This window comes from Macaca mulatta, chromosome X (genome assembly GCF_049350105.2).
Source record: "Macaca mulatta isolate MMU2019108-1 chromosome X, T2T-MMU8v2.0, whole genome shotgun sequence".
Lineage (NCBI taxonomy): Eukaryota > Metazoa > Chordata > Mammalia > Primates > Cercopithecidae > Macaca > Macaca mulatta.
This window is the reverse complement of record NC_133426.1, coordinates 85,663,177-85,807,355: the sequence shown is the minus strand read 5'-3', so window position 1 is coordinate 85,807,355 and position 144,179 is coordinate 85,663,177. Positions and strand designations below refer to the sequence as shown.

The following is a 144,179-nucleotide window of genomic DNA, read 5'->3' as shown; positions in this document are numbered from 1 at the left end:
CCTTCACAGGCTCAGAATCCGTTCCACTAATGCTATCACTTCAAAGGTTTTCCTTAGTAAGTCCTCATTGCCACCCCTAGAATAAGATAAGTTTGGCATCTCATTTTGGAAAATGTAACGACTTTCTCTGGCATCCTACATACACTGCATTGGGAGCTCATTGTATATGTTGTAATTATCCCAATTTTATTTTAAATTATAAAAGACACAAGAATGAGGATGTCAAAGTATCTTACTGAGTTTATCTCTCTTGATTTTTATACCATAATTTGTTGCAGTTCTATTACTGTTAAAAGTGTATTTTTTTTTAAATTTAAAATGGTGAGAAAATGTAAGAATTTATTTCCATATGAACAAGCCAGAATATCTTAGTTATGGTACCAATTTCTGTGATATGATTATCTATTTACAAAAGTACCTGAGGAAATCATAAAATAATAGTTTTGACTTAAATATATAGACAGTCCCCAACTTAGGATAGTTAATGGATCAACTTACAATTTTAAAATTTTAGGCCGGGCGCGGTGGCTCAAGCCTGTAATCCCAGCACTTTGGGAGGCCGAGACGGGCGGATCACGAGGTCAGGAGATCGAGACCATCCTGGCTAACACGGTGAAACCCCGTCTCTACTAAAAAATACAAAAAACTAGCCGGGCGAGGTGGCGGGCGCCTGTAGTCCCAGCTACTCGGGAGGCTGAGGCAGGAGAATGGTCTAAACCCGGGAGGCGGAGCTTGCAGTGAGCTGAGATCCGGCCACTGCACCCCAGCCTGGGCGACAGAGCAAGACTCTGTCTCAAAAAAAAAAAAAAAAAAAAAACAATTTTTCAATTTTATGATGGTGAGAAAGCAATACACATTCATTTGAAACCGTACTTCAAGTAGTCATACGAGCTTTTCATATGTCGTTTTCAGTACGGTATCCATAAATTACATGAAATATAGAGTACCGTATTATAAAATAAGCTTCATGTTAGATGATTTTGCCCAGCTGTGGGCTCGCGTAAGTGTTCTGAGCCTGTTTAAGGTAGGATAGGCTAAGCTGCAATGTTCAGTAGATTTGGTGTATTAAATACATATTCGACTTATCGTATTTTCAGTTAACGAAGGATTTGTTGGGGAAGTAACTGAATTACAAGTCAAGGAGCATCTGCACTAAAAAATAAACCATTTCCATTTTCAAGAGCCTTGAGTTTATTTGGTGTTACCACAAGGGGGCATGTAGAGACCAAATACAAGAATACATTTATAAAAGGTCTTTGATTAAAAAAAATTTACATTTGTTTTTAAACTGTTTGAAAGGTGATTTATTTCGCCACGGGTGTGTTTATTTTGTAAAACACAGTTTCACTGAACATTAGAGTTGGATAAATATTAAGTCATTCCATATTTTTCCCTGAATTTGGAGCTGAGAAAATGTTTTCGTTGTTTTTTTGAAACAGCTTAGTGCTTTTGATTTGTTGGATGAAGAAAAAAGCTAACAAGGACACTCTACAACTGTCACTTTAACAGGCAGGTATTTCAGAGTGGACAGGATCACCTTTTGTAAAACTGGGTGTCTTAAGGAAACGATGATATAGGAGAGATAATTTTCCTTTTCACTTTTTCATGTAGTGTAGACATTTTTAGTTGGTGACTTTTTTTTTACTATTTAAAAATAATTAACCTTCAATTAATAATAAACAATAAATTTGTACACCATTGATTATCATTCTTTCCCTCTCTCTCTCCCTCAGAATGAGCCAAAATGTGTATGTGTCAATGAAAATATGAACAATTCTGTGCAAAAGAGATATAAACAAATAATCTTTTTCATAAATTCATGGAGTGTTACCTTTTAGTCTCTAAACTATTTGCCACAATTCTTCAAGGAAATAATATTAATTAAAAAAAGGGGAGGGAAGAAGTCACGACCAAGCAAAACAGAAATTCAAAATAGGAAAACGTTCCAACAACTTTAAAAGCAGATATTTCCCAAGTGAAATATGTTCCATTTGAAATATTATACAAGCCAATATTCAAGCAAATGGTTTCCAACATTAGGTAATATAAGTTGGAAACAAATTTGGACGTTTATTCTACATTTCAGCCAGCCCACTATAGAAGTCTGCAGCAGTTCTTTTTGTAAGTGTTGTGGGCAGCAGGAGCCAAAGTTGTTGGAGACTACATACAAGGATATGATAAAATAAATAATTATTTCAAACCTATATTTCATTCACATGAAGGATGTGGTAGGCTAAAACAGTTATGAGCTGATACATTGATGTTCTCTTTCTTATGTCACTTTTAAAACTTCAATTAAAATTGGAATCATTACAATACATACAGTGAGAACTGTGTATAGGAAGCCAGAACAAATAGTTACCAAAACACCAACTTTATAACGTGCACAACTGTGTACTGTATGCTCCTTTTGAGTGTGTTGGTCTATTTCATTATAATCTCCAGGTTAGCAAGTTTGGAAATATTGCCTTCCACGTTAAAAAGCTATCTCTGGGCCGGGCGCGGTGGCTCACGCCTGTAATCCCAGCACTTTGGGAGGCCAAGGCGGGCGGATCACGAGGTCAGGAGATCAAGACCATCCTGGCTAACACGGTGTAACCCTGTCTCTACTAAAAACAAAATAAAAAAATTAGCCGGGCCTGGTGGTGGGCGCCTGTAGTCCCAGCTACTCCGGAGGCTGAGGCAGGAGAATGGCGTGAACCCGGGAGGCGGAGCTTGCAGTGAGCCGAGATCGCGCCACTGCAGTCCAGCCTGGGCGACAGAGCGAGACTTCGTCTCAAAAAAAAAAAAAAAAGCTATCTCTTTATTGCTTTATGGAGTCCATTCACGCATGTATTTAACAAATATTTATAGGGTGTCTACTATGTGCAACAGAACTGTGCTGCTTTGGGGAACAAATATAGAGAAGTATGCCATGATTTCTGTGTGGAAGAAGCTTTTGCAAATCTCAGGGAGAACAAACACACAGCCAAGAAAGGCTAAGTCACTGGACAAACAAGAAATATTTTGGAACATTTCAAAAAGATAGGAAATGCTATTGGATTTCAGAGATAGGGTGGAGAAGGGAGATTAAATAGTACATAATGTGGATTGGCAAGAGAAAGGGTATGAAGAAATCAGTAAACAAAATGAGCATTTGCATGGTGCCTTAGTGACAGAGAATACATCAGTCTCACTGAACTGAAGACTTCATAATGAAAAATAGGGTGCAATTAAATTAGAATGATGAAAAATAGCAAAATAGTTTTTAAAAATGGTTGACACTCTGTATCAAATAGAAGATGGAGTAACATTAAAGGATTTGGGGCATCACAATGACATATTCACCTAGGAATTTATTTTACCAGGGGTGCATTTTCAGAACTGTCTTTATAGTAAAGACACAATCCTGTTTACATCTTTGGGTGTTTAGTTTAATATCATTATATGGACTAAAATTAGTCCTTACGTTGTTATGATTTGAACAAATTTTCATTTAATCCAGGGGCGTAGATGATCCTGGATTTTTCAATAACGAAAAATATAATTATGTTTCTTAAGTGGTTAAGTAGAGTTTGTTGAGTTCAATCCAGATCATCCTTAAAGGCCCATTCACCCTTCCTAAAAGTGTCATTATTCATTAATTGCTGCTGCTATTCTATGACCTTGATAACAGTATAATTAACTTATATGTAAAGAAATGCAGCAATATATGTTATTTGGGGACCTTGCATGACTTCCAGATGTTCAATACTTTAACACTTTTAGCAGAAAAGACCCTCAGAGGAATATAGGCTATACTCTCAAAGGGGTGCTTGACGTTAACAAATGAAAGTTAGCCAAATATTTCAAAATACATAAGAAAAAATAACAGTAAATTTATGTGACTATTCTCAGTAACCTGACCTTTACTGAGAAGTTCTATATTGAGATACTGTGCAGTCTGAAGCAGCTTTGGAAATGTAAGAAATGTTGAGGAAATGAATAATTTAAAATATGAGTATGTTCCAGGGTCATCAAGCTTCCTCCATTACCAGCACTCTCATCTGGCAGATAGTAGAGAACATTTTAACATTTGGCAAATAGGGAAGCTGCTGGGAGGAGGTGGGATATGGATGAAGCTAATGACCTTGAAGATGTTTGCAACCTGGGATTGGAAATGTGAAAGACTCTAGGATTCTAAAACATATTGTGCAGTGGCCTTTTAAGAATGAATGTCCCTTTCCAGGTGAAAGTAGCTTTTCTGCCTCTGGACATCCATGGCATTTATTGTTTTTACCACTAGCCTTGCTACTGGTGTGTTTTACTGGTGACATTTTCATTTGTTGCTTCTGTCTTGTACTAGATTGAGGGGTCTTTGGAGATATGTTATGCCTTAAGCTTCTCAAAAAAGAAGTTCAATTCAATTAGTTAAACATCTTTATCTCTTTCACATTCAAAATATTTTAATAAGTGTTGCAGGGGATACAAAGATAAATAGGAATCCCTCAAGGAGCTCTCTCTGATCACTATCATTTAACCAGGGATGTAACTAGTGACTAACCCAGCACAAGCAGGCGTTAATTTTACAAGCCAAACCTAAGGAAATTACTGTCCTAAACCACAACAATAAAAGCCAAAATGTGAATAAATTTGTGACATGCTATGATGAGGTAGACAGACATTCAAAGTTGCCTGGAGTAGTCTGATTTTCATCTCCATGTCCTTATATATTTCTTTCCTTCTCTTTTTTATTATTTTGGATTCAGGTGGTACATGTGCAGGTTTGTTACATAGGTATCTTGCAAAGAGCTGGGGGTTTGGCTTCTTTTTTATGTTTGATGTTTTTGGCTTTAATTTCATTTTTATAGTAAAATATGACTTCTACTTTAATTTAGTTTGATATTGTTGCCATCCCTCCATTTTTAACTTTTGTGCTATTTTGATCTGAGTATCCTTTTTAGCTAGAGTACAACTTTAAGGAAATTTGATTCTTTAAACCTGATATCTATCTGTCTTGTAAAGAAAATTATCCCTAATATTTATATAAAAACGGAAGTACTTCAACTCAACTTCTGTCGTCTTATTTTCTGATTTTACTTCTCTTTGTTATCTTCAACTTTTTAAAGTTCTGGGGTACATGTGCAGGATGTGAAATTTTGTTACATAGGAATAGTATGCCATGGTGGTTTGCTGCACAGACCAACCCATCACCCAGCTATTAAGCCCAGCATCCAATAGCTATTCTTCTTGATGTTCTCTCTCCCCGCCCACCCCCGACAGTCCCCAGTGTGTGTTGTCCTTCGTGTGTCAGTGTCCTCTCATCATTCAGCTCCCACTTGAAAGTGAGAACATGTGGTATTTGTTTTTCTCTTCCTGTGTTACTTTGCTGAGAATAATGGCTTCCAGCTCCATCCATGTCCCTGTAAAGGACATTATCTTGTTCCATTTATGGCTGCATAGTATCCTATCGTGTATATGTACGAATTTACATTCCCACCGACAGTGTAAAAGTGTTCGTTCTTCTCCACAACCATGCCAGCATCTGTTTTTTATTGACTTTTAATAATAGCCATTCTGACTGGTGTGAGATGGTATCTCACTGTGGTTTTCATTTGCATTTCTGTAATGATCAGTGATGTTGAGCTTTTTTTCATGTTTGTTGGCCATACGTACTTTTTTTTAGAAGTGTCTGTTCATGTGCTTTGCCCACTTTTTAATGTTTTTTTCTTTGTAAATTTATTTAAGTTTCTTGTAGACTCTGAATATTAGATCTTTGTCAGAAGGATAGATCACAAAAATGTTCTCCCATTCTGAAAGTTGTCTGTTCACTCTAATGATAGTTTCTTTTGCCAAAGCTCTTTAGTTTAATTAGAACCTATTGGTCAATATTTCCTTTTGTTGCTAGTGCTTTGGGTGTTTTATGATTAAATCTTTGCCTGTACCTATGTCCTAAATGGGGTTGCCTACATTTTCTCCTAGGGTTTTTGAATTTTAAAATAGTTTATTCTGCTTCTGTGAATAATGTCAGTGATAGTTTAATGGGAATAGCATAGAATCTATACATTTCTTTGGGCAGTATATCCATTTTCACGATATTGATTCTTCCTATCTATGAGCCCAGAATATTTTCCCATTTGTTTGTGCTCTCTCTGATTTCTTTGAGCAGTTGTTTGTAGTTCTCCTTGAAAAAGTCCTTCGCTTCCCTTGTCAGCTGTATTCCTAGGTATTTTATTCTCTTTGTAGCAATTGTGAATGGGAGTTGATTCATAATTTGGCTCTTTGCTTGCCTGTTAGTGTATAGGAATGCTAGTGATTCTTGCACATTGATTTTGTATCCTGAGACATTGGTGAAGTTGCTTATCAGCTTAAGAAGCTTTTGGGCTGAGATGATGGAGTTTTCTAGATACAGCATCATGTCATTTGCACACAAAGATAATTTGACTTCCTCTTTTTCTATTTGAATACCCTTTATTTCCTTCCCTTGCCTGGTTGCCCTAGGCAGATCTTTCACTGCTATGTTGAATAGGAGTGGTGAGAGAGGGCATCATTGTCTTGTGCCAGTTTTCAAGGGGAATGCTTCCAGCTTTTGCCCATTCAGTATGATTTTGGCTGTGGGTTTGTCATATATGGCTTGTGTTATTTTGAGGTATGTTCCTTCAATACCTAGTTTATTGAGAGTTTTTAACATAAAGTGGTGTTGAATTTCATTGAAGATCTTTTCTGCATCTATGGAGATAATCATGTAGTTTTTGTCTTTAGTTCTGTTCATGTGATTAGTCACATTTATTGATTTGTGTACGTTGAATCAACCTGACATCCCGAGGCTGAAGTCAACTTATTGTGGTGGATAAGCTTTTAGATGTGCTGCTGCATTCGGTTTGCCAGTATTTTATTGAGAATTTTGCATTGATGTTCATCAGTGATGTTGGCCTAACGTTTTCTTTTTCGTTGTATCTCTGCCAGGTTTTGGTATCAAGATGAAGCTGGCCTCATAAAATGAGTTAGGGAGGAGTCCCTCCTTTTCAATTGTTTGAAATACTTTCAGTAAAGATGATACCAGTTCTTTTTTGTAACTGTCATATAATCCAGCTGTAAATCTGTCTTGTCCTGGGCTTTTTTTTTTTTTTCTTTGATTGGTAGGGTATTCATTACTGCCTCAATTTCAGAACCTGTTATTGGTCTATATAGGGATTTAATTTCTTTTTGGTTCAATTTTGAGAGGGTGTGTGTCCAGCAATCCATTTTTTTTTTAAATTTTCTAGTGTATGTGCATAGAGGTGTTTACAGTATTCTATAATGGTTGTTTTTATTTCTGTGGGGTCAGTGGTGATAACCCCCTTATCATTTGTGATTGTTTGGGCTTCTGTTGAACCCATCTCCCAAATAGTAAACATAGTACCCAATAGGTAGTTTTTCAACCCTAGCCCTGCTCCTTCCCTCCTTCCCCACTTTTGGAGTCCCCAGTGTCTATTTTTTCCATATTTATGTACATGTGTACTCATTGATTTCCTCCTACTCAAGTCCTTATTTTCATGTTTAGGATCAAGTTCTTAGCAAAAAAGGAATTTCAGGTCAGAAAGTCCTGCCCCCTTCTGGAAGAGTGAGAGAAGGAAAAACGGTGAAAGCCTGTTTTAAGACAAATAGGAAAAGAAGAGAGCGGTCCAAGGAAGAAAGAGGAAAATAATAAAGGATGACAGGGAAAACCACTTTTCTATTTAGTTTCGTGAAACATTTGCTGAAATGGTTCAGGGATCCTTAAATATGTTTACTGAAGGGGTCATAATGAAGAATTGTAAGTCTGTGGTGCTTTAAATACCTCCAGGAGTTTTCTGTAAATGTATTGTATTCATTTGCATGTCTTTTGATTGGAACGTTCAATAATAGAATCATATCTGCTTTACTATGAACAAAACTTTAAGGAGCTACTATTTCTGACTTGGCGAACACCGGTTAAGTAACCCAGGAGAACATTGAGGCACTGGACTATGGATTGTTTCCATGGTACTCAAGTGTCTTGAAAGCAGTCATCTAGTCAGGATATATTAAAGTAGGAGAAAGCAGAGATTGAAGATATTAATTTGTCAAGACTCACTAAACCATGGTTCTCCACTACTATCATTTGGGGTTGGGTAATTCTTTGTTGTAGGGGTTGTCCTGTGCATTGCAGAATGTTCAGCAGCATCTCTGGCCTCTACCCATTAGATGCCAATAGTAATTGTCTCCGAGTTGTAACAACCAAAAATGTCTCTAGACATTGCCAAATGTCCTCTGAATAACCCGTGATTTAGAACCACTGCTCCAAACCTAAGATTAGGGTGCTTTAATATTCTGCGTTTTTCTGTGCACTTACTATTACCAGTGAGTTTTGCATCTTCAGGTGATTATTTATTACTCATTAGTGTCACTTTATTTCTGATTGAAATACTCTCTTTAGCATTTCTTGTAGGACAAGGCTGGCATTGATAAAATCTCTCAGCTGTTTCTTTTTCTTTGGGAACGTCTTTATTTCTCCTTCATGTTTGAAGAATATTTTTGCTGGATATACTGTTCTAGGGTAAAAGTTACTTTTCTTCAGCACAATAAATATGCCATGCCACTCTCTCTCGTCCTGTAAGGTTTCCACTGAAAAGTCGGCTGTTAGATGTATTGGAACGCCATTGTATGTTATTTGTTTCCTTTCTCTTGCCCCTTTTAAGATCCGGTTTTTATCCCTGATCTTTGTGATTTTGATTAATAAATGCATTGAGGTAGTCTTTGGGGGTTAAATTGACTTGTTCTATAACCTTGTACTTGGATATCGATATTTTTTCCCTAGGCTTGGGAAGTTCTTGGTTATTCTCCCTTTTAATAAACTTTCTACTTCTATCTCCTTCTCTACCTCTTCTTTGAAGCCAATACCTCTTAGATTTGTTGTTTTGAGTCTATTTTCTAGATTCTCTAGTTGTGCTTGATTGTTTTTTATTCTTTTTTCTTTTGTCTCCTCTGACTGTATATTTTCTTTCTTTCTTTCTTTCTTTCTTTCTTTCTTTCTTTCTTTTTTATTATTATTATACTTTAAGTTCTAGAGTACATGTGCATAACGTGCAGGTTTGTTACATATGTATACTTGTGCCATGTTGGTGTGCTACACCCATCAACTCATCAGTACCCATCAACTTGTCATTTACATCAGATATAACTCCCAGTGCAATCCCTCCCCCCTCCTCTCTCCCCATGATAGGCCCCGGTGTGTGATGTTCCCCTTCCCGAGTCCAAGTGATCTCATTGTTCAGTTCCCACCTATGAGTGAGAACATGCGGTGTTTGGTTTTCTGTTCTTGTGATAGTCTGCTGAGAATGATGGTTTCCAGCTGCATCCATGTCCCTACGAAGGACACAAACTCATCCTTTTTATGGCTGCATAGTATTCCATGGTGTATATGTGCCACATTTTCTTAATCCAATCTGTCACTGATGGACATTTGGGTTGATTCCAAGTCTTTGCTATTGTGAATAGTGCCGCAATAAACATACGTGTGCATGTGTCTTTCTAGCAGCATGATTTATATTCTTTTGGGTATATACCAAGTAATGGGATGGCTGGGTCATATGGTACTTCTAGTTCTAGATCCTTGAGGAATCGCCATACAGGTGCTGGAGAGGACGTGGAGAAATAGGAACACTTTACACTGTTGGTGGGATTGATTGTATATTTTCAAATAGCCTGTCTTCAAGCTCACTAATTCTTTCTTCTGCTTGATCAATTCTGCTATTAAAGGACCGATGTGTTCTTCAGTATGCCTGTTGCATTTTTCAGCACCAGAATTTCTGTTTGATTCTTTTTAATTATTTCTATCTCTTTGTTAAATTTATCTGATAAAAGTCTGAATTTCTTTCCTGTGTCATCTTGAATTTCTTTGAGTTTTCTCAACACAATTATTTTGAATTCTCTGTCTGAAAGGTCACATATCTCTGTTTCTCCAGGATCGACCCTTGGTGCCTTATTTAATTCATTTGGTGAGGTCATGTTTTCCTGAATGCCACTGATGCTAGTACATGGCCTTCAGTGTCTGGGCATTGGGGTATTAGGTATTTATTATAGCCCACTCTCTGGGCTTGTTTGTACCCGTCCTTCTTTGAAATTCTTTCCAGATAGTTTAGAGGACTTGGGTTTTGTGATCTCAGCTGTATCTGCTTTAGGGGGCACCCCAAGTCCAGTAATGCTGTGGTTCTTGCAGCTCATAGAGGTACTGACTTGATGGTCTTTGACCAGATTCAAGAGAATTCCCTGGTTTACCAGGCAGAGACTTGTCCTCTTCCCTTACTTTCTCCCAAACATACAGTCTCTCTCTCTGCTCAGAGCCACGTAAAGCTGGGGGTAAAAAGACACAACTATTTATGTGACCACCACTACTATGACTGCACTGGGTCAGACCTAAAGCCAGCATAGCACTGAATCTCACCCATGGCCTGTTGTAACGACTCCCTGGCTACTGCCTATATTCACTCAAGGCCCTGGGGCTCTACAGTCAGCAAGTGGCAATGTGAGCCAGGCTTGTGTCCTTCCCCTAGGGCAGTGTGGTCTCCCAGGCCCCGACTGTGTCCAGAATGGCCATCCAGGAGTGTAGGACTGAAGTAAAAATCCTTAGAAGTCTACTTGGTGTTCTATTGTATTGTGGCTAAGCTGGCACTCAAATCACAAGACACAGTCCTTCTCACTCTTCCCTTTCTTTTTCTCCCCTTTCCAAAGGCAGAGGAGCCTCACCCCTTAAGCCACCAGAACTCCAGGCCATAAGGAGTACTGTAATACTACTACTGATGTTCTCTTAAGGCCCAAGGTCTCTTAAGTCAGCTTGTGGTGGATGCTGCCTTGCCTGGGACTCAACCTTTAGGGAAATGGACTTCCCTCTGGCTTAGGGCGGTTCCGGAAATACTGTCCAAGGGTTAAGTCCTGGAATCGGGGACCCTAAGAGCCCACTTGGTGCTCTACTCCTCTGTGGTGGTGCTGGTGTCCTGAAGTGCAGGACAAAGTACCCTTTATATTTCCCTCTCCTTTTCTCCAGAAGAAGTTTTGCTCCATAGCCGCCACAGTTGGTAATGTCCTAAGTCTCACCTGAAGCCAGCAAGTCTCAGAGACTTACCCAAGGTCATTGATGTAGTACCTGTGTATCACTGCTGGTTATTCAGGGTCCAAGGGCTCTTCATTTAGCAGGTGACAAATGCTGTCAGGATGGAGTCTTTTCCTTCAAGGCAATGGGTTTCCTTCTGGCCCAATGTGTGTCTAGAAATGTTGTCTAGGAGCTAAGGCCTGGAATGGGGGCCTCACGACTCTTATCAGTGCCCGATTCTGCTGTGGCTCAACTGATATCCCAGATGCAAGACACAGTCCTCTCATTCTTCCCTCTTCTCTCCTCAAACGGAAGGAAGTAGTCTCTTTTGGAGCCTGTAGCTGTGCAGCCTGGGGTTAGGGGAGGGGTGATGCCAGCACTACCTTGGCTGCCCCAGCTTGTGTTTTAGTATGCCCCGCGCCCCTCCAGTACATCATCTCTGGGCCTAGTCAGCTCTAGGTCTCGCCTAATATTTGCAGTCCTTATGGCCTAGAATGTCTTTCGAGTTTACTTGGAGACTCAGAGTGTTGTAGCCCACAAACAGGGGTGAGGTTTTCAGGAACTCAAGTTCTAATTGCTGGGATAGGTGATTCCCTTCTGGCTAGGGCTGGTTTTAATGTTTCCTGTGTGGGCAGGCATCAGCTGAATTTGATCTGGATTTCCTTTCTGCTCTAACAGGGCAGCACTGTGTTCAGTGCCTTACAGTTGTGGTGTTCTGCCTCCCTGAACACCCAGAGATGCTCTCTGTACCATGACTCTGCTGCTGGGGATAGGGGAGCAGTGGCATCAGTGATTCAGGACTGTTTTTTTCTATCTCTTCAGTGTCTCTTTCAGTGATATGAAGTTAAAACCAGATTCTATGAGTGCTCACTTGATTTTTGGTTCTCATGAAAGTTTGTTTTTTTGTTTGTTTGGTTGTTACTTTTTTTGGTTTTGAGACAGAATCTCACCCTGTCACCCAGGCTGGAGTGCAGTGGCCCGATTTTGGCTTACTCCAACCTCCACTTTCTAGTTCAAGCGATTTTCCTGCCTCAGCCTCCTGAGTATCTGGGATTACAGGCATGCGCCACCACGCCAGCTAATTTTTGTATTTTTAGTAGAGATGGAGTTTCACCATGTTGGCCAGGCTAGTCTCAAACTCCTAACCTAAAGTGATCCATCCGCCTCAGCCTCCCAACGTGCTGGCATTACAGGTGTGAGCCACCAAGCTTGGCCAAAAGTTTTTTTTGTTTTGTTTGTTTCTGTGTAGATAGTAGTTCACTTGGTGTCTTTGTGGAATGGGGCGATTGGGGTAGCTTTCTACTCTGCCATCTTGCTCTTCTTCTCTCAAGATTCTCAAAAATAATATTTTGGGTAAGGTTAAACTTACCACTAATGCTGGCACTATTTTTTATTGTTAGCCTTGGACATGACTATTGAAAGATTTTATATATATCCATCTTATTAGATGCTATCTTATTTTAGGGCAGTATTTATGGTGCTGAAGTAATTACACTTTAAGCATACACCCTTTCACATGGTTTCTATGAATCTGTAATGATGCCACTGTTTGGAGGTCCATTGCAACCTAGTAATTAAAAGGCTCTCTAGAATGCTTTTGTTGTTAACTTTTATACAGGTCACCTGAAACCAAATTGTCTCATGTTCTCCATTACCACCAATTCCATCTACACACATACATATTTCACTCTAGTGACCTCTCCCATGTGCCTTTCCTTCGTTGATCTCATAATATTTTTTGAAAGATTCAGAAGGGGCACACAGAGAAGAGAATTGTAAAACCAAGTGTTTTGGCAGTTATTTTGTGATTTCAGTATGATAAGAGCTCTAATTCTGAATGACCCAGTAATTTACTTTTAGTATATGCTAAATATTGAGTATGCAGTCCTTAAATTTTAGTATGAATTCAAGAGAGTTCACTGTGATTCAAATGACCCTTTCTACTTTACTATCACTTCCATATACATTTGAAAAGAAGTATAAATTATTAGGAATACGGATTCTAAATATTCACAGTTTAGAGTAAATGCTAAAATTAAAGAGATTGGATAAGAGTTAGAGTATAATTATTTGCTTAAGATGACATAATGTGTCCACGTCTTAGAGAAAATGACTGGCAAGAATATCTTATTTATTACGGAAGACAGAACAAGCATAGTTTATGAGAAATCATGTGATAGAGTACATGGGTTCTAAATGTTTGTTCTCTGACTGATTCTTTTCTTCTTTTCATTCTTTAAGCATTATCTCATCAAAGAACCAAACATGATATTATCATATTTTCACATTCAAGAAACATTTAATCTAAAAGTCATTATCTCTATAAAAACTACTGGTAAATCTAGATGTAGAGATAAAACACTTGGCAAGGAATCAAACAGAAAATTCTTTAATAATTGTTTGGTTTTATTTTCTTTAAAGCCCACTGTATAAGTATGCACTAGAGCTGTGAGTATATGTTATCTTACATAATGTGAAATTTAACATAAAAATATGGGGAAAATATGGGAATGCACTTTCTACCAAAGAGCATTAAAATAATTTGTTTCTTTGAGGTAGAAAAAGGGATGAGAGTGTAAAATTCAGTCAGATTTACTTATTTTAATTTTTATATAATTTACCTATTTGTAGTGATCTGTAGAAAAGATTGGTCAAATACTCCGTTTCCTCCTCCCCATTCCATTTGCATCCTGACACAGAAGTATGACAACTCCCCAAAAGAGGATGTACATATGAAGCTCCGTTCCCTTAATAAAATCTCCATTTCCCTCTTTAGAACTTATCAACAAACAGTATGAAATAAATGTTGCTCTGTGGCATTTAACCTACTCAAACTTTTGATTTTCAAAATTGTCTATAAGATAGAGAGCATATGTATTTTAGTAACACTGAACGTACTGAAATATGCATGCTGAGAAATTAGAAAAACAGACATTACCAGTCCTCGCAATCAAATGTAGCATCTTTTGACAAGTAAATAAAGTTTTTAGTTATAATTTCACAGTTCTTTCTCGGATACCTGATTCCTTTGATTATACATACTGTACTTGCCTTCATTCTGTTATCAACGACTATCTCTATGTAGTAGAATACAAAGTCAGACGACAGATTTGAAGATACACTTAAAGTAAACTTTACTGAACTCCAAATTAGCATCACATTTTCTGAAGTTTTCAGGTGCCTTAGCCATATGTCACTTCCTTTTATTGTCTTCGCTGAATGTTCTTACCTACTTCCTGTACTAAACACCACAACAGAAAAGAATACATATATGCATGTGTATACACATATCAGAAGAGTTTCTCTGTTTTGTAATTTAGGTAACCTAAATTATAAAACTCCCATTTTTAATTTAACAACTTTTATTTTGAAAAACGATAGGAGTTCATATGTATTTTCAGATTTTTTGGCTTTAGTCGTTTCAAAGTTTATTCCCAACCTATGCTCAAAATGTGTGTATATAAACTTTTAAATACATTTGCAAACCAGCCTACAACCACACAATGAAACCTCTGAAAACACCTGGGTTAGTAAAGTCATTGAAATCTGCATTTATTTTACCTATTTATTTATTTCTGAGGCAGGATCTTGCTATGTTGCCCAGGCTGGGGAGCAGTGGTGCAATCATGGCTCACTGCAGCCTCAACCGCCTGAGCTCAAACAGTTCTCCCACCTCAGCCTCCCTAGTAGCTGGGACTACAGTATGCAGCACCATACTTGGCTTTTTAATTTTTTTAAATTTTCCTTTTTCATAGAGACAGAGGTCTCGCTACGTTGCCCAGGCTGGTCTCAAACTCCTGGGCTCCAGCAATCATCCTGCCTCAGCCTCTCAAAATGATGGGATTACAAGCATGAGCCACCAGAACTCTACACATTTTACTAATAATCCAGCAAATATGAAATCATTAAACAGTCCAGAAATTAGACTATGTGACAGTTAACATGACTTTCAACTCAACAAGCCTCCTATCATTGTATTTTTTACTCTTGCTGTATAAGTGGTCATTTGACATTTCACTGTTACTGTTTCTCTAACTTTTAAGTATATCAGTAAGGCATTAGCTTCTGAAGTGTTTAATTTAGTTTGGTTATTCCAAGTGATCCTTAAAACCTTCAAAACAGATGTGTCAATGTTAATATCTCTCTTTTTCATGGTGAACGGTCTCTTTCTGCTATTGTCAATATTTCCTGGGAAATCACTAGCACTTTGTGGAATTCCTAAACAATAAACCACCACAAGGAATAGGAGTAGATGTTAAAAAATTTACATTAATTCAAATACTAACAACAGTCAAATAGAAGAAAGTTCTTTGTTTAGGAAAAACAGGTTGGGAGAAGGGGAAAATGCATTGAGCAGAGGAAAGAAAAAACTTTATCTGAGTGCAGCCAAACCAGATGACACAAAAATGTGGAGTTTGTCTGATTTGATAGCTCATCAACATAGTCATGCAACACAGCAGGGATAAGAAAATCCAGGCCCCAACACACATGGTCTACAGAAGATATCAAGTGATTTAGCTGGGCCAGCTCTATGTGCAACAGGTGGTAGAGACTTTAGATGGAGAAATTATGGAAAGACTGCCCTCACTTTCTTGAGGCCACTATCACAGAGTGCCTAGATGTACCAGGGATCAGCATGACAAAATTAGGTTTCAGAGAAATTAATGGAAGTGGCCAATGATAAAAAAGAGGAGAAGTACTTAAGACGGTGTTAAAAAGCAAAGTCACCATTTTGCCAGAGGCTGTGCCATTCATTTATTCATCCATTCATTTTGCAAGATTCATTCAGTAAGCATTTCTTGAGCACTTCCTTTTTTTGCAGGGCACTGAGAGAGATGTGAAGAGACACAAAACATAAGCATTCAAGGAGTGTGTAAGTTTAGTGGGGAAAATGCGTGTGTTCACAAATAACTCTAAAAACAAAGGGAAGTGCTAATTAACTATGTGACTCAGTTATAATGTAAGAGGTCTAGATTGAACAGAATTATTTCTCAGGTCCTTTTTAACTCTGATTCTAGCTCTGTGATTTTAAATATTCAAGTAGAGAAACAGCATATTACCAGAACACAGAGGAGGGAAAGGATAATGTTAATCATGACTAGAAAGTATCGAGAATGTCATGGTTAAAGTGCCATTTAATTTAGACCTTTAGAGACAAATGCATGATAGTAGATAGAACAGGTGGGAGTGGGTGACTTTCCAGAACAAAGAAACAGCACAAGCAAAAGCTTTAAGGAATGAAGGTACTTTACTTTCTTTGTTGTTAAGTGTTTTGTTTTTACTTTTCTTTTTCTCAATTTCAACTTTTATTTCAGAGTTGGGGGGTACATGTGCCGATTTGTTACATAGCTTTATTGTGTGATGCTGAGGATGGGGTGCAATTGATCCTGCCACCCAGATAGCAAGCATAGTACCTTATAGGTAGTTTTTCAACCCTTTTCCCTGTTTTGGTGTCCCTAGTATCTACTGTTCCCATCTTTGTGTCCACGCGTACACAATGCTTAGCTCCCATTAATAAATGAGAACACATGGTATTTGGACTTTTGTTCCTGCATTAAATTGCTTAGGTTAACAGCCTCCAGCTGCATCCATGTTGCTGCAAATTACATAATTTTATTCTTTTTATGTATTTCATAGTGTATTTGTACCACATTTTCTTTATCCAATCCACTGTGGATGGGCACTTCGGCTGATTTCATGTATTTGCTATTGTGAATAGTACTGCAATGAACATGTAAGACCATGTGTCTTTTTAGTAGAGTTATATATTTCCCTTTGAGTATATACCTAGTAATGGGATTGCTGGGTTGAATGGTAGTTCTGTTTTAAGTTTCTTGAGAAATCTCCAAACTACTTTCCACAGTGGTTGAATTAATTTACATCTCCACCAACAGCATATAAGCATTCCCTTTTCTCCACAACTTTGCCAGTATCTCTTTCATTTTTTTTTAGAGAGAGATAGGATCTCACTCTGTTGCCCAGAGTGCAGGACCGCAATCAAACTTCACTGTAGCTTTGAACTCTTGGGTTCACGTTATACTCTGGCCTTAGTCTCTTGAATAGCTAGGACTGCAGTTGTGCACCACCACACTCAGCTAAGTTTTTTGTTATTGTTGTTTGTTTAATTGTTTTTTAATAGTTGTAGAGATGTTGCCCAGGATGGTCTTGAACTCTGGCAGTCATTCTACTGCTTCAGTCTTTCAAAGACCTGGTATTACAGGTGTGAACCACGATGCATGTCCTTTCTTAGGAAAGAAAAAAGTTTTATCTAATCAGTAGTCATAAATTAATAATAAAATTTGATATTTAAAATGCATTTCATTTTGGTTTAACAGACAGTTCTCCTTAAAAGTGCTGAAAATAATTTCCATCTTCTTACTCCACTCTCTAGAGTTCGTTTTGAATATTCTTTTTTTTCCACTTTTTTTAATTTTTTTATTATTATTATACTTTAAGTTCAAGGGTACATGTGCATAACGTGCAGGTTTGTTACATATGTATACTTGTGCCATGTTGCTGTGCTGCATCCATCAACTCGTCAGCACCCATCAACTCGTCATTTACATCAGATATAATTCCCAATGCAATCCCTCCCCCTCCCCCCTCCCCCCTCCCCATGATGTTCCCCTTCCCAAGTCCAAGTGATCTCATTGTTCAGTTCCCACCTATGAGTGAGAACATGTGGTGTTTGCTTTTCTGTTCTTGTGATAGTTTGCTAAGAATGATGGTTTCCAGCTGCATCCATGTCCCTACAAAGGACACAAACTCATCCTTTTTTATGGCTGCATAGTATTCCATAGTGTATATGTGCCACATTTTCTTAATCCAGTCTGTCACTGATGGACATTTGGGTTGATTCCAAGTCTTTGCTATTGTGAATAGTGCCACAATAAACATACGTGTGCATGTGTCTTTATAGCAGCATGATTTATAATCCTTTGGGTATATACCCAGTAATGGGATGGCTGGGTCATATGGTACATCTAGTTCTAGATCCTTGAGGAATCGCTGTACTGTTTTCCATAATGGTTGAACTAGTTTACAATCCCACCAACAGTGTAAAAGTGTTCCTATTTCTCCATATCCTCTCCAGCACCTGTTGTTTCCTGACTTTTTAATGATCGCCATTCTAACTGGTGTGAGATGGTATCTCATTGTGGTTTTGATTTGCATTTCTCTGATGGCCAGTGATGATGAGCATTTTTTCATGTGTCTGTTGGCTGTATGAATGTCTTCTTTTGAGAAATGTCTGTTCATATCCTTTGCCCACTTTTTGATGGGGTTGTTTGTTTTTTTCTTGTAAATTTGTTTGAGTTCTTTGTAGGTTCTGGATATTAGCCCTTTGTCAGATGAGTAGATTGCAAAAATTTTCTCCCATTCTGTAGGTTGCCTGTTCACTCTGATGGTAGTTTCTTTTGCTGTGCAGAAGCTCTTTAGTTTAATGAGATCCCATTTGTCAATTTTGGCTTTTGCTGCCGTTGCTTTTGGTGTTTTAGACATGAAGTCTTGGCCCATGCCTATGTCCTGAATGGTACTACCTAGGTTTTCCTCTGGGGTTTTTATGGTATTAGGTCTAACATTTAAGTCTCTAATCCATCTTGAATTAATTTTTGTACAAGGAGTAAGGAAAGGATCCAGTTTCAGCTTTCTACTTATGGCTAGCCAATTTTCCCAGCACCATTTATTAAATAGGGAATCCTTTCCCCATTTCTTGTTTCTCTCAGGTTTGTCAAAGATCAGATGGCTGTAGATGTGTGGTATTATTTCTGAGGACTCTGTTCTGTTCCATTGGTCTATATCTCTGTTTTGGTACCAGTACCATGCTGTTTTGGTTACTGTAGCCTTGTAGTATAGTTTGAAGTCAGGTAGCGTGATGCCTCCAGCTTTGTTCTTTTGACTTAGGATTGTCTTGGAGATGCAGGCTCTTTTTTGGTTTCATATGAACTTTAAAGCAGTTTTTTTCCAATTCTGTGAAGAAACTCATTGGTAGCTTGATGGGGATGGCATTGAATCTATAAATAACCTTGGGCAGTATGGCCATTTTCACGATAATGATTCTTCCTATCCATGAGCATGGTATGTTCTTCCATTTGTTTGTGTCTTCTTTTATTTCACTAAGCAGTGGTTTGTAGTTCTCCTTGAAGAGGTCCTTCACATCCCTTGTAAGTTGGATTCCTAGGTATTTGATTCTCTTTGAAGCAATTGTGAATGGAAGTTCATTCATGATTTGGCTCTCTGTCTGTTACTGGTGTATACGAATGCTTGTGATTTTTGCACATTAATTTTGTATCCTCAGACTTTGCTGAAGTTGCTTATTAGCTTAAGGAGATTTTGGGCAGAGACAATGGGATTTTCTAAATATATAATCATGTCATCTGCAAAGAGGGACAATTTGACTTCTTCTTTTCCTAACTGAATACCCTTGATTTCTTTCTCTTGCCTGATTGCCCTAGCCAGAACTTCCAACACTATGTTGAATAGGAGTGGTGAGAGAGGGCATCCCTGTCTTGTGCCAGTTTTCAAAGGGAATTTTTCCAGTTTTTGCCCATTCAGTATGATATTGGCTGTGGGTTTGTCATAAATAGCTCTTATTATTTTGAGGTACATTCCATCAATACCGAATTTATTGAGCGTTTTTAGCATGAAGGGCTGTTGAATTTTGTCAAAACCCTTTTCTGCATCTATTGAGATAATCATGTGGTTCTTGTCTTTAGTTGTGTTTATATGCTGGATTATTTTTATTGATTTGCGAATGTTGAACCAGCCTTGCATCCCAGGGATAAAGCCCACTTGATCATGGTGGATAACCTTTTTGATGTGCTGCTGAATCCGGTTTGCCAGTATTTTATTGAGGATTTTTCATCGATGTTCATCAGGGATATTGGTCTAAAATTCTCTTTTTTTGTTGTGTCTCTGCCAGGCTTTGGTATCAGGATGATGTTGGCCTCATAAAATGAGTTAGGGAAGATTCCCTCTTTTTCTATTGATTGGAATTGTTTCTATAACACTATTTGTTTCATAGTTGGTATATTTACATATTTCATTCTATTAACATTCCAAGACAAACCTGGTCTTAAGTAAAAATGCTGGATTGAAGGGGTGTTGTTTAAATGTCTCTGCAAATTGAAAAAAGAATGTAAAAATTCTAAAGTGCATGAAAAATATATCTTGTGAATGCAGAAGCACTAGCAAAATACTTTAGTTTTTAAAGATAATTGATAATTTAATCTGACTGAGATCCCTATGTATAACTCTTACTGACTGCCTACATTAATGTACAAGTTCTTGTAATAGGCCCTAAAAAGGTGGGCTCTAATTTTAGGGAGTCTATTAGAGAGTCTATAAGATAAATTAGCTGACATCAAAAGTGACATAGCAATTACAATGTGGGTTCAGGTACAGGTTTTCTAACTCACAAGCCAGTCCTTTTTGTGATCTGTCTTTATAACATAAAAGCAAGATACCTCAATTTAGGGAGCTCATAATCTAGACAGAAAACAGTTAAATAATGATACACTAAAATAATACTGTAACATCCTGTAATCCCAGCACTTTGGGAGGCTGAGGCAGGCAGATCATGAGGTCAGGAGATTGAGACCATCCTGGTAAACATGGAGAAACCCCGTCTCTACTAAAAATTCAAAAATTAGCTGGATGTGGTGGCATGTGCCTATAATCCCAACTATTCGGGAGGCTGAGGTAGGAGAATCACTTGAACCTGGGAGGTCGAGATTGCAGTGAGCAGAGTTCATGCCACTGCACTCCAGCCTGGCAACAGAGAGAGATTCCGTCTTAATAATAATAATAATAAATAATAATAAGAATAATGTAACACAACAATAAACGAACTGTCAATGACAGTAGATTGGAGAATAACTTTGAAGTCTGAGAATTAATAAACACAATTCCAGAGAAAAGTACCAACATGGAAAACTCCACATAAACATAAAACTTCTGTAAAACACTAAAAACAACTTTAAAATGTTAAAAAATAAATAATGAACCAACAAAATCTAGCAAAAGAAATGACAAAAGATTACTGTTTGTAGTCTTTTTGATGAGCCCATAGAAATTGAAATAAAGACATTAAGAACCTAGGAGATAAATGGGCAAAGAAAATAGACCATCCATAAGAAAGGATATAGTAATAAATCAGCATGTGAAAAAATGTTCAAACTTACTATGACAGTGTTTGAAGAAACAGAAAAAAACACAAAGAAATACTATTTAGAATAATATATAAGCTTTCAAATTAGAGGATGATACACAGAACTAATGTGTGTATAAAATTATTGTAACCTTAAATCGCTAGTGGCGTAAGAGCCATAAAAATATGCATATTATTTTCCTCAAAAATATAATTTCTGGAAATTCATTCTAAGAAAATCATCCAAACCAACAAGAACTTTATGCCTAAAAATATTAATCAAAATATTGTCTACAATAACAAGAGAATAAGGGAAGCAACCCAAGGACTTAATAATAGGAAAAGGCTTAGGTAAAGTATAATCCATACACACTACAGACTGTTGCAAAACTATTACGAATAATCTGTCTGAAGACGGTGGCAAAAAATATGCTTAGAAAACATCGTCGATTGAAAATGTACATAGAAAATGGCTGACATGGAATGTAAAAATTGCAATAAGTATTTAAAAATTTGCTGGTCCTCTTTTTTCAGGCTAAGTTATTTCTACTCTGATTCACACATGTATTGTCCCGTGTAATATTCATAGACTCTCTGGGAAATAAGGTTGTTATGTTTTTATATACTAGATGAGAAAATTGAGACTTAGACATGCTAAACACTAGTCCAAAGTCACAAAGATCATAAATGATGATACACTGGATGCAAAACCTATGCTCACACAAACAGCAAGTTTTCCATTTAGGAACCTTGGATTCTGGTTTGCCTTCCTCACACAAACACCCTCCCCTTTCTTAAACAATTCTTCCATGTTGTACTATTTCTATAATAAAAATTTACAAGTATGTAATTTAACAAGAAGGCAATTGAAGATTCATGACCAAGTGAACAATTGTTAAAGGAATTAAAAGAAAAAGAGATCACTTCAGGTTTAGTGTCTTGAGAATGCTTTAAGAAAAAAGTAAAATTGCGAGGGTACTAGGAAGCATGGGTGGAGGTTGCAGAGGGAAAGGCAGTAAGATTGGGTGTTTCCAAGGAAGTAAAAAGACTGGCAAAAGCTTGGTGGTAGCAGTGGAAACTGGAAGCTGTGTTTAGGACATAGTCAATACAACTGTTTGACTGGAGAGAAAGATGCCTGTGAGGTGTGAGGGGGCAGCAAAAGTTAAGGCCAAAGAATTAAAATTGGGGCCAGAGCATAAGCAGCTTTAATTTTAAGACAAATGGGGTTTTACCTTATTCCCAGGAGAAAGAGAGAGCCACTGAAGAAGAAGTCTCTTCTTCATTTTTCTTTAAAGCACGTTGCATTTCTATAAGGTTAATATAATAGGCAAAGATGGACAGAAGCAGGCAGAGAGAACACTCAAGGGGCTTTCAAAATATGCCCACAGCAAATTGATAGAAGGCTTCAGTGGAAATGGCAGCACAGCAAATGGAAAATAACAGACGTGAGATATATTGTCTGAGAATACTTGGCAGAATATGGTGACCGATTGGATATGGGGTGAAGGAAAGGAAAGTCATTGTTTGATTTCCTAACAGTCTTTCTCACAATTTGATAAAAAGTGCTGTTGGCTCCTACTTTCAGTTCAAATATTTTTGAATTAATTTTTGTACTTCATTTACTTCCAAGTGTTTCACAATGCCTCCCAAGAAACTTAGACACCCTACAATCCTGAGAAAATTAGACACTAGCATGTAGAAAAAAACTGATTTCCATTCTAATCATTTTAAAAAGTATTTATAGCTCCATAGTTAATATCTATAGACTTTAAGCTACAGTCCAGCATATGGAGCAACTACAGAGTTTGTAATCAAGGAAGACAGAAGCAAATTATATCTTAGGAGAAGAGATTCACAGGCCCATCTTCTCATTTTGTAGAGGATAAAACTGAGGCCCTCAGAGGGTTCCTGAATGGAGGGTTTGCAGCCTGAGTTTGCCCAGTACTCTTTCTTTGGCAAAACTCATTTTTCACATCAGCATTTTCTTCCAAAGTTTCTAGGTTGCCCTACTCTGATTAGGAGTGACAATCTGCAATGTGACTGGAGGGTGACAGTTTCCTTAACATATAGCATTGAACTTAGCCAAGGGGTATGATTACTGAGGTCCTGGTTTCTACTAGAAACATGAAATAATGCATCATTTCTATGCCAAATATTCTGTAGTTTTTATAGTCTTTCTATTCAATGTGTTGGGGCCTCTCATCACAAGGTCTTTTAAAAATATGACCAGAAGGCATTCAAATGGGGTGACATAATGATTTATAAAATCTCTTTTGTGGGTCAGGCATGAAAAGGAAAACTTGTTAACCAAAATATCTACTTCTGTGAAAATTGCTGTTTCAACTCAGTAATAAATAGGTACATAGTGAACAAGTAAACAAGTAAAAGAAAAACTTAGAATTCATATCCCTAACTTATATGATCCATCAGTTAGTGTCATGTTAACAAAGCTTTGGGACACATCTTCAGGCCACGGTAGACATGACTGAGGCTGCTTCCACATGGTCAGCATTCAGCCAGGATGTCTTAATCTAGCAGATTCTGTGGGGATGGAGGGAGTAAAGGAGTATGGATGGGTGAATGAAGAGCACCTGGTAGAATAAGAGGGGGAAAACTCAGATAATTTCTAGTGAGCACTGAAGCCAGAATAATGTTAGATGGCCAAGGGATGATGATAGCAGCATCTCTGCTCATTGTGATCCTGAGTAAATCATCACAATGTGACACTGGGTTAGGCTGAAGGCCAGACTGCATATTTCATTGACCGTAGCTCACACCGGTTTATTTGTTGTTACCAGCCAGTCTCTGAGCAACGCTAGTTGTTACTGTTTGCCCATCTACAATATCCGTCATGCTGAACGAAAAACTATGAAAAATAAAACAAAAATCCTTTCATACAGGTTATAGACTTCACTGGTCCTAAACTCTGAGAGAATAAACAAACAAACAAACCAACAAAAACCAAACCAAAACAAAACAAAACAAAAAAACCCTCCATCAAGAGAAAGTTCCTGAAATGAAAAACTGATTATAAAAAAGAGAAAATGATATAGCATAGACAAAGACATTTATTATTTTCTTGTTTGATTATCTGTAAAAAGTTTTTTTTGTGTGTGGAGGAGGGAGTAACAACTGGGTCAGAGAGAGACGATAAACCCAGGAGGTTACAGAGTGCAGTAGAAAGAGCTCTATGTGAAGCTGAGGGAACAGGAACTTCCAGTCTTGCTTTCCTGCTAACAGACTAGGAACATTGTGCAAGGTACTCCTTTGCTAGACAGCCAGAGGGAAAGATGAACCAAGCTTCTAAGGTCACTGCCAGCTCTGACATTTCATGATTCTATGAGGTCCCATTCTTTTGCTGTCTGTTTTCAAAAGAGCAAATCCTTCAAACATAGCTATTTTGGTAGTACCTTCCTTGAGAAGGCACAAGTACATTTGTAACAATAATCTTGTCTTTATATAGATGTTTGGTCATGTCAGGACCTTTAATTGGAGGTTTGGGGTCTTTTTCTGTGCTATTAGGAACGATTAGAATTCACAATTTAGACTTTTTTACCCAAATTTATTTTCTCTATCTCTAAAATATATCCACCAATTTTAATAAAATTATATTGATAAATAGCATGCCACCAGCAAGGAAACGGAAAATCGCAGAGAAGCAGAAGCATCAGCTCCCAGATTTTCGAGCAGAAAATACATAATGGAAAAGTACAAATTCCTCTTGCCTAAGCAAACATCCCTTTTACAGGTAGTAGGGCCGTGAAATGGTAAACAGGTTTAGCTATACTAACTCTTGCCATAAAGGAAGGAGAAGCATATAAAGACCAGGGGGTCCAGGCCTGTCATTCAGCATCCAAATCTATGTGCAGAGAGTACCAATATCAAGCATAAGTCACACAAGTGGCAGGAAGGACATACAAAGGCTTGTAGTTCTGATGGAACCCTCCTCATCATAACTGCTAACACTGCTTAAAATATTAATGGACACAGAGATCAAGGCCTGGAGTCTTAGTTGGGCCCTCAGTGATTGACATGAGGCTTTTGTACACATGAAGAAAGCCTACTGTATGTACTCTTCTGGCAGGCAGTGTATGGGGAGGGGGAGGCCAAGGAGAAACAAACTGGAAAGAAAAGATGTGCACACAATAGTTCCTCCTTGGGATATGTCTAGAAAAAAGGAGAAAAAGGAGTGAACTGAAATTTCATTAAGCTTTGTGGCCAACTGTTCCCTCCACACACTCTCAAGAATTTGCTGGGTTGGGTATGAAGGAGGATGGGAGAGTCGTCTAATGATAAATATATAGAAAAGGAAAAAAGCTATTAATTTTCTAATAAAATAGTATTATTTCCTAAAGGGATCACAAAGTAAAGGAGGTAGATTTATTTCTGCATTTGGAATGGAGGATTCAAGCTCTAAAAGAAAAAAAAAAAGTATTTTTTTTCAGTTGATAAGTTATTTCACTTTTATGTTCCATTTTTTCAACTTTCATTTAAGTTCAGGTGTACATGTGCCAGATATGCAGGTTTGTTACATGTGTAAACATGTGCCATGGTGGTTTGCTGCACAAGTCATCCCATCACCTAGGTATTAAGCCCAGCATCTGTTGGCTATTCTTCCTGATGCTCTCCATTCCCCAATCCCTCACAGGCCCCAGTCTGTGTTGTTCCTCCCAGTGTGTCCATGTGTTCTCATCATTCACCTCCCAGTTATAAGTGCGAACATGCGGTGTTTGATTTTCTCTTCCTGCATTAGTTTGCTAAGGATAATGACTTCATGTTCCATCCATGTCCCTGCAAAGGACATGATCTTGTTTCCTTTTATGGCTGTATAGTATTCCATGGCGTATATGCACCATATTTTCTTTATCCACTATATCATTGATGGACATTTAGTTTGATTCCATGTTTTTGCCATTATGAACAGTGCTGCAATGAATATGCATATGCATGTATCTTTATAATAGAATGATTTATGTTTCTTTGGGTATATACCTAGTAATGGGATTGCTGGGTCAAATGGTATTTCTGCCTCTTGGTCATTGAGGAGTCACCACACTCTCTTCCACAATGGTTGAACTAATTTACGCTTTCACCAACAGTGTAAAAGCATTCCTCTTTTTCTACAATCTCACCAGCATCTGTTGTATTTTTACTTTTTAATAATCGCTATTCTGACTGGTGCGAGATGGAATCTCATTGTCCTTTTGATTGCATTTCTCTAATAATCAGTGATGTTAAGATTTTTTCATGCTTCTTGGCCACATATATGTCTTCTCTTGGGAAGGTCTGTTCAATTCCTTTGCCTGCTTTTTAATGTTTTTTTTTCTTGTAAATTTGTTTAAGTTCCTTATAGACTCTGGATATTAGACCTTTGTCAAATGGATGAAAGGCAAAAATTTTCTCCCATTCTGTAGGTTGTCTGTTCCTCCTCTGATGATATTTTCTTTTGCTTTACAGAAGCTCTTTACTTTAATTAGACACCATTGGTCAATTTTTGCTTTTGTCGCAATTACTTTTGGCATTTTCCTCACAAAATATTTGCCCCTGCTTATGTCCTGAATGGCACTGCCTACATTTTCTTCTAGAGTTTATAAAGTTTTGGGTTTTACATTTAAGTGATTAATATATCTTGAGTTAGTTTTTATTTTAGGTGTAAGGAAGGGGTCTAGTTTCAATTTTCTGCATATAGCTACCCATTTCTCCCAGCACCATTTGTTAAATAGGGAATCTTTTTCCCTTTTTTCTGTCAGATTTGTCAAAGATCATATGGTTGTAAGTGTGAGGTCTTACTTTTGAGTTCTCTATTCTGTTTCATTGGTCTATGTGTCTGTTCTTGTACCAGTACCATGCTGTTTTGGTTTCTGTAGCCTTGTAGAATAGTGTGAAGTCAATTAGCTTGATATCTACAGCTTTGTTCTTTATGCTTAGGATTTTCTCGGCTATTCCGGTTCTTCTTTGGTCCCACACGAATTTTAAAGTAGTTTCTTCTACTTCTGTGAAGAATGCCCATAGTAGTTTAATAGGAATATCATAGAATCTATAAATATCTTTGGGCAGTATATCCATTTTCACAATATTGATTCTTCCTATCTATGAGCCTGGAATGTTTTTCCATTTGTTCGTGTTCTCTCTGATTTCTTTGAGCAGTGATTTGTAGTTCTCCTTGAAGAGGTTTTTCACATCTCTTGTTTGCTGTATTCCTAGGTATTTTATTCTCTTTGCAGCAATCGTGAATGTGAGTTCATTCATAATTTGGTTCTTTGCTTGCCTGTTAGTGTATAGGAATGCTAGTGATTTTTGCACATTGATTTTGTATACTGACACTTCGCTGAAGTTGCTTATCAGCTTACACAGCTTTTGGCTGATATGATGGAGTTTTCTAGTTATAGCATCATGTCATCTGCAAAGAAAGATACTTTGACTTTCTGTCTTCCTATTTCAATACAGTGTATTTCTTTCTCTTGCCTGATTGCCCTGGCCAGAACTTTCAATACTATGTTGTATAGGAGTGGTGAGAGCATCTTTGTCTTTTGCCAGTTTTCAAGGGGAATGCTTCTAGCTTTTGCACATTCAGTATGATTTTGGCTGTGGGTTTGTCATATGGGACTTGTATTATTTTGAGGTATGATCCTTCAATACCTGGTTTATTGAGAGTTTTTATCATAAAGCGATGTTGAATTTTATTGAAGGCCTTTTCTGCATCTATTGAGAGAGTCATGTGGTTTTTGTCTTTAGTTCTGTCCATGTGATGAGTCACATTTATTGATTTGCGTATGTTGACTCAACCTTGCATCTTGGGATGAAGCCAACTTGGTTGTGGTGGATAAGCTTTTTGATATGCTGCTGGATTCGGTCTACCAGTATTTTATTGAGCATTTTTTCATTGATGTTCATCAAGGATATTGGCCTGAACTTCTCTGTTTTTGTTGTTGTTGTATTGTATATCTGCCAAATTTTGGTACCAGGATTATGCTGGCCTCACAGAATGAGTTAGGAAGGATTCCCTCCTTTCCATTTTTTTTTTTAATAGTTTAGATAGAAATGGTACCAGCTCTTCTTGGTACCTCTGTTAGAATTCAGCTGTGTATCCTCTCTGGTTCTGGACCTTTTTTTGGTTGGTATGCTATTTATTACTGCCTCAATTTCAGAACTCATTTTTAGTACATTTGGGGATACAATTTCCTCCTGTTTCATACTTGAAAGAGTGTATGTGTTCAGAAATGTATCTGTTTCTTCTAGATTTTCTAGTTTATGTTCATAGAGGTGTTTATAGTATTCTCTGTTTGTTGTTTTTATTTCTGTGGGGTCAGTTGTGATATCCCCCTTATCATTTTGATTGTGTTTATTTGATTCTTCTCTCTTTTCTTCTTTATTATTCTAGCTAGCAGTTTATCTATATTTTTTTTAATCTCCTAGATTTGTTGAATTTTTGAATGGTTTATTATGTCTCTATATCCTTTAGTTAATCTCTGATCCTGGTTATTTCTTGTCTTCTGGTAGCCTTTGGGTGTGTTTGCTCTCAGTTCTATAGTTCTTTTAGTTGAGATGTTTGGTTGTTAACTTGAGATCTTTCTAGTTTTTTTAATGTGGGTATTTAGTGCTATGAATTTCCCTCTTAACAACACTGCTTTAGCTGCATCCCGGAGATTTTGGTACATTGTCTCTTTGTTCTCCTTAGTTTCAGATAACTTCTTGATTTCTGCCTCAATTTTATTATTTACCCAGGAGTCATTCAGGAGCAGGTTGTTCAATTTCCATGCAGTTGTGAGGTTTTAAGTGAATTTCTTAATCTTGAGTTCTAGTTTGATTGTGCTGTGATCTGAGAGACTGTTTGTTATGGTTTCAGTTCTTTTGCATTGCTGAGGAATCTTTTACTTCCAATTTTGTGATCAATTTTATAGTAGGTGCTGTATAGCAATGATAGTATATACTCTGTTGTTTGGGGGAGGAAGGTTCTGTTTATGTCTATCAGGTTTGCTTGATCCAGAACTGAGTTCAGGTCCTCAATATCTTTTTAAATTTTCTCTCTTGATGATTTGTCTAATTTTGTCAGTAGGGTGTCAAAGTCTCACACTATTTTTGCGTGGAAGTCTAAGTCTCTTTGTAGGTCTCTAAGACCTTGCTTTACGAATCTGGGTGCTCCTCTATTGGGTGCATATATATTTAGAACAGTTAGCTCCTCTTGTTGAACTGACTGTTTTAACATTATGTAATGCCTTTGCCTTTTTTTTTTTATTTTAATCTTTCTTGGTTTAAATTCTGTTTTGTCAGAAACTAGAATTTCAATCCCTGCTTTTTGGGTGTTTTCCATTTTCTTGGTAAAGTTTCTTCCATTCCTTTATTTTGAGCTTATGTGTGTCTTTGCAAGTGAGACCAGTCCCTTGAAAATACAATACCTATGAGTCTTGTCTCTTTATCTAGCTTGCCATTCTGTGTCTTTTAATTGGAACATTTAGCCCATTTACATTTAAGGTTAGTATTGTTAGGTATGAATTTGATCCTATCATCATGATGCTAGCTGGTTATTTTGCAAACTTCTTTATGTGGTTGCTTCATAGTATCACCAGTCTGTGTACTTCAGCGTGTTTTTGTAGTGGCTGGTAATGTTTTTCCTTTCCATATTTAGTGCTTCCTTCAGGAGCTCTTGCAAGGCAGGCCTTGTGGTGACAAATTCCATTGGTATTTGCTTATCTGAAAAGGATTTTATTTCTCCTTTGCTTATGAAGCTTAGTTTGGCTGGACATGAAATTCTGGGTTAGAAATTTTTTTATTTAAGAATACTAAATACTGACTGCCATTCTTCTGCCTTGCAGGGTTTCCATTGAGAGGTCTGCTGTTAGTCTGATGGGCTTTCCTTTGTAGGTGACCTGGCCTTTCTCTTTGGCTGCGCTTACCATTTTTTATTTAATTTGGACCCTGGAGAATGTGATACTTATGTGTCTTGGGATTGATCTTCTGGTGGAGTATCTTACTGGGGTTCTCTGAATTTCCTGAATTTGAGTGTTGGCCTGTCTTGCTAGGTTGGGGGACTTCTCCTCTATGATATCCTGAAGTATGTTTTCCAACTTGGTTCCATTCTCACTGTCTCTTTCAGGTACCCCAATCAAGAATAGGTTCAGTCTCTTTACATAATCCCATGGTTCTCAGAGGTTCTGTTCATTCCTTTTCATTCTTTCTTCTTCATTCTTGTCTATCTGTCATACTTCAGAAAGATAGTTTTCCAGTTCTTTGATTCTTTCCTCCTCTTGGTCTATTCTGCTATTGATACTTGTGATTGCATTGTGACATTCTTGTTATGTGTTTTTTAGCTCCATCAGGTCCTTCATGTTCCCCTATAAATTGACTATCTGGCTACTAGCGCCTATATTTTTTTCTATTATGAGCCTTAGCTCCTTTGCATTGGGTTACAATATGCACCTTTAGCTTAGCGAAGTTTGTTATTACCCACATTCTGAAGTGTAATTATGTCAACTCAACCATCGCTTCCTCAGCCAAATTCTGCACCCTTGCTGAAGAGGTGTTGTGGTCATTTGGAAAAGAAGAGGCACTCTGGCTTCTTGAGTTTTCAGCATTCTTGTGTTGATTTTTTTTCTCATCTTTTTGGGCTTATCTACTTGCGATCTTTGAGGTTGCTGACCTTTGAATTTTTTTTGAGGGTTTTTTGTTGTTGTTGTTGATCTTGATGTTGTTGCTCCTTTCTGGCTTTTTGCTTTTGTTGTTGTTCATTTTTAATCAGCCAGGCCACTCTTCTGTAGGGCGGCTGCAGTTTGCTGGGGATCTGCTTCAGACCCTAGTTGCCTTCCTTTTTCCCATATCTGGAGTTATCACCAGTGAAGGCTATGAAACAGCAAAGGCAGCAGACTTGTCCTTCCTCTGGCAATTCCGTCCCGGGGGCGCACTGACTTGTGGACAGCCCAAACGCACCTGTAGGATGTGGCTGAAGACCCCTTCTGCGAAGTCTCACCTAGTCATGAGAAATGGAATCAAGGACCTGCACAAAGAAGCAGTCTGACTGTCCTTTGGAAGAGCAAGTTCACTTCACTGGGCAGGACCTTGCCATGTCTGGACTGTGTGTATTCTCCAAAGCCACTAGGGTGGAATGGCTGAGTCTACCAAACCACTGAGATGTGGCTGCCCCTCCTCCAAGTAGCTTCATCCCTGGGAGAGATCAGAGCTCTGTCTGTAGAACCTTTGCTGGAGTGGCTGAAGCACTCACAGGGAGGCCTTGCCCAGTGAGGAGAAATGTATTGGGGTATGACCTCTTAAAGAAGTAGTTTGGCCATGATCTGGCAAAGCAGCTGTGCTGTGCTGTGGGGGCCCCTCCTTGTCAGTATCACCTGTATTCTTCAAAATCTGCAGGCTGAAAGAACTAAGTCTACTGAACTACAGAGATGATGGCTGCCTCTCCCCCAAGAAACTCTGTCCTGACTCAGGCAGACTCTAGCCTGCTGCCACTGTCCAGCTGAAACTCCAAGATAGTGGTTCTCAATCTGCAAGGCACTGTGGAATTGGGACTCACAGAACAGTATCACTTGGCTCCCCAGACTCAGCCCCCTTCTTAGGGACACGCATGGAAGAATCTCTCACTTTGCCGAGCATCCTGAGGCTAGAATATGGAAAACTCTGTGTGTGCCTGGGGGACCACTCTGCTGAGACTCCACACAGCTCTGTGTATTGGACCCAAGGCCCGGGTGGCTTGGGCTCACAAGAGGATGATCCTCGAGTTGCAAAGACCTGTGGGAGAAGTGTGGTTTCCTGGGTGGGGTCACACAATCACTTACCACTTCCCTTGGCTGGGGGTGGGAGTTCCCTTGGCTCCATGCCATTCCTGGTTGGGCCATCGCCCCACCCTGCTTCTCTTCACTCTTCATGAGTCCAGTTGTTTGCCTAGTTAATCCCAATGTGACAACCCAGGTATCTCAGTTGAAGGTGCTGAATTCACTCGCTCCTTTCATTCCTCACTGTGAGTGCCAGGGACTGCAATTGCTTCCAATAGGCCATTTTGGCTCCTCCTTTTGGGGCTAAGATGTTTTAAGGGAAAAAACTTAATGAAAGGAAAAGCTCCTTAATTCCTTGGTCGGTCTATTAAATAATATTCTATTTTATTAGCTTAGCCTGAAAAAAAAGAGGAAGTTCTATTCATTTATTCTGAAGTTTTTTAGATCAATATAGTAGCCCAAATCTGGTAAAACAGCATCATCAGGCTCATTGTCAGGTCTATTCTGATCAAAAAGGTCAGTTCTTATAATTCCTTACATCCTAGAATTGGATCCCTGTCTCATTTGCCTTTCCTTATAGATACTCTAGTTCTTCAGATTTTGGAATATTGACATTTGACATAATAGAAAATGCAGCATACAAAGACTAAGGGGCGAAGGCCCATTATTCAATAACCCAGCTGAAATACAGATTGAACAATGTAAGTTATACAAGAAGCTAGTCTTCAGGAACTGCTCCTGGGCCTCTCCAATGCTGACGTCTGACTCCTACTGCTTTACCCCTCAGATATTTTGCTTACATGTCCTAACTTTCCCGGTCTACTGTGGAGTCTTCCTAAATCCATTGTCCTGCCCCAGCAAGTTGGCCCATCTAAGAGAAAATTCTGAAAATACTACAAGAAAAAATATAAGGTACTCTTTATTTGATTAATAGATATCACAATAGTAATCTATCACTCATCAGGTAACAACAGTTCTTACTCTGGTTACTAGTTGAGTATCAGCCTGTGAAAAGCCATAAAATTCATAGTGAAAGGATCCTATTTGCTTACAGAAAGAGCCTTTTAAACTGCACTCTGTATATGGTCTTGGCTTCTACTAGCAGGCCCTAACCATGTGCTTCTAAATTTATGAACTTGTACAAAGATTCTAACTCAATATTAATATATTAAATCTCTACTTAAAGAGATTGTTTCAGCTTTGACAACTCCCATTTTGAGGAAAAATGCTTTTATGCCAGGCTGGATAATCTGCTTTAGAGAAAGCATTCTGAATTCCTAGGAGCTTGGTCCCCACCTTATTACTTGTTACTCAACCTGTGTTTCCTCCACTTTACTCCTCTTAGAGGTAAGGGAGAAGATTCCACGTTAAGGTGATGAATTTGAGCCATGAGCAAGAGCAAACTTTTCTTTCCCGGGTTATGAAATTAAACAGAAGCAGAAGCTGTTACCAGTGTTATCTGCAGATAGTTAAAATGTTGCTACTTTAAGAAACACTCTTGGCTGGGAGCAAGACTCCATCTCAAATAAATAAATAAATAAAAGTCCCAAAGTCACAATGATTTACTCACATGACTTCATATAATTTCATTAGAGATAATGTTTCTATAATTTTTTCTTTTCCTTCTCTTTCTTTTTTTTTTTCTTTTATAGACAAGGTCTTGCTCTGTCACCCAGGCTGGAGTGCAGTGGCACAATCTCTGCTCACCACAGCCTCCGCCTCCTGGGTTCAAGTGATTCTCCTGTGTCAGCCTCCCAAGTAACTGGGATTACAGGTGCCTGCCACCACACTTGGCTAATTTTTGTATTTTTAGTAGAGACAGGGTTTCACCATGTTGGCCAGGCTGGTCTTGAACTCCTTACCTCAGGTGATCCACCCGCCTCGCGCTCCCAAAGTGTGATTACAGGTGTGAGCTACTGCTCCCGGCCACTTTCTGCTTCTTTGTTCTTCTCTCCTTTTCCTTTCTCCTTTTCCTCTTGAAGCCAAGAACCATAGGTGGATTCTTAGTTGCCTCCCATATAGTTATTCCCTTTCTTCTTCCTAGTTACAAGAAACCCGATTTTGTTTACCCCACAAAACCTAGTATTTCCTCAGACCTAAGAATGACCTTTGAATAGGCTAAGCCAATCATGGGAGTTCCATTTCTTTTGCCAATAATTGATTTAAGAATGAACATATGGGCCAACAAGATACCAAGGAAAGTCTGCTGAGAAACTTCTGAGAAAGACCCCAAAGTTTGTGCTTATAACAGTTACTCTAGACTATCTCAAAGGTTAAGACAGAGATAAGGAACACTAACTGGGTCCTCATTCTAAGATATAATTGGTTATATTCTTCATTACTCCAGCAAGGCTGAAGTTGTTTCCATTTACTCAAAACAAGGAACATTGTCTTGACCACTGGGGCTATGTGTAGCTACATTGTAATTAAAAATAGAGTGTCTTCATGACTATATATGGGATCTCTCTTACAAATTCATGCTCTGCTTTGGAATATTTCGTGGCATTGGCATTGGTTTACATGAAATACCTTAGTGAGATGGAGTCCTCAAATGGCAAGCACTATAAGGTCACGTTTTCAGACTGTTACTGATAATATATGATACTGGTAGTGAAAGGCGAGGGACACCTCAGTTATATACTGAGGCAGCATGGTGTGGTGGATAGAAAACTAAACCTAGAATTAAGATACCTACGTTCTGGCCCAAGCTACCTCCCAGTTGTGTGACTGGGCAAGTCTTAAACCCTTAGAATCTCAGTTTCTTCATCTGTCAATAGGAGCTGAGAACTCTACCCAGATGAAGACAGAGGTTTTATGGCATCAAATTAAATAAGGAGTGTAAAACTAATGCCATTCTATGTAGACTGAACAAATAATTATTCTATTGTAGAAGATTTTAAACATCTTTAGGGTAGAGAGTATCCTTCATATTTCTGAATGTTCTGCATAGCAGAGAGTCGGGCATATAAAAAAAGCTCAGTGGAGATTTGTTGATTGGTGAATTAAAATAATGAAATAGCATAAGCAGAATAGTCTCCCCTTATTTTTCCACTTATTTTTCTCCTTGTTTCTTCCCAGAGATAAACAATTGCTAATGACTAATGGGTTCAATTCAATTAAAAAATTATATTGAGTCTCCTCTGTGTAACAGGCAACTGTCTAAGCACTGCCAAGGATGCAAAGGTGAGTCAGACAGGGGCTAAAAAGAAAAAAAAAATAGTTTACCAGAATTGACTTATTTCATTGTATGTATTTTCCTTCTTAATCTCCTAGTGTAGTGAATTATAATGAGAATTTTTAAAATGTGAAACATCTTTGCATTCCTGGGATAAACCCTATTTGTTAATCCTATAGTTACACATTTACTGTTGGTTTTATTTAGTTAATATTCTACTTAGGGTGTTGTATTTGCTTTTAAAAAGCATGGATGTAAAACTTGCTTTTCCTGTATTTCTCTGTTTGTTTTTGTAATAAAAATTTCTCTAACCAGTAAAAATAAGATAGGGGCTGATAGAGGTAAGAGATTAATAGAACAATGCATTATTTAAAATAGCATCAACATGCAAACCTACTTCATTATTTATTGGCAAAAGTGAGTTCCAGAATCTCTGCAGTCACTGCAAAAGCACGGGACCTCAATTTGTCTCTTAGAAATGGTTCTGCAGACACATTGACCAATGGAACAGAATAGAGAACCTAGAAATAAGACTACATTCCTACAGTCATTTGATATTTGACAAATGTGACAAGAACAAGTAATGGTGAAAAGCATTCCCTATTTAATAAATGGTGCTGGGAGAACTGGCTAGTCATATGCAGAAAACTTAAACTGGGCTCCTTCCTTACACCATATACAAAATCATCTCCAGATGGATTAAAGACTTAAATGCAAAACCTAAAACTATAAAAACCCTAGAAGAAAACTTAGGCAATGCCATTCAGGACATAGGCATAGGCAAATATTTCATGATGAAAATGCTAAAATCAAGTGCAACAAAGCAAAAATTGACAAATGGGATCTAATTTAACTAAAACTCTGCAAAGTAAAAGAAACTATCATCAGAGTGAACAGACAACCTACGGAATCAGAGAAACTTTTTTCAATATTTTTATCTGAAAAACATCTAACATCCAGAGTCTACAAGGAACTTATACAAATTTACAAGAAAAAAACAAACAATCCCATTAAAAATTGGGCAAATGACATGAACAGACACTTCTCAAAAGAAGACATACATGTAGCCAACAAATATTTGAAAAAAAGCTCAACATCACTGATCATTAGAGAAATACAAATCAAAACCACAATGAGATCCCATCTTATGCCAATCAGAATGGCTATCATTAAAAAGTTAAGAAACAACAGATACTGGTGAGGTTGTGGAGGAAAAGGAACCCTTTCACACTGTTGATGGGAGTATAAATTAGTTCAACCATTGTGGAAGACACTGTGATGATTCCTCAAAGACCTAGAGGCAGAAATACTATTTGACCCAGCAATCCCATTACTGGGTATATTCCCAAAGGAATATAAATCATTCTGCTATAATGATACATGCATGCATATGTTTATTGCAGCACTGTTGGCAATAGCAAAGACATGGAATCTACCCAAATGCCCATCAACGATAGACTGGATAAAGAAAATAGTGGTACATATACCATGAGATACTATTCAGCCATAAAAAGGAACAAGATCATGACCTTTGCAGGGACATGAATGGAGATGGAAGCCATTATCCTTAACAAACTAATGCAGGAACAGAAAAACAAACACGGCATATTCTCATTTATAAGTGGGAACTAAATAATGAGAACATATGGACACATTGTGGGAGGAAAACACACACTGGGGCCTGTTGGAAGATGTGGTGTTGGAGGAGGGAGAGGATCAGAAAGAAGAGCTAATGGATTCTCAGCTTAATACCTGGGTAGTGGGAAGTGCAGCAAACCACTATGGCTCACGTTTACCTATGTAACACACCTGCACATGTACCCCTACACTTAAAAGTTGGAAATAAAAAAAATAGTTTTGTCCATTTTTCATCAGGAAAGCAAATCAGAACTGCAAACTCCACAGACACCCTCACACATACAAAACACAAAAATGAAGATGATACTAGTAAGGACTAAGAACAGTATCAATATTTTTTTAGTTTAAAGTGCAGTGTGTAATGGGAAGAACTTTACTATCCTACACTATATACCTTCAATACAAAATACAATAGATGTGCCTTGGAGGGTTCCAGTTAAAATGTCTTTGGATGTGTAATATGGTGGTGTGATTTAGAGAAACTGGACTCAAGAAAATATGCTCATTAAAACACGCACACACACACACAAACACACACACACACAGAAAGAGAGAAAGATATTGAAAGAGAGAGACGGAGAGAAAAAATCTTGTGCATAGTTGATTTGGTGGAAGAATTTTTTGGTTTCTTTGAATTTCCAACATGGACATATAAACAATTATAGATAACTTTATTTTGAGTTGTTGGGGAGATACTTTTAGTGCATTTGTGATGCAGATTTAGAATTCTAATGGTTTTCTTGCCGAAGTGTCTTTGGAAAATATTGCTGTATAGGTGGCAGAATCATGCTTTGCCCAGTCTCAGCACATTCATCATATTTGTCAAATATCCTTGTTAATCAGTCATTATATCCTCTTCCTAGTTTCTTCACAATTTCATAGAATAAATTTGTCTTTGAAGTGAATTGATTTCCTTGGTCATTCCTATGTATACATCCATTTTTCTTATGTGTGTAAGCCTTCTTTTTCTTCAATAGAAACTCTAGGCATTAATTGAGAATAGATTTATTCTCAAGCTTTTTATAAATAAAGTACCAAGTAAGATCCCAACGTCACAGAACTAAAAGTTTCAACACAAAAAGAATGCCAAAAGGGAAGCTGAATTAGGGTACACCAGGATGAGATACCTAATAGCTGCCTTGCAAGGTTTACAGGAATGCAGAAGTAAGTCTTTAGCAGTCCAACTAAAGAGGTCTTATTAAAGCTTAAAATTCAAGGAGTAACATGTCAGTGGGGGAGGAAATACTTATCCTTATTTGGAAGAATTGTTGACATTTGTATCACTACCTATTTCCATTGATAGATGCTATGATTATTATTCTAATCTGCTCTATTTAGTAGCATCTTTTAAATTATAAATCTTCATGCCAAATGTGAGGAAAGGAGGCATTTGCTCTGTATTAGTTGCAACATAAACAGAACATGGGAGAAGACACCCCTTTCTTCCCAAGGTGTGTGGACAATATTTTTGTTTGTAGGATTTTTCTCAATAAGGTGGAGACATTAAAATTTAAGCTGCTAAAACAGAAGTTAAAATTCTGAGAGTATAATTTCCCTAACTTGAAAATCAGGAAGCGTAACTGATGTATTGATGAAGAACAGAACAAAAGCTGTCACATACTACAGTGTTCCTCTATGCAGGACCTCTCTTTTTGCACTAGCACAGAAACTAGCGACCACACTGAGGTATAAACAGTACCTTTTGTGGACCTTGAGTTTGAAATGGGGGGATTCTCAAAGCTGGGTTTTCCAATCATGGTCTGATGTAATTGTTTTGGGAATAACAAGAAGTCAAGTATGTGCCATTGACCTGACTATAAACTTAGAGCATTCCTCTGTTGTGTATGCCTTTCTGGCTTCTATATTACCAAGATGCCATCATACTTTAGAATAGTTGGAGGCTTTGGGGTATGAATGCATTGTAGTTAGTGTCAAATAAAAATAGTAAATTTAAAATAAAAAACAAAACTGCAAAACAGGAACAATCAAGGTAAATTACGTAACATAAAACAACTTTGGATTTTATGTTCTTTAAGACTAAACTAGGAATTACAATTGCGTTTCAATTATGTTGAAACACAAACAAAACCAAATATGAAGGTAAAAAGAATATTTGGTTTAACAATCATATATAAAAAATGTAAGTGCCTGTGCTTTCATTGAATGGGAACCTAACTTTGAATCTGTCACAAAGACAGTTTACTATCACTTGGTGTTATAGTATGGAGCAATTGAACCAAGTGGGTATTCACAAAAGCATTACTGGCACTAGATGTGAGTTTCTCACTTGCATTTCTCAGAACTAGAACACAGAAGTTCTTCATAGAACTTCTATGAAGTTCTAGTTCTCATAAGACCTTTCAGATACCAATCCACAATGCTATTTTAAAAGTCCCCAAAGATAGTCTGAGATGAGATTAGAAATTTTACACAATTTAGAAAGGTGCATTGAAAGTGAAAACATTTTTATCAGATGTCCTTAGTTGTTCTATGTGGCAAAAAAGCAAAGTGATTTTTATAAATTGGGGTGGCACACAACTTCTCAACCTCGATTATATAACCACAACATTATGATGGGATGATGGAATCTTTTCTCATATTTAAGAAAATGTTGCATCCTCCTATTATCATAGCTCACTCAGCCTACAGACAAAACGTTAAATGGACTAGAGAAACAATAATCTATTCCAGAAAGCAAATGCCTTCTATTACTTTCACTAGGGAGCACTAGCTCTGCTGCCAGGATCGAGCTATGTGTACAGGGAAAGAGTGCACCTAGAAAATAGCCTGGCTCTTTAAAGATCTAAACCAAACTTTCGGAATTATACCCAGAAACAGATGGCTGGCCAGCTCTCTGTGTAGCTGCTTCATTGTTGACAGAAGTAACTGGAGAACTCAGAAGAAATATGCTTTAGGATCAGTAGCCTATAGTCATGGGTAGACTAGGAAAGTCTTAAGAAGATTTCAAACGTGGTTAGTCCTGAATAAAATTCTAAGCAGGAATTACTGTTTGCAATATGGGGAGGAGATTCATGCTTCATTGCCCTAGAGAATATTCTGATTATTTTCTTCTGCTTTAAAACCAGCTCTCTTCTTGATTTTCCCATTTTCTTTAGTGGCAGTAAGACAATATAGTGGCTAAGAATATAAACACTGACTACCTGGGTTAGAATTTGACTTCGAGCATGTTATCTAACCTCTTGGAAATTCAGTTTCTTTATCAATTAAATGGAGTATATAATGATACTTCACAGAGTTGTGGTAAAGATTAAATGACATAATCAATTTAAAGGGCTTAGCACAGAAATCTGGCATTTAGTGTGTTCAACAAATGTTTCGTATTAAGGGCACCATTTTCCCAGTCTGGAATTCTCATTCATTCAAAACAAAATCATTTTTTTTTCCTAATGCTTCTCCTTCATATGATTTATTCTAGCAGCAGGCCTTGTAAAGAATGGCTCCTAGAATTCTTTGGAAGTTGTTCTTTTGTTTTCAGTGTTTCAATTATCAATAGTTCACCACCTGTCACCAGGAATGTAGAAGAGCACCCCCAACTGGTTTCCCAATACATTTGCTGTCAGATTAATCTTCCTAAATAGAGTGCTGGGTGTGAGGCCATTGTAAATGTGCTAGTCATTTAAACATTGCTAGTAGCATTGGCTGTGGGTGGACCTATTCTGCTGGTTTGTAGAATTGTTATATCCTACTCCACAGCATAAGCCCAGTGTTCCCACTACAAAAACTGGAGAAACCACAACAAGTACGTCATTGCCATTGGTATAGTAATGATGTGCTCTGTAAGGACAAGAGTGTATCTGCTTTGCTCACCACTGTATTCTTATGCCAATCACAGCACAAGGCACATAGTAGATCCTCAGTAAATATTTGATTAATGAATACATGAGTTAATGGGCGAAATGGTATTATAGATACCCTTATTGGTTTAGCTTTGTGTGATTGCATTTGTGGTAATTTCAGAAGATCATTCAAAGAAAGTTGACATCATTGCTTGGCATTCAATTACATGCCATGTTCCATTCAGACCAACTTATGATAATTTAGTCATCATTTGGCATGTGAGAACAGGGAAGTCATTTATAAACTTGAATGGTATGCATTCAGATATAGTTAACAATGTGAGCTAGAATCAGCATAGAAGCCAGATCCCCATTTCCAAAGACAAGAAAGTGAGAGAAATTGATTCTAGAAAAAAGAAGTTGTTGCTGGGAAGGAGAAAATACAAGAAAGAGCCTAGCCGAGAACCATTTTTTTTTAGTAGATGGAAATGTGTTCACTACTGATTTCAACCCTAGGAGCAAGTGGCAGCTTATATTCTACAATTCAAAAAGTATTCAGGAACTATTTAACCTTCCTGGAATGGATACAAACAATGGGTGTTGTTGCTACTCTATGATCCTAACACAAGTATTCTTTTATATATTGAGAAGGAAACTGTGGTATCTGCCAACTTGAGACTGTGCCTGCATCACATATGTCCAACAGTAGCAAAGACCCATACCTAAAAGAGGATGCAGTATTAACAAATAGGAGATGGCCAAATTCTTCAAAATGCAAAAGAGAAGTTAGATGTCAATTTACGTGACTATTCTTAGAAGTTTAACCTTTTCCAATAAGACCTATATTCAGGTATTGTGGGATTTTAAGCAGTTCTAGAATGTTAAGAATGGTTGAAGGGTAAATAATAATAATAATAATAATAATTCTTATAAGCTTGACAAATGCATATGTTAACAGAATAAAATAACAATCCCGGGATAACAAGACATTTCACTCTCTATCCTTTTCATAATAATTTAAAAGGTATTTCCTCTTGCATCACACCAAATAATCCTCACAGCAACAGGACACAAATGAAGAAACTGACACCTGAGAAGATGAAGTGACTTGCTCAATATTATGTACCCAGAAATTGATCACATACTCCCTCATTATCATAATTTAGGTTTATTCATCTGAAAATAAATGAAAATAATCTTTGCTCCTTCTGCCTGACCACATTTCAGGAAATATATACTAAGATAATATGTTACAATCCCTCCCAGAACCTTGCACTTACTAAGTAAATGTGTAAGAGCAACCATTTGTTCAGCCATTTGTGTGGTGTGGATCACAGGGCCAGACTAGCACAGACCATAGTGGAGATGTCACAAAGGTGATTGCAAGCAGAAGGCAACTGTAAAGAGAAACATTCTAGGAAGGTGAGAGTTCCTCAGCTTACACTAAAGGTTGCCTGATAAATATTAAATTATAATGGCCAATCGTGAGCAATAATAAGTGAAAGAACATAGGATGCCAATATTTCTAAGCAAACTCAAACATTCTGCTTTTTAAGATTCTGGCCCTAAGTAAGGCACAGGCTCCCCACTGTTCCCCTCCATCCACTTTCCCATCTGTGGCCTATCCAAGAAAATGAATGCTGTCTTCACAAAGGTCCCACAGTGGAAACAGGCGACAGGCTTCTGAGTCAAGGAAACATCAGTGGGAAAAATGCCAAGTTGGAATTTTTCGGATGGAGGGGTGGCGACTTAACATATTTAAGTCTGTTTCTTAGGTAGATGAGTAGATGGTAAATTATGTAGCAAAAGCTGTTTCTTTGTTTTGTTTTGTTTGATGCTGTTGTTTTGGTAAGTGCTACTGTCTTCACACAACAGACCTTTCTCCTGTCTTCTGCAGCGGGACTATTTATAAACTGTGTACCAGTGCTACCCAAGTCACCAACCTCCAAAGTCTGAATTGTACTTGGTAAGGTTCTCTATCAGTATCACTAACCTGGAAAAATTGACTGTGAAGAAACAGCTTGATTATACCGGCTGCACATGTAAATGTTCCAAGAATAATTTCTAACTCAGCCCCTTTGAAGTTACTGTTTTTTCCTCCATTAGATCGGTATTAGCATCTGGCTAAATTTTGTATCCTCCAGCTCCACCTCCACCTTCCTGAACACATAAGTACTTGTACACACAAACGCTAACACACACACATACACACACACACACACGTTTGTTTTTTTCCCTGTAGGTTTCACAGCTGGTGGTTGAACAGAAACAGTCTCTGGGTTGAGACTTTGCACTAGTTTCCCTAACCTGGAAGAGTGAAAAATCTAGATTATTTCAGGAATTTATTATAAGCTTTCCACCCTTCTCTGTCTCATCATGTCTTATCTACAAAATGGGGTGCTGGGGAGGCAGGAGCCCTATCTTTCTGATCTAGCATCCCCTTAGGTTGAGATATTAAAATTGCAAAACACAAGCAAGCAAATATTAAAAAATAGCAGTTTGTTGAAAGAATGAACTGGGTAACTATAAACAGGCTTCTAGGTGTTCTTTAAAAGAAAGATATTATTATCAAGGAACAAAACCTTTGTAGAACGGCGCTTTTGGGGCCTGGGTGGGTCCAGAGCTAAGGAAGTTTGAGTCACTGCCAAGCTACAGTCCCAGGCCCTGCGGGGAGTCAGGTCCAAGTTTGAGAAAACAGTCAGAGTCAGGGGCTATTGTGGCCTGGACAGAGGCAGACAGACAAGACACAGCAGGCTTCCTTCCTGTCTTGCTCTTATCTGAAGTTGCAGAGAGTGGGTGGGAGCATGCCTGAGGTGCAGGTGAGGCACGTTTAGCCTGAGCTGGCCAAGGGCTCCACTTCCCCTCCTCCTCCCCCCGTGGCAAATCCGCCTCACCTCGCAAACCCCCAACTCAGGCACTTGGGCCCCTTTTGGGCCCCCTCTCGCTCCTCCCTTTAGGCACTTCCCTGGGCCCGCCCACGGTCTCCCCCCAGTTTGGGACTGCGTCATAAGTATCCCAGACCTCGGCTTGCAGTAGTGTTAGACTGAAGATTAAGTAAGTGCTGTTCGGGCTAGCAGGATCTCCTCTTGTAATCTGCAGCCCAGGACACTGATTCCAGCAGCGCCGTACCGCGCAGCCCGAGGATTCACTATGGTGAAAATCGCCTTCAATACCCCCACCGCGGTGCAAAAGGAGGAGGCGCGGCAAGACGTGGAGGCCCTCCTGAGCCGCACGGTCAGAACTCAGATACTGACCGGCAAGGTAGCTGTCCCAGGGCGGGGTTGGGAACCGGTGGGCGAAGGAAAGAGGGCTGGTAGCAAAGGAGAAAATGAAGTTTCCCTGGGAGGGCCCCTCTTGCGCCTCTTACGCTGTCTCTGGGGTTTACCCGGTCGTCTCGGTTCTGTCTCCTCGCGGCACCTTCTGCTTACCGCACCCTATGTCACTCTGCATTCCCGTGTGTCGTGCCATGTTCAGTCTGTTCCAGCCCACACCACCTATCCTGGAGGGATGTCAGAGAGAGTTTGAGGAGATGCCCTGGGACTGGTTGTCATTGTCTCTTGGGTAACGTGTAGGGACCTGGGGATCAAGGAGGGGCATGTCACCCAGTCCCCACCTCCAGGGACGCGCATAGTCTCCCCAGGAACAGAGGGGACACAAGGGGGTGAGCAAGACCGGGAGATTTAACATTTCTTTCTTTCCTTTTGGTGTGGATGAAGTTCTAAGACTCTAAATCTTTCTACGATCTCTGAGTGTTCGTGGAGGTGGGGTGAGGAGCAAAGGGCACTTTTAACTCCAAGCAGTATGGGTTGGGGCAAGTGGTCTGCTTGAGCGCGCGAGTATTTTCAGTTTCTCTCTGGTCACAGGTGGCTTTAAACATTAGATAAAGGAGCTGTCAAAATTGAGGTAGGTCTTAATGCCAATTTAGGGTGTTCACTGTGCCCTTTTACTGCAAGAGCCTAGTATATTTTTAGAGTGGTATTTCCTAAAGAAAACACTCTTCTCTTGTAAAAACAAATCTGGGGATACTTTTCAATTTTTTTTATTTTTATTTTTCTTGTTGAACAACATCCCCTTCCCTCTATATAGAGATCTGAAGCAGGTCCAGTGTTGTAATTTAAACTACTAGCTTTGACAGGAACTGGGGAAGCTCTTCCCCAAAATGTTGTCCATTATTTATTTAGTCCTATTTCTATTTCTTTTAAACACCTACTATGTTTTCAGGGTTCGTATACTACTCCTCAGTATAATCTCAATTTTAAAGGGCAATAGTATTTTCTTCGTGTTCTATGAAATCTGGAAAGTGTTGGAGCTTGCAGATCTGTCCTAACTTGTGTTGTTCTCTATACAGTTTTAACTTTTGTGTTCAAAGTGGAGATATAAAAAGTCCTTTGAGTTAAACGAGAATCCATGTAGTAAAAGTTGATTGTACACACAATTTGAAATGTTAATGTGCTTATCCAGCGTTTTATTAAGGAAACTTTCAATATTAAATCCTGCAATAAAACTAGCTTTTGTGTATTATACATTTTAGAGCTCAAAAGTAACACCCTCTTGCATTGTTGAGGTTTTGATTAAATGACAGAGGTCAAATATGTAATTGTTCTCCTTCTTAGTTTGTAGGTTAAACATGGTCAGATTTTTTGGGAGGTCTAATTAGAGGCCAGTAGTTAAATATAGCCACACAGTAATCCTTTTTTTTTTTTCTCACCGCCAAGCATTTCATGACTTGTAGATAGATTCAGTTAATATGCAAGCAATACTTCTGCCAGGACTGTGGTGCGATGAGGAATAAACAAAACTGAGCCTTTGCACTTTGATTATACTTTGCTGTTAGGTTTTGGAGAAAATGTAACAGGATCCTTACCTGGCCACTACAGGACACTGATAAAAATACTTGATATATTGTATTGTAATACATTGATCAGCTAGCTCACTAGAGGTTGAGCATGACAAATATGATGTCAGACATAGTGTACAATCACTTCAAAAGAGTTCCAAGAGAAATTAGCTATGGTAATTGATGGCTCACACCAACCTGAAATCCAATAGATATAAATGAAAACAAAAAAATCCTTATTTCTAGCATGTAATATCTTATGAAATTGAAATTCTAGTATTTAGGACTTGCTTAATAATAAACTTCCTGAATTATTGAAAGAATAAATGAAATTACAGGGCAAACTGTTCTTCTCATGTCTCAGTTGCCAGAAAAAATAAATGTATTTATCTCAGAATTTCAAATTAAGCTATTATGTGACTTATGAGCAAGTTACTTTATCTTTATGAAACTCATTTTAATCATCTAAAATATAATTTTTAAGTCTCCAGTTCTAGATTATTGTACAGTAATTCCAAATCAAAATTTATAGTTCTATCTTTGTAGTACTAATCCTAGTTTAGGGTTTTGTTTTTTAATAAAAATAATTAAAAGATCCTGAAAATTACTGGGACACAGAAAAGCCTTCAAAGTTTATAGAGTACTAATTAATGGAGGGTTTGAACTTAAATAAATTTAGCTAACAAAATGGGAATCTCAAATTTCTTTGACCTTCAAAAAAAAAAAAACATTTTTGGAAAAATAAACCTTTATCAAATGATTGTCTGTCCTTTCATCTGCATTAACTTGAAATCTATGCATTTATTTTCATCAAATGAATTTAAGCTCTGATAAACATTAGAGTAGTTGTCCTGAAAAAGAGCTAATGACCTAAAAGACTAAAACAATTCGATTTATATACCCATTTGAATGATTTACCCATTAATGATCAGGGCCTAGGTTTGCTTACTTCATTTATTCAATCCTTGAGTAACAATGTTGCTTAGGATATATTGTGACATACAAATACGGGATTGGAAAGATTGGAGTCTACTGCCCTGGGAAGGGCACAATCAGTTACTTGTTTGCTTTGGATCTTTCTTGTTTCAATCCCAAAACAAATTATTGTTTTAGCAAAATATTACAGTCACTGTTACACAGACAACTTTCCTGTCTAGCTATCGCAAATGCTACACTTCAAAATCAAGTGTTCCACCCAGGACTTGGAAAATACTTCATTCATGCAATACACAGTTATAGAATATTGATCGATATTAAGAAACTTTTATTTCTCAGTTAAATTAGGGACATTAAATTTATATCTCTCCCTTCAATATTTTAATTTCCAAAATATAGGGAAAATGACATATACCTTATAGAACTCCTACCTTTAAAACCTAATATTCAGAAAACAGCTTTTTGAAAAATCAGTTAATAAATTAATCAAAGGATACTAATTTTCTTTTAAGTTGACAAACTGATTTGGAAAAAATAATGAAGAAACAGAACCATATCCCAGAAAGTTGGTGATTATATCAGTGTACTAGTTCAAAAAGTAATTACTTCCGTTTATTGAGTATAATTGCTAGAGATCAGCTTTACCACATTGTGCCTATTATTAATACTATATTATGCATTTTAAAATGTGTTAAGAGTCAATATCGTGTTAAGTGTTCTTAGCAAAATAAAAAATAATATGACATTGCATAAATAAATGGTAATTTTAATTTGGTTCTTGATGCATGTATTTTGAAATAATTTCATATGTATATTTGGGTTTAGAAATGCCAAAATGGAAGGTTAATACAATCAGAGACATTTTTTAACATCTATTAGATTCACAAATTGTCTTGAAATAAATTCAGACTGCAATTAAAATGAGTTAACATTAAAAAAAAAATCTTGGGTTTCAAGGGAGGTAAATTGTATACAAAATCAACTATGTGTCTAAAAGTACAATCTGGTTTTGTTTTTGGTTTTGCTTTTTAATAAATAGGAGCTCCGAGTTGCCACCCAGGAAAAAGAGGGCTCCTCTGGGAGATGTATGCTTACTCTCTTAGGCCTTTCATTCATCTTGGCAGGACTTATTGTTGGTGGAGCCTGCATTTACAAGTACTTCATGCCCAAGGTAATAATAATTATAATTATTATACTTTGAATTACTAGTTGCTAGACATTTAGTAGCGACTTAAAAAATTCTGTAGTGGTAACGAGAGAAAAGAAGATTTAGGGAAAGTTTTCAAGTTGCCTTCCAGTTCATAAAATTGATTTGTCTTCATTGTGATAACTGTAGTCAACAAGCCTCGGCTTAACACATAGTACAGTGAATTGATATGAGTGTGAAAAACCATTCAAATATCATGATAGTGAGTATTAGAAGATTGTAATTTTCCCTTTTTGTCTTTTAGAGCACCATTTACCGTGGAGAGATGTGCTTCTTTGATTCTGAGGATCCTGCAAATTCCCTTCGTGGAGGAGAGCCTAACTTCCTGCCTGTGACTGAGGAGGCTGACATTCGTGAGGATGACAACATTGCAATCATTGATGTGCCTGTCCCCAGTTTCTCTGATAGTGACCCTGCAGCAATTATTCATGACTTTGAAAAGGTTTCTCATTCCTATAAATATGCCAGGATTTTATTTTTCCTCTCTCTCTCTCTTTTTTACTTCATTGGCAGGTATTAAATTCATTCATGAATGCACATGTTTTTGAGGCAAAGCCTTTTCATTCTTTTGTTGTTGAATACACATTAGTTGATTTTGAAAGGATGTAGCTGCTTGATCTAATGGTAGTTGGAAAATTTGCAATGTTAATGCCTTCTATGTCTTACCTGACTTTTTTCCTCTACCTAACAGGGAATGACTGCTTACCTGGACTTGTTGCTGGGGAACTGCTATCTGATGCCCCTCAATACCTCTATTGTTATGCCTCCAAAAAATCTGGTAGAGCTCTTTGGCAAACTGGCGGTATGTATTTTGGAAGTCAAATTTTTACATAAGCACCTCCAAGTAATTTTACTTCCTTGTTTTTTTAAAACATAATGAGTTTGGCCAAAACATTTCATTTTATTGAAATATTTTTCAAATAAAAAATGTTGTGAACCTAAAACTGCTCTAAAAAATAAAGATTTTTTTTTACAGTCATTATCTGGTATAGGAAAGGATTTAAATAGTGTCCTTAAGAATTTGGGCAAATGACATGAGCAGACACTTTTCAAAAGAAGACATACATGCAGGCAACAAACATTTGAACAAAAGCTCAGCATCACTGAACATTAGATAAATGCAAATCAAAACCACAATGAGATACCATCTCACACCAGTCAGAATGGCTATTATTAAAAAGTCAAAAAATAACAGATGCTGGCTAGGTTGTGGAGAAAAAGGAATGCTTATATACCATTGGTGTTGGTGTAAATTAGTTCAGCCATTATGGAAGGTGCTGTGGTGATTTCTCAGACCTAAAGACAGAAATACTATTAGACCTAGCAATTGCATTACTGGGTATGTGCCAGTAATCATTTTATTATAAAGACACATGCACAAGTATGTGCATTGCAGCAGTATTTATAATAGCAAAGACATGGAATCAGCCTAAATGTCCGTCAATGATAGACTGGATAAAGAAAATATGATGCATATACACCATGGGATACTATGCAGCCAAAAAAAAAAAAAATCACAGAAAAAAACTAAACAAAACAGAGAGATGGATAGAGCTGGAGGCCATTAACCTTACAAACTAACACAGGAACAGAAAACCAAATACCATATGTTCTCACTTATAAGTGGGAGCCAAATGAAAAGAACACATGGTCACATAGAGGGTAACAACACACACTGCGGTCTTTCAGAGGCTGGAAGATGGGAGAAGGGACAGGATCAGGAAAAATAACCAGTGGGTACTAGGCTTAATACCTGGGTGATTAAATAATCTGTACAACAAACCCCATGACACAAGTTTACTTAAGTAACAAACCTGCACTTTTACTCCTGAACTTCTAATTTAAAAAGGAAAAAGATTTCTCATTTCAATCTTTGGTTTTGATTTTCAGAGTGGCAGATACCTGCCTCAAACTTATGTGGTTCGTGAAGACCTAGTTGCTGTGGAGGAAATTCGTGATGTTAGTAACCTTGGCATCTTTATTTACCAACTTTGCAACAACAGAAAGTCCTTCCGCCTTCGTCGCAGAGACCTCTTGCTGGGTAAGTAACTAATGTATTCCTTCCTTCACCCTGTGTTACACAGTAGAGGCAAGTGGAGGTGGAATACAGGAAAATGTGGGGAACAAGTCTAGATATATTTTCCTTTCCACAAAAATTTCAAAAGCCACTTTTTTTGCACATTTCCTTACAGGTTTCAACAAACGTGCCATTGATAAATGCTGGAAGATTAGACACTTCCCCAACGAATTTATTGTTGAGACCAAGATCTGTCAAGAGTAAGAGGCAACAGATAGAGTATCCTTGGTAATAAGAAGTCAGAGATTTACAATATGACTTTAACATTAAAGTTTATGGGATACTCAAGATATTTACTCATGCATTTACTCGATTGCTTATGCTTTTAGTAAAAGGAAAAAAAAAAAAAAAAGGAACTACTAACCACTGCAAGCTCTTGTCAAATTTTAGTTTAATTGGCATTGCTTGCTGTTTGAAACTGAAATTATATGATTTTCATTTTTTCTTTGAATTTATGGGGTTTAGATTTCTGAAAGCAGCATGAATATGTCACCTAACATCCTGACAATAAATTCCATCCGTTGTTTTTTTGTTTGTTTGTTTTTTTCTTTTCCTTTAAGTAAGCTCTTTATTCATCTTATGGTGGAGCAATTTTAAAATTTGAAATATTTAAAATTGTTTTTGAACTTTTTGTGTAAAATATATCAGATCTCTTAACATTGTTGGTTTTTTTGTTTTTCATTTTGTACAACTTTCTTGAATTTAGAAATTACATTTTTGCAGTTCTGTTAGGTGCTCTGTAATTAACCTGACTTATATGTGAACAATTTTCATGAGACAGTCATTTTTAACTAATGCAGTGATTCTTTCTCACTAATATGTGTATTGTGGAATGCACAAAATTGTGTAGGTGCTGAATGCTGTAAGGAGTTTAGGTTGTATGAATTCTACAACCCTATAATAAATTTTACTCTATACAACCACTCTTTCTTTTATTTCATCACTTGAGATATATTCAATGTGAATAATTAGTATTACTTATTTAGCTTTTGGTGTACCTGTAACAGATCTAAAATTATGAGCCCAACTTTGCCCCCATTCCCACCTACACATATTTATATTTTATAGTTTCATATTTTACTCCCTTTTTGACAGTATATTAATTACTCTTTTATAAATATCCCATAATTGCCTTATCATGTAAATTCAACTATTTATTTAGAGGCTTCAGGCCCATAGCACTTTAAAATCTTTTAAAGTGTTTTCTTTTTCATCAAATTAAACAACTATGTACAGCTATAATAGATGACTAAGGACTAACCTTGGATAAGATGTTGATAACATTTAAGACCTTCAAATGCTGTGATCATTACTCATGTATCTAAGAGTCTAAACTTCATACCAAGGGGGCATGAGTCCTATAAACTCTTTCACTTGTATTAGGTGAAAAATTGCTCCTGATATCCCTTATTACCTGCTGGGATACCAAGTATTGGTCAATTTCAGTAGCCAAAACTACTTAGTAAAATCCATACCCTTAAATACTACCACTATTTTTAATGAAATACATTAAACATTTAACTTTAAGAATTTAGAAATAAAGCAATATCACAAACAAAAAGCATACAGAAAGAAAAATGCAGTAGTTAGAAGATAATGACAGTAATTGATAAATTCAAGAAGTGGCTCTTTATAAAGAAGAATATGTAGAAAGAATCTGATAAAATTTAACACCCATTGCTTGTCTTAAAATACGTATAGAAATTTAGGAAAAAGGAAATACACTATTTCCAAATTTATCTTAAATAACGTCACAACTAATGGTACAACACAGGAAATGATGTTGGCTATTGAAGCTACTCAGTGTTGTTCCAGACATTCTGGCCAATTCAATAATATGTAAAACAAATAAAAATATAACTTTTAAAGGAGGGTTAAGATTATGTTTATTACTAGATATATTTTTACCATATAAGATATTAGTGGAATAATCAAAACTTTAAAAATTAATAAGAAGAATCAGTATGATATAAACAAAAGAGAATTACTTTCCTTTTACCACAAACAACCAATTAAAGGGAAATATCACCAGGTAAGAAATACTTTCACAATAGCAACAGGGACATAAAGTAGCACCAACAAGAAATTTATGGAATTATTATAAAGAAAGTCATGAAACTTAATTAAGAGATATAAAATAAAAGTTAAGTAAATAAAGAAGAGAGGAAGAACATTACAAATAGACAAATTCTCCCACAATTAAATTTCTTGTTTTAAGCAATTTCAATTAAAATCCCAAAAGAATTGATTTTAGAATTTGGCAAAATTATTTGAAGGTTCATCTGGAAGCATAAATAATAGAGACTAGCTCTCTGATTATTTGTCCACAAACTCAGAGCCCCAAATCTGTCACTCAGAAAAGTGGGCAGTCATATATCTAAGAATTGTGTGAAGCATAGTTTTAGGTATCATAACTCATGCCACCTTTCCATTCTATCCATTCACTCACCCTCACATGATTATTCATTCACTCATTTATTGTCAGGAATGGGAATGGATAGAGTTGTGAGTGAAACACACATAGACCCTGCCCCTATTAAGCATATAGTCTCCTGGGGAGTAAAAGACTTTTTCAAATAATTCAGCTACTTCATTGTAAAGAAGAAATACAGAATGCCTATGAGAGTTTATAATGGCAGGGGTGAGAATCCTGGACTAATAATTAAGTCTCAACTTACTGTGAAATTTGAGCAGAAAGCTGAAGTATGAGTAGTATAAATCAGGTAAATCTCAGGCAGAAGTAATTGAAAGCTAAGTCCCTGAGGCAGGAAGGAATGTGGTTGTTGGTGAAAGTGAAATAAAAAGGGTCCTGAGCACACTGAGTAAAGAGAATTATATGAAAATAAGTTGGAAAATTCGGGAGAGTCCAGATCATGTTGGACACTGTAGGCTATGTGAAAACAAACAAACAAACAAAGAAAAACCTCTTATCTTTGTACTTAAAGTAATAAGAGACATTTGAAGGGTTTTAAGTAGGGTCATGGATGGGAGCAGATTGGTATTTTTAAAAGATTGCTTTGACTGCAATGAGAAAAAATATATTACAGAGAGACAAAAGGGAAAATAGTAAGACCGATTAGGCCATTCCAGTAGTCCAAGCAAAAAATGATAATGGATTGGACAAGGAAAGTTTCAATGATAAAATAAAGAAGAAGAGGAAATAAAGATATATTTTTGGCATAAAAGTATTGGAAAATAATTATAAATTGCATATTTAAAATGAGGTATATCAAGGAGTTTTGTCATTGATGAGTCCCAGGTTTCTGGCTTACATACTTGGATGAAAAATAATATGACTCGGCCCTGCAGATCTCAAAATTTACTTGGGTTAAATAGTTGGAAATTGATGTTTGATGTGCCATTCAGAGTTTCAGCAGAAAACAGATGTCACCCTCAAACAGGACAATGAAGAGAGGTTAATAAAGTGACAAAGTATAAAGTGTAAAGTGAGTTACTAAATAATAAGTCTCAATGAAGTTCACTAGGATTAACAACACTGGTGAGCCCTCATGACCTCTATTCTTGAAGAAGCAAGGGGGAAGACTAGCTATAGGTGAAGACTTTCCCTGACAGGAGCTGCAGTCTTTGGTAGAGGGACACAACTACTTTGTCCTTTAATCTCCTGTTGGTGTCTCCCATTGACCAAACTCAACTGGAAGCCAGAAGAAAAAGAGTGCCTTGATGCAATTCACAAAGGACAGCACCCTTGGTACAAGCAGAACAGATGAGTGAAGAGTGGCTCTGAAGAACCTGGGAATATCCAGCATAGCCCACGTTACTTTTCTCCACAGCGTTCACTCTTTTTGCTTATCCAGATAAAATATTCATGTCCTCAGCATAGAGAACACATAAATTCTCATTAGCTACCATCCAGTTTCAAGATATTGTCAATTCTACATTTCGACCTAAAACTAAAATGTTAGCCACCACCATTACTCTTTATATAAGGCAATGTCAGTGGGAAGAGGGAAAAAGAAGTCAAGAAAAGCATGGCTGCTTCATTTCTTGATTTCCAGCTGTTAAGGAGTCATAAGTTGGTCATCATAATTTTCTTCTTACACAACCAATTCCTTATCTTCCTATGCCATCTGCAACATCTTGGCTGGATGGGTTTTGTTTTACCTAGTGGAATAATTCAGATATGTCTCACTGCAGGGTTTGAGTTGTTGGAAATCTTGTATTTGTTGCAGTTTTTCACTGAAAATGGTCAATTGGCCAGGAAGGAGAAAAGGCATCCGAGTGAATCTTTTGAGTTCCAGTCAGTAATAGTTTTCCTTGGTTCCACTGTTTAGTAGCAGTACAATTTTCCCTTGATAATCATAATCAATCACCTCAGTAAGTACAACAATTATTTCTCTGCCTGTTGGTTTGTGGAGAGCCCCAAATCACTAAGAATCAGTCTCAGGATCCAATTTAATTGAACTATGACTTAATTTTCTGGTGAAAGTTCTCCATCCCTGAGCAGCAGGACTTATACACCCACTGTATTAATCTGTTATTGCACTGCTATAAAGAGATACCTGATACTGGGTAATTTATAAAGAAAATAGGTTTAATTGGCTCACAGTTCTGCAGGCTTAACAGGAAGCATGGCTTGGAGACCTCAAGAAGCTTACAATCATAGCAGAAGGCAAAGGGGAAGCTAGCACTTCTTACCATGGCAGAGCAGGAGAGTAGAGAAGAGAGAGAGAGAGAGAGAGAGAGAGAGAGAGAGAGAGAAAGTGCCATGCACATTTAAACCATCAGATCTCATGAGAACACATTCACTATCATGAAAACAACAAGGGAATTATCTGCCCCCATAATCCAATCACCTCCCACCAGACCCCTCCTCCAATTAGACATGAGATTTGGTCAGGGAAACAAATCCAAACGATAGTATTCCACTCCTGGCCCCTCCCAAATCTCATATCTTTCTCACATTTCAAAACCAACCATGCTTTCCCGACAACCCCCCAAAGTCTTAACTAATTCCAGCATTAACTCAAAATTCTAAGTCCAAAGTCTTATCTGAGACAAGGCAAGTCCTTTCCACCTATGAGCCTGTAAAATCAAAAGCATGTTAGTTACTTCCAAAATACAATGGGGATACATTCATTGTGTAAATGCTCCCATTCTAAACGGGAGAAATAGGCCAAAACAAAGGGTCTACAGGCACCATGCAATTCTGAAAACCAGCAGGGCAGTTATTAAGTCTTAAAACTCCAAAATAATCTCTTTTGATTCCATGTCTCACATATAGGACATGCTGAAGCAAGGGTTAGGCTCCCCAGGACATGAGCAGCTCCACCCCTGTGGCTCTTCAGGGTGCAGCCCCCATGGCTGCTTTCAGGGGCTGGCATTGAGTGCCTGTGACTTTTCCAGGTTCACATTGCAAGCTGTTGGTGAATCTACCATTCTGGAGTCTGTAGGACAGTGGCCCTCTTTTCACAGTCCCACTAGGCAGTGCCCCAGTGGGGACTCTGTGTGGGGCATCCAACCCCATATTTCTCCTTTGCAGTGCCCTAGTAGAGGTTCTCCATGAGAGCTCCGCCCCTGCAGCAGACTTCTGCCTGGACATCCAGGCATTTCCATACATCCTCTGAAATCTAGGCAAAGATTTCCAATGCACAACTCTTGTCTTCACACCTGCAGGCTCAACACTACATGGAAGTCACTAAGGCTTGGAGCTTGCAACCTCTGAAGCAATGACCTGAGCTGTACCTTGGCCACTTTTAGCAACAGCTGGAGCTGGAACATCTGGGATGCAGAGCATCATGTCTGAGGCTGCACAGAGCAAGGGGGCCCTGGGCCCAGTCTATGAAACCATTTTTCCCTCCTAGGTCTCTGGGCCTGTGATGGGAGGAATTGCTGTCAAGGTCTCTGACATGCCCTGGAGACATTTTCCTCATTGTCTTGGCTATTAACATTCAGCTCCTCTTTACTTGTGCAAATTTCTTCAGCCAGCTTGAATTTCTCCCCAGAAAATGAGTTTTTTGTTTTTTATCATATGATCAGGCTGCAAATTTTCCAAATTCTTATGCTCTGCTTCCCTTTTAAACGTAAATTCCAATTTCAGACCCTCTCTTTCTTCAAGCATATGAGTGTACACTTTTAGAAATAGCAAGGTCATATTTTGAATGCTTTGCTGCTTAGAAATTTATTCTGCCTAATACCCTAAATCATCTTTCTCAAATTCAGAGTTCTACAGATCTCTAGGGCAGGGGCAAAATGCTGCCAGTCTCTTTGACAAAGCATAGCGAGAGTGACCTTTATTCCAGTTCCCAATAAGTTCCTCATCTCTGTCTGAGACTGCCTCAGCCTGGGCTTCATTATCCATGTCACTATCAGCATTTTGGTAACAACCATTCAACAAGCCTCTAGGAAGATCCAAACATTCCCACATCTTCCTGTCTTCTTCCGAGCCCACCAAACTGCTCCAACCTCTGACCATTACCCAGTTCCAAAATTGCTTCTACATATTTAGGTATCTTTGTAGCAATGCCCCCTCTTCTGGTACCAAGTTTCTATATTGGTTCATTTTTCATACTGTTATAAAGAAGTACCTGAGACTGGGTAATTTATGAAGAAAAGTGTTTTAATGGACTAACAGTTCCATAGGCTTAACAGGATGCATGGCTGTGAGGCCTCATGGTGAAAAGTGAAGTGGAAGATAACACATCTTACTATGGCAGATGAGGAGAGAGAGTGAGAGTGAAGGGGGAAGTGCCACACACTTTTAAACCATGAGATCTCATGAGAACTCACTCTCTATCATGAGAACAGCAAGGGGAAATCCGCTCCCATGATTCAATCACTTCCCAACAGGCCTCTCTACCAATTAGACATGAGATTTGGGCAAGGAAAGGAATCTGAGCCACATAAGGCACTAAAATCAAGATTCAGGGAACAGGAAGCAAAAGTTTCCTCAGAGGACTGTTAGATATAATATTATATTATAATAATAATAATAATAATAATAATAATAATAATATAAAGGTAACACTGTCACCTCTCTTTATGGGAGAAAGGACAAAATTGACTGTTGCTTTAAAGTTTAGCCTGAAGGGTAGCACCTCAATATTATAGGTTGCTATATCTCAACTGAAACAATATTTGAATATTTTTAGGATATCATTCCTCATATCATGTTTTAAGGATCCAATGCAGGTTATCACTACTTTTATGACATGCAGTTTAGGTTGCATGTCAGTTTGTGTCCCATGGTCAGGGAATTTAGTCTCTACTAGGCCTGTTAGAAAGATGGGAATAGTATTTCAATTTGGAAATAGTTATCACAAGAAGAGAGCATGACCTTACTTCATAAGCTTAAGAGTTGGTGCTATAATTATCCCAGAACATTTTTGTCTTTTGTAGAAACTTCCAATGCTATTGTGTCTGATGGGTTATAAGGCACAAATGGCAGAGCAACTTACGCTGGAGCCTAGATCTACTGTAGGTGTTTTCTTCCTCTAGGCCATAACCAAGACTTACAACCTTATGGGTTACCTGGTAAATGAGTTGGAGCAACAAACCTAAGTGTGGTATGTGTTGCCTCCAATATCCCAGAAGTTCTACCAAGCATTTAATCTATTTTTTCATGACAGACAGCACAAGAGACAATAAATGTTTGTAAACTTAGAAAGAATATACTAACAGGCCTACACCACTGGACTCCTAGAAAACATCAAAGATGTGACAGGACCTCTAAATATGCATGTATCTTACTAAGGCACTAATAATGCTTGTTTCTTTCTGCTCATCAATTCTACTTGGCATAATGTCATAAATACAAGAGAACAGTATGATGTTTTGTGAGGGATACAAACATAATTCGTGTTACTTTTGGCCAAATTGTAAGAGGGAAGAAAAAATTATGTCTCCCTAACATAGGAAGGTAAATCCACACAAACGCAGACTTCTTCTTCTCCTCCTCCTCCTCCTCCTCCTCCTCCTCCTGCTCCTCCTCCTCCTCCTGCTCCTCCTCCTCCTCCTGCTCCTCCTCCTCCTCCTCCTCCTCCTCCTCCTCCTCCTCCTCCTTCTTCTTCTTCTTCTTCTTCTTCTTCTTCTTCTTCTTCTTCTTCTTCTTCTTCTTCTTCTTCTTCTTCTTCTTCTTCTTCTTCTTCTTGCTGATAGAAACGGGAGATGAGGAAGTTATGTATTATGTAAATAGCTACATATTAACTGCCAAGAGCAGTGTTTATTTTCTTTCATAAAGACATCACATTCAGAACTAAAGCTGAAATTTGCTTTATGCCCTAATTACTCCTGTAATAATCCATAGTCATTTTCCAAAATACATCTGGCCTTTGCCCCTAGCCAAATAAAATTAAATGGCAATATAGAAAAAAATAACATTTTTTTGTATTGTGGAGGCATCTGATGGTAGTAATAACCTCTGCAATTCCTTTCTCTTTTGTTTTACAGTCTTGGCAGGGAGTAAGGAGAGTTTTAGTGACTCTTGCAATAGCTCTAACTCATGGACCATGAAACCAGTATGGGGATTCTTCCAGTTGCTGACTATGTATTTTCCCACTACACATTTTGGAACTTGCGAATAAAATATAACATTAATCTGCAGTCTAAATTCCCCTGTAGGGAGATAGACTTGGGCTATAACTTATTTTATCTTCTGACCTTGATAGCCCCACACTCTGATTTGTAGACTATGGTGGAATTCCAGGTGTCCAAGATTCAGTACCAGTTCAGGGCTAATGTCCAATAGCTTAAAAAATATGGACATTTCCTCTTCATCCAGTCATCCTGATAAATGGATTTGGATTTCTCTGGACAAAGATCGAGGGAATACTAAAAGTATGCAACTGTGGCTTCATTTCAGGGTTATTCATAAAAGGCATCCAACCTCCCTCAAGCAAGGGTCTCCAATTCTGTGGACATTCTTGGGCATGGAAACTGAGTACAAAGCTGCAAACTCCATTGTGGTCACTCAAGTTAAGTTTCTGTACAATAGACTTCAAAGTTTTCTGCCTAAATGTGCCAAACAGCAACTTAATAGATCCCTGAATTTATGCCTAACAATTTCCTGATTAGTTAGCCATTACCATAAACTCTTGAAAGAAAAAATACATTGATTGGTGCTTCAACCCTTTGTTTTATTTAATGTATCAATTGCTTTCACCTTGTGCCTAGGCTTGACCAGCTCAGTACTCATTGTTCTCAATATTGTGGAGAGGGATATGATAAAAAGTTTGAACACAACGTGTCCATTTCAATATTTCCATCTCACTGAGTCTTCAAAATCCTTTCCATATAGTATGACAAGGAAGTTCTGGCATTTCATTAACTATAAACCACTGCTATATAAAAGTTTCAATTTAACCAATCTTGCAGATAATTATCACCATTCTTTGGTGCTCAAACCAACATATTTCATCTTAAAATTTAAATGAATGCATGCACATTATTTAACTTGGCCTAATCAATTTTTATATTCCTTGCTCCATGGTCTAATCCTTATAATACATTCTTATGTATGTTCCCAATATTTCTGATGGTGCATATTGTCAAAGCCAAACACTCTTTTATGAAAAGAACATGCCAATTTTTCCTCATGGGGAGTATAAGCTCTATATACGATATGGTTTGGATATGTGTCCCACCCAAATCTCATCTCAAATTGTAATCCCCACATGTCAAGGTAAGGACCTGTAATCCCCAGGGATTGTGAGGAAGTGACTTAATTATTGCCACAGTTTCCCCCTTGCTGTTCCCATGATAGCGAGTGAGTTCTCACGAGATCTGATGGTATTATAAGTGTCTGGCATTTCCCCTGCTCACACTTCTCTCTCCTACTGCATTGTGAAGAAGTGGTCTGCTTTCCCTTTGCCTTCTGCCATGATTGTAAGTTTCCTGAAGCTTCTCTACCCATGCAAAACTGTGAGTCAATTAAACTTCTTTCCTTTATAAATTACCCACTTTCAGGTATTTCTTTATAGCAGTGCAAAAATGGACTAATAGAATATATAAACCAAAAGTATTATATCTTATTTAGCCCATGTCCATTTGTGCCTCTGTAAAAATACCAGCCTGGATAATTCAGAATAAAACAGAAATTTATGTTTATATTATAGTTTTGGAGGCGGGGAAGTCCAAGTCCAAGGTGTCAGCAGGTTGGGTGAAGGCCAGATTTTCACTTCCAAGAAGGAGTCTTGTTGCTGCATCATCTGGAGGGGAAGAATGCTGTGTTCTTACATGGCAGAAGGCGCACAGTCACTACTCAAGCTCTTTCAAAAGTTTGCTAATCCCATTCATGAGGGCTCTGCCAGCACTATTGAATCATCCCCTGAAGGCCCCACCTCTTAATACTATTGCATTTCTAATTACATTTCAATACATGAATTCTGGGGGAGCATTCATATCGTAGCCACCCACTTGGAAGAGTATAAGAGAAAACTTGAATGTTTAAATATTGACAGAAAGGGACCATTAGAGAGGCACAGGTTTAAGACACAAGAGACATGAGGACATTAGTGGAGCTAGGTTTTTCAGGAAGTGGTAGGAAAAAGAATAAAAAAGCACAACTGAAAAGATAATCCTGGCCGAGCGCGGTGGCTCATGCCTGTAATCCCCGCACTTTGGGAAGCCAAGACAGGTGGATCACCTGAAGTCAGGAGTTCGAGACCAGCCTGGGCAACATGGCGAAATGCTGCCTCTGCTAAAAATAGAACAATTAGCCGGGCATGGTGGTGGGCGCCTGTAATCCCAGCTACTCGGGAGGCTAAGACAGGAGAATCACTTGAACCTGGGAGACAGAGGTTCCAGATTGCACCACTGTACAGGGAGGCAGAGTCAGACTCCACCTCAAAAAAAAAAAAAAAGGCCAGGCAAGGTGGCTCACGCCTGTAATCCCAGCACTTTGGGAGGCCAAAACGGGGATCAGGAGGTCAGGAGATCGAGATCATCCTGGCTTACACGGTGAAACTCCGTCTCTACTAAAAAAATACAAAAAAGTAACTGAGCGAGGTCATGGACACCTGTAGTCCCAGCTACTCAGGAGGCTGAGGCAGGAGAATGGAGTGAACCCAGGAGGCAGAGCTTGCAGAGAGCCGAGATCGTGCCATTGCACTCCAGCCTGGGTGACAGAGCAAGACTCTGTCTCAAAAAAAAAAAAAAAAAAAAAAAAAGATAATCCTTATACAGGAAGAAGGAGTTAAGTCTCTTCCATTCCATTGAACTAGAAAAAATGGGAAATTATTAACAAAATTTGACTTTTATATTCGAAAGTTCAGGATAATTTATTTGATATCTCAAAGTCCAGGACAATAAGGTTGAAAATGTGATCATGAGAGTAGATGACTGAAGTGGAGAGGAAGTAAAGGTGATAGTGATGAGAAAATCAAGAACCAAGAGGCCAGTGAATTGGATGTGTTGTTCACATGGATACTGATGGAACTGAGAATAATGACAGTACCTGAGATAGAAAACTAAATGAAGCAGGTGTCAAGTTTTTCAATAAATGATGGAGTAATAGGAATGACTAGGTAAGTAAATTTTGACAGTAAAGACTGGAGGGAAATTAAGAGTCTATGAGCACCCAAAGAAAAAGAGTTTTTATGAGATGCGTAATGATAGCCTGAAAGTATCTCTGATGAGATTTTAGTATCATAGCCATTAAAATCAGGAACAAGAGGGGGATTAATGCTACTATTCAATGCAGTACTAATTGCAAATATTTTCCTACACAGAAAATCCAGAAGAATTGACTGCTACACTATTAAAACCAATATAATAAGTGAGTAGGATGTTTTATGAAACATGTCAAATTAATTTTAAAATCTTCATAAAATAATATTTATAAATAGCTAAAATCATTTTGAAATAAGATTACAAAGAGATTTGTATTGTTCTATAAAGATTTATCCCTGAAGTTTTGTAATTAAAACAAAATTTTGGGGACTTGGAAATGAATAGACAGTACAGATTTTATACATACATATATATATATATACACACACACACACATAAACACACATACATATATATTTGTGTGTGTGTATGTGTGTCTATATTATAATACGGCAGTAGTAACTAATATAAGCATAACACAAAAGAAGCATCTGATGTTGGAGAATGATGAGCTAATTAATGAATATTTTTGGAAAAATTTGCTGTACATTTGGAAAGTAAGGTCAGATTCCTTTGTTGTTGTTTTATTATTTTTTTCCAACTTTAATTTTTATTTTTAAAATTGTATTCTATTGCAATATTTTTGGGGGAACAAGTGGTTTTTGGTTACATGGATAAGTTCTTTAGTGGTGATTTCTGAGATTTTAGTACAACTTTCACCAAAGTAGTATACACTGTACCCAATGTGTAGTCTTTTATCCTTCACCTTACTCCCACACTTTCCCCTGAGTCCTCAAAGTCCATTATATCATTCTTATGGCTTTGTGTCCTCATCTCTTAGCTTCCACTTAAAAGTGAGAACATATGATATTTGGTTTTCTATCCCTGAGTTATTTCACCTAGAATAATGGTCTCCAACTCCATCTAGGTTGCTGTGAATGCCATTATTTTGTTCCTTTTTATGGCTGACTATTATTCCATATATATACCAAATTATCTTTATCCATTCGTTGGTTGATGGACATTAGGCTGGTTCCATATTTTTGCAATTGCAAATTGTGCTGCTATAAACAAGTGAGTGCAAGTGTCTTTTTCATATAACGACTTACTTTCCTCTGGGTATGCACCCATTAGTGGGATTGCTGAATCCAAGGGTAGTTCTACTTTTAGTTTTTTAAGGAATCTCCATACTGTTTTCCATAGAGGTTGTACCAGTTTACATTCCCAGCAGCAGTGTAAATGTGTTCCCTTTTCACAACATCCATAACAATATCCATTATTTTTTTCATTTTTTAATTATGACCATTCTTGCAGAAGTAAGATGATACCTCACTGTGGTTTTAATTTGCATCTCCCTGATAATTATTGACGTTGAACATTTTTCATGTTTGTTGGCCATTGTATATACTCTCTACAGAATTGTTTGTTCATGTCCTTTGCCCAATTTTGATGGGATTATTTGTTTGTTTGTTTTCCCTGTAAATTAGTTTGAGCTCCATTTAGATTCTGGATATTAGTCCTTTGTTGGATGTAAAATTTGCAAATATTTTCTCCCATTCTGTAGGTTATCTGTTAACTCTGCTGATTATTTCTTTTGCTGTGCAGAAGTTTTTTAGTTTAATTCAGTACCATGTATTTATTTTTGCTTTTGTTGCATTTGCTTTGGGGCTGTTGGTCATAAACTCTTTGCCTAAGGCAATGTCTAAAAGTTTTTCTGATGTTATCTTCCAGAATTTTTATAGGTTCAGGTCTTAGATTTAAGTCTTTGTTCCATCTTGAGTCGACTTTTTTAATAAGGTGAGAGGTGAGGATCCAGTTTCATTCTTCTACCTGTGGCTTGCCAATTATCCTGAGCACCTTTTGTTGAATAAGGGTCCTTTCTCCACTTTATGTTTTTGTATATTTTGTGAAATATCAGTATTTGGCTTTATTTCTGGGTTCTCTATTCTGTTCTATTGGCCTACTTTCCTATTTTTATACCAGTACCATGCTGTTTTCTTGACTATAGCCTTGTGGTACGGTTTGAAGTAGGATAATTTGATGCCCCCAGATTTGTTCTTTTGGCTTAGTCTTGTTTGTCTAGGCAGGGTCTTTTTTTGACTCCATATAAAATTTAGAATTGTTTATTTCAAGTTCTGTGAAGAATGATGATGGTACTTAGATGGGAATTGCATTGAATCTGTAGATTGCTTTTGGCCATATGGTAATTTTCACAATATTCATTCTAACCATCCAGGAGCATGGAATGTGTTTCCATTTCTTTGTGTCATTGATAATTTCTTGCAGGAGTGTTTTGCAATTTCCCTTGTAGAGATATTTCACATCATTGGTTAAGTATATTCCTAAGTATTTTATGTTTTTGCAGCTGTTGTAAAAGGGATTGAGTTCTTGATTTGATTCTCAGCTTGGTCGCTGTTGGTGTATATCGTTGCTACTGATTTGTGTACATTGATTTTGTATCCGAAAACTTTACTGAATTCATTAATCAGATCTAGGAGCTTTTTGGATGAGTCTTTAGTGTTTTCTACGTATATGGTCATATTATCAGTGGACAGCGACCCTTTGACTTCCTCTTTACCTATTTGAATGCCCTTTATTTTTTTCTCTTGCTCTAAGACTTCCAGTACTATATTGAACAGAAGTGGTGGAAGTGGGCATCCTTGTCTTTTTCCATTTCTGGGGGAGAATGCTTTCAAATTTTCCCCATTCAGCATAAGACTGCCTGTGTGTTTGTTATAGATGGCTTTATTATCTTGAGGTATGTCCATTCTATGCCAATTTTTCTGAGGGTTTTAATCATAAGGATTTTAATCATGCTGTATTTTGTCAACTGCTTTTTCTGCAACTATTTAGATGATCATATGTTTGTTTTTAATTCTGTCTATGTGATGCATCTCATTTATTGCCTTGCATGTGGTAAAGCATCCCTGCATCCCTGGTATGAAACCCACTTAATCATTCTGGATTATCTTTTTGATATGCTGTTGGATTCGGTTAGCTAGTATTTTGTTGAGGATTTTTGCATCTATGTTCATCAGGGATATTGTTCTGTAGTTTTCTTTTTCTCTTATGTCCTTTCCTGATTTGGGTATTGGGGTGATACTGGGTTCATACAATGATTTATGGGGGATTCCCTCTCTATCTTTGAAATAGTTTCAGTAAGATTAGTATCAATTTTCCTTTGAATATCTGATAGAATTCAGCTGTGAATGCATCTGGCCTGGACTTTTGTTGTTGTTGTTGTTGGCAATTTTAAAATTACAGTTTCAATCTCGCTACTTGTCATTGGTCCATTCAGAGTTTCTATTTCTTCCTGATTTAATCTAGGAGGGCTGTATATTTTCAGGAATTTATCCATCTCCTCTAGATTTTCTAGTTTGTGCACGTAAAGGTGTTCACAGTAACCTTGAATGATCTTTTGTATTTCTGTCATATCAGTTATAATATCTCTCATTTTGTTTCCAGTTGAGCTTATTTGGATCTTCTCTCTTTTCTTGGTTAATCTAATGGTCTATCAATTTGTTTATCTTTTCAAAAAACCAGTTTTTCCTTTATTAATATTTTGCATTTTTTTGTTTCAATTTCATTTAGTTCTGCTCTGATTGATTCATGTTATTTCTTTTCTTCTGCTTGGTTTGGGTTTGATTTGTTTGTGTTTCTCTAGTTCCTTGAGGTGTGAGCTGAGATTGTCTATTTGTGCTCTTTCAGACCTTTTTTTTTTTTTTTTTTTTTTTTTTTTTTTTTTTTTTAAGACTGAGTCTCGCTATGTCTCCCAAGCTGTAGTGCAGTGGCATGATCTCGGCTCACGGCAAGCTCCACCTCCCAGGTTCACACCATTCTCCTGCCTCAGCTCCCAAGTAGCTGGGACTACAGGTGCCCGCCACCAAGCCTGGCTAATTTTTTGTATATTTAGTAGAGACAGAGTTTCACTGTGTTAGCCAGGATGGTCTCGATCTCCTGACCTCGTGATCCACCCACCTCAGCCTCCCAAAGTGCTGGGATTACAGGCATGAGCCACCGTGCCTGGCTGCTCTTTCAGACTTTTTAATGTAGTCATTTAATGCTATGAATTTTCCTCTTAGTGCAACTTTTGCTATATCCTTCATAGGTTGTTTCACTATAATCATTCAGTTGAAATCTTTTTTTGTTTTTTTAATTTCCATCTTGATTTCATTATTTTCCCAAAGATCATTCAAGAGCAGATTACTTAAATTCCCTGTATTTGTATAGTTTTGAGGGCTCCTTTTGGGGTTAAATTCTACTTTTATTTCATTGTGATCTAAGAGGATACTTGATATACTTTCGATCCTATTAAATTTATTGAGACTTGTTTTGTGACCTATCACATGGTCTATCTTGGTGAATGTTCCATGTGTCAAGAAAAAGAATGTATATTGTGTTGTTGTTGGGGTCTGTAAATATCTATTAGTACATTTGTTCCAAGGTATAGTTTAAGTCCATTTTTTTCTTTGCTGACTTTCTGTCTTGAAGACCTGTTTAGTGCTGCCAGTGGAGTATTGAAGTTCCTCACTATTTTTGTGCTGTCATCTAGCTCAGTTCTTAGGTATAGTAGTAATGCTTTCATAAATTTGTGAGCTTCAGTGTTAGGTACATATATATTTAGGATCGTGACATTTTCCTGTTGGACTAAACCTTTTAAAATTATAGAATGGCCTTCTTTGTCTTTTTTTTTTTTTTTTTTTTTTTTTTTTAACTGCTGTTGCTTTTAAGTCTGTTTTGTCTGATATAAGACTAGCTCCTCTTGCTTGCTTTTGCTTTCCATTTGTGTGGAATATTTTTTTCCCACCCTTTACCTTAACTTTATATGAATCCTTATGTGTTAGGTGAGTCTCTTGAAGGCAGGAGATTCTTGGTTGGTGGATTTTTATCCATTCTGCCATTACTCATATTGTAACTGGGGCATTTAGATCATTTACATTTAATGTTAGTATTGAGATGTGAGGTACTGTTCAATTAATCGTGTTAGTTGTTCCCTTAAAACCTTTTTTCCCCATTATGTTATTGTTTTATAGGCCTTGTGATGTTTATGCTTTAAGGACGTTCTATTTGGTGTATGTTGAGGTTTCTTCCAAAATTTGGAACTCCCTTTACCACTTCTTGTAGTGTTGGCTTGGTAGTGGTGAATTATCTCAGTATTTGTTTGTCTGAAAAGGAATTTTTAACTCTGTTTCATTTATGAAGCTTAGTTTCACTGGATAAAAAAGTTTGTGACTGACAATTATTTTGTTTCAGGAGGTTAAAGGTGAGACCCCAATCCATTCTGCCTTGTAAGGTTTCTGTTTAGAAATCTGGTGTTAATCTGATAGGGTTTTCTTTATAGATTAACTGATGCTTTTGTCCTATAGCTCTTAAGATTTTTTTTCCTTTGTCTTGACTTAGACAACCTGATTACTACGTGCCTATATGATAATCTTTTTTTGATGAATTCCCCAGGCTTTTTTTGAGCGTCTTGTATGTGGATGCTTAGGTTTCTAGCAAGGCCAGGGAAGTTTTCCAGTTATTCCCTAAAATAAATTTTCCAAACTTTTAGATTTCTCTTTATTCTTGGGAATACTAATTATTCTTAGGTTTGGCCATTTAACATAACTGAAAATTTCTTGGTGGTTTTTGTTCATTTACTCAATTTTTAAAATTTGTCTTTGTCTGTTTGGGTGAATTAAAAAACCTTGTCTTTGAGCCCTGAAGTTTTTATTCTACTTGTTTTATTCTATTGCTGAAACTTTCTAGTGCATTTTGCATTTCTCTAAGAGTATTTTTTGTTTCCAAAAATTTTGGTTGTTTTTGCATTATGATACCTATTTCTCTGGAGAATTTTTCATCCATATCCTGTATTGTTTTTTAACTTCATTCAAGTTGGTTTTCACCTTTCTCTGGTATCTGCTGGAGTGACTTAATAATCAACTTTCTGAATTCTTTATCTGGCAATTCAGAAATTTCTTCTTGGTTTTGATTCATTGCTGGGGAGCTAATGTGATCTTTTGTAATTGTTGTATAAACATTTTTTTGCATATTACCAGAATTACTTTTCTGGTTCCTTTTTACTTAGGTAGACTATTTCAGTGGAAAAGTCTGGTACTCAAGACCTGCTGTTTAGATTCATTTGTCCCATGGGGTGATCCCTTGATGTGGTGCTCTCCTCCTTCCCTTAGGGATGGAGCTTTCTGAGAGCTGAACTGCAGTGATAGTTATTGCTCTTCTGGCTCCAGCCACCCAGCTGGGCTACCAGGCTCTGGGTAGGTGCTGGGGAATGTCTGCAAAGAGTCCTGTGATGTGATTCACTTAAAGTCTTCCAGCTGTGGATGCCAGCATCTGTTCTGGTGGAGGTGGCAATGGAATGAAGTAGCTCTGTGAGAGTCTTTGGTTGTAGATATGTTTAGTGTGCTGGCTTTCTCAAATGCTGGTTATGCAAGCAGTGAAGTTGTCACTTGGACAGAATCAAGACCTCTGGTTAGTCTAAATGTTGCAGGCAGTGAAATTAGTTGTTGTTTTATCCTTCCTAGTAGCTGGGTCATTTTGTCATGAATTGCTGTAACAGCCTGAGTTGGTTGGCCTTCAGCCAGGAAGTGGTGCTTTCAAGAGAGCACCAGTTGCAGTAGTAGGAGGGTGGTCTAAGCTTGCCCTAAGTTGGCCAAGGTAAGTAATCTAGTTTCCTAGGTGATGGGCAAGGCCATAAAGCTCCCAAGTGTTTCTGTCTTTTGTGTTTGAATACCAGGGTGGGTAGAGAAATATCATCATGTGGGGGCAGGTTTAGGTGGGTCTGGACTCACACTCTCCTTGTGCTGAGTTAGTGGCAGCCACTGTAGGGGATGGGGTGTGGTTCTTGGGCCAATGGGGTTATATTTCAGAGGGGATTATGGCTGCCTCTACTGTGCCATATATTTCATCAGAAAAGTGGGGTATAGCCTGTAGCAAGAGGCTTCACCCAGCTCCCACACAGCTGGTGAGGCCGGTGTTGCTCCCAGAGAGCCGTGCTCAGAACTTACCCCAGACTCTACACTTCCTCACTGAGAAAGCAAGCACAGTTGTCAGGCTTTGCCCCTCCCTGTCTGGCCACACTGTCAGTGGCAGCTTCTGTGTTTGTATATGCAGTAGTTCTTGTTTGCCCCCCAAATTAGTTTTTTGCCTGTCTCATGAAATTTGCAGTGGCATACCATTTCTCTCAAAGGATCTGTGAATTCTTTTGGTTTTCCTGTTACATTTTTGCAGTAGTTCTTGAAGCAAAAGTTCATGGTATGAGTCTCTACATGCTGTTCTGTCTGTCCAAGTAAGAGCTGCACGTTAGCCCTGTCTCTTATATGCCATCTTCCTCCCTGTCCCTACTGTAATTTTTAAGCTTTTTGGGGGGCTTGGGTAAAGAGCATCATTTAGTGTTGATTTTGGCCACTGTAGAGACAAACTCTGAGTACTTTATCTGAAACGTAAAGTTAGATTCTAAGATTCTAAACTTACACCCTTAGCAAAGTATGCTTTTAGGGGAATTGGTAACATAAACGTTAAAAAAAAAAAAAAAAGTAAGTATAGCTAGGCACAGCGATTCACACCTGTAATTCCAGCTTATTTGGAGGCCAAGGCAGGAGGACTGATTGAGCCTAGGAGATCAAGGCTGCAGTGAGCCATGATTGTGCCACTAACTCCAGCCTGGGAGACAGAGTGAGACCATGTGTCCAAAAAAGTAAAAATGAAGCAAGAAAAATAAATTTTGAAAAATATGATATAACTTTAGAATAGGACAAATTTCTTTTTTAATTTATTTTTATTTTTTATTTTTTTTCAATTTATTTATTTATTTATTTATTTTTTATTCTTATACTTTAAGTTCTAGGGTACATGTGCATAACGTGCAGGTTTGTTACATATGTATACTTGTGCCATGTGGCTGTGCTGCACCCATCAACTCCTCAGCACCCATCAACTCGTCATTTACATCAGGTATAACTCCCAATGCAATCCCTCCCCCCTCCCCCCTCCCCATGATAGGCTCCGGTGTGTGATGTTCCCCTTCCCGAGTCCAAGTGATCTCATTGTTCAGTTCCCACCGATGAGTGAGAACATGGGGTGTTTGGTGTTCTGTTCTTGTGATACTTTGCTAAGAATGATGGTTTCCAACTGCATCCATGTCCCTACAAAGGACACAAACTCATCCATTTTTATGGCTGCATAGTATTCCATGGTGTATATGTGCCACATTTTCTTAATCCAATCTGTCACTGATGGACATTTGGGTTGATTCCAAGTCTTTGCTATTGTGAATAGTGCCGCAATAAACATGCGTGTGCATGTGTCTTTATAGCAGCATGATTTATAATCCTTTGGGTATATACCCAGTAATGGGATGGCTGGCTCATATGGTACTTCTACTTCTAGATCCTTGAGGAATCGCCATACTGTTTTCCATAATGGTTGAACTAGTTTATAATCCCACCAACAGTGTAAAAGTGTTCCTATTTCTCCACATCCTCTCCAGCACCTGTTGATTTCTGACTTTTTAATGATCGCCATTCTAACTGGTGTGAGATGGTATCTCATTGTGGTTTTGATTTGCATTTCTCTGATGGCCAGTGACGATGAGCATTTTTTCATGTGTCTGTTGGCTGTATGAATGTCTTCTTTTGAGAAATGTCTGTTCATATCCTTTGCCCACTTTTGGATGGGGTTGTTTGTTTTTTTCTTGTAAATTTGTTTGAGTTCTTTGTAGGTTCTGGATATTAGCCCTTTGTCAGATGAGTAGATTGCAAAAATTTTCTCCCATTCTGTAGGTTGCCTGTTCATTCTGATGGTAGTTTCTTTTGCTGTGCAGAAGCTCTTTAGTTTAATTAGATCCCATTTGTCAATTTTGGCTTTTGCTGCAGTTGCTTTTGGTGTTTTAGACATGAAGTCTTTGCCCATGCCTATGTCCTGAATGGTACTACCTAGGTTTTCCTCTAGGGTTTTTATGGTATTAGGTCTAACATTTAAGTCTCTAATCCATCTTGAATTAATTTTCATATAAGGAGTAAGGAAGGGATCCAGTTTCAGCTTTCTACTTATGGCTAGCCAATTTTCCCAACACCATTTATTAAATAGGGAATCCGTTCCCCATTTCTTGTTTCTCTCAGGTTTGTCAAAAATCAGATGGCTGTAGATGTGTGCTATTATCTCTGAGGACTCTGTTTTGTTCCATTGGTCTATATCTCTGTTTTGGTACCAGTACCATGCTGTTTTGGTTACTGTAGCCTTGTAGTATAGTTTGAAGTCAGGTAGCGTGATGCCTCCAGCTTTGTTCTTTTGACTTAGGATTGTCTTGGCAATGCGGGCTCTTTTTTCATTCCATATGAACTTTAAAGCAGTTTTTTCCAAATTCTGTGAAGAAACTCATTGGTAGCTTGATGGGGATGACATTGAATCTATAAATAATCTTGGGCAGTATGGCCATTTTCTCGATATTGATTCTTCCTATCCATGAGCATGGTATGTTCTTCCATTTCTTTGTGTCCTCTTTTCTTTCACTGAGCAGTGGTTTGTAGTTCTCCTTGAAGAGGTCCTTCACATCCCTTGTAAGTTGGATTCCTAGGTATTTGATTCTCTTTGAAGCAATTGTGAATGGAAGTTCATTCATGATTTGGCTCTCTGTTTGTCTGTTACTGGTGTATACGAATGCTTGTGATTTTTGCACCTTAATTTTGTATCCTCAGACTTTGCTGAAGTTGCTTATCAGCTTAAGGAGATTTTGGGCTGAGACAATGGGATTTTCTAAACATACAATCATGTCATCTGCAAAGAGGGACAATTTGACTTCTTCTTTTCCTAACTGAATACCCTTGATTTCTTTCTCTTGCCTGATTGCCCTAGCCAGAAATTCCAACACTATGTTGAATAGGAGTGGTGAGAGAGGGCATCCCTGTCTTGTGCCAGTTTTCAAAGGGAATTTTTCCAGTTTTTGCCCATTGAGTATGATATTGGCTGTGGGTTTGTCATAAATAGCTCTTATTATTTTGAGATACGTTCCAACAATACCGAATTTATTGAGCGTTTTTAACATGAAGGGCTGTTGAATTTTGTCAAAAGCCTTTTCTGCATCTATTGAGATAATCATGTGGTTCTTGACTTTGGTTCTGTTTATATGCTGGATTATGTTTATTGATTTGCGAATGTTGAACCAGCCTTGCATCCCAGGGATGAAGCCCACTTGATCATGGTGGATAAGCTTTTTGATTTGCTGCTGAATCCGGTTTGCCAGTATTTTACTGAGGATTTTGGCATCAATGTTCATCAGGGATACTGGTCTAAAATTCTCTTTTCTTGTTGTGTCTCTGCCAGGCTTTGGTATCAGGATGAGGTTGGCCTCATCAAATGAGTTAGGGAGGATTCCCTCTTTTTCTATTGATTGGAATAGTTTCAGAAGGAATGGTACCAGCTCCTCCTTGTACCTCTGGTGGAATTCAGCTGTGAATCCATCTGGTCCTGGACTTTTTTGGTTGGTAGGCTATTAATTATTGCCTCAATTTCAGAGCCTGCTATTGGTCTATTCAGGGATTCAACTTCTTCCTGGTTTAGTCTTGGAAGAGTGTAAGTGTCCAGGAAATTATCCATTTCTTCTAGATTTTCAATTTTATTTGCATAGAGGTGTTTATAGTATTCTCTGATGGTAGTTTGTATTTCTGTGGGGTCCGTGGTGACATCCCCTTTATCATTTTTTATTGCGTCTATTTGATTCTTCTCTAATTCTTCTTTATTAGTCTTGCTAGCGGTCTGTCAATTTTGTTGATCTTTTCAAAAAACCAACTCCTGGATTCAATGATTTTTTGGAGGGTTTTTTGTGTCTCTATCTCCTTCAGTTCTGCTCTGATCTTAGTTATTTCTTGCCTTCTGCTAGCTTTTGAATGTATTTGCTCTTGCTTCTCTAGTTCTTTTAATTGTGATATTAGAGTGTCAATTTTAGATCTTTCCTGCTTTCTCTTGTGGGCATTTAGTTCTATAAATTTCCCTCTACACACAGCTTTAAATGTGTCCCAGAGATTCTGGTATGTTGTCTCTTTGTTCTCATTGGTTTCAAAGAACATCTTTATTTCTGCCTTCATTTCATTATGTACCCAGTAGTCATTCAGGAGCAGGTTGTTCAGTTTCCATGTAGTTGAGCGGTTTTGATTCAGTTTCTTAGTCCTGAGTTCTAGTTTGCTTGCACTGTGGTCTGAGAGACAGTTTGTTACAATTTCTGTTCTTGTACATTTGCTGAGGAGTGCTTTACTTCCAATTATGTGGTCAATTTTGGAATAAGTGCAATGTGGTGCTGAGAAGAATGTATATTCTGTAGATTTGGGGTGGAGAGTTCTATAGATGTCTATTAGGTCTGCTTGCTGCAGAGATGAGTTCAATTCCTGGATATCCTTGTTAACTTTCTGTCTCGTTGATCTGTCTCATGTTGAAGTGGAGTGTTGAAGTCTCCCATTATTATTGTATGGGAGTCTAAGTCTCTTTGTAAGTCTCTAAGGACTTGCTTTATGAATCTGGGTGCTCCTGTATTGGGTGCATATATATTTAGGATAGTTAGCTCTTCCTGTTGAATTGATCCCTTTACCATTATGTAATGGCCTTCTCTGTCTCTTTTGATCTTTGATGGTTTAAAGTCTGTTTTATTAGAGACTAGTATTGCAACCCCTGCTTTTTTTTGTTCTCCATTTGCTTGGTAAATCTTTATCCATTCCTTTATTTTGAGCCTATGTATGTCTCTGCATGTGAGATGGGTCTCCTGAATACAGCAGACTGATGGGTCTTGACTCTTTATCCAGTTTGCCATTCTGTGTCTTTTAATTGGAACATTTAGTCCATTTACATTTCAGGTTAATATTGTTATGTGTGAACTTGATCCTGCCATTATGATATTAACTGGTTATTTTGCTCATTAGTTGATGCAGTTTCTTCCTAGCCTAAATGGTCTTTACATTTTGGCATGTTTTTGCAATGGCTGGAACCGGTTGTTCCTTTCCATGTTTAGTGCTTCCTTCAGGGTCTCTTGTAAGGCAGGCCTAGTGGTGACAAAATCTCTAAGCATTTGCTTATCTGTAAAGGATTTTATTTCTCCTTCATTTATGAAACTTAGTTTGGCTGGATATGAAATTCTGGGTTGAAAATTCTTTTCTTTAAGAATGTTGAATATTGGCCCCCACTCTCTTCTGGCTTGCAGAGTTTCTGCTGAGAGATTTGCTGTTAGTCTGATGGGCTTCCCTTTGTGGGTAACCCGACCTTTCTTTCTGGCTGCCCTTAAGGTTTTTTCCTTCATTTTAACTTTGGTGAATCTGGCAATTATGTGTCTTGGAGTTGCTCTTCTCAAGGAGTATCTTTGTGGCGTTCTCTGTATTTCCTGGATTTGAATGTTGGCCTGCCCTACTAGGTTGGGGAAGTTCTCCTGGATGATATCCTGAAGAGTGTTTTCCAACTTGGTTCCATTTTCCCCCTCACTTTCAGGCACCCCAATCAGACGTAGATTTGGTCTTTTTACATAATCCCATACTTTTTGCAGACTTTGTTCATTTCTTTTCCTTCTTTTTTCTTTTGCTTCCTCTTCTCACCTTATTTCGTTCATTTGATCCCCAATCGCTGATACTCTTTCTTCCAGTTGATTGAGTCGGTTACTGAAGCTTGTGCATTTGTCAGGTATTTCTCGTGTCATGGTTTTCATCTCTTTCATTTCGTTTATGACCTTCTCTGCATTAATTACTCTAGCCATCAATTCTTCCACTTTTTTTTCAAGATTTTTAGTTTCTTTGTGCTGGGTACGTAATTCCTCCTTCAGCTCTGAGAAGTTTGATGGACTGAAGCCTTCTTCTCTCATCTCGTCAAAGTCATTCTCCGTCAAGCTTTGATCCGTTGCTGGCGATGAGCTGCGCTCCTTTGCCGGGGGAGATGCGCTCTTATTTTTTGAATTTCCAGCTTTTCTGCCCTGCTTTTTCCCCATCTTTGTGGTTTTATCTGCCTCTGGTCTTTGATGATGATGGTGACGTACTGATGGGGTTTTGGTGTAGGTGTCCTTCCTGTTTGTTAGTTTTCCTTCTAACAGTCAGGGCCCTCAGCTGTAGGTCTGTTGGAGATTGCTTGAGGTCCACTCCAGACCCTGTTTGCCTGGGTGTCAGCAGCAGAGGCTGCAGAATATAGAATATTGCTGAATAGACAGTGTACCTGTCTGATTCTTGTTTTGGAGGCTTCCTCTCAGGGGTGTACTCCAGCCTGTGAGTTGTGGGTTGTCAGACTGCCCCTAGTGGGGGATGTCTCCCAGTTAGGCTACTCAGGGGTCAGGGACCCACTTGAGCAGGGAGTCTGTCCCTTCTCAGAACTCAACCTCCGTGTTGGGAGATCCACTGCTCTCTTCAAAGCTGTCAGACAGAGTCGTTTGCGTCTGCAGAGGTTTCTGTTACTTCTGTTGTTGTTTACTGTGCCCTGTCCCCGGAGGTGGAGTCTACAGAGACAGGCAGGTTTCCTTGAGCTGCTGTGAGCGCCACCCAGTTCGAGCTTCCTAGTGGCTTTGTTTAGCTACTTAAGCCTCAGCAATGGCGGGCGCCCCTCCCCCAGGCTCGCTGCTGCCTTGCAGTTAGATCGCAGACTGCTGTGCTAGCAATGAGGGAGGCTCCGTGTGCATGGGACCCTCCCGGCCAGGTGTGGGATATAATCTCCTGGTGTGCCTGTTTGCTTAAAGCGCAGTATTGGGGTGGGAGTTACCCGATTTTCCAGGTGTTGTGTGTCTCAGTTCCCCTGGCTAGGAAAAGGGATTCCCTTTCCCCTTGTGCTTCCTAGGTGAGGCGATGCCTTGCCCTGCTTCAGCTCTGCTTGTCAGGCTGCAGCAGCTGACCAGCACCGATTGTCTGGCACTCCCTAGTGAGATGAACCCAGTACCTCAGTTGAAAATGCAGAAATCACCAGTCTTCTGTGTCGCTCGCACTGGGAGTTGGAGACTGGAGCTGTTCCTATTCGGCCATCTTGCTCCGCCCCTCCGGACAAATTTCTTAAGCAAAAAAAGTAAAAACCAACAAGGGAAAAAATGTAATAATGATCTATTCCTTTATATCAAAGTTTTTTAAAAACCATACTTCTCAATAACAGGTGACAGACTGGAGGAAGACATTTACAATGTATATAATTGATGAGACATCCACTTTTTAAAAATTTTCTACATGTAAGTAAGAAAAATGAACAAAGAATAAGGAAATACAAGTCACAAAAATGTAACAGGAAATATATCTGGTAAATAAACCCATGAAATAATGCTCAATCTCCTTAGTACTCAAGGAGGTGCAAATTAAACAAGGTGAAATATAGGCACTATTTGTGTTTCAGTAAATACTTGGTTTTATCTCCCGAAAACACTTATATACATGGTCAAAGAATAATACACTGAATGCTTATTGGAGCATTGTTTGTAGGAGTGAAAAACTAGAGCAAGCAGATGCTTATAAATACTAATAGTTGACATTTATTGCAAGATTCTTATGTGGCAGGTACTATTCTAAAGGCTTTACATGCTCTACTACATTTACCCTCAACATCAATCATATGAAGAAAGTATTATTATTTGCATTTTATTTATAAAAATGAGACATAGGAAGAGTAAGTAATTTGTTCCAAGGTCCTTAGATTAGAGTCTGGTAATCCAACGATAGAGCTAGTGTTCTTAACCACTGTGATACTATACAGTGAATTGGCTAAATAGTCTATTATTTGAACTATGAATTATAAATGGCAGTTAAAAAATAAGGTTCAGTATAGATCTCTAATATGTAGATTTTTAGTGAGATATATCTTAGTATAAAGATCTCCAACATATATTGTAGAATAAAGAAGACATTGCATAAAAATATCTAGTATAATAACATCTATTTTTTAATTCCCTGTATATATTCTATATTTTCTACATATACATAGAAATGTGTGAAGAGCACATGGGAAAATATCGAAAAGGATGAGGGAGAAGGCAGTGGAGAGAAATTAGTAGTGGATGCATGTATCCAAAAAATTTCAGCTTTATCTGTAAATATTAACTTTTATAAGTTAATATTTTAAAGGAGAATTAAAGAAAGGTTTACAGTCCAGTGTTGTAAGATTCTTGGAGGTCATCATTAGGCCCTCACAACAAGTAAATTGGAAAATCAGAAAACTCAACAACTCTTTTTAGATCCATAAGAAGTGAGGTCACAAGGAAAACCACTGCTCCCCAAACTGGGGAGGCAGACAGAAAAATACGTAAAAGAAATCAAAGCAGAAACCTCTATGGAAACAAGTGCCAGGGTAAGAAAACCTAATTGTAAATGATGAACTGTTTGGGGCTCAATGTGGACTAGTGTTTGAGATAAAAACTCCAGGTGAGTCCAGTCATCAGGAAGCTCCCACACCAAGAGCTTGGAACTGTGAGGCACTATCTGGTAAGATTGGGACAAGTTAAAATGAAAATACAACATACCAAACTTATGGAATGCAACAAAATGAGTTATCAGCAGGAAGTTTTCAGTAATAAATGGCTACATTAAGAAAAGAGCAAAATCTGAAATTAAAAAAAAAAAATCACTTTACAATGCCAGGAAATAAAAAAAGAACATCTAGTACACAAAGTAAGCATAAGGAAATAATAAAGATGAAAGAAGCAAATTAAATGAAGACTAGAAAAAACAATAGAAAATATTCACAAAAATAAGACTTGTTTTTTAAAAAGATAAAGCAATAGAATTTTAGCTAGAGTAAAAAGGGAGAGAAAAGATATAAACAAATAAATTTATAAATGAAAGAGGAAGCATTACAACTGATACCAGAGAAATCTGAAAGATCATGAGACTACTATGAACAATTACATATCAACAAATTGGATAACCTAGAAGTGGATGAATCCTAGACATAAAATCTAGCATGCCTGAACCATGAAGAAATAGAAAATCTGAATAAACTGATAACATGAAAAGAGATTAAATCAGTTATCAAAAATCTCCTTGCAAAAAAGTTTAGAGCTAGATGAATTCACTGGGGAATTCTATCCAAACTTTAAGAATTTTAGCAATTCTAAAACTCTTCTAAAACTTTGAGAGGATGTAACCCTTTCAAATTCATTCTGTGAGGCCAACTTTACCCTCATACCAAAAGCAGACACTATAAGAAGAAAATTACAATCGCTATTCCTGATGTACATAGATAAGAAAATCCTCAGCAAAATACTATAAACTGACTTCAGTAGGACTTTATAAGAATTACACACCTTGAAAAAGTGAATTTAAACCTTGGAAGCAAGAATGTTTAACACATGCAAATAATAAATATGATACTGAGACAGACAGGTCAGGAAGCTCCCTGACAAAATTTCAGCTGGCCTGTGCATTGGGAGGAGAGCACACTAGGGTGGAGACACAAAAGTTTTCATTCTTTGAAGCAGGGAGAAGCCTCGCCCCTCCTCTTCCTGTGTGGAACTTCGGATTCAACTGCAAGGCAGGAAGCGGAACAGCAGGGACTCTGGCTTTGTAGAAGGTACCTGTTTCCCTTTTTTTTCCCTTTTCACCCAATAAAACCCTGCCTTATTCACCCTTCAAATTGCCTGTGAGCCTAATCGTTTGTGGCCTTGTGACAAGGACCCCGTCTTTAGGTGAACTAAGGAAAAGTCCCTCAACAATACACTACATAAACAGAATCAAAAATAAAAATCATATGATCATCTCAATAGATGTAGAAAAAAAATGTGAGTTCAACACCCTTTCATGGTAAAATCTCTCAAAAAATTAAGTATATAAGAAATGTACTTCAACATAATAAAGGTCATATATTACCCACCTACAGCTAATACAGTCAATTTAAAAAACTGAAGGCTGTTCCTCTAAGATCATGAACAAGGCAAGGATTCTCACTTCACCACTTCTAATTGACATAATACTAGAAGTCCTAGCCAGTGTAATTAGACAACAAAAAATAAGTCTTACATATAGGAATGGAAAAAGTAAAACTGTCTATTTGCATATAATGTGATATTACATTTAGAAAACCCTAAAAAACTTCTCAAAAAAGTGTCAGAACTAATACGTCAACTCAGTAATATTATAGGACACAGAATCAGCATACAATTATCTGTTACATTTCTATATACTAACAGCTTATCAGAAAAAAATAGGGAAACAATCTTATTAAAATCTCATCTAAAATATCATCAAAAAAGATAAAATTAGACATAAATTTAATCAAGAAAATGAAAAAGGTGTACACTGAAAACTACAAAACAATTGAAAGACAACAAACTAGACAAAAATAAATTGAAATATATTTTTGTGTTATGGAATTGCTAAAATGTTCATACTACACAAAGCAATCAACAGATTCAACTCAATCCCTATCAAAATTCCAATGACCTTTTTCACAGAAATAGAATAAGTTATCCTAAAATTTATATATGAAACCAGAAAAGACCCTGTAAGCAAAGCAATTTTGAGTAAGTAGAACAAAGCTAAAGACAGCAGACTTCTTGATTTCAATTATATTACATATTTATAGTAATTAAAATAGTATTGGCACTGGCATAAAACAGACATGTAGACCAAAAGAACAGAATTAAGAACCCTGAAATAAATCCTCACATATAAAGTCAGCTAATTTTCGACAAGGATGCAAAGAATGGTCACTTCAATAAATGGTGTTGGAAATACTAGTTATCAACATGAAAACAGGTAAAATTTGACTCTTATCTTCCCCCATACACACAATCAATGCATAATGAATTCATGACCCAACAATAAGGCATGAATCTGTAAAAGTCCTAGAAAAAAATCATAGTGGAAAAATTCCTACAAAATGATTTTGACAATAATTTTTGTATGTGACATACAAAGCAAAAGTAAGAGATATAAAAATAAACAAATGGGAATACATCAAACTAAAAAGCTTCTGCACAGCTAAGAAACAATTAACAAAATAAAAAGCAACCTATGGAATGGGAGAAAACATTTGCAAAACATACATCTCATAAGGAGTTAATATCCAAAATATCCGAGAAACTCATACCATGGAACAGCTAAAATACACCCAATTTTTAATAATGGGCAAAAGACCTAAGTAGACATTCTTCCAAAAAAAACATACAAATGCTCCAAGTAGATGAATAGTTGATCAATATCACAAATAACCCAGGAAATACAAATCAAAACCACAATACGATATTACCTTACATCTGTTTGAATGGCTATTATTAAAATGCCAAAAGATAAATTATTCTGCAAGTGTGGAGTAAAGAGAACACTTGTACACTCTTGGTGAAAATGTAAATATATACATCAATTATCAAAAACAGTATGCAGGTTTCTCAACAAATTAGAAACAGAAATACCATATGATCTAGCGATCCCACTTATGGGTGTATATATCCAAAATAATTGAAACCACAATTTCAAAGAAATATGTGCACTCCTATGTTCACTGCAGCATTGTTTACAATAGCCAAGATATGAGAAACATGTAAATGCCCATCAATGGATGAATAAATAAGAAATTGTGATATTATATATATATATATATGAATAATATTCAACCTTAAGAAAGAAGCAAATTCTGCCATTTGTTACAAAATGAATGGACCTAGAGGGCATTATGCTAAGTAAAATAAACTAGACACAGAACAAAAACTGTATTATTTTACTTATTTGTGGTATGTAAATTAGTCGAACTCATATACAGGGAATAGAATGGTGGTTACTAAAGACTGAGGTAAGGCAGAAATGGAAAGGTGATAGTTTGAGGGTCAAAATTTCAGTTATGCATGATAAATTGGTTCTGGAGATCTACTATATAGCATAGAGACCATATCTGACAATACTCTATTGTATACTTAAAATTGCTAAAAGAAATAGATCTTATATTAAATGTTCTTAACATTAAAAAACAAGATAAAAGATATTAATAACAAATGGGACAGGTGAAAACTTTGATAAGTGATGTATATGTTTAGAGTGTTGATGGTGATGATCGTTACACAAGTATATACGTAGCTTCAATTTATCAATATGTATATATTAAATGTGTAAAGATTTTAATATGTCAATCATACCTTAATAAGGTGGTTTAAAAAAATGAAAGTGGGAATGACTTTATTAATTTCAAACATAAGAGCAAGGGACATTATCAGTGAGCAGAAAAAATGAAATAATAAAAATTAAAACAGAAATCAATGCATTTGGACACAGGAAATCAAGAGAAAATAAACAGACACAAAGGTGGTTCTTTGAAAAGATTAACACAAATGAAAAACCTCTAGCCAGGCTAATTCAGGCTAATTAAGAAAGAAAAAGAGAGTGCTAATGCAGGGCCTAGACTTCTAGTGCCTCTGAGGCAGAACCAAAGTAGCATGCACCCAGGGAAATTCCTGTTCCTGTCTGCCTGTCTGCCTGTGACCTGTGTACCTGTTACAAAACTCTAGGGCCAGCTGATTTTTTTGCTTGCAGGATGGTTTTGAACAGAAATAATACTTGTTTACTGTAGGAGTCCTAGTTTTTATTTTTCTGTCCCATGAATTCTGTGAAATGATTTATTCCTTTCAGGCCAGGAATCTCATAGGCATATATGCCTCTAGGTTAGGATTATCCTAACTCACTAAAGATGTCAGGCTATTGGGGCTGAGAGGAGTTTGGGCTGTTAAAAAAAAAAAAAAAAAGTGTTTTTCTCTCAAACTGGTGACCAACAAATAGCTAAGACAATTTTGGTGCTTTACCTATCTCTGCAAAGAATGGATGATTTGACATACCATTAATTACAACCTCCAATCATATCAAGCAAAAGTACCTTAAAAGAAAAACTAATGGACACTCTCAAAAAAAATTTAAATAACAGAAGATCAAAAAGACTTTAGAATTTGGGAAATAAAGGAAAACAGAAGATGCTAATTACTGATATCTAAAATGAAAAGTGGACATCACTATAAAGCCGATGGAGATTAAAATGATACTAAACTATTTTTTTCAACTTTTATTTTAGGTTCAAGGGGTACATGTGCAAATTAGTTGCAAGAGTATATTGCATGACCCTGAGGTTTAGGGTATTAATGATCCCATCACCCAGATAGTGAGCATAGTACCCAATAGGTAGTTTTTAAAAATTCTCAGGCATTCCATTCCCTCTGTCATCTAGTAGTCCCCAGTGTCTATTGTTCCCAACTGTTTAGCTATGTGTACTCAGTGTTTGGCTCCCACTTTTATATGAGAGCATGTAGAATTCAGTTTTCTTCTCCTGCATTAACTTGGATAATGACTTCCAGCTACATCTGTGTTTCTGCAAAAAACATGATTTCATTCTGTTTTATGGCTGTGTAGTATTCCATGGTGATACATACTACAGTTTCCAGTTTCTTTCTTTCTTTCTTTCTTTTTTTTCTTTTTTTTTTTTTTAAGATGGGCTAAGGTTTACTTACTTACATAACATTTAAAAATAATTCATTGGATGGCTGGCAAGATGGCCAAAATAGGAACAGCTCCAGTCTCCAGCTCCAAGCAAGACCAATGCAGAAGGTGGCTGATTTCTGCATTTTCATCTGAGGTACCTGGCTCATCTAATTGGGACTGCTTAGGCAGTGAGTGCAGCTCATGGAGGGCAAGCAGAAGCAGGGTGGGGTGCTGCCTCACCTGGGAAGCACAAGGGGTTGGGGAACTCCCTTCCCCAGCCAAGGGAAACCATGAGGGACTGTGCCATGAGGAAGGGTGCATTCCAGCGCACATACTGCACTTTTCCCATGGTCTTTACAACCCCCAGACCAGGAGATTCCCTCCGGTGCCTACTCCTCCAGGGCCCTGAGTTGCAAGCACAAAACTAAGCAGCCATTTGGGCAGACACCAAGCAAGCTGTAGGAGTTTTTATTTATTTATTATTATTTTTTTCATACCCCAGTGACACCTGGAATGCCAGAAAGGAAGAACCATTCACTCCCCTGGAAAGGGGGCTAAAGCCAGGGAGCCAAGTGGTCTAGCTCAGTGGATCCCACCCCAATAGAGCCCAGCAAGCTAAGATCCACTGGCTGGAAATTCTCACTGCCAGCACGGAAGCCTGAAGTAAACCTAGGATGCTCAAGCTTGGTGGGGGGAGGAGCCTCCACCATTACTGAGGCTTGAATAGGTGGTTTTCCCGTCACAGTGTAAACAAAGCCTCTGGGACGTCTGAATGGGGTGGAGCCCGCCACAGTTCAGCAAAGCCACTGTAGCCAGACTGCCTCTCTATGTTCCTTCTCTGTGGGCAGGGCATCTCTGAAAGAAAGGCAGCATTCCCAGTCAGAGGCTTATAGATAAAATTCTCATTTCACTGGGACAGAACACCTGAGGGAAAAGGGCAGCTGTGGGCGCAACTTCAGCAGATTTAAACATTCCTGCCTCCTGTCTCTGATGAGAGCAGTGGATCTCCCAGCAGAGTGCTTGAGCTCTGCTAAGGGACAGACTGCCTCCTCAAGTGGGTACAAGACCCCTTTGCCTCCTGACTGGGAGACACCTTCCAGTATGAATCGACAGACACCTAATACAGGAAAACTCCGACAAGCATCGGGCAGGTGCCTCTCTGGGACGAAGCTTCCAGAGGAAGGAACAGGCAGCAAACATTGCTGTTCTGTAGCCTCTGCTGGTGATTCCCAGGCAAAAAGGTTCTTGAGTAGACCTCCAACAAACTGCAGCAAACCTGCAGCATAGGGGCTGTTAGAAAGAAAACTAACAAGCAGAAAGGAATAGCATCAACATCAACAAAAAGGATGTCCACACGAAAACCTCATCTGAAGGTCACCAACATCAAGGACCAAAGATAGATAAATCCATGAAGATGAGGGAAAACCAGTGCAAAAAGTCTGAAATTTCCCAAAACCAGAATGTCTGTTCTCCTCCAAAGGATCACAACTACTCACCAGCTAGGTAAAATAACTGGATGGAGAATGAGTTTAATGAATTGACAGATGCAGGCTTCAGAAGGTGGTAAAAACAAACTCCTTCAAGTTAAAGGAGCATATTCTAACCCAATGCAAGGAAACTAAGAACCTTGAAAAAGGTTAGAATAATTGCTAACTACAATAACCAGTTTAGAGAAGAACATAAATGACCTGATGGAGCTGAAAAACACAGCATGAGAACTTTGTGAAACGTACACATGTATCAATAGCTGAATCAATCAAGCAGAAGAAAAGATATAAGAGGTTGAAGATCAACCTAATGAAATAAAGTGTGAAGAAAAGGTTAGAGAAAAAAGAATGAAAAGGAATGAAGCCTCTGAGAAATATGGGACTATGTGACAAGACCAAGCCTACTTTTCACTGGTATACCTGAAGGTGACAAGGAGAAGGAAACCAAGTTGGAAAACACTCTTCAGGATATTATCCAGGAGAATTTCCCCAACCTAGTAAGGCAGGCCAACATTCAAATTCAGGAAATACAGAGAACACCACAAAGATACTCCTCGAGAAGAGCAACCCCAAGACACATAATCATCAGATTCACCAAGGTTAAAATGAAGGAAAAAATGTTAAGGGCAACCAGAGAGAAAGGTCTGGTTACCCACAAAGGGAAGCCAATCAGACTAACAGTGGATTGCTCTACTGAAACCCTACAAGCCAGAAGAGAGTGGGAACCAATATTCAACATTCTTAAAGAAAAGATTTTTCAACCCAGAATTTCATATCCTGCCAAACTAAGCTTCATAAGTGAAGAAGAAATAAAATCCTTTACAGACAAGCAAATGCTGAGAGATTTTGTCACCACCAAGACTGCCTTACAGGAGCTCCTGAAGGAAGCACTAAACATGGAAAGGAACAACCGGTACCAGTCACTGAAAAAACATGCCAAATTGTAAAGACCACGACAATATGAAGAAACTGCATCAATTAACGGGCAGAAAACCAGCTAGCATCATAATGACAAGATCAGACTCACACATAACAATATCATCCTTAAATGCAAATGGGCTAAATGCCACAATTAAAAGACACCAACTGGCAAATTGGATAAAGAGTCAAGACCCATCAGTGTGCTGTATTCAGGAGACCCATCTCAAGTGCAAAGACACACATAGGCTCAAAATAAAGCAATACAGGAATATTTACCAAGCAAATGGACAGAAAAAAAAAGCAGAGGTCTCTGATAAAACAGACTTTAAACCAACAAAGATCAAAAAAGACGAAGCAGGGCATTACATAATGGTAAAGGGATCAATGCAGCAAGAAGAGCTAACTATCCTAAATATACATGCACCCAATACAGGAGCATCCAGATTCATAAAGCAAGTTCTCAGAGACTCACAAAGAGACTTAGACACCCATACAGTAGTAGTGGGAGATTTTAACACCACACTGTTAATATTAGACAGATCAGTGCAACAGAAAATTAACAAGGATATTGAGGACTTGAACTCAGCTCTGGACCAAGGAGACCTAATAGACATCTATAGAACTCTCCACCCCAAATCAACAGAATATACATTCTTCTCTGCACCACATTGCATTTATTCTAAAATTGACCACATAATTGGAAGTAAAACACTCCTCAGCAAATGCAAAAGAATGGAAATCATAACAAACAGTCTCTCAGATCACAGCGCAATCAAATTAGAACTCAGGATTAAGAAACTCACTCAAAACCACAGAACTACAAGGAAACTGAACAACCTGCTCCTGAAAGAACACTGGGTAAATAACGAAATTAAGGTGGAAATAAATAAGTTATTTGAAACCAATGAGAACAAGGACACAATGCACCAGAATCTCTGGCACACAGCTAAAGTAGTGTTTTGAGGGAAATTTATAGCACTGAATTCCCACAGGAGAAAGCAGGAAAGATGTAAACTTGACACTCTAACATCACAATTAAAAGAAGTAGAGAAGTGAGACAAACAAATTCAAAAGCTAGCAGAAGACAAGAAATAACTAATATCAGAGCAAAACTGAAGATGATAGAGTCATGAAAACCCCTTCAAAAAATCCCAGAATCCAGGAGCTAGCTTTTTGAAAAGATTAACAAAATAGATAGACCACTAGCCAGAATAATAAAGAAGAAAATAAAGAAGATTCGAATAGACACAATAAAAAATGGCAAAGGGGATATCACCACTCATCTCACAGAAATACAAACTACCATCAGAGAATACTATAACCACTTCTATGCAAATAAACCAGAAAATCTAGAAAAAATGGATAAATTCCAGACACATACATCCCTCAAGACTAAGTCAGGAAGAAGTCATATCCCTGAATAGACCAATGACAAGTTCTGAAATTGAGGCAGTAATTAATAGCTTACCAACCAAAAAAGGCCCAGGACCAGATGGCTTCACAGCCAACTCCTACCCAAGGTACAAAGAGGAACTAGTACCATTACTTCTGACACTATTCTAACCAAAAGAAAAAGAAGAGTTTCTCCCTAACTCATTTTTTGAGAGCAGCATCATCCTGATACCAAAACCTGGAAGAAACACAACAAAAAAGAAAATTTCAGGCCAATATCCCTGATGAAGATTAACACAAAAATCGTCAATAAAATACCAGGAAACCTAACCCAGGAGGAGGTCAAAAAGCTTGTCCGCCACAATCAAGACATCTTCAATGCTGGGATGCAAGGCTGGTTCAACATACGCAAATCAATAAACTTAATCCATCACATAAACAGAAAGAATGACAAAGATCACGGTTATCTCAACAGATGCAGAAAAGGCCTTTGATAAAAGTCAACACAATTTTATGCTAAAGACTCTCAATTAACTAGGTATTGATGGAACATATCTCAAAATAATTAGAAGTATTTATAACAAACCTACAGCCAATATCATGTTGAATGGGCAAAAGCTGGAAGCATTCCCTTTGAAAACCAGCACAAGACAAAGATGCCCTCTCTCGCCACTCCTATTCACCATAGTATTGGAAGTTCTGGTCAGAGCAATCGGGCAAGTGAAAGAAATCAAGGGTATTCAGATAGGAAGAGAGGAAGCCAAGTTGTCTCTGTTTGCAGATGACATGGTTGTATATTTAGAAAACCTATTGTCTCAACCCCAAATCTCCTTAAACTGATAAGCAACTTCAGCAAAGTCTCAGGATACAAAATCAATGTGTAAAACTCACATGCATTCTTATACACCAATAATAGCCAAACAGAGAGCCAAATCATGAGTGAACTCCCATTCACAATTGCTACAAAGAGAATAAAATACCTAGGAATACAACTTACAAGGGATGTGAAGGACCTCTTCAAGGAGAACTACAAACCACTCCTCAAGAAAATAAAACAGGATGTAAACAAATGGAAAAATATTCCATGCTCATGAATAGAAAGAATCAATATCTTGAAAATGGCCATACTTCCCAAAGTAATTCATAAATTCAAGGGTATCCCCATCAAGCTACCAATGACTTTCTTCACAGAATTAGAAAAAAACTAATTTAAAGTTCATATGGAACCAAAAAAGAGCCCGTATAGCCAAGAGAATCTTAAGCAAAAAGAACAAAGCTGGAGGCATCACACCACCTGACTTCAAACTATACTACAAGGCTACAGTAATTAAAACAGCATGGTACTGGTACCAAAAAAGATATATAGATCAATGGAACAGAGCACAGGCCTCAGAAAGAACACCACACATCTACAACCATCTGATCTTTGACAAATCTGACACAAACAAGCAAAGGGGAAAGGATTCCCTATTTAATAATTGGTATTGGGGAAACTGGCTAGCCATATGCAAAAAAACCTGAAACTAGATGCCTTCTTTAACCTTATACAAAAATTAACTCAAGATGGATTAAAGACTTAAACGTAAGATCTGAAACTATAAAAAAAAACTAGAAGAAAACCTGGGTAATACCTCTCAGGGCATAGACATGGGCAAAGACTTCATGACTAAAACACCAAAAGCAATGGCAACAAAAGCCAAAACTGACAGACGGGATCTAATTAAACTAAAGAGTTTCTGCACAGTAAAGGAATCTATCATCAGAGTGAGCAGGCAACCTACAGAATAGGAGAAAATTGTTGCAACCTATCCATCTGACAAATGGCTAATATTCAGAATCTACAAAGGATTTAAACAGATTTACAAAAAAAGAAAAACATCAAAAAGTGGGTGAAGGATATGAACACACACTTCTCAAAAGAAGACATTCATGCAGCCAACAAGCATATGACAACAAGCTCATTATCACTGCTCATTAGAGAAATGAAAATCAAAACTACAATGAGCTACGATCTCACGCCAGTTAGAATGGAGATCATTAAAAAGTCAGGAAACGACAGATGCTGGAGAGGATGTGGAGAAACAGGAACACTTTTACACTGTTGGCGGGAGTGTAAATTAGTTCAACCATTGTGGAAGACAGTGTGGCGATTCCTCAAGGATCTAGAACTAGAAATACCATTTGACCCAGCAATCCCATTACAGGGTGTTATAAATCATTCTACTATAAAGACACATGCACACAAATGTTTATTGCAGCACTGTTCACAATAGCAAAGACTTGGAACCAACCCAAATGCCTATCAATGATAGACTGGATAAAGAAAATGTGGCACATATACACGAGTCAGTACTGTGCAGCCATAAAAATGGATGAGTTCATGTATTTGCAGGGACATAGATTAAGCTTGAAACCATCATTATCAGCAAACTAACACAGGAACAGAAAACCACACACCACATGTTCTCACTCATAAGTGGGAGTTGAACAGTGAGAACACATGGACGCAGGGAGGGGAACCTCACATACCAGGGTATGTTGGATGGTGGGGGGCTAGGGGAGGGATAGCATTAGGAGAAATACCTGATGTAGATGATGGGTCAATGGGTGAAGCAAGTCACCATGGCACATGTATACCTATATAATAAACCTGCACATTCTGCACATGTATCCCAGAACTAAAAGTATAATAAAATATAACAATAATAATTCATTTACTTCAGAAACATGGCAGACGGTTGAGAGTACTATTGAAACACTTAAAATTCAGAGAATGTCAGGAAAGCAAAGATGAAGATCACAAATCCATTTCTGAGTTGGAGTAAAAGATCTTAGCCAGGCCCCCATCCTAGGCTAGTCTCCTCCATTAAGCAGGGACAACCAAAAGATAAGAAAGCCTTGGCCTCATCCCTGTCATGAGACAGCCTGAACTGCTCAAAACTAAGAAACAACTGGATGATACTGAGGACTGATTCCTGATGAGTCATTAGGAATGTCAGTAGGTTCTCTTTTCAGTAGGTGGCTTAGCACCCTTCTGGAGAACGGAGTAGGAGTCTGGGGCTGGAGGCTGAAGACCAACATCCATCAAAGTTTACCTTCTTTTCAGTAATGCTCTTTTTCTTATTTCAAGAGCAAGAAACCTGAAATACAGGGAAGTCATTTAAGAAACCCCTCTGACTGCAACCTGAAAACGTCTCCCAAGCGAGACTGGGGGTGGAGATGATGACTTCAAATTCAGTGGGCCTCTTGTTCGATAGGGGAGAAGCCAGAGAAGAATCTGGTGTTGCCGGCCAGTTTGTTTCTCTTTCTTCTCTGGAGCCTTGTTTTCTTGGTATTCTGTTGCTACATGTTTCAACTCTGGGAGGTCAAAAGGGGGTAGGGGAACTGGAGCAGTCTTCTTTGACAGCACCTGCTCCACGTCACACATCTCTTTCCGGATCCTGCTATTGGGGGTGGCACACACAGGGTTAAAGAAGCTCAGTCCTGGGATCCCCTCAGTAGGATACTCCAGTTTGAAGGAGCCTTCAGAATCCTGGGCCCATTCAATGGTGTACAAGCTATCCTTGCCTTGCTGGCGGTCCTGACACTTTGTGGGGTCACAGCTACAGTCCACACCACAGTCTGAGTTTTGCTTCCTCCACCCACACCAACCCTTGCAGGAACACCCTTGCAGGAACACCCTTGGATTTTCTTCCTGGACACCTTAACTAATTTTTTTGGCTTCCATTACTCATCATTCCCCTCATCACCATCACCATCACCATCCTCATGCTCATTCACAGAATGCTTTGAACAATATTTTAGATCCTCGATGACCATTCTTTGCTCCAGGAAGTTTAACACGAGGTTTAGGCTTAGGTGGGACATATTCAAAAGAAGAGTCTGGAGATAGAAGAGTATCCTTAGGAAGATATTTCTGTCTACTGGCTACCTGGAGAAGGGTCAGGGGTCAGTTTTTGCTTCATGATTTCATTCTCTTAAAAACTGCTGATTTTGCTCACACACTACTTGCTTCTTCTCAAGTTCTTCATCCTGACACTTCAGTGTGCTCAGTAGCTGCTGTTCCTTCTCACTGACTGATTCCTCTAACTGCTTCTCTGCAATTTGGCTCTGCTGCAGCTGGCCGAGAAGGTACAACCCCTTCTCTTGGTGCTGTTTCTCCATTCTGACCAGCTCAGCTTATAACTGTCTCTAACTCAGAAAAATGATTTTATTCCTCAAACAGCATCTTCTGCACGTCAGCACAGCTGACCTTGCTTTGTTTCAGGCTGCTTTCAAGTTTGCTGACCTGTATTTTGGAGGAGACCAGCTCTCAAATCAAATATTTCAGGGCACAGTTGGCTTCCAGAATGGTGTCAATATTCTCCCAGCATTGTTTTGGCCTGTCTTCACTTTCTGTATCCAGCAGCTTCTGCTGTAGTTCAGCTATCTGAGAGCACTCCTGAGTTCCATTTCAGTCTCTAGGCTTTCAATCGGCTTTGTAATGGAATTTTCTGACTCCGAAACTTGACCACGCACTTCAGTAAGGGAGAATGTATGTCTCTGGAGTTTAGGAGGTGGATTCTCCCCAGATTCCTTTTTTTTTTCTTTGAGTTGAGCCACATCCTGAACCAGGATCTTTCTATCTTCAAGGAGCCCATCAGATGGCGTTTGGCTTCCTGAGTAGTGACCATAACCTCAATTTTGTTTCCAAGCCAATTCTTCACTCCAGTTGCAGTGCCTTCCACTCCATGGCTCTGAGTCTCTTTCTGCTTATCTGCGACTTCCCATTGTTTCTGGAGAGCATCCCTGAGACACTTGCTGGCAGCTGCTGCCTCTGTTTTACATCTTAGCTCATTGGATTGTTTCTTGAAGTTTCTTTCAAATTTGAGAAGTTCATATTGCCTCTTACTGACTCATTCTTTTAACTGTATTACTTATTTGTCTTTTTTCTGCTTCCACTGTCTAAACTTCTCAGCATCCTCTTTCATTTGACACATTAACTGTACCCACTAGTTTTTCATCATCCATATCTCCTGGTTCAGACTGGAGACAGTATGCTCTGTGGATTCTTTTAGTTTCAGAAGTTTGGACTGCTCAGTTGGTGTCTTCCTCAGATCAGCTATTTGATCCTCCAGCTCCTGGAGATATTTTCAGTGGCCACACTCAACTTGGCTTGGTTGACATCCTTCTTTGCTGTCTGAAGTTCAAGAACAAATTCTTCCTTTTCCTTTTGCAGATAGATGACTTCCAGTTCTAGTTTTTTTATATATTATGCTGGTATTGGAACTGAATGGGCTGTAGCTGGCAAATGTTCTGAGTCATCTTCCTAGCTAGGGCCTCTTTCAGTGCAGTGGCTTTATTCAACTCAACCAACTCCTTCGACATCTGAGCTTGACAGAAAGCATGCTGAGTTGTAAAAGCATCAGAATACCGGCTCCTCTCTGAACTGGTTTCCACTTGAGCTTCTTGTTCCACCACAGTATTAATGGCTGCAGCCATGCAAGCAGGACTTTCATCTGATAACTTGGTAATCAATTGCTGCAGGTTACAAATTATTTCTACATTTTATTTCAATTCCTGTCTTCCAAAGCCTCCACTAGCTTTTGAAGATCCAGTTTTCAGGCTGCATGCTGCCTTAGCTCTTCTAGCTTGGCGTCATTTTTTTTATTTTTTATTTTTTGAGACATTGTCTCACTCTGTCACCCAGGCTGGAATGCAGTGATGCAATCTTGGTTCACCGCAAGTTCCAACTCTTGGGTTCACACCATTCTTCTGTCTCAGCCCCCCGAGTAGCTGGGACTACAGGTGCCCACCACCATGCCCAGCTAAATTTTTGTATTTGTAGTAGAGATGGGTTTTCACCATGTTAGGCAGGATGGTCCTGACCTTGTGATCCACCTGCCTCGGCCTCCCAAAGTGCTGGGATTACAGGCATGAGCCACCGTGCCTGGTTGGTGTTCATTTTTTCATTCACTTGCTCTGTCAAAATGATCCTCTCCAACATCTGGGCTGTCTGACCAGCTGCCTCGCTCAGACCACGACTTAATCTTTTATTCTCCATCAGGGATTGTAGATTATCTGATGGTTACACATTTATAGATCCAGGCAGGGTATGTCCATGGGCTTGTAGCAACAAGACTTGTAGCTGTTGTAGCTGTTTTACCCATTGCTTTAGATGATTAAGTTCAGTTGTCTGGGGATCAATATTAGCAACAGGTTGGTTCCTGGTTTTTCTTACTCTGTCATCATAGCGAAGGGTATTTAGTTTCTTCTGGATTGGAGCCAGCAGGACTCACACAGGCTATTATAAGAGTATGGTTATTACCACTTAGAGAATCTTGAAGCAGTGGAGTGAACTTGGAATCTCTGCAGGACACAAAGTCACCCTTTTTGTCATCTCCAAGAGCACTGATTACATTTCCCAAGCATAGAAGGCCTCGATTAATATTAATACCCTTTTTTAGACAAACCCCTTCAGCCTTGGTTTTCTTCTGTCTTTCTGATTCAGCAAGGTCTACAAGATGCAGCTTGGAGTGAAAGCTGCTATTCTTGTCACTTTTCTTTCTCTGCTCTATGGAGATTGTAAAGATGGCATGAAATTGGGATGACTGGGAGTTCATAGCTGTGGAGGCCACAGAGTTGTTGCCCTGCTCCAAACAGGAAACAGTATCCAAGGCAACTAAAACAGTCTGCTCAGTGAGTCCTACAATCTTTATGCCTTCCTTAGGATCATCCCATATATTTGTTTGAGCTTTCTTACAAGATGGGCATAGAAGATCCAAAATTTCTTCATTGTAAATCTCTAAGTAAGACACGTTCAGAATAAATTCCAAATCACTCTTTTTATCAATTTCTTTGAAGAGCAGTTGTATTACCCTAGGAATAACCCCAACTGTTGGTTCATTCTCTTGCTCTGCAGTGTATGCACCTCCCATTGAATAGGTTTTTTTCCAGAGCAAGTCTGCCCATAGGCCAGGACCATTGCATTATATCATTTAAATATGCCTTTTATGAGTGGTGCTACTGCTGTATTGAAGACTTCTTCCTGTTCATTACAGGGGTCAAACACAAAATCATAGTTGAAGGATTTATCAATACCAACCACCACCTGAGGCTCCCTGGGCATGAATGAAAGGTATATCTGGCAGCCCTTGCTAATCTCTTTGGGGACCAGAGGACAACAACACAGTGCCACTCTTACAGGAATTCCCTTCACCTCTTCCTTCATGATCCTATCTCAGCACTGCCTCAAACTAAACATCCTTTCCTGGTTCTCTCCAGTTCTCCCCTTACTACAGTTTCCTTATCCAGTCCACTGTTGATGGGGATCTAGGTTGATTTCATGTATTTGCTATTGTGAATAGTGCTGCAATAAACACATGAGTGCATGTGTTTCTTTGGTAGAAAAATATATATAATAAAGGTGGCCAAGAGCAGTAGCTCATGCCTGTAATCCCAGTACATTGGGAGGCTGAGGTGGGAGGATCCCTTGAACTCAGTTGTTCAAGACCAATCTGGCCCACATTGTGAAACTCTGTCTTTACTAAAAACACAAGAAAATTTAGCCAGGTTTGGTAGCACACACCTGTAATCCCAGCTATTTTGGTTGCTGAGGCAAAAGAATCCTTTGGACCTGGGAACAAGGCATTGCAGTGAGCTGAGATTGCACCACTACACTCCAGCCTGGGCGATGAAGTGAGGCTCTGTCAAAAAAGAAGAAAGAATGAACAGGCAACCTACAGAATGGGAGAAAATTTTTGCAATCTACTCATCTGACAAAGGGCTAATATCCAGAACCTACAAAGAACTCAAACAAATTTACAAGAAAAAAACAAACAACCCCATCAAAAAGTGGGCAAAGGATATGAACAGACATTTCTCAAAAGAAAACATTCCTATAGCCAACAGACACATGAAAAAATGCTCATCGTCACCAGCCATCAGAGAAATGCAAATCAAAACTACAATGAGATACCATCTCACACCAGTTAGAATGGCAATCATTAAAAAGTCAGGAAACAACAGGTGCTGGAGAGGATGTGGAGAAATAGGAACACTTCTAGACTGTTGGTGGGATTGTAAACTAGTTCAACCATTATGGAAAACAGTATGGCGATTCCTCAAGGATCTAGAACTAGATGTACCATATGAGCCAGCCATCCCATTACTGGGTATATACCCAAAGGATTAGAAATCATGCTGCTATAAAGACACATGCACACGTATGTTTATTGCAGCACTATTCACAATATCAAAGACTTAGAATCAACCCAAATGTCCATCAGTGACAGACTGGATTAAGAAAATGTGGCACATATACACCATGGAATACTATGCAGCCATCAAAAAGGATGAGTTTGTGTCCTTTGTAGGGACATGGATGCAGCTGGAAACCATCATTCTTAGCAAACTATCACAAGAACAGAAAACCAAACACCGCATGTTCTCACTCATAGGTGGGAACTGAACAATGAGATCACTTGGACTCGGGAAGGGGAACATCACACACTGGGGCCTATCATGGGGAGGGTGGAGGGGGGAGGGATTGCACTGGGAGTTATACCTGATGTAAATGACGAGTTGATGGGTGCTGACGAGTTGATGGGTGCAGCACACCAACATGCCACAAGTATACATATGTAACAAACCTGCACATTATGCACATGTACCCTAGAACTTAAAGTATAATAAAAATAAATAATAAAAAATAAAAAAAGAAAAATGCAAAAAAAAAAAAGAAAATTACTGTACATCCATTACAACCTTGCTAATGTAAATTCTTCATTTTTACTATGAGTCAATTAATGGCTCATCATTTAAAAAGAATAACATCTGTTTGTTTCTGATTATTTTTGGACTTTGAAATTACTCAGTTTTTATTGTACAAAATCAGGAAATATAGAACTAAAACATCAATAAATTAATCATTCTAAGATAATTTAAAAAAAGAAAGAAAGAAAGAGGAAAAGAGAGAACAATTTATTTTTGAAAGGAATATCTTAAACAGCTCTATGCACACAAAGTCGATAATCTTCATGAAATGGACAAGTTCTTGAAAGACACAGTCTGCTATGTCTCACACCCCCCCCCCCAAAAAATACATAATCTGAACAGGCTTATATATATTAAAGGAATTGAGTAAGTAATTAATGATATTAATATTTAACAATAATAGATACAATATAACTTTTAGAGATAAGAAATGTGATTTAACCGGAAATTAAAAAAATGAAAAAAGTTTAATAAAAAGATTATTTAGAAACATGAAAGCAGGGTGATATATTTTATACATATAACGCATTTTGTTTTTTCCAATAATCAACCAATGGAAATTTGTGGTGCTTCCACTTGTGGGATACTATGTGTAATGCTGCCATAAAAATTTTTGTACAAGTTTTGTTGTGGATATATGTTTTTATTTCCCTTAGGTAGATACTAGGAGTGGAATTGTTGGGTCATATAGTAGCTTTATGTTTAACTTTTCCAGGAACTGTTAGCCTGTTTCTGAAAAGGCTGCACCTTCCAGTTCATTTTTCAACTCCAGCATAACTCTGATAGTCAAAACTGAAAAAATATATTGAAGTTTCTTAAGACTTGATTCTGGGTCTTCCCCCGTCTCTGCATTGGAACAGTCTTACAAATTCTGAATTTGAGTAACTCGAGCTCAATCTTGCACTTTCTGCTAAAAAAATAAAAGAATAAAAACTAAATAAAATGAATAAATAAATAAATAAATAAAAATAAAAAACAGACTCACTACTTTCTTATTTGGTTCAGTGGTGACTTATTCAACAAGAGAAACACGACTTGACCAATAAAATTGAATAAATGATTGGAATGAAAAATATACAGAAGAAAAATCAGACAAATAAATAATCCAATAATTGATGAGATACAAATTACAATAGAAAGTTTTTCACCTGTCAATTGATAAACAGCAGGATAAGATGCCAGCAAAGATATAGTAATAATAGCTATTATGTTTTTTTTTTTTTTTTTTTTGAGACGGAGTCTCGCTCCGTTGTTCAGGCTGGAGTGCAGTGGCATGATCTCGGCTCACTGCAACCTCTGCCTCCCGGCTTCACGCCATTCTCCCACCTCAGCCTCCCGAGTAGCTGGGACTACAGACGCCTGCCACCGCACCTGGATAGTTTTTTGTATTTTTAGTAGAGACGGGGTTTCACCGTGTTATCCAGGATGATCTCGGTCTCCTGACCTCCTGATCTGCCCACCTCGGCCTCCCAAAATGCTGGGATTACAGGCATGAGCCACCGCGCCGGGCCTTTGTTTTGAGTGCTTAATATAGGCCATGTGCTTTACAGGCATTATTTCATTTAACTTTTCTATTATCATATTAGGCAGATGCTTTTATTAATTCCATTCTGTAGTACAGAAAAATGTGCCAAAGTCATGCAGCTAGTAACTCGTGGTACTGGGATTTGGGTCCAGATAATCTGACACATTCCCCTGGGTCTCTATAATTTCCTTCCTTTAAAAATGAGTGTTTCATGTTCCATTCAGGTATATCTTTCCTTCCTGTCTGCACACATAGATGACAGGTGGTCTAACAAAATAATACAGAAAAGCAACAATATGATAGGAAATAAATAAGATCAATAGAAGAGGTGGATTGTCTTCTACATGCTTTTATTCAGAGAACATAGAAGAACTAAATCTTATCTAAAAGAAGACTATGAAGAGCCTTCTTGCCCTGCAGAATTCTAGGTCTTCACATTGCAAGGGAATGTCAAAATACAGCCAGGACCCTGTGGTGGAGAAAACAATGGAGTGGAAAATAGAGACAAATTAAACTATTGAAAACATATGGGAATCTGTGTCACCATTAGAGGCTTTTTAAAATAGCCTTTAAAAAAATGCAACCAACTGGAGAAAATGAAATTCTATTTTGTACTACCCAGAGGATTTATTCTAAATTCATTAGTATAGAAGATTTCAAATATTTACAAACATAGAAAGATATGATTAGCAATTTATGTGTATAGCCACCGCCCAGTTTTTATCAATGCATGGCCAGTGTTGATTCATCTATTGGCCTTCCTTATTATTTATCCTATCTGCAAATACTTAAATATATACCTTGAAATAACATGTATTATTTTCGAAAATATAGGATTATTATACACCTAAAATTGTATTTTTAATTTATTTTTTATTTTTGTAGGGACCAGGTAAGTGAATACTTATGTGGTAGATGAGATATTTTGACACAGGCATACAATGTGTAATAATCAAATCAGGATAAATGAGGTATTAATCACCTCAACCATTTATTCTTTATGTTATAAACAATCCAATATACTCTTTTAGTTATTTTTTAAACGTACAAATAAATTATTTTTTACTATAGTCACCCTGTTATCCTGGCAAGTGCTAGGTCTTATTTATTCTTTCTAAGTTTTTGTACCAAATAATGATCTCCACATCACCCCTCATCTCCCGCTACACTTCCCAGCATCTGGTAACCACCCTTCTACTCTATCTTCATGAGTTCGACTATTTTGATTTTTAGCTCTTAAAAATAAGTGAGGGTATTACTGAGGGATCATGGCAGATGGAAGGCAGGACTAGATTGCAGTTCCAGACAGAGCAGCATGTGGAGGCTTGCATTGTGAATTTTAACTCCAGATCAACTCCAAAAACACAGCAATCCTGGGAGGATCCTCTGAAGTAAGCAGACTGCTCCTGCAGGACCCAGGAGAAACCCCAAATACTGTGAGTTCCACAACTGTGGAAGTGGGAAAGGGAGACCATCCTCTCCTGAACACACACCCCCATTGGAAAAGCTGTAGGTCTATTTGTAGGAGAAGTGTCTGACTTTACGTGGAGCTGAGTCAAGTTAGAGAGCCAAGTCAAGTGAAATACAGGGGTAGAGGAAGCAGCAGAAAGGTCCTGGGAGCTCGCTGGGTCTTCAAGCAGTCCATTCCTGCCTGACACCACAGGGATCCATCTGGAGGGTGGCCAGAGCAGCAGGGGTAAAACTCCACAGGGAAAAAAAATTCTCTAGCTGAACTGCGTAACAATTTGAACAGGGCGAGAAGTCTCCTGGCCAGAACTCGAAGGAGGGTATGAATCCAGCATGCGGACTTCACAGACAGGGAGAAGAACTAAAGCCCTTTTCCTTCGCAGCTGAGAGGCAGAAAAACCTCAGGCAAGTTTTTAAGCCCATCTCACCTTCTGCCTGGAAATAGATTCAGGGCTGTCGAGAGAAGCACAGTGGGTGTGAGACCAGCCCTTCGGTTTGCCTGGGAGCTGGATGTGGCCTGTTACTGCCAACTTTCCCCCAATTCCCTGTCAACCTGAATGACTTAGAAGAGGCAGTCATAATCCTCTTAGGTACACAACTCCAGTGAACTGGGAATCTCATCCTCCACAGCAGCAATAGCAAGACCCACTCAAGGATAATCTGAGCTCAGACATGATTAGCCTGCCCCCACCTGATGGTCCTTCTCTATCCACCCTGGTAGAGAAAGACAAAAGGCATTTAATCTTGGGAGTTCTAGGGCCCCGTCCACCACCAGTCCCTCTCCACACTACTACAACTGATGCTTTCTGGAAAACCCCACCTACTGACAGGAGGCCAACCAGCACAAAAATAGCGCATTAAACTACCAAAGTTAAAGACTGTCATGGATCCACTGCACTCTCCATCACCTCCACCAGAACAAGAGTTGGTATCCATAGCTGAGAGACCCATAGATGCTTCACATCACAGGACTCTGTGCAGACAACTCCCAGGACCAGCCCAGAGCTGGGTAGACTCGCTGGGTGGCTATACCCAGAAGAGAGACAGCAATCACTGAAGTTTGGCTCACAGGAAGCCACATCCACTGGAAAAGGGGGAGACTACTACATCAAGGGAACACTGTGGGACAAAAATTCTGAACAACAGCCTTTAGTCCTAGAACTTCCCTCTGACACAGCCCACCAAAATGAGAAGAAAGCAGAAAAACAACCCTGGTAATATGACAAAAATCTCTTCAACACCCCCCAAAAATCACACTAGTTCAGCAGCAATGGATCCAAACCAAGAAGAAATTCATGATTTACCTGAAAAAGAATTTAGGAGGTTAGTTATTAAGCTAATCAAGGAAGGACAAGAGAAAGACAAATCCCAATGCAAAGAAATCCAAAAAAATTATACAAGAAATGAAGGGGGAAATATGCAAGGAACAGATAGTTTAAAGAAAAAAAACAGTCAAAAACTCAGGAAACTGCAGACATACTTTTAGAAATGGAAAATGCTCTGGAAAGTCTCAGCAATAGAATTTAACAAATAGAAGAAATAACTTCAGAGCTTGAAGACAAGGTCTTTGAATTAACCCAATCCAACAAAGACAAAGAAAAAAGAATAAGAAAATATGAACCAAGCCTCCAAGAAGTCTGGGATTATGTTAAATGACCAAACCTAAGAATAATCAGTGTACCTGAGGAGGAATACAATTCTAAAAGCTTAGAAAATATATTTGGGGGAATAATCAAGGAAAACTTACCTGGCCTTGCTAGAGACCTAGACATGCAAATACAAGAAGCACAAAGAACACCTAGGAAATTCATTGCTAGAAGATCTTCAACCACACACATTGTCACCGGGTTATCCAAAGTTAAGACAAAGGAAAGAATCTTAAGAGCTGTGAGACAGAAGCAACAGGTATCCTATAAAGGATAACCTATTAGATTAACAACAGATATCCAGCAGAAACTCTACAAGCTAGAAGGAATTGGGCCCTATCTTCAACCTCCTCAAGCAAAACAATTATCAACCAAGAATTTTGTATCCAGTGAATCTAAGCATTATACATGAAGGAAAGATACAGTCATTTTCAGACAAGCAAATGCTCTGAGAATTCACCATTACCAAGCCACCACTACAAGAACTGTGAAAAGGAGCTCTAGATCTTGAAACAAATCCTGGAAACCCATCAAACCAGAATCTGTTTAAAGCATAAATCACCCAGGACCTATAAAACAAAAATACAAGTTAAAAAGCAAAAATAACTGCTCCCCCAAAACAAACAAACAGACAAAGTACACAAGCAACAAAGAGCATGATGAATGCAACAGTACCTCACATTTCAATACTAATATTGAATGTAAATGGCCTAAATGCTCCACTTAAAAGACACAGAACCGAAGAGTGGATAAGAACTCATGAACCAACTATCTGCTGCCTTCAGGAGACTCATCTAACACATAAGAACTCACAGAAACTTAAAGTAAAGAGGTGGAAAAAGGCATTTCATGCAAATGCACACCAAAAGTGACCAGGGGCAGCTATTCTTATATCAGACAAAATAAACTTCAAAGCAACAGCATTTAAAAGAGACAAAGATGGACATTATATATTGGTAAAAGACCCTGTCCAACAGGAAAATATCAGAATCCTAAACATACATCCATCTAACACTGGATATCCCAAATGTATAAAACAATTACTAATAGACCTAAGGAATGAGATAGACAGCAACACAATAACGGTGGGGAACTTCAGTGCTCCACTGACAGCACTAGACAGGTCATCAAGAAAGAAAGTCAACAAACAATGGATGTAAACTATACCTTGGAACAAATGGACTTAACAGGTACACACACACACACACACATAACATATAAAACATATATATAAAAAACATAAAAGATATATATATATACACACATATATATATTTTATGTATATATATATATAACATTTCCTCCAAAAACTGCAGACTACACATTTGATTCAACAGTACATGGGACTTTCTCAAAGATAGACCAAGTGATGGGCCATAAAATGAGCCTTAATACATTTAAGAAAATTGAAATTATGACAAGCACTCTCTCAGACCACAGTGGAATAAAATTGAAAATCAATTCCTAAAGGAACCTCCAAAACCATGCAAATACATGGAAATTAAATCACCTACTTCTGAATGAGCATTGGGTCAAAAATGAAATCGAGTTGGAAATTTAAAAATTCTTCAAGCTGAATGACACTAGTGACATAACCTATCAAAACCTCTGGGATACAGCTAAGGCAGTGCTAAGAGGAAATTTTAAAGCCCTAAATGCCTATATCAAAAAGTCTGAAAGAGCACAAACAGACAATCTAAGATCACATCCAAAGGAACTAGAGAAACAAGAACAAAAAACCAAACTCAAACCCAGCAGAAGAAAGGAAATAACCAAGAACAGAGCAGAAATAAATGAAATAGAAACAAACAAACAAACAAACAAAAACAAAAGATAACTAGAACAAAAAGCTGGTTCTTTGAAAAGATAAATAAAATTGATGAACCATTAGCAAGATTAACCAAGAAGAGAGAAAATCAAAATAACCTCATTAAGAAATGAAACAGGAGATATTACAACTGACACCACTGAAATGCAAAAGATCATTCAAGGCTAGTATGAGCACTTTACACACATAAACTGGAAAACCTAGAAGAGATGGATGAATTCCTGGAAAAATACAACCCTCCTACCTTAAATCAGGAAAAATTAGATACCCTGAATAGACCAATAACAAGCAGTGAGATTGAAATTGTAATTTAAAAATTACCAACAAAAATGTCCAGGAGTAGACAGATTCACAGCAGAATTCTACCAGACAGTCAAAGAAGAATTGGCACCATTTTTTTGACACTATTCCACAAGATAGAGAAAGAAGGAAACCTCCCTAATTAATTCCATAAAGCTAGCATCACCCTAATACCCAAACCAGAAAACGACACAACCAAAAAATAAAACTACAGACCAATATCCTTGATGAATATAGATGCTAAAATCCTTAACAAAATACTAGCTAACTGATTCCAGCAACATATCAAAAATATAGTCCATCATGATCAACACTTCTATACTGCTGGTGGGAATGTAAACAAGTACAGCCACTATAGAAATCAGTATGGAGATTCCTTAAAGAACTAAAAGTACAACTACCATTTGATGCAGCAATCCCACTACTGGGTATCTACCCAGAAGGAAAGAAGTCATTATTCAAAAAAGATACTTGCAGATGAATGTTTATAGGAGCACAATTTACAATTGCAAAATTGTGGAACCAGCCCAAGTGCCAATCAATCAATGAGTGGATAAAGTAACTGTGATTTTTTAATATATATAATGGAATACTATGCAGCCATAAAAAGGTATGAATTAACAGCATTTGCAATGACTGAATGAGACTGGAGGCTATTATTCTAAGTGAGGTACCTCAGGAATGGAAGAACAAACGTTGTATGTTCTCACTGATATGTGGGAGACAAGCTATGAGGACACAAAGGTGTAAGAGTGATACAATGGACTTTGGGGACTTGGGGAGTAGAGTGGGAGGGCGACAAGGGATAAAAGACTGCAAATATGGTGCAGTGTATACTGCTCGGGTGAAGCGTGCACCAAAATCTCACAAATCACCACTGAAGAACTTACTCATATTACCAAATACCACCTGTACCCCAATAACTTATGGAAAAATAAATAAATAAATAAATAAATAAGAAAGTATGAAGCTTGCCTTTCTATACCTGGCTTATTTTGCTTAACATAATAACCACATGTTCCATTCATTTTGTTACAAATGACAGATTCTAATTATTTTTGTTGCTGAATAGTACTCCATTGTGTAAATATAGTACATCTTTTATCCATTCATCTGTTGATGAACATTTAGATGGCTTCCAAATATTTGTTATTATTAATAGTGCTGCCATAAACATGGGAGTGCAGATATCTCTTTCATATTGATTTTCTTTCTTTTGAGTATATACCTAGCAGTGAGGTTGCTGAATCATATAGTACCTCTATTTTAACCTTTTGAGGAACTTCCAAATTGTTCTCTATAATGGTTGTACTAATTCACATTCCTACCAACAATGTACAAGGGATCCCTTTTCTCCACATTCTTACCTGCATTTGTTATTGCCTGACTTTTGGATAAGAGTAATTTTATATGGGGTAAGATAATATCTCACTGTAGTCTTTGCATTTCCCTGATGATCAACGCTATTGAGCACCTTGTCATATAACTGTTTAATATTTGCATGTATTTTTTGAGAACTGTCTATCCAGATCTTTTATTCATTTAAAAATTGGATTATTATATTTTTCTGTAGAGTTGATTGAGTTCCTTATATAATGTAATTATTAATCCTTTGTCAAATGAATACTTTGCAAATATTTACTACCATCCTGTGGGGTGTCTCTTCACTTTGTTAATTGTTTTCATTACTGTGCAGAGGAATTTTAACTTAATGTAATTTCATTTGTCCATTTTTGTTTTGGTTGTCAGTTCTCACAGGATATTGCTCAAGAAATACTTGCCCAGTCTGATGTCATGGAGAGTTTCTCAATCTATTTCATAGATGAAGTCTTAGATTTAAGTATTTAACCCATTTTGATTTTATTTTGATATATGGGGAGAGATGGGGTGTAGTTTAGGTATTTGCATATGGACATTCAGTTTCCCCAACACCATTTATTGGAGATACTGCCCTTTTTCCAATATATATTCTTGGCATCTTTGTCAAAGATGTGTTTACTGTAGATGAATGGACTTAACTCTGGATTATGTACTCTGTTCAATTGATATATGTGTCTGTTTCTCATGCCAGTACCATGCTGTTTTGGTTAGAATAGCTCTGTGGTATAATTTAGAGTCAGGTAGCATGATTCCTCCAGTTTTGTTCTTTTAACCTGGGATAGCTTTGGCTACAGTGTCGTTGTTACTCCATATATATTTTTAGATTATTTCTTCTATTTTTGTTAAGAAGGTCATCAGTATTTTAATGGGAATTGCATTGAATCTGTTGATTGTTTGGGTTATTATGGACATTTTAAAAGTTTTGAATTCTCCAATCCATGAAAATGAAATATCTTTTCATTTTTGTATCTTCTTCACTTTCTAGCATCAGTATTTTATAGTTTTTATTGTAGAGATCTTTCACTTATTTGATCAAAAGAATGCCTAGGCATTTTGTTTTATTTGTAGCTATTGTAAATGGCATTACTTTCTGGATTACTTTCACGGACTTTTTTGCTGTTGTCATGTAGAAATGGTAGTAATTTGGTATATTAATAATGTGTACCGTGAATTTCCTGAATTTATCAGTTGGAATAGTTTCATGGTGGATTCTTTAGGTTTTTTTCAAATATAAGATCATATCACCTGCAAACAAGAATAATTTGACTTCTTTCTTTCTAATTTGGATGTCCTTTATTTCTTTCTCCTGTCTGATTGCTCTAAATAAGTCTTCTAGTACCATGTTGAAAAACAGTAGTGACAGTGAATATCCTTGTCTTGTTGCAGACCTTAGAGGAAAGGCTTTCTGGTTTTCCTCATTCCAAATGATACTATTTATGTGTCTGTCATATATGGCTTTCATTTATGTTTAGGTATGTTCCTTTAATAATAAGTGTTTTGAGAGTTTTTATTGTGAAAGAATTTTGAATATTATCAAATACTTTTTCTATAATACATCAGTTAAAATATTCATATGGTTTCTGTCCTTTATTCTACTATATGATGTATCACACTGATTAATTTGTATCTATTGAACCATACTTGCATCCTGAGGATAAATCCCATGATGAATTATTTTTCTAATGTATTGTTGAATTCAGTCCGCTAGTATTTTGTTGAAGACTTTTTCTTCAATATTCATCGGGGATATACATTGGCTTCTAGTTTTTTTTTTTTTTTTTTTTTTTTTTCTGTGTCTTTCTCTGCTTTTGATATCAGGACAATACTGGACTCACACAGTGAGTTTGGAAGTGTTCCCTTCTCCTTTGTTTTTCAAAATAATTTGGGTTGAATTGGTATTATAGAATTCTTTAAATGCCCAGTAAAATTCAGCAATGAAGCTAATGGATCCCAGACTTTTCTTTGTTTTGAGTCTTTTTATTACAGCTTCCATCTCATTACTTATTATTGGTCTGTTCACATTTTAAATTTCTTCATGGTTCAGTCTTGGTAGGAGGTATGTGTCTAGGAATTTATCCATTTCCTCTAAATTTTCCAGTTTATTGGCATATAGTTGCTCATAGTAGCCACAAGTAATCCTCTGAATTTCTGCAGTATCAGTTTTAATGCCTCTTTTTTCATCTCTCATTTTATTATTTGGATCTTCTTACTATTTTCGTATTCTGGATAAACTTTCATCAATTTTGCTTATCTTTTAACAAAATCAACTTTTTGTTTCATTGACATTTTATGTTATTTCCTTCATTTAAATTTTTCCCTCTTAGTGCTACTTTCACTGTATCCCATAGATTTTAGTATGTTGTGTTTCCATTATCAATCGTTTCAATAAATTTTTAAATTTCCTTCTTAATTTCTTCATTGACCCACTGGTCATTTACAAGAATGTTGTGTAACTTTCATGTGTATGTATAGTTTTCAAAATTTCTCTGGTTATTGATGATCTAATTTTATTCCTTTGTGATTACAGATAATACTTGATATTATTTTAAATTTTTTGAATGTTTTAAGACTTGTTTTGTGGCATATCTTATGATCTATCCTTGAGTATGATCCATATACTGAGGAAAAGAATGTGTATTCTGTAGCCATTGGATGAAATAATTTGTAAATATCTTTTAGGTCTATTTGTTCTGTAGTGCATATAAAATATGATGTTTCTTTGTTTATTTTCTGTTTGGAAGATCTGTCTGTCCAATGCTGAAAATGAAGTGTTGAATTCTCCAGCTATTATTGTATTAGATTATATTTTTCTCTTTAATTCTAATATTTGCTTTATATATCTTTGTGCTCCTATGTTGAGTGCATATATATATTTATAATTGTTATTACCTTCTTGCTTAATTTTCCCCATTATCTTTATATAGTGACCTTCTTTGTTTCTGAAAGTTTTCGTCTTGAGACCTACTTTGTCTGATATATGCATAGCTAGCTTCTCCTCCTCTTTATTGGTTAATATTGACATGGGATATTTCTTTTACTTCCATTTATTTTCAGTCTCTGTGTGTCTTTATAGGTGAAGTCTGTTTCTTGTAGGGAACACATCCTTGGTTCTTGTTTTCATTCACTCAGCATCCCCATGACTTTTTATTTGCTAGCTTAGTCCATTTACATTCAATATTATTATTGATATGTAAGGATTTATTCCTGCCATTTTGTTATTTGATTTCTGGTTGATTACTGGTCTTCCCTTCTTTCTTACTTTCTCTTTCTTTTTCTTCTGCCTTTTTTTAATTGAAGATGGTTTTCTCTGATATTATAATTTAATTTTTTCATTTTAATTTTTATGTACTTCTTGTATGCTTTTTGTTTTTTGGTTACCATGAGACTTGCAAATATTATTTTATAACCCATTATGTTGAGCTGATGACACTTAACACTGTTTGTACATACAAAGTAGAAGAAAAATAATAAAAACTCTACACTTTAACTTTGTCCTCGCACATTTTAACGTGTTGTGTCTATTTATATTTTATTGTATTGTCTATGTCTTGAAAACTTGCTTTAAATATTATTTTAATTGGTTCATCGCTTATTCTTTCTACCTAAAATAAAAGTAGTTTACACAACACAGTTACAATGTTCCAATATTATTTTTTGTGTGTGTGTGCTATTATTGGTAAGTTTTCTACCTTCAAATGTTTTCATATTGCTCATTAATGCATTTTTCTTTCTGATAGAAGTACTCCTTTTAGCATTTCTTGCAGGACAGTCTTGGTGTTGATGAAATCCCTCAGCTTTTGATTGTCTGAGAATGTCTTTATTTGTTCTGCATGTTTGAGGAATACTTTCACCAGATGTACTATTACAGTATAGAGGACTTTTAATATGTCATGCCACTCTCTCCCAGCCTAAAAGGCCTTGGCCTGAAAAATCTGCTGCCAGTCATATTGTCCATTCTTCTTCTTCTTCTTTTTTTTTTTTTTTTTTCTCTTGATGTTTTTAGAAGCCATTCTTTATTGTTGACCTTGGGGAGTTTGATTGTAAAATGCCTTGAGGCAGTGTTCTTTGGGTCAAATCGGCTTGGTGTTCTATAACCTTCTTGTATGTGGATAGTGATATCTATTTCTAGGTTTGGGATCTTCTCTGTTATTACACTTTTGAATAACCTTTGTACCCTTGTCTTTTTCTTTACCTCCTCTTCAAGGCCAATAACTCTTTGATTTGCTCTTTTGGGGTTATTTTTTATATTCTGTAGCCATGCTTCGTTGTTTTATTTTTTTTTCTTTTGTCTCTTCTGGCTGTTTATTTTCAAGTAGCTGGTCTTCAAGCTCACTAATTATTTCTTCTGCTTGATCAATTATGCTATTTAAAGACTCTGATGTATTCTTCAGTATATGAATTTTATTTTTCAACACCAGAAATTCTGTTTGATTTTTTAAATCATTTTCATATTATTGTTAAATTTATCTGATAGAATTCTGAATTTCTTTTATGTGTTATCTTGAGTTTATTTGAGTTTCCTTAACACACCTATTTTGAATTCTCTGTGTGAAAGTTCACATATCTCTGGTTCTACAGGATTGGTTTCTCGTGTTTATTTAGTTCATTTGCCTAGGTCATTATCATCTTGATACTTGTGAATGTTTGTCTGTGTCTGGGCATTGAAGGATTAGGTTTTTTTTTTTTTTTTTTTTTTTTTTTTTTTTTTTTTTTGAACAGTCTGGGTTTGTTTATACCTGTCCTTCTTGGGAAGGCTTTCCAGGTATTCAAAATGACTTGGTTCTTGTGACCTAAGCTGCATCTGCATTAGGGGTTACCTCAATCCTGATAATGCTCTGGTTATTCCAGACTCCTAGAGACACTACCTTGAATGTCTTAATAAATATGGAGAATTCGTGGGATTACCAGGCTGAAACACTTGTTCTATTCCCTTATTTTATCCCAAACAAATGGTTTCTCTCTCTGTTCTGAGCTGCCTGGAGCTTGAGGTGCAGTGACACAAGCAGCCCTGTGGCCACCACCATTGTGACTTTGCTTAGAAATACCAGAAGCCAGCAGAGTACTGGATCTTAGCCAAGGCCCACTGTAACTACAACTAGACTGGCACCTATGTTTGCTCAGGCCTTGGGGCGCTCCACAATCAGCACTTGGTGAAGCCAACAAGGCTTATATTCTTCCCTTCAAGTCACCAAGTTCCCATAGTCCTTGAATGGATCCAGAGGTTTGTCTGGCAGCCAGAGAGTGGAGTGAAAGGCCTTAAAGTCTACTTGGTGTTCTATTTTGTTGTGGCTTAGCTGGCAATCAAACCACAGGATTCAGACCTTCTCAATGTTCCTCCCTCTTTCCACAGGGAGAGGAGCCTCAACCCATGACCATCACCACCACAGTCCAATGGCAAGTATGGCCAGCTTACTGCCAGTGTTTTCTTAAGAAACAGGGGCTCTTCAATCAACTTGTGGTGGTTGCTACCTGGCTTGAGACTCACTTTTCAGGTCACTAGACTCTTCTCTGGACAAGGAAATGTCCAGAAATTCCATCCAAAAACCAAGTCTTGTATTTGGAGAGCCTAATATCCTCTTCGGTGTTCTACCACACAGTGGTCAAGTTACTGCCTAAGTTTTAAGACAAAGTCTCCTTTACTTTTTCTTCCACTTTTCTGAAACAGAAAGAGTCTCTCCCCATAGCTACCACACCTGGGAATATGGAATCTTATCTGAAGCCAGTATGTCTCAGAGTCTCACCGAAGTCTCGTGGCATATTATTTGGTTACCACTACTGGTTTTCAGGGCTCAAGGGCTCTTTAGTCAGCATGTGATGCTCATGCCAGAACTGGATTTTTTCCCTTCAAGACAATGGTTTCTCTTCTGGTCCAGAATGCTTCTAGAAATGTTATCTGTGAGCTAGGTCCTGGAGAGGGAACCTCATGACCTTGACTGGTGCCCTATCCTTCTGTGGCTCAGCTGGTGTCTAAGATGCAAGACAAAGTCATTTTTACTCTTCGCTCTTCTCTCCTCAAGTAGAATTAAGGAGTATTTTTTGAAGCTGTGAGCTGTGTAGCCTGGAGTTGGTGGAGAGTTGGCACAAGCACTTTCTCAGCTTCCCTGGCTGGTGACTCAGTAGGTCACATGCCCCACAAGTCCACTAACTCTGAGATCAGTTCAGTACTTGGACTCACCTGGGAGTTGCAGTCATGGGCTAGATTGCCTTTGAAGTTTATTTGGGGCTCCAGAGGACTTTAGCCTGCGGTGGCAAACTTGGTGGAACTCAAGTTCTGACTGCTGAGATTGGTGATTCCCCTCTGGCTAGGACTGTTTTAAATACTCCCTCCATGGGTGCATGCCAGCTAAGTTCAATCAAGTTTTGCTTTCTGCTGTAACACAGCAGCACTGAGTTCAATGCAATTTATTACAATTACTGCACTCTCCGTATGCCAATCAAACAAACAGAATATCTGTCTTCATCATGTGGTTGCTTCCACGGTATGCGGGAGTGGTGGCATCAGTTATTTAAGACTGTCTTTTCTACCCTCTTTTGTGTCTCTTTCAGTGATATAAACTTAAAACCAGGTACTGTGCATGCTCATCTGATTTTTGGTTTTACAAAGGTTTTTTTCTTGTTTGTTTGTTTTGTAGGTAGGTGTTAAATTGGTGTCCTTGTGGAGACAGGGGACAATCATTGCCGCTTTCTATTTAGCCATTGTATTAGTCCATTTTCACACTGCTGATAAAAACATACCCGAGATTGGGTAATTTACAAAAAAAAAATAGAGGTTTATTGGACTTACAATTCCACATGGCTGAGGAGGCCTCGCAATTATGGCAGAAGGCAAGGAGGAGCAAGTTACATCTTACGTGGATGGCAACAGGCAAAATGAGAGCTTGAGCAAGGAAACTACCATTTTTAAAACCATCGGATCTCATCAGACTCATTCACTATCACAAGAACAGTGCAGGAAAGACCCACCCCCATAATTCAATCACCTTTCACTGAGTTCCTTCCAAAACACAGGGCAATCATGGGAGTCACAATTCAAGATGAGATTTAGGTGGGGACAGAGCCGAACCATAGCAGCCATCTTGCTTCACCCCTACTCTAACCCTAGAAGTTTTTAATACCACCAAATATTGTGTTCACAATTCCTTGATTGCCTTAATTTTAAAAATATTTTGGTAAAATATACACAAAATGTAATTTTCCATTTTACTTATTTTAAGTGCATAATTTAGTAGCATTAAATACATTCAAAATAGTCTACAACCCATATCACAACTCATTTTTAGAACTTTTTCTCCATCCTAATCAAACATTGTGTAACCATTAAACAATGACTTTCCATTCCTCCCTTGCCATATCTCATACTAACTGCTAATCTACTTTCTAACTATATAAATTTGCTTATTATAGGTATATTATATATGTGAAATTATGTAATATTTGTCATTTTGTCTCTGGCTTATTTGACTCAGCATAATTTTTCCGAGGTTCATCTATGTTGAAGCATCTTTTAGGATTTCACTATTTTCAAGGCTGAATAATATTCCATTGTATGTGTATATTTATTGTATGTATATACCATTGTGTGTATATACCATGAATATTTTATCTATTAATCTGTTGATAGAAATATGGATTGTTTCCTCCTTTCAGTTATTGTAAAACAAACTGCTACAAACACTACCCTGCATATATCTCTTTTAGTTCCTGCTTTCAGTTATTTTGAGTGTTATATAACTAGGTGTGTAATTTATACACTATATGGTAATTATGTGTTTAACATTTTCAGACATCAACAATTTTACACATTTTCTGTGATATTTTATATTCTACCAGAAATCTTAAGATTTTCAATTACTCCAAGTTATTGACAACACTAGTTAATTTTCACCTTCCTAGGTGTTGTGAAGTGGTATTTTATTGTTTTTATTTGCATTCCTGCTGTGGCTACTGATAGTAAAAATATTTAAACGTTCTTATGGACCATTTGTTTACCTTCTTTAAAAATGACTACTCAAGATTTTACCAATTTTTGAGTTTAGTTGCTTTATTTATTTCTTTTTTTTTTTCTTTGCAGGAGTTCTTCAGATATTCTGGATATTGATGTCTTATAAAATATATCATTTGCAAATGTTTTCTCACATTCTATAGGCTGCCTTTTCACGACTAAAGAATAATGCCTTTTGATGGAATTAAGTTTTTGATTTTGATGAAATCCGGTTTATCTACTTTTTCTTGGTACCTTTGTCATATCCAATACATGATTACGAATCTGTCAAAAATATTTTCTCTGTTTTCTTTTAACAGAGAACGTCAGTTTGCTAATATTTTATTGAAGTAGTTTATATTAGCATTCATAACGAATATTAATCTGTAGTAATTTTTTCCTTGTGATGTTGTCTGGTTTGTTTTCAGGGTAATAATGGCTTCATAGAATGTGGCTCTAAGTGTTCCCTCCTCTTAAATTTTTTTGAGAAATATTAGTGTTAATTATTTAAATGTTTGATTGAATTCTCCAGTGAAATCGTATGTTCCTGAGTTTGTTTTTGTTGTTTTTGAGAGATTTTTGATCAATTGCCTTACTTATCTCAGGTGTATTCAGATATTTTCTTATTTCTTCATGAGTCGGTATTAATAGAGTGGATTTTCTAGAATTTATTTATTTACATTAAGTTGTGGATTTTTTGGAATACAATTATGCATAGTATTCTCCTTTTGTCATTTTTTTTATTCCTCTACAGTCAGGAGCAATGCCCCTGTAGTAGTCTGTTTCTATAATCACTATCATGAAAACAGCATTGGAAAAAGTTCCCCCATGATTCAACTACTTCCCACCAAGTCCCTTCTATAACAATTAGGGATTATTACAATTCAAGGTGAGATTTGGGTGGGACACAGAGCCAAACCATATCAGTTTCCAATTTCATTTCTTTTATTTCTTGTTTCCAGCTTTAATTTTAAGTTCACAGGGTACATGCACTGTTTTGTTATATGGGTAAGTTGCATGTTATGGAACTTTAACATACAGAATATTTTTACATCAAGGTAGTGAGCATAGTAACCGATAGGTAGTTTTACAATCCTCCCCCTCCTCCCACCCTTCATCTTCAAGTAGACCCTGGTGAACATTGTTTCATCCCTTGAGCTTATGTGTACTAAATGTTTGGCTCCCACTTATAAGTGAAAACACGTGAAATTTGTTTTTCTTCTCCTGTGTCAAATCGCTTAAGACAACGACCTACAGCTGCATCTGTGTTGCTTCAAAAGACATGATTTTGTTCTATTTTATGGTTGTGTAGTATTCCTACACACCATATTTTCTTTATTCAGCCCACTGTTAGACATCTGCATTGATTCCACATCTTTGCTATTGTGAATAGTGCTGTGATGAACATTTGTGTGCATGTGTCCTTATGGTAGAATGATTCATATTTCTTTGGGTATATACCCAGTAATGACATCACTAGGTCAAATGTTAGTTATAAGTTCTTTGAAAAATCTCTAAACTGCTTTCCATCAACTGTGTATAAGTGTTCCATTTTCTCCACAACCTCTCCTGTATCTGTATCTGACTTTGTAGTAATGCCCATTCTGACTGATGTAAGATGGCATCTCATTATAGTTTTGATTTACATTTCTCTGATGATTAGAAATAAAGAGCATTGGTTATATTTTTTTGGCCCCATGTATGTATTCTTTTCAGATGTGTCTGTTTGTGTACTTTGCCTATTTTTTAGTGGGGTTATTTGTTTTTAGCTTGTTGATTTATGTTCTCTATAGGTTCTGGATATTAGGCTTTTGTCAGATGCATAGTTTGTGAATATCTTCTCCCATTCTGTAGGTTTTCTGTTTATTCTGTTGATAGTTTCTTTTGCTGTACAGATGCTCTCCAGTTTAATTAGGTCCTACATGTCAATTTTTGCTTTTTTTTTTTTTTTTTGTGCAATTACTTTTGGTATCTTCATCATCAAATCTTTGCCAGGTCCCACATCCAGAATGATAATTCCTAACTTTTCTTCTTGAGTTTCTACAGTTTTAGGTGTTACATTTAAGTCTTTAACCCATTTTGAGTTAATTTTTGTATATGGGGAAAAGTAAGGCTTAAGGCTCAATATTAAGCATATGGCTTAATATTATGCTATTGGATTTATCCAAGCACAATTTATTGAATAGGGAGTCTTTTCCCCATTACTTGTTTTGGTTGGTTTTGTTGAAGATCAAATGGTGTTAGGTTTATGGCTTTATTTCTCAGTTGTCTATTCAGTTCCATTGGTCTATGTGTCTGGTTTTTTTATTTTTATTTTTATTATTTTTTGCTAGTACCAAGTTCTTTTGGTTACTGTGACTTTATAGTATCATTTGAAATCAGATAGTTCAATGCCTCCAGCTTTGTACTTTAGTTATAATTATTTTGTGTAGGCCGGGCGCGGTGGCTCAAGCCTGTAATCCCAGCACTTTGGGAGGCCGAGGCGGGCGGATCACAAGGTCAGGAGATCGAGACCACAGTGAAACCCCGTCTCTACTAAAAATACAAAAAATTAGCCGGGCGCGGTGGCGGGCGCCTGTAGTCCCAGCTACTCAGGAGGCTGAGGCAGGAGAATGGCGGGAACCCGGGAGGCGGAGCTTGCAGTGAGCCGAGATCGCGCCACTGCACTCCAGCCTGGGCAACAGCGTTTGAGACTCCGTCTCAAAAAAAAAAAAAAAAAAAAAAAAAATTATTTTGTGTATTTAGGCTCTTTTTTGGTTTCATATAAATTTAAGAATACCCTTTTCTAATTTGTGAAGAATGACATTGGAATATTAATAAGAATATAATTGAATCACTAAATTGCTTTGGGCAGTATGGCCATTTGTAAAATACTGATTTTTTCAATTTATGAACAACAAATTTTTTTTTCATTTATTTGCATTATCTGGTTTATTTTAGCAGTGTTTTGTCATTCTACTTGTAGAGGTCTTTTACCTCCTTGATTAGCTGTATTCCTAGGTATTACATTTTCCTTGTGGCTATTGTAAGTGGGATTGGGTTCCTGATTTCACTCTTAGCCCGAACTGTTTCTTTTGTTTGTTTGTTTGTTTGTTTGTTTTTTTGCATGTAGAAGTGCTACTGATTTTTATACATTGATCCTGTATCCTGAAACTTCATTAAAGTAGTTGATCAGTTCGAGGGGCCCCCTGGTAGAGTTTTTAGAATTTTCTTTGTATAGAATTATATCATCCATAAAGAGAGATAGCTTGATTTCTTCTATTTATATTTGAATGTCTTTTGCTTATTTATTTTGCCTGATTTTCCTGACTAGGACATTCAATACTAGGTTAAATACGAGTGGTGTGATTAGGCCTTCTTGTCTTGTTCCATTTCTCTAGGGGAATGGTTTGAGCTTTTGCCCATTCAATATGATGTTGCCTGTGGATTCGTCTTTGATGGCTCTTATTATTTCAAGGTATGTTCCTTCAATGCTTAGTCCATTGGGGGTTTTTATCATGAAGGGGTGTTAAATTTTATCAAAAAAAAATTTCCACATCTATTGAGATGATCGCCTGTGGTTTTTTTTTTTATTTCATTCCGCTTATGTCATAAATCACTTCATTTGTGTATGTTGAACCAGCCTTGCATCCCAGGAATAAAGTCTACTTGATCATAGTACACTCACTGATGTGCAACTGAATTTGGTTTGCTAATATTTTGTTGAAGACTTTGTGTTTATGTTCATGAGTGGTATTGACCTGAAGTTTTTGTTGTTGGGTCTCTTCCACATGTTGGTATTAGCCTTATACTTGCTTGCTAGAATGAGTTAGGAAGGTAATCCTCCTCCTCACTTTTTTGGAATGGTTTTAGTATGATTGTTATCGTTAGTTTTTTTTTTATTTTTTTATTTTATTTATTTATTTATTTTTTTTTCTGAGATAGAGTTTCTCTCTGTCTCCCAGACTGGAGTGCAGTGGTGTAATCTTGGCTCACTGCAACCTCCGCCTCCTGGGTTCAAGTGATTCTCCTGCCTCAGCCTCCTGAGTAGTTAGGACTACAGGCATGTGCTACCATGCCCGGCTAATTTTTTGTATTTTTAGTAGAGACAAGGTTTCACCATGTTGGCCAGGTTGACCACCAACTCCTGACCTCAAGCAATCCACCCGCCTTGGCCTCCCAAAGAACTGGGATTACAGGCATGAGCCACTGCACCCGGCCCAATTTTTCTATATATATCTGGTAAAATCTGGCTGTGAATCCTTCTGGTCCAGGGCCTTTTTTGGTTGGTAGTTTCTTCATTACTGATTTTATTTCAAATTTTGATAATTATCTATTGAGGGTTTAATGTGTACCTGATTCAACCTGGTGAGATTGTGTGCTTCCAACAATCTATTTATTTCCTCCAGATGTTCTAATTTGTGTGCATAGAGTAGTTCATAGTAGTCTCTGAGGATTTTTTGAATTTCTGTGAGATCAGTTATAATATCACATTTGTCATTTTTGATTGTGTTTATTCGTATCTTCTCTTTCTTTTTTTAGCTATAAGTCTGTCAATCTTATTCATTTTTCAAATAAGTAACAGTTGGTTTTACTGATGTTTTGTATAGATTTTTACATCTTCATTTCATTAATTTCTTCTCTAATTTTAGTTTTTATTTTGTTCTGTTGGCTTAAGTGTTGGTTTATTTATTTTTTTCTAGTTTCATTAGGTTCAAAGTTAGATAGTTAATTTGAGATCTTTTTACCTTCTTGATAAAAGCATTTAGGGCTGTAAACTTTCCTCTTAACACTGCTTTTGGTGCATCCGATAGATTTTGGTTAGCTGTTTCTCTACTTTCAATAATTTTAAAGAATATTTTGATTTCTGCCCTAATTTCAATGTTCACTGAGGTTTCATTCAAGAATAAGTTGTTTCATTTCCATGGATTTTTGTAATTTTGAGAGATCTCTTTGATATTTATTTCCATTTTTATTGGACTGCTGTTTGAAATTGTGTTTGAATTCACTGAGACTTGTTTTATGAACAAGCATGTAGTTGATTTTAAAATATGTTCCATTAGCATATGAGAAAAAAATTATATTCTAAGGCTGTTTGGTGGAGTGTACTGTATATATTTGTTACAGATAAACATTAGAGTGGCAGGAGAAGGGCCCCCCTACCCTTCATCCACTAGAAATGTCAGATGATCAGGTGATGGTTTGAAAGTTATCCCAGTGCCCCTCTAAAAATGATAATAGACAGCCAGCCTCAGGGAGAGACAATCTCCTAATGGTCCACAGCTGTTAACATTAAAGTGTTAATTGAATGCAGGTGGCAGGAAGAAGCAAAGGGAGGATTCCAATAAAATCTCATGTATTCGATTAGTGAGCCTAGGCATGTGCATTAATAAACAAAATGATGGAGTATGACCTTCCGGGGACACTCCACCAGAAAAGCAAAGAAAAGCCTCAGATGGGCATGTGTACAATTTCCTAAACACACTGCACATGCTCACTTCCCAAGTGTAAGATGGGCACTCTGTATGTGGGCAGCCCACCCTAAGGGAAGAATTGTAGGAAAGGGGCCAGCATATGAAGTTCTATGATCAAGGTTAAACACTGCACTGTTTCTTCATGTTGCCCACTTGGATCTCTTCCAAGTGCACTTTTCTTTCTTTCCTGTGCTAAAGCATTTTAAAAGATTTGTACTCCTGCTCTGAAACTTGCTTTGGTCTCTTTTTCTGCCTTATGCTCTTCAGTCAAATTATTTCTTCTGAGGAGGCAAGAATTGAGGTTGTTGCAGACCTATACTAATTTGCTACTGGTAAATCAGATACTTTCAACTGGTAACATGTTTGTTAGGTAAGTGTCAAGTTTAAGTCCAGACTTTCTTTGTTAATTTTCTGCCATAATAATCTGTCTAATGTTGTCAGTGGGGTGTTGGAGTCTACTTTTATTATTGCATGATTGTCTAAGTATTTTGTAGGCCAAAAGAACTTGTTTTATGAATCTGGGTACTCCAGTGTTAGACATGTATATATACAAGGTAGTTAAGTCCTCTCGTTTGATCGTACCCTTTTTTGTTATGTAAAGGCCCTCATTGTCCTTCTTCATTTGTATTCATTTAAAATCTGTTTTTTTCTGACATAAAAATAGTGAGTCCTGCTCTTTTTGTTTTCCACTGGCATGGTAGATTTTACTCCACCCTTTTACTTTGAGCCCATGGGTGTTTTTACATGTAAAATGTGTCTCTTGAATACAACAGATGGTTGGGTCTTCTATTTTTATCCAGCATGCCACTCTGTCTCTTTCAAGTGGGATGTTTAGCACATTTACATTGAAGGTTAGTATTAATAACCATAGTTTTAATCCTTTCATTTTGTTGTTAGCTGTCTGTTATATAGATTTGATTGCATAGTTGCTTTACAGTACTTTGAGCTACATGCATAAGTGTGCTTTTGTAGTAGCAGGTGTCATTCTTGTTATTCTTTGTTTAGCACTCCCTTAAGGATCTCTTGTAAGAATAATCTAGTTGAAATATATTCCCTCAGCATTTGCCATCTGAGGAGAACTTTATTTCTCATTCATGTATGAAGCTTAGTTTGGAGATACAAAATTTTTTTTTGGAATGTCTTCCTTTTAATGATACTGAAAATAGGCCCCCATTTTTTTCTACAAGCATAATATTTCTGCTGAGAAGTTTACTGCTAGCCTGGTTGGGTTCCCTCTGTAAGTGACCTGCCCCTGCTCTCTAGCTTTTTAAAATTTTTTCTTTTGCATTGATCTCAGTAAATATAATGACCGTGTGCCTCGGGAATGGTCATGTTGTATAAAATCAGTCTGGGGTTGTTTGTAATTCATGGATTTATCAACCTCTCTAATGAGAAAATAAAGTTTCATGGACCTTATTCTCAAATATATTTCCCTAGTTCCTTATACTTTCTCCTCCTCTCTCAGAAATGTTGATAATTTGCAGATTTGGATTGTTTACATAATCCCATATTTTTTGGAAGTTTTGTTCATTTTTCCTAATTTTTAAAAAATTTTTGTCTGTTCAAATGCCTTGTCTTTGGGCTCTGAGATGCATTCCTCAACTTGGTTTATTCTGCTGTTAGTAAATCTAGTTTTACTGTAAAATTCTTGTTGTAAATTTTTCAGCTCATGAAGTTCAGTTTCATTCTTTCCTAGAATGGCTATCTTTTCTTTCAGCTCTTGAATAATTTTACTCTATTGCTTGGTGTCCTTGGATTGAGTTTCAACTTTCTCCTCTATCTTGATAAGCTTCATTGCCATCCACATTTTGAATTTCATGTCAGTTATTTCAGACATTTCAGATGGGTTAAAAGCATTGCTGCAGAATTAGTGGGCTCGTTTTAAAAGGACATACTGGCTTTTTTAATTGCCCAAGGTTTTTTGCTGATTTTTTCTCATCCGGGAATGTTGTCATTCCTTTAATTTTGGTGTAAATGGCAGTGTAGTCAGTTGGCTTCATTTTTGGAAGTTTTCAGAGCGTTAAAGCTCTGTATAGGGTCTTTGTAGTCAAATTTTTGCTTTTGGTTTCACAGAGGGGAGAATTAGTAAACACTTTTAGTGTTGTAGTTTGGGCAGTGATACAGTAAATGGCGCTTGTGAACAGTTGGCAGTAGACAGGCTCTTACTCAGCCACATGGCTCATTTGTGTAAACTTGAATTTTCAGTTGTATTCTGTGGTGTGAGATGAATAGAAGTGACCTCCTCACCAGTTTTGCTCTTAGGCCTTGGGGAACCCACATCTGATCATTGGCATTCTACCCAAAATTTTGTTGTTGTTGCTGTTGTTAGGGCTTCAGGGCCATGGGGCTCCCTTATAGAGGGGTTCAGTAGAGAGATAGCCCACACTCCTACCAGTCCAGCACTGTGGAGGGAGGCATGCCTAAGTTCCAGATCATCCCGTGAATCTGTGCAACTTAACATTCTCATGTTTCTGAGAGTCTGGGCTCCTACTCTACTCAAGTGCTGCACACAGATTCCTGGCTTTGCACTCTTGAGCCACAAGCTACAGCTCTGGGTAATCAGGACCTGCTCATGGTTCCTTCCTACCAACCCTCAGGGATAGGTTCTAGGTGTGTTGGGGGATCTGAAGGACTCCCAGAGTGTTGGAACAAAATCAGGTGGAGCAAAGCATACGGACTGGGCAGCAGAGGCTGCAAAGTGTACACACTCTTGCGGAGTGACCAGACAGAAGCTCTGGAAGGTTCTAGTAGGCCTACAGCTCAGATATGACTCAATCCCAAGGGGAAGTCCCTTATTTCTCCCTGGAAGTTATCTTGGGCCAGAGCCTCTCAGAGAGAGACGAGCATCCCTGGGGGATCGGCACTTATTGCTGGGCTCTATTAGAGCTGTCCCATGCCCAAAGGTCCCTGGCTCTATGCCTGTTGCAGCTTCATTTCAGTCTAATCTCTGAGGAGATCCCTCTGCCAGTTTAAATGTCTGTGGATGCTGCAGGATCCTCTGAAGCTAGGATCCCAGAGGTCCACGGCAAGAGTGGAAATTCCCTCAGTCTCTTCACTCACCCCTTTCCTAGGTGCTGTCTGGGGCCAGGGATGGGCCCTGGCATTCAGGCACCCCATGCAGACTTCCCAGTTTTCTTCATATGTAGCCTCAGCATCTGCATATTTTATCTATCCACATTGAGCATATTCCTTCCGGAGATCTGTTCAAATTATGTACATTAAATGAAATCCCAATCTCTGTGGGAGTGGCACTTCCTGGCTGCATCTAGTTGACCATCTTCCAATAGGTCTCCAATGTTCCTCTACTGTTTATTGTTTTCCTTTTCTAATACATTTGAATGATTTGCTCTTCTTTTCCTAGTTTCTTAAGGTGTAAAGTTGTTAAAGAATCAAGGTCTTTGTTGCAGTAGAAAGTAGTCATTACTGCAATAAATTTTGCATTTACCACTACTTTCACTACATCTCATAAATTTTAGTGTTTGTGTTTTCATTTTATCTCAGTTATTTAAAAATCTTCTTTGTAATTTCCAATTTTATACATTGACACTTTTAGTGTGTTGTTTAATTTCCACATATTTGTGAATTTTCTAGTATTCCTTCTGTTATAGATTTCTAGTTTTCTTGTGAGCAAAAATCATGCTACATATAACTTAAAATTAAAAAAATAATAATTAAGACTTGTTCTGTGGCCTAAGATATGGATAATCCACATGCATCAAGGGAGAGACCTGCTTGGAGGTGACTGGATCATTGGGGCAGTTTCCCTCATGGTGTTCTCATGATAGTGAGTGAATTCTCATGAGATCTGATGGTTTTATGAGGGGCTCTTCCACCTTCGCTCTTTGCTCCTCTTTTCTCTTTCCTGTCACTTTATGAAGTAGGTTCCTGCTTTGCCTTCTGCTATGATTGTAGGTTTATTGAGGCCTCCCCAGCCACGTGGAACTGTGAGTCAATTAAAGCTTTTTTCTTTACAAACTAACCAGTCTTGGGTATTTCTTTATAGCAGTGTGAAAATGGAATAATACAACATACCAGTAGGTCTTGGTTCTTTAACCAGCTTGTAATCCTGTGCCTTTTAATTGGGGAACTTAGCCCATGTACATTCAAGGTTCATATGATATGTGTAGCTTTGATCCTATCATCATGATATTAACTGGTTATTATGCAGACACTTTTGCGGTTGCTTTATAGTGTCACTGGTTTGTGTACTTACATGTGTTTTTGAAAAGACTCATAAAGTTCTTCCCTTTCAATATTTAGTGCTTCCTTCAGGAGCTCTTATAAGGAGGTCTGGTGGTGATGGATTTCATCAGCATTTGCTTGTCTGGAAAATATCTTATTTCTCCTTCATTTATGAAGCTTAGTTTGGCTGAATATGAAATTCCTTGTTGGAATTTCTTTAAGAATGTTAAATATTGGCCCCTAATCTCTTCTGGCTTTTAGAGTTTCTGCTGGGAGTTCTACTTCTTGTCTTATGTCATTCTCTTTGTAGGTGACCTGACATTTCTCTCTAGCTGCCTTTAACATTTTTTCTTTCATTTGACCTTGGAGAATCTGATGATTATGCATCTTGGGAATAATTTTCTTAAGAAATGTCTTATTGGAGTTTTCAGCATTTCCTGAATTTTAATGTTGGCCTTTCTGGCAAGATTGGAGAAGTTCTCAGGGATGTTATCTTGAAACAAGGTTTCCAAGTTTGTCGCATTCTCCCCATCTCTTTCAAGAACACCAAATAGAGGTAGATTTGATCTATATATAATCCTATATTTCTGAGACATTTTGTTCATTCCTCTTTACTTTTTTCTCTTTTTAAATCTTCTATTTTTTGTTATTTCTTTTATTTCAATAGTTTTTGGGGATACAGGTGGTTTTGGTTACATGAATGAGTTCTTTAGGGATTCATTCTAAAATTATAGTGCACCAGTCAGGCAAGCAATGTACACTGTACCCAACATGTAGCCTTTTTTTCCTCACCCTCCTCCCAGCATCCCGCCTGAGTTCCCAAAGTCCATTACACCACTATGTCTTTGTCCTCATAGCTTAGCTCCCACTTATAAGTGGCAATGTATGGTATTTGGCTTTTCATTCCTGACTTACTTTACTTAGAATAGCAACTTCCAAGCGCAGTGGCTCACGCCTGTAATCCCAGCACTTCAGGAGGCCGAGGCAGGCGGATCACCTGAGGTCGGGAGTTCAAGACCAACCTGAGAACACGGAGAAACCCTGTCTCTACTAAAAATACAAAAAATTAGGCATGGTGGCGCATGCCTGTAATCCCAGCTACTTGGGAGACTGAGGTGGGAGAATCGCTTGAACTCAGGAGGTGGAGGTTGTGGTGAGCAGAGATTGTGCCATTGCGTTACAGCATAGGCAACAAGAGCAAAACTCCATCTCAAAACAACAACAACAACAACTTCCAGCTCTAAGTAGCTGCAAAGACATTATTTTGTTTATTTTTATAACTGAGTAGTATTCTATGGTGTATATATAATCATATTTTCTTTATCCACTCATTGGTTGATGTGAACTTAAGTCGGTTCCACATCTTTGCAGTTGTGAATTGTTTTGCTATAAACATGCATTTGCATATTTCTTTTTCACATAGTAACTTCTTTTCCTATGAGTAATTACCCAGGAGTGAGATTGCTGGATCAAATGGTAGTTCTGCTTTTAGCTCTTTAAGGAATCTCTATGCTGTTTTCCATAGTGGTTGTATTAATTTACATTCCCACTAACAGTATAAAAGTGTTCCCTTGAGAATTTACTGAATTCCTTTATCAATCTAGGAGCTTTATGGATGAGTCTTTAGGGTTTTCTAGGTATACAATCACATGAGTAGTGAACAGTAGAATTGGTGAAAGTGGAAATCCTTGTCTTGTTCCAGTTCTCAGGGAGAAAATGCTTTCAAATTTCTCCCTTCAGTATGATGTTGGCTGTGGGTTTGAAATATATATTTTCTATTACTTTAAGGTAAGTCCCTTCTATACCTAGATTTTGAGAATTTTTATTAGAAAGGGATATTGGATTTGATCAAATCTTTTTTTCTTTGTCTATTGAGATGATTATATGGTTTTTTGTTTTTAATTATGTTTTTGTGAGGTATTACATTTATTGACTTGCATATGTTTTACCATTCTTGCATACCTGGAGTGAAACCAACATGATCATGGTATATTATCTGTTGAATGTTCTGTCAAATTCTGTTAGGTAGCATATTTTTCTGAAAACTTTTGCATCTAGGCTTATCAGAAATAATGGTTTGTAGTTTCTGTTGTTGATGTCCTTTTCTGATTTGGATATTAGGGTGATGCTGGCTTCATGGAATGTTTAGAGAGGATTCCCTCTTTACTTATATTTTGGAATAGTTTCTGTAAGATTGCTACCAATTCTTGGAATGTCTGGTAGAATTCATCTGTGAATCCATCTGGTTCTGGACTTTTTGTTGTCTGTAATTTTTGTTTTTATCATTACTGATTCTATCTCACCTCTTGTTATTGGTCTGTTTAGGGTTTCTATTTTCTTCCTGATTTATTCCTGTTTTGTTTTGTGTTTCTAGAACTTTATCTATTTTCTCTAGATTTTCTAGTTTGTGTGTGTAAAAATGTTTATAGACTTTTTTTTGTATTATCATTTGTAATGTTTCTAGTTTTATTTCTAATTGAGCTTATTTGAATTGTCTATCTTCATTTATTGGTTAATCTCACTAATGCTCCATCAATTTTGTTTATTTTTTCAATAACCAACTTTTGCTACATTTATCTTTTGTATTTTTTTGTTTCAATTTTATTTAGTTTTTCTCTGATTTTTGTTATTTCTTTTCTTCTGCTGGCTTTGAGTTTAGTTTGTTTCTCTTCCTCTAGTTACTTGAAATGTGACATTAGGTTGTCAATTGGTGCTCTTTCAGACTTTTTAATGTAGTCATTTAATGCTGTAAACCTTCCTGTTCACATGGCTTTTGCTGTATCCCAGGCATTTAGATAATTTGTGTCACTATTATCATTCATTTCAAAGAACTTTTAAATTTCCATCTCAATTTTATTTTATTTTTTTAATTTATTTATTATTATTATACTTTAAGTTGTAGGGTACATGTGCATAACGTGCAGGTTTGTTACATATGTATACTTGTGCCATGTTGGTGTGCTGCACCCATCAACTCGTCATTTACATCAGGTATAACTCCCAATGCAATCCCTCCCCCCTCCCCCCTCCCCATGATAGGCCCCTGTGTGGGATGTTCCCCTTCCCGAGTCCAAGTGATCTCATTGTTCAGTTCCCACCTATGAGTGAGAACATGCGGTGTTTGGTTTTCTGTTCTTGTGATAGTTTGCTAAGAATGATGGTTTCCAGCTGCATCCATGTCCCTACAAAGGACACAAACTCATCCTTTTTGATGGCTGCATAGTATTCCATGGTGTATATGTGCCACATTTTCTTAATCCAATCTGTCACTGATGGACATTTGGGTTGATTCCAAGTCTTTGCTATTGTGAATAGTGCTGCAATAAACATACGTGTGCATGTGTCTTTATAGCAGCATAATTTATAATCCTTTGGGTATATACCCAGTAATGGGATGGCTGGGTCATATGGTACATCTAGTTCTAGATCCTTGAGGAATCGTCATACTGTTTTCCATAATGGTTGAACTAGTTTACAATACCACCAACATTGTAAAAGTGTTCCTATTTCTCCACATCCTCTCCAGCACCTGTTGTTTCCTGACTTTTTAATGATCGCCATTCTAACTGGTGTGAGATGGTATCTCATTGTGGTTTTGATTTGCATTTCTCTGATGGCCAGTGATGATGAGCATTTTTTCATGTGTCTGTTGGCTGTATGAATGTCTTCTTTTGAGAAATGTCTGTTCATATTCAATTTTATTGTTAACCCCAAAATTATTCAAGGGCAGGTTATTTAATTTCCATGTATTTGCATAATTTTGAGGATTCATTTTGGAGTTGATTCCTCATTTTATTCCACTATGTTCTTAGAAGATAGTTGATATGAGGTCAATATTCTAAATTTATTGGGATATTTTTGTGACCTAACATACGGTCTATCCTGGAAGATGCTCCATAAGCTGATGAGAAGAATGTGTGTTGTTCAATTTGTGGGAATAATGCTCTGTAAGTATTTGTTAAGTCCATTTTTTTTCTAGGTATACTTTAAATACATTTTCTTCTTAGTTAACTTTCTGTCTTTATGATCTATCTGGTGCTGTCAGTGGAGTATTGAGGTTTCCCACTATTAATGTGTTGCTATTTATCTCATTTCTTTGGTCCAGTAGCAACTGTTTTATAAATCTGGAAGCTTCAATGATAGGTGCATATAAATTTAGGAGTGTAATATATTCTTGTCGGACTGATCCTTTTATCAATATATAATATTCTTCTTTATCTTTTCTTTTTTTTCCTGTTTCTGCTTTAAAGTCTGTTTTGTCCGATACAAGAACAGCTGCTCTGCTCACTTTTGGTTTCCACTTGTGTGGAATAACTTTTTCCATCTCTTGACCCTGAATTTATATGAATTTTTATGTGTTAGGTCAGCCTCTTGAAGAAACAGATACTTGGGATTTTTTTTCTTCTTCTTCTTCTTTTTTAAATCCATTCTGCCATTCTGTATGTTTTAAGTGGAGGATTTAGGCCATTTATGTTCAATGTTAATAATACTAAGATGTGAGGTAATATTGTATTCATTATGTCAGTTGTTATCTAAATGATTTGTTTTTTAAGCTGTGCTATTATTTTATAAGCTCTGTGAGTTTTATACTTTCAGGTGGTTCTGTTTTGATGAATACTGAGCATTTGTTTCAAGATTTAGAACTCCTTTTTAACATTTCTTGTAGTGCTGGTTTGATAGTAAGAAATTTCCTCAGCATTTGTTGTCTGAAAAGACTTTATATCACCTTCATTTATGAAGCTTAGTTTGACTGTATACAAAATTTTGGGCTGACAATCATTTGTTTTAAGGAGGCTAAGGATAGGACCCTAAGCCTTCTGGCTTCTAAGGTTTCTGCTGAGAAGTCTGCTGTGAGTCTGATAGGTGATAGGTTTTTCGTTATACATTACCTAACAATTTTGTCTCACAGTTTTTAGAATTATTTTTTGTGTGTGTTGAGTTTGGATATTGTGATGAGTAAATACCTTGGTAATAATTTTGCAACAAATTCCCCAGGAGTTCTTTGAGTTTCTTGTATTTGGATATCTAAATCTCTAGCAAGGCCAGAGAAGTTTTCCACAATTACTCCCTCAAATAGATTTCCCAAATTTTTAGCCTTTTCTTCTCCCTCAAGAATACCAATTATTCCTAGGTCTGACTGTTTTACATTATCCCATATTTCTTGGAGACTGTTCATTTTTTAATTTTTTTTCCTTGATCTTTGCTTGATTGGGTTAATTTGAATGTCTTGTCTTTAAACTTTGAAATTCTTTCTTCTACATGTACTAGTCTATTTTTAAAACTTTCTACGCATTTTGTATTTCCCTGAGTGTGCTTTGCATTTTCAAAAGTTCTGATTGGTGGTTTTTTTTTCTTTTTTTCCTTCAACTTTTATTTTAAGTTCAGGGGTACATGTGCAGGATGTGCAGATTTGTTACACAGATAAATGTGTGCCATGGTGGTTTGCTGCACAGATCATTACATCACCTATGTGTTAAGCCCAGTATTCATTACCTCTTCTCCCTGATAGTTTTTATTTATGATATATGTCTTCTAAACATTTTTATTAATGTCCTAAATTATTTTTTTTAATTTATTTAAGTCAGTATTTACCTTCCTACGGTATCTTCCCAAGAAGCTTAGTAATCAACTTTCTCAATTCTTTATCTGGTATTTCAAAAAAAAGAAAATTCATCTTGGATTGGATCCATTGCTAGGGAGCTAGTGTAATGTTTTGGGGGTGTTACAGAACCCTGTTTTGTGATATTATCAGAATTACTTTTCTGTGTTTTTCTCATTTGGGTAGACTATTTCTTCAAATTGTCCTTGAATTTATTTTTGATTTGTGGGGTTGCTTTTTAATTTCTTTTTTTTTCTCTCAAAGTTATGACTTTAATATGTATAGTTTATTATTGCCTAATTTGGTTCTTGGTGCTTTTGGGGGTGGTGACTATGTACGAGTTACTTAGTTATAGAGAGTCATTTTGTGCTGTTTGCTGAGATTCTAGTTGTAATAGTTATGCACTTGGTGTATAGGCAAAGTTCACTTTCTCCTATGGTGTCAGAATAATAAGGATCTGTTGAAACTTATTTTATACCCCTATGGTGTGCTCTTATTTATTTATTTATTTATTTACTTTTTCCCCAGTATTTTATTGATTGAGTTGGTGGTTCAGGCTTCAGACCAGTAGGAGAAGCATCCCTGAGAGGAAATCAGTTGTAGCTAAAGCAGGCAAGGATGAAGGTGCCTGGGAGAGCTCCCAAATAGACACACTGAGGTTTTATCAGGGTGGAGGTTGAGAACTACTTCAGCTCCTCTGCTAAACCAATAGAAAAGCTATCCACCTCCCAGCCTCACTCCTCTGACAGTGTTCTAGCTATTCAGATCAGACAGGCACCTCTCCTTGTCTGTAGGGATGTTGATATCCTAAGTAGAGAGGAAATGTAACTCTACCTCTCATGCGAGCGTGTCCCTGAGGAGTGCTCCTCCTGTGGGGATGCGATCACCCTGAATTGTTCCAGGAAGGCTATCTTTAGGTGCATTCATATTGATTTCCTGTGGGAGAAGTCCCAGCTGCATGTGCAGTGGTGGACAAAGGGGAAACAAGGACCTCTTCTCCAAGATCCTTCATGATCACAGAGGTTGCTTGACTGTTTGGGTAAAAGTGAGCACTTTACCTGATGCATACAGCACTGCAATTGTGTCTCTGCAAATAAATAAATAAATAAATAAATAAATAAATAAATAACACTTTCTACTAGCAGAAATATCTGGGATTCAAGGCTTGCCATCCTGATTCTTTTGTTCCCTGGGGTGTTTCTCTGATGTAGTACAATTGCTCTTTCTTAGGAATAAGGGTATTCAATTAGGAAAAGAAGAAGTCAAATTGTCCCTGTTTGCAGATGACATGATTGTATATTTAGAAAACCCCATTGTCTCAGCCCAAAATCTCCTTAAGCTGATAAGAAACTTCAGCAAAGCCTCAGGATACAAAATTAATGTGCAAAAATCACAAATATTCTTATACACCAGTAACAGACAAACAGAGAGCCAAATCATGAATGAACTTCCATTCACAATTGCTTCAAAGAGAATAAAATACCTAGGAATCCAACTTACAAGGAATGGAAAGGACCTCTTCATGGAGAACTACAAACCACCGCTCAGTGAAATAAAAGAGGACACAAACAAATGGAAGAACATACCATGCTCATGGATAGGAAGAATCAATATTGGGAAAATGGCGATACTGCCCAAGGTAATTTATAGATTCAATGCCATCCCCATCAAGCTACCAATGAATTTCTTCACAGAATTGTAAAAAACTACTTTAAAGCTCATATGGAACCAAAAAAGTGCCCGCATTGCCAAGACAATCCTAAGTCAAAAGAACAAAGCTGGAGGCATCACGCTACCCTAGAACTTAAAGTATAATAATAATTTTAAAAAAAGAAAAAAAGAGTTCCTAAGAGCCAGACTGCCTATTGCTCTTCTGGGTCTAGCCACCCGAGAGGCTGCCACACTCTGGGCTGCTGGTGAGGAATGTCTGCCAGTGATCTGGTGATGTGACTTATGTTCAACTCTCCCAAGAGTGGGTACCTGCACCAGCTCTTATGGGAGTGCCAAGGGAGTGACATAGACTCTTTGAGATTCCTTGGTTTTAGACAGGCTTAGTGTACTGAATTTCCTTTTTTTTTTTTTTTTTTTTTATTATTATTATTACACTTAAAGTTCTAGGGTACACGTGCATAACGTGCAGGTTTGTTACATATGTATACTTGTGGCATGTTGGTGTGCTGCACCCATCAACTCGTCAGCACCCATCAATTCGTCATTTACATCAGGTATAACTCCCAATGCAATGCCTCCCCCCTCCCCCCTCCCCATGATAGGCCCCTGTGTGTGATGTTCCCCTTCCCGAGTCCAAGTGATCTCATTGTTCAGTTCCCACCTATGAGTGAGAAAATGCAGTGTTTGGTTTTCTGTTCCTGTGATACTTTGCTAAGAATGATGGTTTCCAGCTGCATCCATGTCCCTACAAAGGACACAAACTCATCCTTTTTGATGGCTGCATAGTATTCCATGGTGTATATGTGCCACATTTTCTTAATCCAATCTGTCACTGATGGACATTTGGGTTGATTTCAAGTCTTTGCTATTGTGAATAGTGCTGCAATAAACATACGTGTGCATGTGTCTTTATAGCAGCATGATTTCTAATCCTTTGGGTATATACCCAGTAATGGGATGGCTGGGTCATATGGTACTTCTAGTTCTAGATCCTTGAGGAATCGCCACACTGTTTTCCATAATGGTTGAACTAGTTTACAATCCCACCAACAGTGTAAAAGTGTTCCTATTTCTCCATATCCTCTCCAACACCTGTTGTTTCCTGACTTTTTAATGATCGCCTTTCTAACTGGTGTGAGATGGTATCTCATTGTGGTTTTGATTTGCATTTCTCTGATGGCCAGTCATGATGAGCATTTTTTCATGTGTCTGTTGGCTGTATGAATGTCTTCTTTTGAGAAATGTCTGTTCATATCCTTTGCCCACTTTTTGATGGGGTTGTTTGATTTTTTCTTGTAAATTTGTTTGAGTTCTTTGTAGGTTCTGGATATTAGCCCTTTGTCAGATGAGTAGATTGCAAAAATTTTCCCCCATTCTGTAGGTTGCCTGTTCACTCTGATGGTAGTTTCTTTTGCTGTGCAGAAACTTTTTAGTTTAATGAGATCCCATTTGTCAATTTTGGCTTTTGCTGCCGTTGCTTTTGGTATTTTAGATATGAAGTCTTTGCCCATGCCTATGTCCTGAATGGTACTACCTAGGTTTTCCTCTAGGGTTTCTATGGCATTAGGTCTAACATTTAAGTCTCTAATCCATCTTGAATTAATTTTCATATAAGGAGTAAGGAAAGGATCCAGTTTCAGCTTTCTACTTATGGCTAGCCAATTATCCCAGCACCATTTATTAAATAGGGAATCCTTTCCCCATTTCTTGTTTCTCTCAGGTTTGTCAAAGATCAGATGGCTGTAAATGTGTGGTATTATTTCTGAGGATTCTGTTCTGTTCCATTGGTGTATATCTCTGTTTTGGTACCAGTACCATGCTGTTTTAGTTACTGTAGCCTTGTAGTATAGTTAGAAGTCAGGTAGTGTGATGCCTCCAGCTTTGTTCTTTTGATTTAGGATTGTCTTGGAGATGCGGGCTCTTTTTTGGTTCCGTATGAACTTTAAAGCAGTTTTTCCAATTCTGTGAAGAAACTCATTGGTAGCTTGATGGGGATGGCATTGAATCTATAAATTACCTTGGGCAGTATGGCCATTTTCACGATATTGATTCTTCCTATCCATGAGCATGGTATGTTCTTCCATTTGTTTGTGTCCTCTTTGATTTCACTGAGCAGTGGTTTGTAGTTCTCCTTGAAGAGGTCCTTTACATCCCTTGTAAGTTGGATTCCTAGGTATTTTATTCTCTTTGAAGCAATTGTGAATGGAAGTTCATTCATGATTTGGCTCTCTGTTTGTCTGTTACTGGTGTATAAGAATGTTTGTGATTTTTGCACATTAATTTTGTATCCTGAGACTTTGCTGAAGTTGCTTATCAGCTTAAGGAGGTTTTGGGCTGAGACAATGTGGTTTTCTAAATATACAATCATGTATCTGCAAAGAGGGACAATTTGACTTCTTCTTTTCCTAACTGAATACCCTTGATTTCTTTCTCTTGCCTGACTGCCCTAGCCAGAACTTCCAACACTATGTTGAATAGGAGTGGTGAGAGAGGGCATCCCTGTCTTGTGCCAGTTTTCAAAGGGAATTTTTCCAGTTTTTGCCCATTCAGTATGATATTGGCTGTGGGTTTGTCATAAATAGCTCTTACTATTTTGAGGTACGTTCCATCAATATCGAATTTATTGAGCGTTTTTAGCATGAAGGGCTGTTGAATTTTGTCAAAAGCCTTTTCTGCATCTATGGAGATAATCATGTGGTTCTTGTCTTTGGTTCTGTTTATATGCTGGATTATGTTTATTGATTTGTGTATGTTGAACCAGCCTTGCATCCCAGGGATGAAGCCCACTTGATCATGGTGGATAAGCTTTTGGATGTACTGCTGAATCTGGTTTGCCAGTATTTTATTGAGGATTTTTGCATCGATGTTCATCAGGGATATTGGTCTAAAATTCTCTTTTTTTGTTGTGTCTCTTCCAGGCTTTGGTATCAGGATGATGTTGGCCTCATAAAATGCGTTAGGGATGGTTCCCTCTTTTTCTATTGATTGGAATAGTTTCAGAAGGAACGGTACCATCTCCTCCTTTTATCTCTGGTAGAATTCAGCTGTGAATCCATGTGGTCCAGGACTTTTTTTGGTTGGTAGCCTATTAATTATTGCCTCAATTTCAGAGCCTGCTATTGGTGTATTCAGGGATTCAACTTCTTCCTGGTTTAGTCTTGGAAGAGTGTAAGTGTCCGGGAAATTATCCATTTCTTCTAGATTTGCTAGTTTATTTGCGTAGATGTGGTTACAGTATTCTCTGATGGTAGTTTGTATTTCTGTGGGGTCGGTGGTGATATCCCCTTTATCATTTTTTAACGCGTCTATTTGATTCTTCTCTCTTTTCTTCTTTATCAGTCTTGCTAGCGGTCTGTCAATTTTGTTGATCTTTTCGAAAAACCAACTCCTGAATTCATTGATTTTTTGGAGAGTTTTTTGTGTCTCTATCTCCTTCAGTTCTGCTCTGATCTTAGTTATTTCTTGCCTTCTGCTAGCTTTTGAATGCATTTGCTCTTGCTTCTCTAGTTCTTTTAATTGTGATGTTAGAGTGTCAATTTTAGATCTTTCCAGCTTTCTCTTGTGGGCATTTAGTGCTATAAATTTCCCTCTACACACTGCTTTAAATGTGTCCCAGAGATTCTGGTATGTTGTATCTTTGTTCTCATTGGTTTCAAGGAACATCTTTATTTCTGCCTTCATTTCGTTATGTACCCAGTAGTCCTTCAGGAGCAGGTTGTTCAGTTTCTATGTAGTTGAGCGGTTTTGATTGAGTTTCTTAGTCCTGAGTTCTAGTTTGATTGCACTGTGGTGTGAGAGACAGTTTGTTATAATTTCTGTTCTCGTACATTTGCTGAGGAGTGCTTTACTTCCAATTATGTGGTCAATTTTGGAATAAGTGCAATGTGGTGCTGAGAAGAATGTATGTTCTGTTGATTTGGGGTGGAGAGTTCTTTAGATGTCTATTAGGTCTGCTTAATGCTGAGATGAGTTCAATTCCTGGATATCCTTGTTAACTTTTTGTCTCGTTGATCTGTCTAATGTCGACAGTGGAGTGTTGAAGTCTCCCATTATTATTGTATGGGATTCTAAGTCTCTTTGTAAGTCTCTAAGGACTTGCTTTATGAATCTGGGTGCTCCTGTATTGGGTGCATATATATTTAGGAGAGTTAGCTCTTCCTGTTGAATTGATCCCTTTACCATTATGTAATGGCCTTCTTTGTCTCTTTTGATCTTTGATGGTTTAAAATCTGGTTTATCAGAGACTAGTATTGCAACCCCTGCTTTTTTTTTGTTCTCCATTTGCTTGGTAAATCCTCCTCCATTCCTTTATTTAGAGCCTATGTATATCTCTGCATGTGAGATGGGTCTCCTGAATACAGCAGACTGATGGGTCTTGACTCTTTATCCAGTTTGCCAGTCTGTGTCTTTTAATTGGAGCATTTAGTCCATTTACATTTAAGGTTAAGATTGTTATGTGTGAACTTGATCCTGCCATTATGATATTAACTGGTTATTTTGCTCGTTAGTTGATGCAGTTTCTTCCTAGCCTCGATGGTCTTTACATTTTGGCATGTTTTTGCAATGGCTGGTACTGGTTGTTCCTTTCCATGTTGCGTGCTTCCTTCAGGGTCTCTTGTAAGGCAGGCCTAGTGGTGACAAAATCTCTAAGCATTTGCTTATCTGTAAAGGATTTTTTTTCTCCTTCACTTATGAAACTTAGTTTGGCCAGATAGGAAATTCTGGGTTGAAAATTCTTTTCTTTAAGAATGTTGAATATTGGCCCCCACTCTCTTCTGTCTTGTAATGTTTCTGCCGAGAGATCTGCTGTTAGTCTGATGGGCTTCCCTTTGTGGGTAACCCGACCTTTTTTTCTGGCTGCCCTTAAGGTTTTTTCCTTCATTTCAACTTTGGTGAATCTGGCAATTATGTGTCTTGGAGTTGCTCTTCCCGAGGATTATCTTTGTGGCGTTCTCTGTATTTCCTGGATTTGAATGTTGGCCTGCCCTACTAGGTTGGGGAAGTTCTCCTGGATGATATCCTGAAGAGTGTTTTCCAACTTGGTTCCATTTTCCCCTCACTTTCAGGCACCCCAATCAGACATAGATTTGGTCTTTTTACATAATCCCATACTTCTTACAGGCTTTGTTCATTTCTTTTTCCTCTTTTTTCTTTTTGTTTCTCTTCTCACTTCATTTCGTTCATTTGATCCTCAATCGCTGATACTCTTTCTTCCAGTTGATCGAGTCGGTTACTGAAGCTTGTGCATTTGTGATGTATTTCTCGTGTCATGGTTTTCATCTCTTTCATTTCGTTTATGACCTTCTCTGCATTAATTTCTCTAGCCATCAATTCTTCTACTTTTTTTTTCAAGATTTTTAGTTTCTTTGCACTCTGTACGTAATTCCTCCTTTAGCTCTGAGAAGTTTGATGGACTGAAGCCTTCTTCTCTCATCTCGTCAAAGTCATTCTCCGTCAAGCTTTGGTCCATTACTGTTGATGAGCTGCGCTCCTTTGCCTGGGGAGATGCGCTCTTATTTTTTGAATTTCCAGCTTTTCTGCCCTGCTTTTCCCCCATCTTTGTGGTTTTATCTGCCTCTGGTCTTTGATGATGATGGTGATGTACTGATGGGGTTTTGGTGTAGGTGTCCTTCCTGTTTGATAGTTTTCCTTCTAACAGTCAGGACCCTCAGCTGTAGGTCTGTTGGAGATTGCTTGTGGTCCACTCCAGACCCTGTTTGCCTGGGTGTCAGCAGCAGAGGCTGCAGAAGATAGAATATTGCTGAACAGCGAGTGTACCTGTCTGATTCTTGTTTTGGAGGCTTCCTCTCAGGGGTGTACTCCACCCTGTGAGGTGCGGGGTGTCAGACTGCGTCTAGTGGGGGATGTCTCCCTGTTAGGCTACTCAGGGGTTAGGGACCCACTTGAGCAGACAGTCTGTCCCTTCTCAGATCTCAACCTCCATGTTGGGAGATCCACTGCTCTCTTCAAAGCTGTCAGACAGAGTCGTTTGCATCTGCAGACGTTTCTGCTGCTTTTTTTTTTTTTTTTTTTTTTGGTTGTTGTTGTTTAGCTGTGCCCTGTCCCCAGAGGTGGAGTCTACAGAGACAGGCAGGTTTCCTTGAGCTGCTGTGAGCTCCACCCAGTTTGAGCTTCCCAGGGCTTTGTTTACCTACTTAAGCCTGGGCAATGGCGGGCGCCCCTCCCCCAGCCTCACTGCTGCCTTGCGGTTAGATCTCAGAGTGCTGTGCTAGCAATGAGGGAGGCTCCATGGGCGTGGGACCCTCCCGGCCAGGTGTGGGATATAATATCCTGGTGTGCCTGTTTGCTTAAAGCTCAGTATTGGGGTGGGAGTTACCCGATTTTCCAGGTGTTGTGTATCTCAGTTCCCCTGGCTAGGAAAAGGGATTCCCTTTCCCCTTGCACTTCCCAGGTGAGGCGATGCCTCGCCCTGCTTCAGCTCTTGCTGGTCGGGCTGCAGCAGCTGACCAGCACCAATTGTCCGGCGCTCCCTAGTGAGATGAACCCAGTACCTCAGTTGAAAATGCAGTAATCACTGGTCTTCTGTGTCGCTCGCGCTGGGAGTTGGAGACTGGAGCTGTTCCTATTCGGCCATCTTAGTGTACTGAATTTCTTAAATGCTTGTTAGTGATAGCTGAACTCATACAGTCATTTGCTTCTTTCTGCATGTAGTGTTATTTTATCTAGAGATGCTGTCATAGACTGTATTTGTTGGCTTCCAGACAGTAGATGATGCTTGCAGGAGAGCACCAGTTGTAGTAGTAGCAGTAGGATATGAGCTTGCCCTAAGTTTCCCAGGAAAACTATTCTGGATTCTCAGGTGATGTGGATGACTATAAAACTCACAGAAGTGCATGCTCTTTGTGTTAAGCTAACAAGGAGGGTGAAGGGGCACAACCAGGTTGGGGGAGGTTTAGGTGGGTTTGTGTCTGGTCTCTCTGCAAGGAGGGCAAGCTGTGAGAGTTGGGGGCTGTTCCTCGAGCTGCTATGGTAATATTCTAGAGACAAGTATAACTGTCTCTGCTGCACAGAAGAGTTTGAAAAGGGAATAGGGAGTAGCAGGTGGCAGTAAGCCTAACTCAGCTTGCACACAGTGGTCAAGGTAAATCTCATTCCTGCAGTGCTCCACTAACAGCACCGGGTTAAGATCAACCCAGCCCACAGACAGAACTGAGACCTGCCCCAGGCCATAAAGTTTTCCCCCAGAAATAGCAACCATGGCTTTTAAACCATGCCTCTCCCCATCCTCCTGAAAGGCTGGGCACCCAGCTCTTGCACTTACATGTGTAGTACACTTCCTGCTTGCTCCCAGGGTTCTGGTCAAGACAATGTATCTCCACTCAAGATTATTTATGAAATTTAGTTTTGACCTCCTTTCACCCTGTTACCCCTCCCTGAGTTTGTTGGCTGAATTCCCCTAGGTCGTCTGTGAGGTATAATCAGGTATGGCCTCCCTTGGTTCACAATGGAGACTGGGAATGCCTGCCATGTACTTCCCACTGCTGCCTTTTACTTTTATATTTCTTGCCACTCTGTAAATCAGTTGCAGCTCTGCACAGAATTATGGCTTTCTCCTGTGGCCTGGATTTTCAGATTCCCCAGTGGAGATGTACTTTCTGGAGGCAGTCTCTACCCATCTCACCCTCTGGGGGATAACAGTTTTTCACCTGTCTAAAAGAGTAGGCTGCAGTGTGCCAGTTCTTTCAAAGGGTTAGTGGCTTCTTTTGGTTTTTCTGTCAAGTTCCTGCATTGTTTCTTGGAAAAAAGTTCACCATGTGAATCTCTACACATTACTCTGTGCTTCCATTTGGGAGAGGAATGCTAACACTGCCTCCAATCTGCTATTGTGGAAATGCTTTTCTTAATTTTTTTTCTCTTTTCTTGTCTGACTATATATCACATATTTAGTCTTCAAGCTCTGAGATTCTTTCCTCAGTTTGGTCTGTTCTGCAACTAATACTTGTGATTGCAATATGAAATTTTTGCAGTTGGTTTTTCAGCACTATCAGATCAGTTATTTATTTTCTATACTAGTTATTTCGTCTGTCAGCTCCTGTATCATTTTGTTGTGATTCTTAGCTATCCTGAATTGGGTTTCAATATAATTCTGCATCTCAATGATCGTCATTCTTACCCATATTCTGAATTCTATTTCTGTCATTTCAACCATCTCAGCCTGGTTTGAAACCCTTGCTGGAGAGCTAGTGCAGTCGTTTGGAAGAAAGAGGCACTATGGCTTTTTCAGTTGTCAGAGTTCTTGCACTTGCTCTTTCTCATTTTTGTGGCCTAGTGTTCTTTCAATCTTTAAATTTGCTGTCCTTTGGGTTTTTTTTTTTTTTCCTTTTATCTTATTTGATGACACTGAGAGTTGATTGTGGTATAAGGTGGGTTCAATTAATTGCCTTTATTTCTAGAAGATCTTTGGGAGCCAAGGCTCAGCTTCTAACTTCTGGACCACATACTGTAACTGTGGGGGACTTGTGTCAGATCCTGACTTTGTTCCCTTGCTTATTGAGGTTAGGAACCCATTGTGCTGGAGTGTGTTGGTGGTGTAGGGGTGCTGGCTGAGGTGGTCCCAGACCACTGATCACAAGAATCCAATGGGTTGTGCCAACCAAAGTATTTTTGCAGGTCTGTGTGCACCCACATGTTCCTGCAGGCATCAGTGGCTGCTCAGGGTAGGGGAGGGTCCATTGTTCTCTTTGCCTAGTTTCACTCTGGTAGCAGTGTTGGCACAGGTGTAGGGTTGGAGTGCTCTGTGTCTTCAAGGCTCTGACTGCAATGTCATATGGCAGGAGAGGAAGGGTGGAATGCCCTCCCCCTGGCAGCTGTGACACTGCAGGGTGCATGTGAACATGTGTGCTGGCAGGACAGGGAAGGCAAGATCCACTTGTGCACACATGCACTGGGAGAAAAATGTAGGGTTGGCCATGGGTATGGGGGAAGCTGAAGTGATGAGATAAAGTGGACAGGCTGGTACATGACCACAGGGGCTTCCCCACTGGATCTCCTTGCCCATTTAGTGCAGTTGGCTAGAACAGGAGCTATGATGTATGCCTCCAGGGCACCTGAGATTACACTGCAAGCAGGCATGGCCAGCCTGGGGTCCAGGGGGAGGCCACAAAACCAAGGGGTGTTCAGGTCAAATAGGTCCTATCTGATGGGTAAGACCACTCTGCAGAGTTGAGGTCCTACCATTCCCTTAGGACTAAAGTCTCCTGTGGGAAACACGTTGAGCGTAGGGGGATAGGCGTCCCTGACTGTGCTCTGCTACAGATGCTACCACACAGAACTCTCTGGGCTCACCATTTCTCTGGCTTTCTCTGCCAACTCAAATGTCTGTGGTGGTTGGTGGGGGGAGTGTTTGCCTCCTCCCAGGGATTACAGAGGCCTGTGGCTACACCAAGTTTCTCCTTGCCCATTCCACTCACTCATTCACCTGGAGATTTGGGGGACCAGGAATGAGTTCCCATACATGACTGCCCTCTGCAGGGTTCCCGGATTCCTCCCCCTTCAGCCCAGCTTCTGTGTCTTCCCTCTGTCTACTCTCAGTGCTGTCCCTATGAAGATCTGTTAGGAGTGTGCCAGTCGTCCTGGTCCCTTGGTGTTAGCTTTTCTACCTGGATGTGTCTATTTGACCATCTTGCCCAAATCTCCTTCTTTCAACACTTTAAATATAATACCCTATTGCCTTGTGGCCTCTAAGCTTTCTGGTGAGAAATCAGGAGATTGTCTTACTGTAGGTGATGGGTTGCTTCTATCTTGTTGCTTTCAAGATTCTCACTTTCTTTTTGTCTTTTGACAGTTTGAGTATAATATGTCTCAGTATGTGTCTTTTTGTGTTTATTTTACTTGATGTTTGTGTAGCTTCTTAAAGTTTTAGATTTATGTCTCTTATCAAATTAGGAAATATATTGGCCACTAATTCTTCTACTTTTTAACCTTTCTGACCATTTTCCTCTCCTTTCTTTTTGAATCTCCATAATGCATTTTTTATTTGCTTGATGGTGCCTTCTAAGTCTCTTAGGCTCTGTTTACTTTTCTTCTTTCATTTTCCTTCTGCTCTTTAGACTTGACAATTTTAATTGTCCTGTCTTAAAGTCTTTTTTTTTTTTTTTGCCTTCTCAATCTTCTTTTAAGCCCATCCAGTGATTTTTTCCCAGTTATTGTTTCTTAGCTCCAAATTTTTCTGTTTTTTAAATAATTCTATCACTTTCTTGATATTGTCATTTTATTCACACATTATTTTTCCAATTCCTTCAGGTTTTTTTTTTTGATCATTTGTTTCTTTAGCTCTATAAGCATATTTGAGACAGTTGTTTCAAAGTCTGTTCCTAGTAAGTCTGATATTTAGACTTCCTCAGTGTTGGTACCTGTTTAAATTGTTTTCTTGTGTCATGCTTTCCTGTTTCTTTTTTTTTTTTTTTTTTTTTTGCATTGCAATGTTTTTGTTAAGTATTGGATTTTGGCTACTGTAATCTGGCAATTCTTGAAATAAAATTCTCTCCCTTCCCATGGGTTTTTATTTCTATTGTTAAAGGCTATAGTGGACCATTTACTTTGAGACCTTTTCAAAATATTATTTGGAAAGGCTGTTTTCTGTTATGTGTGATTACTAAAGTCTCTGTTCCTTTATCTTGTGTTCAGCTAATGTTTTGACAAAAGTTTATTTGAATGCCAGAAGCTCTCCCTTTCTTTCAAGATTGTCTCTGTGCTGTGGTGCTCCTTCAACACTTAGCCAAGGTTACTCTGAGTGTATTGATCAACCCAGTGTGAAATCTTAAGGTCTTCTCAGGTATTTTCTGAGAATATCTTGCCAGATCATATGTGTGTTTTTCTATATTCCCTCAATATACATGGCTACTTTTGAAAGCCCTACTTTCCCAAAGATTTTAAGCCCAACTTTCCTCTGGGCCTTAGTTGATCTATTGTATGTTTCCTTTCATAATTTTTTTGTAGGCATCTGTGGATCTGTAGTCTATTTGTAGTTTTTACGAGAAGTGCATAAAGGTTTTCTATATGAGTTTCAAGTTAAGGAACACATAAACGAATGATTTGTATCAGTCTTTCAGCTAAACTTGTTTTGTTTTTCTCAAACAAATAAACAAAATGCTCATCATCACTTGCCATCAGAGAAATGCAAATCAAAACCACAATGAGATACCATCTCACACCAGTTAGAATGGCAATCATTAAAAAATCAGGAAACAACAGGTGCTGGAGAGGATGTGGAGAAATAGGAACACTTTTACACTGTTGGTAGGACTGTAAACTAGTTCAACCATTGTGGAAAACAGTGTGGCGATTCCTCAAGGATCTAGAACTAGAAATACCATTTGACCCAACCATCCCACTACTGGGGATATACCCAAAGGGTTATAAGTCACGCTGCTATAAAGACACATGCACACGTATGTTTATTGTGGCACTATTCACAATAGCAAAGACTTGGAATCAACTCAAATGTCCATCAGTGACAGACTGGATAAAGAAAATGTGACACATATACACAACGGAATACTATGCAGCCATAAAAAAGGATGAGTTCATGTCCTTTGTATGGACATGGATGCAGCTGGAAACTATCATTCTCAGCAAACTATCGCAAGAACAGAAAACCAAACACCGCATGTTCTCACTCATAGGTGGGAATTCAACAATGAGATCACCTGGACACAGGAAGGGGAACATCACACACTGGGTCCTATTGTGGGGAGGGGGGAGAGGGGAGGGATAACATTAGGAGATATACCTAATGTAAATGACGAGTTAATGGGTGCAGCACCCCAACATGGCACATGTATACATATGTAACAAACCTGCATGTTATGCACATGTACCCTAGAACTTAAAGTATAATAATAATAAAAAGAAATGAAAAGTAAACAAGAAAACATTACTTACAGATGTATACCAACTGGTGGAGTAAGAATAAAAACGTTCATTAATTGGGAGCTATGTTATAAGAGTATATGATAACTAGCAATGAACATTGAAATCAAGTAAACATACAATGGGATAAATACGGTTATGAGCTATTATATATATGTTTAAAAATATTTTGGAAAGCACTTTGGGAGGCCAAGGCGGACGGATCACAAGAACAGGAGATCAAGACCATCCTGCCTAACATGGTGAAGCCCCTCTCTACTAAAAATACAAAAAATTAGCTGGGTGTGGTGGCAGGCACTGTAGTCCCAGCTACTCAGGAGGTTGAGGCAGGAGAATGGCAGAGCTTGTAGTGAGCCGAGATCACGCCACTGGGTGACAGAGCAAGAGTCCGTCTCAAAAAAAAAAAAAAAAAAAAAGAAAAAAAATTACATATATAGGTATGAAAAGAAAAGTTAAATATGAAAAATAGTAATTATGGACCCACATTCTAGATTATCCTGTGAACCCAAGAAAGCCAGAAATCCGCAGGGAGATGTGCAAAGAAGTAATATAAGTGATATAATTATTTTATTTAACCTTGGGACTACTCAGTAGAAACTGTACCTTCTTGTAATTGGTAAATAAGGAAATATAAGTGTGTGTGCATGTGTGTGTTTTAAATACACCATTCTTTCTTTTGTAGGACAAGTAGGTGAAAAATGAGTTAGGCTAGAAAATATTTAAATTTGCCGATTAAGTTATATATTATATAAACTTTCATACTTCATGAATATTTTATATAATACATAAACTATATATTTATTTGTACTATATCTTATGTCTTCTAAAAATGAAAGTAAGATACAGTTCCTTTCAAGCATCAATGGAGTATTTACAAGGACTAATCAGTATTAGATCCCAAGGAAACTCTCAATTCCAAAAATGAAACCATTTATAGTGTATATTCTCTGGTAAACTGTATTACAATTAGAAACTGAACTTATTAAAAGATTCCATTATTCTTAGATCAAAGGAAAATTAAAACCGTAATCATAATTTATGTGATATGAAAACTACTAAATGTTTAAAACTGAAGGGTTAGGGCAAAGCTATAATAAGTAGCAACTTGAGACTTTTTATACTTCCTTTGAATAACACTTTATTATTATAAGAAATAAAATAGTTGAACTCAAATATCCAAAAGAAAACACTAAATTATGCCAAGAAATGTAGGAAGATGAAAATAATAAAAATTAAAAGCAGAAATCAAAGATTAAGAAGAAATCAAACAGTAGAATAGATGAATAATTTCAAGAGGTTGTTATTTGGAAACCTTAAACAAAGTGGACAATCATTTGAAAAAGTAAATCAAACCACAATGAGAACTAAAGAGAGGAAGACAGTGACAGAGAGAAAAAAAGAACTAATTCATAAACAGCATAATGAGAAAGGGATATAATCACAAGCATGGTGGAACCGAAAAATTATTAGGAAATAGTGTATATAGCACTATGCTAAAAAATATATATATAAAATCTTGATGAATGGAAATTTTGGAGAAAATGTAAGTTACTAACATTGACCAAAGGAGGACTTTTAAAAGTGAATAATACTCATGTAAAACTGAAAACTTTTCAAAACTTCACCCAAAGGACTAACATTAATAACTGTGTGGTGAGGCTCACATTCTTGCATGCCACTGGTATGAATGTAAATTGGTATAACAAATAAATTTACCAAGAAGTTGTAAGAGCATTATAAGGGTTTATTTCATTTGACGTAGTATTCCCAGTTCTACAACAGTGTTCTAAATAGCTTTTTTTCTCTAAGGAAGACTATAGGGAAATTTATACAACAATTTTAGGGAAAAGAGATGTTGGCCCACGTATTCTGTAAAGAGAAAAATTGTTACATACATGTGAGGAAAAAAGAAAGTTACAGCAAATATACATTCCCAGTACTACAGAAGTTAAAGTCAAATCAAATTAAACCTCAATCAAAATAAAGAACTCAAGTATGAGAACAGAAAAATTATAAACAATAAAACTATATAAAGTTAATGTTTAAACAATCATGTATATGGCTATAAAACTTTATATCAATTTCAAAAATAAGTCTTGAAATGGAAGACACATAACATAATGAAGAAAAAAATACTTTACATCTCCATCTTATAGTCTATCGACAGATACTATTTTATCCTTGATCTTGAAAGACAATAATATAATTTTGTTATATTTAAAAATACTCCCATAAGTATTTTAAAATACTAGAATAACTTCCAATTGTTAGAAAAATAAAAAGAGCCAATAAAACCTGAGTTATTCAGCAGAAAGAAAGTTGCAACCTGTATGTTAAAGTCTACTATCTCTAATATGTAGAGTCTAGTGAGCTCATATGGAGCAAGTACCCTATCTCTTCATTTCTTTAAACCCATACCAGTGTTTTAAGCTCTTACTGATACTCTAGTAGACCACATGGGGTAATGGGGATAATAGGATAAGGGAGTTTCAGCATCCATTTGAGAGAAGAAAATATAATTATGTCTCCTTCTGACCTTTTATATAATCACATGGAAGAAGAAAATATAAAACAGATCTATAACGGGTGTAGCATTATAATGCAAAGTGTCTTGGAATCTGACTAGATTGTATTTCCACCTTTGTGGGAAGATCAAGGAGGAATGTAGAAAGGGAGTGGGGATTTTTTTTCACTTTTTGTTATAAAACATGCAACAAAATATTTGTTTAGAAATGGTGGTTTACCATATTTCTGTAAACTTCCACTTTATATTTTGCAAATTTTTCATTTTAGATTGTTAGTGAACATGTACTGATTTTAAAATTAGAATAGGTAATATATATTAAAGATAACATGTATTTTATTTAGAAGTGAATTGCATGTTTTTTTTTTTCTGTGGAAAGGGTGGCTTTGAAAAGCCCTATAATAAACTTGTGTTTCTATAATGAAAAACAAAAGCATGAACTCATTCTTCAAGTTTATCTTTTCATTCTATTTATTTGTTCTGTTTCTGAATTGGATTTCTAATTGTTGATATATTTTTAAAGTCACTTTGTCCAGTCTCATTGAAAACTGTGGCATAACCTTATGTGGCTGTCTCACTAACAGTACACATTGATGAAGAATCTATCATATATAAGTAGACGGATTTTTTTTTTTAAATCAAAGATTATCTATTTGTAGACCTTCTAACTTTTACACACTGAATTACAGCCAGCTAATTATTAACATTAGCCTGATTAATTTCCCAGTCAGTAGGTGTGCAGTGTGTTCAGAATAAATTTCATTTAATTATTAAAATCAGCAGTTGAAGGGTTATGTGCCATAGGGCTGGGGATAAAAAGTTAAATTAAACATGGTCACAGACTAATATGTTTTGGCTGTGTCCCTACCCAAATCTCATCTTAAATTGTAGCTCCCATAATTCCCACGTGTTGTTGGAGGGACACTGGTAGGAGGTAATTGCATCATGGGAGCGAGTCTTTCCCATGCTGTTCTTGCGAGAGTGAATACATCTCATGAGCTCTGATGGTTTTGTGAAGGGGAGTTTCCCTGCACACACTCTCACGCCTGCCACAGTGTAAGATGTGACTTTACTCCTGCTTCATCATCCACAATGATTGTGAGGCCTCCCCAACCATGTGGAACTGTGAGTCAATTAATCCTATTTTCTTTATAAATTACTCAGTCTTGGTATGTCTTTATTAGCACTGTGAGCACAGACTAATACAGTAAATTGGTACTGGTTAGTGAGGCACTGCTGTAAAGACACCTGAAAATGTGGAAGCGACTTTGGAACTGGATAACAGGCAGAGGTTACAACAGTTTAGAGGGCTCAGAAGACAGGAAGATATGGGAAAGTTTAGAACTTCCTGGAGACTTGTTGAATGTCTTTGACCAAAATGCTGATAATGATATAGACAATGGAGTCCAGATTGAGGTGGTCTCAGATGGAGATGAGGAACTTGTTGGGAATGGGAGTGAAAGTGACTCTTGTTATGATTTAGCAAAGAGATTGGTGGCATTTTGCCCTTGCCCTAGCGATCTGTGGAACTTTCAACTGGAGAGAGGTTATTTAGGGTATCTAGTGGAAGAGATTTCTAACCAGCAAAGCATTCGAGGGGTGATTTGGGTGCTGTTAAAGCATTCAGTTATATGTATCCACAAAGATATGGGTTGGAATTAGAACTTATTTTTAAAAGGGAAGCAGAGGATAAAAGGTTGGAAAATTTGCAGCTTGATGGCATGATAGAAAAAAAAAAAACAATTTTCTGATGAGAAATTCAAGCCAGCTGCAGAAATTTGCATAAATAACGAGGAACCACAAATTAATCATCAAGATATTGGAGAAAATGTTTACTGGGCATGTCAGAGGTCTTCACAGCAGCCTCTCCCATCATAACCCTAGAGGCATGGGAGGAAAAAATGGTTCTGTGGGCCGGACCCAGGACTTTGCTGCTTTGTGTAGTTTTGGGACTTGGAGTCCTGTGTCTCAGCCATGGTTAAAAGGGGTCAACATTCAGCTCAGGTCATTGCACCAGAGGAGACAAGTCCCAAGCCTTGGTGGCTTACACATTGTGTTGGGCCTGCAGGTGCACAGAAGTTAAGAATTGAGGTTTGGGAACCTCCATCTAGATCTCAGAGGATGTATGGAAATAGGTGGATGTCCAGAAAGAGGTGTGCTACAGGGGCAGAGTACTCAGGAGAGCTTCTACTAGTGCAGTGCAGAAGGGAAATGTGGGGTATGAGCCCCCACAGAGAGTCCCCATTGAGGCACTGCCTGGTGGAGCTGTGAAAAGAGGGAAACCATCCTCCAAACCCCAGAATTTTAGATCCACAGACAGCTTGCACTATGCACCTGAAAAAGCTGCAGACACACTCAATGCCAGCCTATGAAAGCAGCCAGGAGGGGGCTGTACCCACAGGAGTGGAGCTGCCAAGACCATGGGAACCCACCTCTCGCATCAGCAAGACCTGGATATGAGACATAGAGTCAAAGCTTTAAGCTCAATTTGGAGCTTAAAGATTTGACTGCCCAGCTGAATTTCAGGCTTTCATGGGGCCTGTAGCCCCTTTGTTTTGATCAATTTCTCCTGTTTGGAATAGATATATTTACCCAATGCCTGTACCTCCATTGTGTCTAGGAAGTAACTAACTTGGTTTTGATTTTACAGGCGCA

General features: G+C 37.8%; 1 protein-coding gene, 1 long non-coding RNA gene and 1 pseudogene across 4 annotated transcripts; 1 reads left to right on the top strand and 2 right to left on the bottom strand.

Moving 5' to 3' along the window:
• Positions 1-43,555: 43,555 nt before the first annotated feature.
• On the top strand, positions 43,556-50,507 carry ITM2A (integral membrane protein 2A). 3 transcript variants are annotated; one of them, NM_001194217.2, is given in 6 exon segments: positions 43,556-43,783; positions 47,335-47,466; positions 47,747-47,944; positions 48,194-48,304; positions 49,393-49,543; positions 49,695-50,507. In NM_001194217.2, coding segments are annotated over 6 exon segments (792 nt in total). In that variant the 5' UTR covers positions 43,556-43,672; the 3' UTR covers positions 49,784-50,507.
• A 16,165-nt stretch (positions 50,508-66,672) lies between these two features.
• LOC144338780 (uncharacterized) lies at positions 66,673-99,320 on the bottom strand. Its single transcript, XR_013413159.1, has 2 exons — positions 98,084-99,320; positions 66,673-67,361 (listed from the first exon to the last, which is right to left on the bottom strand). It is a non-coding gene; the product is annotated as an uncharacterized LOC144338780 (long non-coding RNA).
• On the bottom strand, positions 88,557-92,782 carry LOC711392 (chromosome-associated kinesin KIF4A-like; annotated as a pseudogene).
• Positions 99,321-144,179: the final 44,859 nt, after the last annotated feature.

Bases quoted from the DNA above. Each gene is read 5' to 3' on its own strand.
- ITM2A (XM_077987862.1), top strand. From the start codon at position 43,673: ATGGTGAAAATCGCCTTCAATACCCCCACCGCGGTGCAAAAGGAGGAG. The intron at 47,945-48,193 runs GTTTCTCATTCC...TCTACCTAACAG, and splicing joins TTATTCATGACTTTGAAAAG to GGAATGACTGCTTACCTGGA. The intron at 48,305-49,392 runs GTATGTATTTTG...TTTGATTTTCAG, and splicing joins AGCTCTTTGGCAAACTGGCG to AGTGGCAGATACCTGCCTCA.